Source organism: Pleuronectes platessa, chromosome 21 (assembly GCF_947347685.1).
Source record: "Pleuronectes platessa chromosome 21, fPlePla1.1, whole genome shotgun sequence".
In the NCBI taxonomy this organism is placed as follows: domain Eukaryota; kingdom Metazoa; phylum Chordata; class Actinopteri; order Pleuronectiformes; family Pleuronectidae; genus Pleuronectes; species Pleuronectes platessa.
In genome coordinates this window covers 4373322-4483650 of record NC_070646.1, presented here as the reverse complement: position 1 = coordinate 4483650, position 110329 = coordinate 4373322, and the positions used below count along the sequence as shown (strand labels likewise).

The 110329-nt window shown below is 44.2% G+C and overlaps 7 protein-coding genes and 1 pseudogene across 11 annotated transcripts; 3 read left to right on the top strand and 5 right to left on the bottom strand.

The window, feature by feature from the left end:
• The first annotated feature begins 23769 nt into the window (after positions 1-23769).
• On the top strand, positions 23770-26521 carry LOC128426909 (uncharacterized). The gene is made up of 6 exons (XM_053413973.1): positions 23770-23895; positions 24008-24053; positions 24251-24288; positions 24807-24894; positions 25203-25470; positions 25695-26521. The coding sequence occupies exons 1-6, from the start codon at positions 23802-23804 to the stop codon at positions 25857-25859; spliced, it is 699 nt and encodes a 232-aa protein (XP_053269948.1). The 5' UTR covers positions 23770-23801; the 3' UTR covers positions 25860-26521.
• Positions 26522-28413: 1892 nt separating this feature from the next.
• On the top strand, positions 28414-59796 carry lrp2b (low density lipoprotein receptor-related protein 2b). The gene is made up of 81 exons (XM_053414344.1): positions 28414-28480; positions 29177-29287; positions 29432-29554; positions 30003-30119; positions 30234-30344; positions 30776-30892; positions 31493-31609; positions 31875-32018; positions 32457-32573; positions 32770-32898; positions 33136-33305; positions 33486-33709; positions 33861-34067; positions 34162-34364; positions 34445-34585; positions 34767-34976; positions 35105-35297; positions 35411-35536; positions 35664-35794; positions 36050-36187; positions 36453-36731; positions 36822-37061; positions 37177-37299; positions 37410-37526; positions 37818-38195; positions 38488-38733; positions 38889-39097; positions 39183-39367; positions 39453-39681; positions 39827-40004; positions 40179-40307; positions 40454-40620; positions 40709-40852; positions 41060-41169; positions 41330-41507; positions 41625-41838; positions 42484-42720; positions 42820-43011; positions 43193-43665; positions 43858-44305; positions 44429-44594; positions 44683-44841; positions 44939-45228; positions 45438-45641; positions 45733-45975; positions 46303-46428; positions 46533-46652; positions 47035-47166; positions 47335-47536; positions 47646-47941; positions 48088-48604; positions 48712-48867; positions 49005-49175; positions 49261-49484; positions 49562-49739; positions 49892-50088; positions 50193-50438; positions 50844-50972; positions 51168-51287; positions 51562-51678; positions 51773-51889; positions 52169-52306; positions 52626-52748; positions 53787-53915; positions 54600-54731; positions 54899-55024; positions 55372-55515; positions 55607-55772; positions 55863-55991; positions 56254-56474; positions 56642-56824; positions 56994-57113; positions 57404-57491; positions 57581-57645; positions 57750-57939; positions 58201-58270; positions 58360-58485; positions 58598-58687; positions 59090-59194; positions 59274-59327; positions 59764-59796. The coding sequence occupies exons 1-81, from the start codon at positions 28414-28416 to the stop codon at positions 59794-59796; spliced, it is 13914 nt and encodes a 4637-aa protein (XP_053270319.1).
• A 9034-nt stretch (positions 59797-68830) lies between these two features.
• Positions 68831-77254, top strand: LOC128426289 (MAGUK p55 subfamily member 3-like; annotated as a pseudogene).
• Positions 77255-77352: 98 nt separating this feature from the next.
• psmc5 (proteasome 26S subunit, ATPase 5) lies at positions 77353-81108 on the bottom strand. Its single transcript, XM_053413105.1, has 12 exons — positions 80813-81108; positions 79932-80003; positions 79763-79832; positions 79542-79639; positions 79401-79457; positions 79064-79294; positions 78770-78896; positions 78472-78662; positions 78026-78124; positions 77828-77938; positions 77658-77744; positions 77353-77520 (listed from the first exon to the last, which is right to left on the bottom strand). The coding sequence occupies exons 1-12, from the start codon at positions 80870-80872 to the stop codon at positions 77467-77469; spliced, it is 1257 nt and encodes a 418-aa protein (XP_053269080.1). The 5' UTR covers positions 80873-81108; the 3' UTR covers positions 77353-77466.
• Positions 81109-81743: 635 nt separating this feature from the next.
• Positions 81744-90282, bottom strand: smarcd2 (SWI/SNF related, matrix associated, actin dependent regulator of chromatin, subfamily d, member 2). 2 transcript variants are annotated; one of them, XM_053413103.1, is made up of 13 exons: positions 89482-90282; positions 88282-88475; positions 86815-86857; positions 86589-86711; positions 85860-85979; positions 85125-85220; positions 84683-84784; positions 84381-84542; positions 84098-84195; positions 83814-83949; positions 83596-83718; positions 83192-83293; positions 81744-83065 (listed from the first exon to the last, which is right to left on the bottom strand). In XM_053413103.1, the coding sequence occupies exons 1-13, from the start codon at positions 89632-89634 to the stop codon at positions 83012-83014; spliced, it is 1506 nt and encodes a 501-aa protein (XP_053269078.1). In that variant the 5' UTR covers positions 89635-90282; the 3' UTR covers positions 81744-83011. The 2 variants fall into 2 exon arrangements, with proteins under 2 accessions (XP_053269078.1, XP_053269079.1); XM_053413104.1 differs by lacking the exon at positions 89482-90282 and adding an exon at positions 89420-89443.
• A 1255-nt stretch (positions 90283-91537) lies between these two features.
• Positions 91538-95523, bottom strand: atxn7l3b (ataxin 7 like 3b). Of its 3 annotated transcripts, XM_053413112.1 has the most exons (9): positions 95415-95523; positions 94823-94868; positions 94620-94730; positions 93918-94050; positions 93634-93805; positions 93105-93205; positions 92983-93005; positions 92801-92846; positions 91538-92522 (listed from the first exon to the last, which is right to left on the bottom strand). In XM_053413112.1, the coding sequence occupies exons 3-9, from the start codon at positions 94668-94670 to the stop codon at positions 92443-92445; spliced, it is 606 nt and encodes a 201-aa protein (XP_053269087.1). In that variant the 5' UTR covers positions 94671-94730; positions 94823-94868; positions 95415-95523; the 3' UTR covers positions 91538-92442. The 3 variants fall into 3 exon arrangements, with proteins under 3 accessions (XP_053269087.1, XP_053269085.1, XP_053269086.1); XM_053413110.1 differs by lacking the exon at positions 91538-92522 and having other exon boundaries at positions 92531-92846; XM_053413111.1 differs by lacking the exons at positions 91538-92522; positions 95415-95523 and adding an exon at positions 95239-95385 and having other exon boundaries at positions 92531-92846.
• Positions 95524-95984: 461 nt separating this feature from the next.
• LOC128426292 (nucleolar transcription factor 1) lies at positions 95985-100782 on the bottom strand. Of its 2 annotated transcripts, XR_008333251.1 has the most exons (17): positions 100499-100782; positions 100194-100369; positions 99536-99613; positions 99198-99353; positions 99041-99105; positions 98877-98934; positions 98708-98745; positions 98096-98237; positions 97915-97956; positions 97770-97832; positions 97595-97632; positions 97428-97512; positions 97271-97318; positions 97141-97173; positions 96882-96950; positions 96606-96791; positions 95985-96505 (listed from the first exon to the last, which is right to left on the bottom strand). XR_008333251.1 is itself a non-coding variant. In XM_053413106.1 (16 exons), exons 1-16 carry the CDS (start codon positions 100515-100517, stop codon positions 96744-96746), a joined length of 1158 nt encoding a protein of 385 aa, XP_053269081.1. In that variant the 5' UTR covers positions 100518-100782; the 3' UTR covers positions 95985-96743. The 2 variants fall into 2 exon arrangements, 1 of the variants encoding a protein (XP_053269081.1); XM_053413106.1 differs by having other exon boundaries at positions 95985-96791.
• A 274-nt stretch (positions 100783-101056) lies between these two features.
• On the bottom strand, positions 101057-109778 carry slc4a1b (solute carrier family 4 member 1b (Diego blood group)). The gene is made up of 18 exons (XM_053413102.1): positions 109503-109778; positions 108330-108370; positions 106817-106985; positions 106290-106425; positions 105666-105738; positions 105428-105470; positions 105117-105301; positions 104818-105028; positions 104471-104677; positions 104209-104357; positions 103916-104110; positions 103562-103810; positions 103339-103428; positions 103101-103267; positions 102757-102998; positions 102456-102625; positions 101940-102113; positions 101057-101808 (listed from the first exon to the last, which is right to left on the bottom strand). Exons 3-18 carry the CDS (start codon positions 106971-106973, stop codon positions 101728-101730), a joined length of 2529 nt encoding a protein of 842 aa, XP_053269077.1. The 5' UTR covers positions 106974-106985; positions 108330-108370; positions 109503-109778; the 3' UTR covers positions 101057-101727.
• Between the last annotated feature and the right edge of the window lie 551 nt (positions 109779-110329).

The window sequence follows — 110329 nt, the reverse complement described above, 5'->3', positions numbered from 1 at the left end:
AAGCACCTGTAAAGGGGGGGTGGGTTTTTTTTGTGTTCTTTTCTTTGGTGCCACTGAGAGTCCTTGTTGATCCCTGTGTTGCTTTGTTAAATAAATACTTTCTTTGCCTTTTATCGAGTAATGGTTTCTGTGTGATTGCACCCTCACTTCTCCAGACCTGTCGCATTTATGCTATGTGAACATATTTGAAAAATCTGAAACAACAAATTGCTACCAAACAGTGTAATTTTAACAATTTCTTTGGGAATTCTTTACTTCTGAATGAAGCAAATAAAAACAAACAGACATACAATCATACAACCACGTCTCTTTGTGATTAACGCCAGTGGTAAGCTGTAAGGCTTCTGGCCCTCCCCCTTTTCATCCTGTGCTGTGCACGTCTTAATATTGGGAGTAATTTTACGACCAGAAGACGCACAGGACTCCATGGCAGTCCAGGAGTAACACAGGCACATCTTATACCCTCTCCATTTTTCAAATTAGTTCTTATTTCAGCCAATGGGCGGGAAGTTGAAGGTGCTGGGGTACAATGTGTCAGGTGGTGCCAAGGAGCGCCTGATTTACCTTTGACCTGGGCCGAGTGTGAAGTAATTTCCTTCACCTCGTACGGTCCAGTCCACCTGGGTTCTGGCCACTTTCTTTTGTGAACCTTAACTCTTACCCAGTCACCAACTTTTACCTTTGGTCCTGCAGCTTCCTCCGGATCAGTCGCCAGGGCCCTGGAGACCTGATTGGAGAGAGCTACAGTAACAGCAGTTAAAACCTTCATATTACTTGACATTTCAATGTACATCCAGGGGTGGCACGTGACCTCCATCCCTGGGTGGACCAGGCATAACTCTGCCTGTCAACAGTTCATGTGGCGATAGTTGTGTCTTACCGCCTGGGGATGACCTCATTGTCATCAACACAAATGGCAGGGCTTCAACCCATGTCATTTAAGTGTCTGCACAAACCTTCGCAATTTTGGTTTTCAACGTTTGATTGGCTCTTTCTACAAGGCCTTGTGACTGTGGATGATACACTGAGCCAAACTTGTGGTGAATGCCCAAGGCAGCCTCTACCTCTCTTAGGTGTGTGTTTTTAAAGTGTGCGCCATTGTCTGAGCGAATGAACCGTGGAACCCCGTAACGGGGAATCAAGTCCTTCTGCAGCCACTTGATCACTGACTTTGCATCCTCCCGTCTGGGGGGGATGGCTTCAACCCATCTAGAAAACCTACATACCATTACCAACATGTATCTCATTCCCTGCACTCTCCCGTCTGCACCCATGTCTGTATAGTCTATACTGATGTCTTGGAAACAGGCGGCAGGAACAGGGGATATGAACCTATGGTCGTTTGGAAAGGTCTTCTAGGATTGGGGTTCCCACAAATGGAACATTCGTCACAAAATAAATTGGAGATGCTCTCGAGATTTGGATGCCACCATAGGGCTGAAATTCTCTGGAAGGTTCTGAGTTTTCCTTCATGGGTGAGGCCATGTGCTTCCTTGAGCAACATGGCACAAAGTTCTGCCGAGGCAACGATTCGTCCATCATGGGACCTCCAGAGGCCTTCTTTAGACTTCAAGGCGCCCTTTTGTCTCCATGTGGACCATTCTTACGGTCCAGCTTTTTCCTGAATTTGGATGAGCGTGTCTTCAGTGAGTTCCGTGAACTGAGCTGGGCTGGGGGATGCCATGACCATCTGAGGCGGCGTGTAACCTCCTGCCTCCTTGGCAGCTTGGTCAGCTGCATTATTTCCAGCACTGATTCTGGTTTGGTTGGTGTCGTGTCCTTTGCACTTCATGACAGCCAGGCGTCTGGGCAACAGAACTGCATTCAGGAGGCGTCTCATTGGAACTTGATGTCTGATCGGTTGATCACCGGTGGTCAGGAAGCCTCGTCTCATCCAGGACGGGCCATCAAGCTGAACGGCACCATGTGCGTATGCAGAGTCAGTGTAGACATTTACAATTTGTCCTTGCCCCAGCTCTAGGGCTCTTGTGAGGGCTGTGACTTCAGCTAACTGAGCTGAAGCTGGCTGAGGAATGATTGCAGCTTCCAAGGTGGTGTGACTTCCATCTGGGTGTTGCTGCACTACAGCATAGGCGGCCACATTGCCATCTTCTCCTTTGTAGCAGCAACTGTCCGTGTACAGCTAGGCATCAGCATTCAGAATGGGATCTGCACTCAGGTCTGGTCTGAGCTTGTTTTCCTTGATCGCAAGTTCTCCACACACATGGGGTGTTCCACTTGTAATGTTGGTCGCCATGTTGTTGATGCTTGGAACAAAGGTTATGTGTGACTGAGTGCACTGGACCTGAAGTTTGGTCTTCCGGGCTGCACTGAAGGTGAACTCTTTGCTCTGGAGGAAAGCGGCAACTCCATGCTGGGTGTGAATCTGAGTTGGATGTCCCATGACGACATGGTTGGTTTTGACAATGGCTTTCGCTACAACGTATCGGGCACACGAACTTTGTCCTGTCTCGACCGTGTCGAGTTTGGAGGAATGGTAAATGAGGACACATCGGTCTGTTGAACGCCTTTGGAATAGTACTGCATTCACAACACCACCCATCTCTGCAACATCAAGATGAAATGGCTTGGTGTAGTCTGGTGTGTCCAGTGCAGGACAAACCGTGATGTCTTGGTATGGGCAAGTGTTCTGGGAGTGTGGTTTCCGTGGTGGCAGGGATGTTGAACTTCCACATGTCTTCATTGGCGGCCTTGAGAACTTCTGGGTCTGTGGTGGCAATCCAGGTCAAACCTTGTGCTCTCTTCATCATGGGGCCTAGACTGCAAGCTTCATGGCCAAATCCCACAGTTAGTGTTACATGTGGAGCAGATTCTGTGAGCTGGTACCATTCTTCAGCAAAGTCATCCAGTTTAACTGCAGCCACTCCTTCTTTGCCACACACTATACTTGAACATGTGATCTTGGGTTGTAGATGAGCCATGTTCTCGTCCCAGTCTTCCTCATATTGCTCATCAGGGTTCGAGGTGACATTAAGAGTGCAATGTATGTGTTTCTCCAGTGATAGGATACGAATTGGATGCTGTCTTGTGGTTTCTGGGACTTCAGAGGAGATTTGGACCCCCTTTTCATCGAGATAAATCTTCAACTTGAGTTTGCACATCAAGTCACGTCCTAATAAGTTGGCCGGGCATGTTGGGGCAGAGAGGAATGCATGAGAAACTGTGTGGCTTCCCAGCGTCACACGGAGGGGTTGGGTGAAGGACTCTCTAATTGGGGACCCCGTAACTCCCACCACCATAGTGGAGTTTTCTGAAAGTGGCTGTGTGGTCCGCCGACAGGAGTATGTTGCTCCAGTGTCTGCCAGCATGCGCATCAGTCCCCATTTTGGTGGCGGGCATCCTCATTGGTTCCTCCACTCCCTCAGGGGGGCCTGGGTGGCTGCGTCCACATCATATGGGACTGGGTAAGGGATGTTGGCTTGTCTCTGAGGGGGTGGTTGGTAAGGTGGTCCTCTGGGTTGGTCATAGCCTCGACCATGTGGGGGCCCCATTTGCTGGGGTCCCAGCCTGCAGTATCTGGCAAAATGCCCTGGTTGTCCACAGTTATAGCAGAGAAACGAGGTGTTTCCTGTGCCACGTCCTCTGCCTCTTGGTGCCCAACCTCCTCTTCCTCTTTGGGGTTGGTGCTGATACGGGCCTTGTGGCTGCTGCTGCTGACCATACTGCTGCTGTTGTTGTGGGCCATAGTAGAGGGGAGGAGTCTGCATCTGGGGCTGAGGCGCAGGAGGAGGCTGTATTGCTGTCATCTGCTTAACCACCAGGTCCGCTACTTCTGCAGCCGTGGGCGGTTTCACTGCCTTGGCAGCCGCTGCTGCTTTCCTCTCAGCCTTGGTGCCTTCATGTTCGGAGACTTGAGCCACCATGAGCCTTCTCTGCAGCACCTTCATCTCATCATCATATTTGTCTTGGGCTTCAGTGTGCTTGTTCATGTGGTGAGTGACTTGAGCCTGCCATTCAGCTCCCACCATGTCTTCCAATCCCACGCAATCTTCCAACTTGGCCTGTACTGATTGTGGAAGTCCTTGAACGGTAGCTGTTCTCCACATGGATAGGGTAAGGTCTGAGGAGTCGTGGGGTCCAAGGTAGGCCTTCCTCCAGGCCTGCTGTGTCTTTGGCGAACTCTGCAGGAGACACCTTCCCATCCCATTTACAGGCCTTCAGAGCACCTTTGTTTAGTGGGGTTGGGTACTTGCGCCTCAGGGCGGTCCACAGGGGGTTCTGGTAGGGGTTGAAGGATGCATGGTTGGGGACTGATGCAGTGATTCCTCCTTCCTGTAGCAGCGTGGCCGCACGATGTGGATCTGTGCAGCGAGCTAACACCGGGCGGAGGTCCCCAGCGGCCAGGTTGTTCCCCATGGTGAGGGTTTCAAACGCCTCTATCCAGGGAGTGGCTCCTGACGTGAGAGGGGGCAATCCTTCAATTAGGCCAGTCATATCAGCAAATCCCCATGGGAAATCACACATGCCGGGTGCCTGTCCAGGTGCCTGTCTCAAGGGGAGCGAGAACGCAGGCCTCTCCTCCTGTCTTGCTTCTTCCGGCCTTCTAGGCCTCCTTCATCCTTTCATGATGCCCTCTCGTCCTCATAGGTGTGGCACTGCCATGTAAGATGCCGTTAATTACGTGGACTCCCTCTTTTTCCTCCCCCTTTTCGCCTTCCTCTTCTGAGTGGCCCGACCTATACTGGTGCTTGTCACAATCATGTGCTTCTTCCTCCCAGCCGTCATCCGACCGATGGAAAGCCAGCGCCCTCTTTCTAGGTGGACTAGACAGGTTCCATCGTTCTGAGGGTAACAGAGTGCGTGTCATGGTGGGATGTTGTTTTGACCTTTTCCAGGTGTACCCCTTTCCCCATGGGGTGTGGTCTCCAAGGCTGGACCTCCTTTCTCTGATCCTCACTTCAAATGCGTGGGCAGAGGCCGGCCCTCCTCTAGCCCCATCTGGTGATGGTGAGCGATGCGATTTCACCGATCCACTGGCGGAGCGCGATGGTGTCTCTCTTCTGCTTCTGTGACCCTCTTGCCCTCCATCTTGGTCTCCTTCAGTTGTTCCCGCTGCAGTCATTGCAGCCATTTCCTCTCTCAGCAGTCTGATTTCACTTTGGACTGTTTCTACTGTTCCTGTAAGGATCTGTGTTGCCTCCGAAAGTGAATCATCTTTCACCGTAAGTTGTCCTCCTGTCAATTGCATGACTCCATGAAGCACTCCTCCCTCTACTACGCGCACTGGCGCCATCGTGTAGGCACTTGGTGGAAGTTCAGTTGGAGCCCTCTTTGTCTCCCTCTTCTGGGGAGACAGAGGTATTACACCTGTGTTGACACCGTAAGGAGGGGGCATTTGGGGATATAGGGATGGCACAGCGGCCGGGGTTGGCACTGCAAGGGCGTTGGCTGTTTCCTGCAGTTGCTCCTTGTCCCCACTGGGAGTTTTGACATTCACTCCCAAGCCATCAGTCCCTTCTCCGAATTTCGGCATACCGAACACAACCCGCAAGCAAACATCCAGAGCCTGTGAGCCTATCTCCAATTCCAATTTAGCTATTTTAGTTTTAACATGGTGGTTGGTGAACAGAGTGCATTTAGCTGCTTTCTCTGCTGATTCCGCCTCGTCCACTGCTAAGAGCAGTGCGGTTCTCATACTTCCAATCACCTTCCGGGTTGGGGCTATGTTCCCTGGCAATATCCACCCTTTATTCCGCCACCCGATCAAACTCTTGCTCCACACTTTCTCCCTACTCTTCCACTCCTTAGGAGCGGTCATATTTCTCACTTGTGCGGTCACATATTCCCCAAAATCCTCCATTTATTTTTTTTTTTTTTTTTTTTCTCAGTCAGTCTATGAAATTGTGTGTGTGTTGCTCCGTCAGTGAGAGGGGATGTGTGTGCGCTTTGCTATCAGTGTGTAGGAATGCTAACACATGGGCAGAGACCGCAAAAGGGCTGCTCCTCAGAAGTCTCCCCCACAGTCACTTTTTCTAATTATAATATTTGATAGTCCAATTGTTAGGCCCTTCCATTCCCTTTTTTGCGAGATTTGGAGGGCCTGTGAGTTAAATCCGTAGCGATAGTCCCACACACAAACCCGTTAAGGTGCTTTGTTTTACAGTGTGTGTCGTCACGCCAACCCCCACATCAACCACCGTCGTGGAGCTATTTTACAACATGGGTCTGGCTGAATTTTAACTCCTTTTTTTTTTTTTCTCAGCTACTCTTACACCAACTCATTTAGACATATTTTACAGTGTAAGCTGCCGGTATCTCTTTCTCTCAGCTACTCTTACACCAACTCATTTAGTCATATTTTACAGTGTAAGCTGCCGGTATCTCTTTCTCTCGGCTACTCTTACACCAACTCATTTAGTCATATTTTACAGTGTAAGCTGCCGGTATCTCTTTATTAAATATAAAACCACAATTGCTAAATACACAGCGTTTTCAGACCCTTGCAATTACTATTCTAAATTTAGCATAGGCAACTTGTACTCACCCTCAGTACTACTGATCAAAAATTTAGTTTTATTTCCTATCACGACAATATGCAGATTTCAATTAAATAGGCTCTGCTTACCGTTTAATAGTACAGCGCTGTTTTGATCAGGTTCCCGAGGAGAGACAAGCCACGCAGGGCGGTTCTTTCCCGTCCGAGAGACGACCTCCTCCCCGACTGGTTGTTTTTCCACTCAGCTCTTTTCAATCGTCTGAAACCATCCTCTGCTACCATTTGTTGCGGGTGGAAATCAAAGGAGAGGAGTCGTCGTTCTCAAGTTGAAGTTAAGCAGGTTTATTCAGAGGTCACAGGTCAGGAAAACGCGGTGTCCAGCAATTGAACATGCATGGGTCTCTAGTTCTACGCAGGAGGCTGCACAGGAAGAAAGACGCTTAAACAGAGTGCGCACATAGATTATATCCTCTTGGAATATCGCGTGATGACGATGTCGTACGTGCACTCCGTTGTCGTGGTTACCAGAGGTGATAATGTTGCTGTATCAGTGCAGCTGCGTTAGTGTGTTGTCTGGGAGAGAGATTGTGGGCCAAGGTCTACTCACTGTCTCTGTGTGAACTGAATCAGGGAGCTGGGATGTGTGATATAAAGTGTTGACTATGAGTATGGTTTAAGGAATATATGTGGTGTATCAATGTGAGTATGTATTATGTGTTTGGTGTATGTCAATATGTGTATGTGTTATGTGTTTGGTGTTTGGTGTATGTCAATACCAGATATTGTAGAGAGGCAGAATGTCGAAACTTTGACATTGGACGTGAAACACAACAGTGAAAATCTGGGCTTTTGCAGGACTGTCCAATAATGACGCAGTTTATCAAAGACAACACTGAAAATGGATCATATAATTTGGTTTCCTGTCTTATTTGAGTGGCTCTTACGTAACTCCCTCAACCATAGAGACATTCTGCTGTATGTCAATCAACGACAAAGTGTTAAACATACAAATGAACGGAGACAGAGAAGTGAAGCAGTCATGGAACGAGGGGCCAGAATGGAAATCATGCAGTCATAGATCTGGAGTGACATGTGTCAGTGCCCCTCCACCCACTTCACGAACCTAACGTCCTGAGTCTAACCGCAACCTGTCACTGCAGGGAACTGCCGGCTGGGTGGGGCTGAGGATGGCAATAAATGGGAAGTGACTGTTGGACTTAAAGAGTTGGTGAAACGACGCAGAGGCAGTAAATGTTTTTTCAGATCACACCTCTGTTGACACTCCTCATAGCAACATGTCCATAAAACCTGCCAGTTAGAAATGTAGCTGAGCCTACTCTGTTTGCAGGAAGAGAACATTGATTGACCTTAGTAGCAAATGTAATAAAACTATAATCCAGTTCTAAAATGTGATTTAAATTATAATTTTCTTTATTATAGTTTGGTTGCTGAACAAGCGCAGGTGAATATGTGTATTTATGGATGTTTTTAGCAACATTCACACAGGCCTCACACAAACGATGAAATTTGATGAAAAACATAGACTATTAAATCTTCATCACAGACAAACCTGGAGGAACACAGAGAATTCAAACTCGTCTATGGAGGACGGTTAATAAAAATCTCTGCCCAAAACCTCCTGCACACAAACAATAAAGAGTGACAGCATATTGCGTAGGACTCATTAATGACAAGGGTTCATTCTGGAGCCTTAGCCCAGACAATACAAACAGCCCATTCCAAACAGGCAGGTTTACAATGGGCAAAGCACCAGCTGATAATGATCATCACATTACAATATCATCTAATCTTCCATAAAGGAAGATTTCTGACTTTTCTACTTGTGTCTTTAAATATTTAAATTAGTAAATTCTGTAAATTCAAATATATTTTTCCAAAGTCTGTCGAAGATGGATCACAAAAAAAATGAAATGTATGTGTTTCTACCCTTTAAGGCCTTTTACTGATGTTAACTAAACATTTAAGATAAATCATTTGGTCCAATATTAGAAAAATGGCAAAAGGCTCCAATCCAGCGTTTGTTTGAACACATTTTTCCCTCATTTCCAAACCTGTGATTGTTGTGTTACTTCACCTTCAGTTAAAATATACCAGCTTTTATTGTTCGAGTAATTTTTCCATCTGCACCCACGATGACGCTGATACTGTGTCGCAAGAGTTGAGCCGTAGGATTTTCATGTGGTGGTGGGGAGGATCAGATTAGTTGTCATTCAAAGTAGAAAATTCTTTTTCGAAATGAGTTCAGAGTTCTGTTTTAAAAGTGACACCTTGTTATTCCACAATTTCCAAAAATCCACCCTTTCGTTTCTTTCCTTCTCTTAAGCTGTTTTACTGTTTACACGCAGATTGCATCGGGTCACCTCTTAAGACGTCTTCAAATCAAAGGTCACCTTTTCCTTCATCCCACCCTGTTTTATTGGCAGCCTTTCTCACGATAACACTGTTGTCAGCGGGCTGAGCAACTTTCTGAAGCACCGTTTCCAGACTTCTTGTCCACAGGTCTTTAGTGTCGTGTTAACACCGTCGTTTTGTGACGAATGCTGGAGCTGCCATAAATTCATTAAAAGATTGTCAGGGAATGTCGTCTATGCTCCTCGTCTTCATGCCTGCCTCCATCCGTCACCTATAAGGTCTGAGGCTGAGACGTTCGTGAGACACGGTGCTGTTTATCCAACAAGGAGCCTGAACAGTGTTGTTAAAGACAAACAGTGAGGCAGGATTTTATGCACACATAAATTACATTTTCCGATATGTAGAAAGCCAGTGTGATGGGTTTTATATTGTACAAAGGAAATAACATCTGTCAGGAAACTCTTTGCACTGCACTGGTATCTCTCCAGCTGTCAGGTGGTGGAAAGAACACAGTTTGGACTTGAGGTGACCTTTGCTCTTGATATGGTTTGACCCGGGCACATTACAAGTCCAGAACATTGCCTACGTATTTATATATTCTTATCTTAGCAGACGCCATAGCTCCTCCTCCTCCTCCTCTTCTTCTTCTTCTTCTTCTTCTTCTTCTTCTTCTTCTTCTTCTTCTTTTGTGTGCTTTCAGGAACAATGGCTTCCTACTCAAATGATACAAAGAGTCTCTCTCACTCTACATTTATATGAAGAAATCAACAATAAAACAATTTCAGGACTGGATCATAGTCCAGAATAACTGTCAGTTCAGTTATTGGAGGCTATCACGAAACATAATTTTTGTGCTGAGATGACCAGTCACAAAGAAAAGTGTTATTCAACCACATACTTTGTTCGTGTTCAGTTTACATAGAGGAGCCAATTACATGCACAACACCTGAGGAGGAATATTTAAGTCCACACGTCATTGTTCCTTGTTCAAGCTCATTGTGTCCTTCAAAAGACATTCTTAACAAATTGTCAAATATTTGTTGTCAGAAATATTAATTAGTAATCCCTCGATCCGCCCATGGTTTATACTTTTGTAGAAGTTACTAGAAGTTCTCAACGTGATGAAACAAATGCATTGTTTAGCCGATTAAATTTTTTACCCTTCTTTCACTTTTATATCCATGACAAATATTCTGGTCATTGTGAATAACATACCAACGTAGACAGATACGTGTTTTTAACAAGTGATCAATAGATAAATATCATAGAATCAAGGAAACTGGGCACCGGACTCTTCTGTTCTGGTAAGGAAATGCACCTTGGCACAGAGTCCCACCCTCAGAGGAGTGGCAAATGATTAAAACTGCTGGTGGAGGACATGTGAGCCCTCATCGTTTCAGGTTGTTGGACACCCAAGGCTCTTGCACGCACAACCCTCTCTGGCTTTCTTAATTTGAGGTGAATTTTACTTTTTCCAATGGCTGGAAAATACCACTTGTTTTTGGTTCTGTGGTTCGTCGTGGGCTGTTTTGGTAAGTTACCCAGTATTTTAAAACTTTTAATCCTCCTTAAAATCTTACTACGTTTATATATTTCTGATAGATGGGGTGAAGCTCAGATTATCATGGATATGTGTATCAGTCATAAAGTAGTGCCTATAATTGAGGGAGAATTATTGAACAAATCCAATCTTTTTAAAGATTTAAATGAAATTTAAAGATACCAGTGATGAATAACCGCTTGTACAAGCCTTTCATCTGTCTCCCTTATAATAATGTTATATTATATTATCATATATTATTATATATGGCGACGCCTGCGAGCTAGTTCTGGCAGGCAACTCGAGCTGCGCCGCGCCAATCACGTGACATACATCATGTGACATACATCATGTGATATACCTCAATCTCCACAACCATCTATAATACACACCCACCTTATCAGGTGGTCTATTTAACCAGAGAGACATTTCCCATCAACCCCTCTTGCTCGCACTGCTGCTGCAGTATGGCTACCTGTTGCTACAGTATCTCAGCCGTTGACCAAGTGACCGTTGTTCCTCCGTGGGTCGTTGTCTCTCTCAATCCGAGTAATTCCTCCTCTGAAGAAGTTCGCTTTATTTCCGAAATTTCGGCTCGGTCCTTCAAGATTCACTACGTGTGAATCGGACGTCAAGCGTCTGCGCCACGACTCCCGCGGGCCTCTCAGCGCGCACCACATCCTGGAGGAGCTGCGCACCCGAAGCGTTTAATTCATTGGGTCTGAGCCACGAGTTAGTTTCAACTACTTCTTGACTGAAGGCGGCTCCGCGAGGCCGAACAAACGCTGGTGGCAGCGTCACTGACGGCAGCTTCGCTGACGGATTCTTCCCGGGACATCTCTGCTCTACCAACTTCTCCCTCACCGCGGGATGTTGTCCCTCGGAGGCAGAGGAAGCGCGCCTGGATCCGCTGGGGCTTTCATCCTGTCTCCTCTGCTGAATGAAGTCTGCACTGAACGTTATGAATGAAACAATTCAGGCTGGAATCACACGCCATCTTCCCTGCACGTGATGTAAACAAAATTACGGGACCGGCTCGTGTTATAGTACTTCCTGGTACGTCACTCCAGCAGGATTATGGGAGTTGTAGCCCAATCTCCAGCCATGGGTCTGAAGCTTCTGTCTCCTGACAACAGTACCTTTCCCAAAGGAATCAAATGCTAGCAGGTAATCTCATCTCATCTCATCATCATCCGCTTATCCGGGGTCGGGTCGCGGGGGGAGCAGCTCAAGCAGGGGGCCCCAGACTTCCCTTTCCCGGGCCACATTGACCAGCTCTGACGGGGGGATCCCGAGGCGTTCCCAGGCCAGTGTTGAGATATAATCTCTCCACCTAGTCCTGGGTCTTCCCCGAGGTCTCCTCCCCACTGGACGTGCCTGAAACACCTCCCAAGGGAGGCGCCCAGTGGGCATCCTTACCAGATGCCCGAACCACCTCAGCTGACTCCTTTCTAAGTAAAGGAGCAGCGGCTCTAATCCGAGTCCCTCACGGATGACTGAGCTTCTCACCCTATCTCTAAGGGAGACGCCAGCCACCCTTCTGAGAAAACTCATCTCGGCCGCTTGTACCCGCGATCTCGTCCTTTCGGTCATCACCCAGCACTCATGACCATAGGTGAGGATAGGAACGAAGATCGACCGGTAGATCGAGAGCTTTGCCTTGCGGCTCAGCTCTCTTTTCGTTACAACGGTGCGGTAAAGCGAACGCAATACCGCCCCCGCTGCTCCGATTCTCCGGCCAATCTCACGCTCCATAGTACCCTCACTCGCGAACAAGACCCCGAGGTACTTGAACTCCTTCACTTGGGCTAAGGACTCATTTCCTACCCGGAGTAAGCAATCCATCGGTTTCCTGCTAAGAGTCATGGCCTCAGATTTAGCGGTGCTGATCCTCATCCCAGCCGCTAGCAGGTAATATGTTTTGTTATTCCGGAAACTTTCAATTATATAATATAATATATATGTGGGTGGAGTGGTCTTCCTCCAACCAAGGGTTGGGGTTCAATCTTGTGCAGGGTGCTGGGCCCTCAGGTGGGCCCTCATAGATGTTGAATGCAATAATTGTAAATAACTTGTATATATGACTCTTATGACTTCTGGCATGCGATGATTTCGCAACGGACGTGCCATGTGCTATATTTATCGCATTGCACATGCCCGAGTTTCAGGGATAGGAAGGGAGCGAGATGGCTCACTCCTCAGCTACTTCCATCAGCACCTCCGGTAAAACAAAGTTTATTACAGCTGCGCGAATAACACGCGCATGAGGTAACTAACGAATGATCGAATATTAAATTCGCGGGCAACTATTTTGTCTTCGGATTGTCAACTACAATCTGGTGCACTTTGAGGAAGTGCACCAGAAAATTCTGGACATCCTTCATTGGATGTGAGAGAGTGGTGGTTTACTGTTGTGTCAAGACACCACAACACTTCTGTGCGCAGCATTGTCGTAAGGCCTGCATGTTTATGGCCAAAATCATAATTACGATTATTTAGATCAATATTAATATCAGGATTATTCATACATTTTAGGAACAATATATTTTTATAGCATTTTCATGTTTAAAGGCACAAGAACACTGCTTCACTTCCATGTTGTGCTACATTCCAGCTAATGTACACATCTTTCATTAGGTCCTGGGCAATCGACTCTCCTGTCGGTTCTTATGGGAAAAAATGACGTCTGTAAGCATCGACTCTTCATTGCAAATTACAATCAATGCAGTGAATTGTCAGGGACATGTACGGCTCCATTGTTGTTCTTGATCATTGCTCACAGTATTTATTGGACACATGTCTTTGGCCAAATGAAATGCGATCGCATCAGTTATTCCAGTGTGTCTTCGGGAAGGGGATGGATACGCTGTCGCACCATGCATGGTCGTTTATGGTTTTCTCTGTTGACGTTGGAATTGGACGGAGATTCAGGGAGGTAATGTTAGTTTTGGCCTTGATGCACTTGTTGTACTATGGTTTGTGGGTCGTTTTTTCAGGTGGTTAAACAAGGTAGTTGTATTGCTATGCGGCGCAAACACAACTCTAAACGCACTCTGGCATGATTTGTTCTTGGTTATCATCACTTGCCCTAAATTCCAAAACTACCATACAACGGTTGATGATCCTTTTCGAAGGACTAGCTCCTCGCCTTCTGCTCCTGATAATTGATTTACCTTTCACACGACACCGTGATTGGCTACTCTCTGTCTCTACTCTCTAAGAAATACCGGAACTGGCTGCAGACAAAACGTTGTTCTGGCTACCGCTGCAGGGTGCGTGCATGACAACTCCCATTTTGTTCTCCCTCTGGTGGTTAGCGAATGTTAGTCGAGAAAGCGCTTGATTTGATATGTAGCAAAGCACGCATTTTAAATGTCAATATCGCTGACGATCATGCAATTCGATTAATTGTGCAGCCCTAGTTGTTGTGGCTCCCTTTGTCACTCTGAGGTCTGTAAATAGATAGATAGATAGATAGATAGATAGATAGATTACTTTATTCATCCCCGAAGGGAAATTAAGTCGTCATAGCAGCCGGTACATTTGATTACAATAAAATACAATACAATAGAATAAAATATTGAGGTAGAAAGAATAAAAACAGAAACACAAGATAAATAGGTAGATAAGGTGCAGTGGCAGATGATGGTAATAGTACTGATGATATGATGGTAATGTTATTGTTAGATAGTATATATAAAATTGTATAGTATATATAATATATATTTATATATGATAGTAATTATACCAATATAATAGCAGTATATAGTAATAATAGCAGTAACAGTATATATAATAATAGTCAAATATAATAATAATAATAATAATAACATGTACACATGTATAAATATGTGTATATAGACTTATATATACAAAGAATATACAAAGAGTATGATATAATATATAGTACGGATATAAGTATTTGGCGATGCAATAGATAATATAATGTACTATGAGTGTAAGAATATGTAGACAGAGTGTGCAAAAGACAATATTATTGTATAAAATGATGAATTGAGACAGGTATATTTAGTTTAGTTCAGTGATGGTGGCTCTGACAGAGGTAGATGCGTTGTACAGTCTTATTGCGGTTGGGAGGAACGACTTCCTGTATCGTTCCTTAGAGCAGCGGGGTTGAATGAGTCTTTGGCTGAAGCTGCTCCTTAGCTTGTCCAGTGTTTTGTGGAGGGGTGAGACGGATTGTCCATGATTGCCAGCATTTCAGGTGGTTTGCTGGACTTAGAGTGTTAAATTATGGGGTGTAGGTTGCCATGTGCCAAGTTCACAATATATTCTCCTACAGCCAGGGCAGTTGGGGGGAACCTCACCAGGCAGTATATAGTCTCCCGCGACAATGTGCCTACAGCGAATGACCACACCACGGGGGTGCATGGTGCGCATCACAGTTTCACAGGTAGCATATTCTCCTGCAGGCATGCGCCATGGAGAATGGCCCCACCGCGGCGGTGAATGGCGCACATAATCAGTTTCACAAGGTAGCATATTCTCCTGCAGGCATGCGCCTATGGCGATTAGCTACACCGCAGTGGCATGGCACACATACCAGGCTCACTAGGTAGCATATTCTCCAGCAGGCATGCACCTATGGAGAATAGCCACACCGCAGTGGCGTGGAACACATAACAGGCTCACTAGGTAGCATATTCTCCAGCAGGCATGCGCCTATGGAGAATAGCCACACCGCAGTGGCGTGGAACACATAACAGGCTCACTAGGTAGCATATTCTCCAGCAGGCATGCGCCTATGGAGAATAGCCACACCGCAGTGGCGTGGAACACATAACAGGCTCACTAGGTAGCATATTCTCCAGCAGGCATGCGCCTATGGAGAATAGCCACACCGCAGTGGCGTGGAACACATAACAGGCTCACTGGGTAGCATATTCTCCAGCAGGCATGCGCCTATGGAGAATAGCCACACCGCAGTGGCGTGGAACACATAACAGGCTCACTAGGTAGCATATTCTCCAGCAGGCATGCGGCTATGGAGAATAGCCACACCGCAGTGGCGTGGAACACATAACAGGCTCACTGGGTAGCATATTCTCCAGCAGGCATGCGCCTATGGAGAATAGCCACACCGCAGTGGCGTGGAACACATAACAGGCTCACTGGGTAGCATATTTTCCAGCAGGCATGCGCCTATGGAGAATGGCCACACCGCGGCGTTGAATGGCGCACACATAACAGATACCGATTCATCCGTCAGGCTCCAAATCTGTGCAGTGTTGGGGGGTTACAGTATTAGCGCATCACTCCCATCATTCCTGTGTTAGCATATGGGGAGTGATTAAGTTGGAGCCTAGACGCCAAACACAAACATGTTCTACTGTGAATAATAAATATCGTAATAAATAAGATAAATAATCAAACGTGAGTTGTCGGACTGAAATTGAGCGAAGCCAGCGAGCTAGCTCTGGCAGGCAACTCGAGCTGCGCTGCTTCAGTCATGTGCCATACATCAGGTGACATAAATCATGTGACATATATCAGGTGACATACTTCACTTGCCACAATAAGCCACAGCACTCATCCACCGCATTAGGCGGTCTGTTTAAGCAGAGGGAAATCCCATCTGTCCAACCATACCCGAGCGTCTTGACCCCATGGTATTCATCCAATTCCTACAGAACAGTGAATAGATCAAGAACCAATAACCTAGTCATGTGTCAATGCTGCTACAATAGAAAAGCTATGAATCCTCAATGATGACAGTCTTACCTAACATTTACCTTGGCTTTATATTTCCTTATTACTGAATTGTTGTCAAGGTGAGTCAGAGTATACGATAACGGAAGCAGTCTAATAGGAAATCTGACAAGGACGCTTATTTAATCCTCTACATGACCTTATCCTCTCTAGTCTTAGAAGAACACATGTTCACAACAAGTCTGATAGATCTTGTCGAGACTTCTGAATTATCATTGTTAAGAATAATACTGCTTTCTGTTCTTTCTCCTCTATGATCAAACGCTTGCATCCCTCTTCAACCAATCAATGGTCGAAAATGCATGACGAGATCTCCTCAAAGCTTCGCCATCCCTGCCAGAGCTGAGGCCTAACACCTGGATGCTGTCCCCGCACTTACTAAGATGTGGCACCGCTAGGACTGCAACACTCCATCATCAATGCTACTCATGCTATGTTGGACACCACAAGAAGGAATATTGACTCTCAAACATCATCTGCAGCCTTGATGTTTTAATATGTATTCTCCGCTGCATAAATCCTTTGTTGCATGTCAGATCTCGGGATCCATCACGTCTCTGCGTCCGGGGTAGTCACAGGCATGTTTCGGCGCGCCTTCATCCCCTCAAATGGTGACGATACAATGCGAACGATGCCAAGGGATTCATTGCACCCTTGCCGTGGCATACATCTGTTCCTGTCCATCCTGGGAGAGGGATCCCTCACATGTGGCTCTCTCTGAGGTTTCTACATTTTCCCCTGTTTATGGGGGTTTTTTGGTAGTTTTTCCTTACTCTTGTCGAGGGTTAAGGACAGGATGTCGCATTTGTTAAGCCCGATGAAACGAATCATGTTTTGAATATTGGCGATACAAACAAAACATGTGAGTGAATAATGTGTATGTGCTTTGCAGACTGATTATTTTATTACATTTCAGGTGGTTTGCTGGGCTTAAGGGGGAAATTCCGGTGCATATGTTGCCATGTGCCAAGTTCACTATATTCCCGTATAGGGAACCTCACCAGGTAGTATATTCCCCCGCAGACAATTTGGCTACAGCGAATGACTACACCGCGGCGGTGAATGGCTCACATAACAGGTTCACTAGTTAGCATATTCTCCTGCAGGCTAATGCCCGTACGGAGAATGGCCACACCGCAGCGGTGAATGGCGCACACATAGCAGATACCGATCCGTACGTCAGGCTCCGACTATGTGCAGTTTTGGGGGGTTACAAGTATTTGCTCATCACTCCCATCATTCCTGTGTAATCATATGGGGGAGTGATTAAGTTGGAGCCTAGACGCCAAACACTAAATCTGTTGTAATAAATATATTACATGATCAAACGTGAGTTGTCTGACAGAAATATGGCGACGCCTGCGAGCTAGTTCTGGCAGGCAACTCGAGCTGCGCCGCGCCAATCACGTGACATACATCATGTGACATACATCATGTGATATACCTCAATCTCCACAACCATCTATAATACACACCCACCTTATCAGGTGGTCTATTTAACCAGAGAGACATATCCCATCAACCCCTCTTGCTCGCACTGCTGCTGCAGTATGGCTACCTGTTGCTACAGTCCCTCCACCACCCCAGCATCCACCTGTAGGCCCAGCATCCACCTGTAGGCTCCAACGGGGGGTTACAAGTATTTGCTCATCACTCCCATCATTCCTGTGTAATCATATGGGGGAGTGATTAAGTTGGAGCCTAGACGCCAAACACTACATCTGTTGTAATAAATATATTACATGATCAAACGTGAGTTGTCTGACAGAAATAAATTTGCTGTTGATCAAGACTAAACCCATGCTATGGTGTCCAATGCTATTTTGCCTGTTAGAAGTTTTTCTAACAAGTTCGGTCTCTTCTTTTTACCGCCCTTCTTTTTTCAATTTCCAAACTTGTTCAAAATCCAGATATTCACTTATTCAACAGTCACAATAAACGCGTTTGTCCTCACAGCGATTGTTGGTGCACACACTAACAAATGTAAATATTTAACTAGTGTGTAAATGCAGACGATCTGACCTTACCTGATGACCCTCTTATCCTGCCTTCCTAGTGAAAGATATTCCAACCAAGTTAGTCCCCAGATCTAGAAGAAATATTCTATACTGGTTAATGCAACTGAAATTGGCAAGTTCAAAATTTGCTTTGAATAAAGTTTTTTTTTTTTTTTTGTGGGGTACATATGAATTGACCTAATTTGAATTAAATGCCTTATTCCCCTTGTTTTGTAGCTTCATTAAATTTGAGAAAATAAAATGAACATACATGTTACAATGCATATTCTATTTATGTATGTATAGGTATATGTATTTTGTGTTTCCTTTAAGTAAAAGACTTGTGATTGTGATCCGTGGTTGCCAGATGTGGAGACCAGTTAAACAGACAAGATGGATGTTGTAGTAGAGTTGATTTTCCTTGTTGTTTATTTTTGATTTTGCCTATTTTGAAAACACCATATCCAGGTGCTGTAACTTCAGCCGCTGACGCAACGGATGCACCAGGTTCAACGTCAGTAGCTCCAGCAGCAGCCCCAGGTTCAACGCCAGTACCTCCAACAGCAGCCCCAGGTTCAACGCCAGTACCTCCAACAGCAGCCCCAGGTTCAACGCCAGTACCTCCAACAGCAGCCCCAGGTTCAACGCCAGTACCTCCAACAGCAGCCCCAGGTTCAACGCCAGTACCTCCAACAGCAGCCCCAGGTTCAACGCCAGTACCTCCAACAGCCGCCCCAGGTTCAACGCCAGTACCTCCAACAGCAGCCCCAGGTTCAACGCCAGTACCTCCAACAGCCGTCCCAGGTTCAACGCCAGTACCTCCAACAGCCGTCCCAGGTTCAACGCCAGTACCTCCAACAGCAGCCCCAGGTTCAACGCCAGTACCTCCAACAGCAGCCCCAGGTTCAACGCCAGTACCTCCAACAGCAGCCCCAGGTTCAACGCCAGTACCTCCAACAGCAGCCCCAGGTTCAACGCCAGTACCTCCAACAGCAGCCCCAGGTTCAACGCCAGTACCTCCAACAGCAGCCCCAGGTTCAACGCCAGTACCTCCAACAGCAGCCCCAGGTTCAACGCCAGTACCTCCAACAGCAGCCCCAGGTTCAACGCCAGTACCTCCAACAGCAGCCCCAGGTTCAACGCCAGTACCTCCAACAGCAGCCCCAGGTTCAACGCCAGTACCTCCAACAGCCGTCCCAGGTTCAACGCCAGTACCTCCAACAGCAGCCCCAGGTTCAACGCCAGTACCTCCAACAGCCGCCCCAGGTTCAACGCCAGTACCTCCAACAGCAGCCCCAGGTTCAACGCCAGTACCTCCAACAGCAGCCCCAGGTTCAACGCCAGTACCTCCAACAGCAGCCCCAGGTTCAACGCCAGTACCTCCAACAGCAGCCCCAGGTTCAACGCCAGTACCTCCAACAGCAGCCCCAGGTTCAACGCCAGTACCTCCAACAGCAGCCCCAGGTTCAACGCCAGTACCTCCAACAGCAGCCCCAGGTTCAACGCCAGTACCTCCAACAGCCGCCCCAGGTTCAACGCCAGTACCTCCAACAGCCGCCCCAGGTTCAACGCCAGTACCTCCAACAGCAGCCCCAGGTTCAACGCCAGTACCTCCAACAGCAGCCCCAGGTTCATCGCCAGTACCTCCAACAGCAGCCCCAGGTTCAACGCCAGTACCTCCAACAGCAGCCCCAGGTTCAACGCCAGTACCTCCAACAGCAGCCCCAGGTTCAACGCCAGTACCTCCAACAGCCGCCCCAGGTTCAACGCCAGTACCTCCAACAGCAGCCCCAGGTTCAACGCCAGTACCTCCAACAGCCGCCCCAGGTTCAACGCCAGTACCTCCAACAGCAGCCCCAGGTTCAACGCCAGTACCTCCAACAGCAGCCCCAGGTTCAACGCCAGTACCTCCAACAGCAGCCCCAGGTTCAACGCCAGTACCTCCAACAGCAGCCCCAGGTTCAACGCCAGTACCTCCAACAGCAGCCCCAGGTTCAACGCCAGTACCTCCAACAGCAGCCCCAGGTTCAACGCCAGTACCTCCAACAGCAGCCCCAGGTTCAACGCCAGTACCTCCAACAGCCGCCCCAGGTTCAACGCCAGTACCTCCAACAGCAGCCCCAGGTTCAACGCCAGTACCTCCAACAGCAGCCCCAGGTTCAACGCCAGTACCTCCAACAGCAGCCCCAGGTTCAACGCCAGTACCTCCAACAGCAGCCCCAGGTTCAACGCCAGTACCTCCAACAGCCGTCCCAGGTTCAACGCCAGTACCTCCAACAGCAGCCCCAGGTTCAACGCCAGTACCTCCAACAGCCGCCCCAGGTTCAACGCCAGTACCTCCAACAGCAGCCCCAGGTTCAACGCCAGTACCTCCAACAGCAGCCCCAGGTTCAACGCCAGTACCTCCAACAGCAGCCCCAGGTTCAACGCCAGTACCTCCAACAGCAGCCCCAGGTTCAACGCCAGTACCTCCAACAGCAGCCCCAGGTTCAACGCCAGTACCTCCAACAGCAGCCCCAGGTTCAACGCCAGTACCTCCAACAGCAGCCCCAGGTTCAACGCCAGTACCTCCAACAGCAGCCCCAGGTTCAACGCCAGTACCTCCAACAGCCGCCCCAGGTTCAACGCCAGTACCTCCAACAGCAGCCCCAGGTTCAACGCCAGTACCTCCAACAGCAGCCCCAGGTTCAACGCCAGTACCTCCAACAGCAGCCCCAGGTTCAACGCCAGTACCTCCAACAGCAGCCCCAGGTTCAACGCCAGTACCTCCAACAGCAGCCCCAGGTTCAACGCCAGTACCTCCAACAGCCGCCCCAGGTTCAACGCCAGTACCTCCAACAGCAGCCCCAGGTTCAACGCCAGTACCTCCAACAGCAGCCCCAGGTTCAACGCCAGTACCTCCAACAGCCGTCCCAGGTTCAACGCCAGTACCTCCAACAGCAGCCCCAGGTTCAACGCCAGTACCTCCAACAGCCGCCCCAGGTTCAACGCCAGTACCTCCAACAGCAGCCCCAGGTTCAACGCCAGTACCTCCAACAGCAGCCCCAGGTTCAACGCCAGTACCTCCAACAGCAGCCCCAGGTTCAACGCCAGTACCTCCAACAGCAGCCCCAGGTTCAACGCCAGTACCTCCAACAGCAGCCCCAGGTTCAACGCCAGTACCTCCAACAGCAGCCCCAGGTTCAACGCCAGTACCTCCAACAGCCGCCCCAGGTTCAACGCCAGTACCTCCAACAGCAGCCCCAGGTTCAACGCCAGTACCTCCAACAGCAGCCCCAGGTTCAACGCCAGTACCTCCAACAGCAGCCCCAGGTTCAACGCCAGTACCTCCAACAGCAGCCCCAGGTTCAACGCCAGTACCTCCAACAGCAGCCCCAGGTTCAACGCCAGTACCTCCAACAGCAGCCCCAGGTTCAACGCCAGTACCTCCAACAGCAGCCCCAGGTTCAACGCCAGTACCTCCAACAGCAGCCCCAGGTTCAACGCCAGTACCTCCAACAGCAGCCCCAGGTTCAACGCCAGTACCTCCAACAGCCGCCCCAGGTTCAACGCCAGTACCTCCAACAGCAGCCCCAGGTTCAACGCCAGTACCTCCAACAGCCGTCCCAGGTTCAACGCCAGTACCTCCAACAGCAGCCCCAGGTTCAACGCCAGTACCTCCAACAGCCGCCCCAGGTTCAACGCCAGTACCTCCAACAGCAGCCCCAGGTTCAACGCCAGTACCTCCAACAGCAGCCCCAGGTTCAACGCCAGTACCTCCAACAGCAGCCCCAGGTTCAACGCCAGTACCTCCAACAGCAGCCCCAGGTTCAACGCCAGTACCTCCAACAGCAGCCCCAGGTTCAACGCCAGTACCTCCAACAGCAGCCCCAGGTTCAACACCAGTACCACCAACAGCAGCCCCAGGTTCAACACCAGTAACTTCAACAACAGCACCAGGTTTGGTTGGTTTATCTTACGATGGTTCAGACTTCAACACAAACACTAGTTGCCTCAGCTAAAGAGCCTACAGTTAAATACACCAGTATCCTATCTGACCCTTTTCTCTGGAACCCAGCATTCGTTGGTTTAAGAGTTCTCACAATGCTGTTTGTGTTTTCCTTTGACTTTTAAGATCCTTGTCAACCGAACCCATGCGGCCGGGGAATCACCTGTGCAGTGCGTGCCAATCAAACCTTTGTCTGCTTGTGCTTGCCGGGTGATAGCTACGATTATGTCCGCAAAGTTTGTGAGAAAGGTAAGTAAGTGGTCGCAAACCACAACCATGAAGTTGTCAATCAATGCGAAAGAGACTGAATAAAAACATATACGGTAATTAGTTTAGTTTTTTTCCTGGGAGTGGAGCTGTTCAGGTCATCTTGGACCGAAGCTGCATTTCTCCACAATGGAATGTGGAACTGTTGTTTTAAATATATGGTTATGACATGAAAAACATGCATATGTTTCATACATGTTTTTTTTCTGTTTCAGCCAAAGTTTTCCCTGGACAACTTTCCCTGCCGGAATTAATCTATAATGAAAACTTTGAAAACACTCAATCACCCGAATTTAAAGAAGCTGCACAAAATATTACTGATGAGGTAATCAATCGGTTATCTCCTATCTTGATGTTGCTCTGCTGATATTTTTTAAGAGCTACGGCTGGGAACACAATGTGTGCCTGTCGCTTGTATGTTTTAATTCCCTTTATCACCTTGCTCACCATGCATTGCTGAGTTATGTTGTAAATACACACATTTGTCATTGACTGAGATACATGTTTTTACAGCACACGCACAGTATGCAGCTACCCGCTGATGCTTTTTATTTATTTTGTGGCTTATTGGGATCATGTGGTGCAGTAGTCGTTAGAGCCAGTACAGAATGCCAGCTGTATGGTGAAAAAAATACATAAAGAGTACATTGGATTTATTTAAGTGGCTGTGCATTCCCAGTAAGACCTTAAACATGTATTTCCTTTCTTCCACACAGCTGTCAAAGGAATTCACTACAGGAAATAAGGGGTTCTCTAATGCTACAGTGCTCTCACTCCAGTAAGTCTCACAATGACAATGCTATTCACCGATGGTTTTGTCCATATATCTGGAAACATACTTCTTACAGTACATTTAACAGTATGTTGCACCTAATAATTGCAGAATACAATCGTCAGTAAGTGGGATTTGTGTCCATGCAGGAAACTTCCAAAGAGCAGAGTTGGATCAGTGAGAAGGGACGGGGTCACTGCATCAATAGAGATCATCTTCAGCGCGAATTCTACCATCACAACAGATGATGTTACAAGTGTGATGGAAAAGGCTGCTAATTGTACATCTTGCCTACTGGCAGGTGGAACTTTCGAAAGTAAGTTAATGACATGAATCTAGTATGTTCATCTGATCGTTATCAAGTTTGATGTGTCTGCAAGTAGTGCACACCCGGAAAGGTTTGAACAGTTTGGATTCATTCTGTCCTACAGGGAAACCGTGTTTATTCACAGATTTGACGGTTGCCCTGTGAAACTCAAAACTCTCTGTTGTTTTAATGTTCAACAACTACACTCTGTTTATTTAGTGGCCTGTTGGATAATGCTGTTCGGTGCTCAGTTATTTCTTATTTTTGAGTATTTTTGTACTCACTTGAGTAAGGTGTGCTGAGGAAGAATCCTTTTGTGTTTCCTCTCAATAAAGAGATCGATTTTTGCGCTGCGAAACCCTGTGATGAGATGACTACCAATTGCTCTCTGGTGGATGGAGGCTTTGATTGTACCTGTAAGGAGACCTACATCCAGACGAACTTCAGTGACACAATCTGCATTGGTAAGGACATAGAGAGAGAGAAAGAGAGAGAGAGAGAGAGAGAGAGAGAGAGAGAGAGAGAGAGAGAGAGAGAGAGAGAGAGAATCTAATCTACTCATTTCTATATTTGCAGCTTGTCCCGAAGGGCAGTATGCAGTGGATTCTAGCTCTTGTGAATAGTAAGTTCTAAAAATGACAAAACACATTCTGAAAATATTACACTTTCCATCTACCAGCATATTTTTTCTCCAACTCTCTATTCCTACCTACCTTCCTTCCTACCTTCCTTCCTACCTACCTACCTACCTACCTACCTACCTACCCATATCCATGTTTGCATAGATGGATTAAATAAACCATTCTTCTTATCTTTCAGCTGCAAATTTGGTTACTCTGGTTTCGACTGCAAAGAACGTGAGTATACAGTATGTATTAGACAATGAGGGCAAAAACAACAACAATTACATAACAATGACAAGGCACAATAATCCCCTTAAATTCAATGAAGTTGAACACACTTACAAAAATCAGATGTTTCAGTAATCTTGGTTACAAATATGCAAAACAACAGAACCTGCTTGTCATGCTTGTTACACGTCTGAACACAAGTATCATCGTTTTTCTGTGAACAACAGACTCTGCACTTTTTTAGCTTTTCAGACCTTTAACATGAACAAAAACCTATAGAACACACGAGTGGAGAGAAAAACTGTGAAATATCATATGTCTCCTTTAACCTCACTTCTCTCCATCTCCCCATCACCAGTTTTTGTTTCTCCTGACAAGCGTCTGCCTTCAGGTCCAATTCACTCAAGACTCTTCATCTGGAGTCACATTCTTTTTTGTGATACCTGCGAACATTTGCACGACCCTTCATGGTACCTTTCCTCGATTTCGATTTCATAACTGTCTATGTCACTGTGTTTTTTTAGACTGGAAGCTGGCACTGGTTATCGTTGGCTCCGTGCTCGGGGGCCTGCTGCTCATCACACTCATCCTTCTGCCCATCCTGGCACTGAGGTGAAGCTCTTATCTGTGCACTCTCTCACCCCCCTTCATTCATTTATGCCTCCGTCATGCCCTCGTCTCACTCGCGTTACACATTAACCTTTATTTAACTGGGTTAATTATGAACCTTTTTTTAATGCTGACATGGTAGCAAGGCATTTTCAATGTGTGTCACTTTATTTTATACATTAACACATTGTGTGAATAATTTGACTTGAGGAAAAACCCAGTTAACTAAATGGTCAATACGGACTAAAAGACATTCATGTGTTAACAATGATAGTAGACAGTGAGATATGCCCTTTTTTAAATCTTGGTAGATCCTCCAAGAAGAGCACTAAGGAGAGCAAACATGAAGACATCGGGACACCTTATGTCAGTCACTTTCCTGCCAAGTCACCGATGGCTAACGGTAACGGCAGCTACGCTAACAGCCAGAAGCCCTCATATCATGGGTCAGGCTATGAAGGTGCTGGGGTGCCCAAGATCCCACGAGCAACAACCAAAAGCAACTGGGACCGCAGGACCAACCTGGAGATGACTCCTAGCAACAGCCGGCAAAACCTGGTCCCTATGGGCAGTAAATCGGTGAGCATGGCGATGTGGGAGGGTAGTTTGGGTAAAGTATGAAAGGTTTGTAGCATTTTTCTTGAAGGATGGAGAGAGAGAGAACCAACTGAAACCACATTTAGATCCACTAGATCCAGATTTTTATTTGGATCTGCACCAAATTGCAATAAAAGAGGACCAAGGATATACTGTACACGCTTGATTTTACAATTCACTCATAAGAATATTGTTCTTTTCATTAGCGGCTCTACGACGACGAAGATGACTCATACACTCGACCCCAGAGCAACCTCTATGCACCTGCCCCTGCTCGTCCACAGAGCAACCCATACGCCCAGAGTCGACCTCAGAGCAACCCGTACGCTGCGAACCAGGGCCAGAACAATCCTTACTACCAGCAAAGATAGAAGGGATGACGAACCCAAAAGGTTCATGACATTTACCGAGATCGAGACCTTCTTCTGCCCAATCATAAGCTGTCATGAATCATTCCTCTCTGTCCTCGACTAATCTTCTAAGAAAATTTGGTGTGTGAGAAACATCAACGATCTTTTTAAAGGTTTCTCAATATTATTTACCATGAGCCGATTAAACTATTTCTTATTCACCATCATCTAACTGAAATGGCATTGGTCCAGAAATGGATTACTTTTAAATTAGGAGCTGTTTATGAGCAGCTAATATATCCTGCTGCCAATGAGTTTACAAATAATTGCTTTGTATTTTTGTGGGTTTGTAATGAGTCTAGTTTATGTGCAAATATTATTTTTTGAGACAAGTTTTCTTTCGTTCCAATAAAACCTTTGAGTTCTTCCTTTAAATCCAACCTTCACATATTTCAACATAATTTGTGTAAGATGTTTACGACATTGAAATAGATTTATGTTCTATTTTATATATAAATGTGAGTATGTTTTGTTAAGTAATATATAACTTTTTCCTTTGTAAATCATTATATCTTTATGATATTTTATTTCATTTAACCATAAAATGATTTTTAAAAGTATCTTAACCACAACATTTGTACATGGATTTAACACTACTTTGAAATAAAGGGATTCCCACTTCTTTTGTTGTCTCACACATTCTTTACCTGAAGAAACACTAATGAGTCCTTTTGCCGGTTTAATTTTACGCCTTAAAGGTTGACAGTAATATTAAAATAAACAAATGATTCCTGATTACCCAGGATATATTTGATTTAAACAAATGGTAGTTAAAGCATGAAGGTAAATTCAATATTCAAAAGTTCTGCTGTTCCCAAGACGGTGTCTTTTTTGGTTTCACCGCTAGAGGGAGCCAAAGTCTAACACTTTTTGCAAATGAATACAAGGCTGACAAATAATACACAATACAATAATAGACTACATAAGGGTTTGTGTGTCCACAGGATTTAGGAACCTCACGGTGGACAAATGTGTTGGGTTGAAACTTAAGTCTTTTAATGGCATTTGATAAAAAAAAAAAGGTCAAATAAAATTCTGTTCTCTCGGAGTAAATTATACTAATAATCGTTGATCTGCAATTTTACAAACGTCATTCCCTCATTAACACGCAAAAACAGAAACAGGGTGTCTGGTTATTTGAGTTGTTTTACTGACACAAACTATATAACATTTGGGTCTCACCAATGTATAAAGCATTTGTATACAAGACATTAGAAGAAACAGTATGTATTAAAAAGTAGGATCATTATTTACATAGAATCTCTATAGATTCTCTTATTTTACAAAACTGAGGACTCTCTAATATCTCAACCAGCAAAGAACATGAGTTTCAGGAACAAATGAACTGTGCTGCAGGAATTTAACATTTGATCTGATGAGCCGTTGCTGTGGCCCCCGACAGAGCAGATCCACATATTAACTGTCATAGCTTCATTTTAGTTTTGTGAGGAGAACAAGACTTTTCAGCAGGCCTTCATTAGTCCAGCAAATTGCCAAAAGCAGTTTGTGATAAAGTTTTCGCTTAATTCTTTCAGTAACAACCGTGACCATTTCTTGCAAAGTACTAGCTCTCGTTTCTTCTGCACAATAAACCGATTAAGCAACGTTTGCGGTTTAAGGTCACACATTGTAAACGCACAATAAAGAAGCCAGCAGAGGCTGCAAGTCATTTAATAAGTGTCAATATGACATTGTAATGTGGCACTGATTTGATAATAAAGTCTTACTCACACTTCCCATAATGCAAATGCTTTCAATGCAGTCAAGACCTGATGCTTTTATAAAGATACCTATGTGGCTGACTAATATTGTCCACTACAGCCTTCTCTGTGTACAGCTACAAAGGATATCTATCTATCACAGGTTTATATGGTTACAATTCATTAAATATGTGCCAAAAACACCCTTGTACCATATTTGTGGCCAGATTGCACTTCATATGTATATATTTGTATATCCCTCTATACTATACGCTATATATAACTATAAAATCATCAGTTATAATTTTTGTTCTTGTGAAAATCCAAAGAAGGGCTGGTGAAAATCCCTCATGATCACATTTGATGAGGAATTCAGGTAAAGAAATAAATACATCATGTCCTTTGTGTTAAAATGAACCTTTACTTTGTATGTGGATGCATAAATAAAGTAAAAAGCACTAAAGTCTGTTTTATCCCCGGGTTTCAACTGAAGACATTGTTAACTAATTGCCTCACTGTTACACAAAAATGAGTAGTTACTTTTTCTTGCTGATGTAGACAACATACCAACAACAAAAAGTTAATCTTAGATGAAGTTTATGTAAAAGCAGAAAGCCATAAAAAGCCAAATTACTCCCATGTCACATTGTTGGTCTGCTGTTTCCTCCAGGTCATACGACGTCTCAATCCCACAGGCACAGTCCTCCTCCTGCTCCTCTGGATTAAGGATGCAGATTTAGATTGAGTGGACACACTTTATATTAAACAAACTCCTGAACACAACAGAAGTGAGGAGGACGGTTGATTATTGAACGATGGCCTTTGAAGGTCTTCATCTTCTGTCTTTTCTACTGCTGTCCCAAGGAATCCACCTTTCTCAAGGTACGTGTGGATCTCGAAACAAGACATTTTCTAATGTCCAATCTGTTGGGATGCAAATGAAAAACATTGCAGGTAGAAGATTATAATTTGTGGGACTTTTACCAATTTTACCAAAATAAGTTTAAATGGATTTAAACTTTGATCTTTGCTTTGATTATTTTGGACTGCAGAGTTTCAACAAGTCTGATAAAACAAAATCTTATAATTATTGACTAATTTTATTTACGTGATGTAAAGATATTGTGTACAAGGTAACCCTCTGCCTCCTAAACTATCTTGGCATAGTGATGAATATCCTGAAATAATACCATTTGTGTTTAACATTACTTTGTAGTCATCTCAAAGTTTTCATGTGGTGGTAAGAATTACATTTTTTTATTGGGTCCTAACTGTCCACAATAATCTATCTCATATGATTTCCTGAATTCTCTCAGGTCAAAGGGTGGACTCTTCTTTCAAGGTGAAGAATTAACTACCCTTTAAAGGCCAAATCACATGATTTGAGGTTTAAAAAGCTGCATCTGTCATAAAGATAGTAACTCATTTGTCAAGGAAACAGTAAAATATTCTTTCTTTTCACCCAAGGGACATCACACATTTGAAAGCCTTTTGGACGATGTTGAACCAGGACAAGAGCACATCGCACCAATTAAAACATAAATGGTGACTTTTTGCAACTGTGTGTGATTTCTGCAGGAAGCTGTGGAAGCGCTGAGTTTCAGTGCAGCAGTGGACAGTGTATAAACGTAGCCTGGAGGTGTGATGGAACCAAAGACTGCACAGACGACTCGGATGAGCTAAACTGTCGTGAGTATTACTACCAGTCGCTGAAAACAAGCACAGTGGCCACCAAGCAAATCCTTTATGAGAATCCAGGGTTTCTGGGATTTGGGATATCCACCAGATTATGTGACTGATAAAGGGGAAACTTTTCAATTGTTCTGTTGGCAGCGAGTCCCTCGTGCACCTCACAGCAATTCAAATGTGTGACAAGTGGTGAATGCATCTCATTGGGATTTGTCTGCGATGGAGAGGAGGACTGCACCGATGGCTCGGACGAACAAAGAAGCTGTGGTACGCTGATTGATTGATGCTGACTGTTAACATACCTGTGATATAAAAATCCTGATGATAAGCTCTGTGCATATATGAGCACAAGCTTACAGGCAACCATAGTGAACAAGAGTTCAACCACTAGGTGGCCACATCATCCCAGTTTGAAACTGAAGCTCTATGATATTCATTGAGTTCAATTTAAACTATATTTACAGACCTGTAATCAAATGTTAAACGAAACAGAAGAAAAAATGGGGCCAAACTTAATGAGATACGTCCTTTTCGTGGTTTACAAAAAAAAAACTAACCATGTGGGTCAAGGTTTTCCATTTCAGAAAGACAAACAAATGAACCTATATTAAAGAATCGAGAATCTGGCCTGTACACATTCTGTTAACTGAAAGTATAATTTAACTGCATCATAGCATTTTTCTAAACTAACCCCACCCATTTCCTCTTGGTTCAGGGGGAAGGACCTGCAGCTCGGACCAGTTCACATGCCAGGAGGGCCAGTGTATCCCAGTTAGCTACAGATGTGACCACGTGAAGGACTGTGTGGACAACTCTGACGAGAACAGCTGCAGTAAGACATCTACTGGGAACTGAACACACTGTACCTTACATACTGGACATGTTTCCTTCTTTTGTTCAACAAGAACCATCATGTTGGTATTAAAATATGTTTGTTTTTGTGCAGACTACCCTCCTTGCACTGAGAAGACTTGTGCTAACGGGGCCTGTTATAAAAACTCTCAGCACTGCAACGGACCGCAGGACTGTCGAGACGGCTCTGATGAATTCAACTGCAGTGAGTCGAGCGTGATGGAATTGGAGCTGATGAAAAAATTATCTATTCTGCATCATTTCCTATCCCAAACGAAAGTTTTATAGTTTATGAAATTACGGTTGAGATGCACTGAGACTCATGTGCAAAAAATTACTTAACCCAGGTTTATACATCTCCAGATTCCCCCCATACATTGCTGCAAGTTTGAACTGTAGACATTACATAAAGATAATTTATTATAGACTCATTTGGAAGTTTATTAGTCAAATTAATGCAGCGTAATTTGATTTTAAATTTGATCAAGTTGTGGGCCATGTTCTGTTCAGGGTTATCTAAGCGATTTGTACAAATTGAGGTTGCTTTAGTTTAGCTTGTGAGATTCAGTTTGATTTCCAGTGGGTTTCAGTGACTGACAGATTGATCCTAAATGTCTTGACTCTGTTGGTTTTCAGCGACTCAGCACTGCCCCATTCACCAGTATCAGTGTTCAAATGGCTACTGTATTCCAATGTCCTTTGTATGTGACCACTGGGACGACTGTGGGGACAACAGTGATGAACAAGACTGTGGTAAGGATGACAACGACCCGACAGACAATGTACAGGCCTGTGTGATTTCTACAGTTAACAATCAATTAAAATAAATGTGCTACAACCCAGAAGACGTGTCAGTGCTGAACTGATGAAGTTTCCTCGTGAAAAGTCCAAACTGTGATCCAAATATTATAGTTAGTATTGATAATGCTAAACCGGAATTCACTATTCTCTTCATATATGTATAATTTGCTAAACAGTTTGATTTGAGATTCACTGATAAACTTTGTGGAAATTTTCATTTTCCTCTTCAAAAGTGGCTTTCAAATGAATAAGTAATCGTTGTTACTTTAAAGGTTCAGTTTGTAGAATGTAGTGACATCTAGTGGTGAAGTTGCATGTTGCATGTCTCCGTAGAGAGGACCAGCTCCTGATGTAAACGTGAAGTATGTAAATATAAACATTAATTTGTACAAGTTAGATGAAACACACCAGTGAAAACATCACCAGGACTGTTTTATATTTAATTTCTGCTAAATCACCAAAATCGTTCACACTGGACCTTTAACGTTAGATTGACGGATTGAAGTAGATGGTTAAGAATTAAGCGTGAGTAAATGTGACTTCGTTCATCAGCGTATCCGAGCTGCAGCGGCAACGAGTTCACGTGTTCCAGCGGTCGCTGTATTCCTCAGAAGTGGGTGTGCGACAAGTTCAACGACTGTGGGGACTACAGTGATGAGAAAGGATGTGGTGAGAGAACTTGTCACTGAGGGTGGACTATTACCTTACACAGGAAAATTTGGTACAACATGAAGATTTATTTACAACATTGCACAAATGAAAAATTTATTGAAAATAGAAACAAAAACACAAAAACAAAATACTCGGAGCAGTTTGTACAATTGTTTCTAATCCGTTCCTCAAAGGCTAGAAACTTTTTTTTAGCATAAATTAAAAAAGTAGCCCATGGAAATTTTTAAGAAATCATAATCACAAGTGTTACTGGTGTTTTCAGACAGCAACTCTCGGGACTGTTACCCTGGTGAGTGGGGATGCCCGGGCTCTACAGCTTGTGTACCAGTGGGCAAAGTGTGCGACGGCAAACCCGACTGTCCCGGAGGAACAGACGAGAACAACTCCACCGCACAGAAAACCTGCAGTAAGTCACACAGTACTTCTTCACATAATACTGCTGCTACATGTGACAGCTTTCATTTCTCTTTAGTCTTTACACTGACTGTAAAAAAGGCCTGATCAGAGGAAAACCAGCAGGACTGAATACAAATGAGCTGAATCGACTGTTGCTGTAAAAAGAGATGTAGTCGAACGTAGGCTGCTGCACATGTGCCTCACTTTGATAGGACTATAAATGCAGGAGCACGGGTTTAGACATTATGGCCGTATAATTCCCATGTTTGTCATGACAGTAATTATAGCCTTTCCCTTCCTTATCGCCGCCCTCACACCTGACTTAACACGATCATTTACTGGTGGCTGTCAGGTGGTTCTGATAATGTTCTGCCATGATAAGGATCACAGTAGAAACCTGAAGGGATCTGACCTCAATTTAACTAGGATGTTCACTTTTCACACACAGGCCTTGATCGCTGCTCCACCCTGAGCTGTGAGTTCTTCTGCCACCCATCTCCTGAGGGAGGCGCTTGCTACTGCCCCGATGGTTTCGTTGTAGCCAATGACAGTCGTTCCTGTGTCGGTACGTTTCTTTTTCATATTTATCTACAGTTGCTGTGTCGTCGGTCGCAGTCGATTCTCAGGTACCTAGAGCTCACACTGTTTTAGAAAAGCTCCTTAAACATTGAATATGTTCCCTCGCTAAAGAAACTAAATCTTTATTTCCTGTCCAAATAACAATTTGGTATCCTTACCCCTATGTCTGTTTTATTGCCCAGACTATAACGACTGTCAGATCTGGGGGATCTGTGACCAGCTTTGTGAGGATCGTCCTGGGACACATCACTGTAGCTGCGCCGGTGGATACTTCCTGGAGCAGGGTCATATCTGCAAAGCCAATATATCAGGTACAGACTTTATACAATATCTTTGTGCTGCTATCGATGGAGTAAAGATAGTACGTGACATATTTAAGAAGACGCTACCATGTAATCCCTGATGTGTTGTACAAGCGCACAAAAGCATTTACTAAAAGTTACATTTTTCTCATGTTTAACAATAACACAAGTGGGTTTTCTGTGTGTTTATGTACCTTTTCTCAAAAAACAAATTCACCGCTGAAGTCTAGTGTGTGTGTTTTCCAGCTGGACTACCACAGCTCATTTTCACAAACGGGGGAGAAGTGATGATGGCAGATATCCACGGACGCCTCGTCAGAACTCTGGTGCCGTCTCAGGGCAAAGGTTATGCTGTGGGCGTGGCCTACCATTCGCGCAGTGACATCATTTTCTGGAGTGACACTTATACCGAAAAGGTCAGTCTGGATCATTGTCTGATCATTTCTTCTTTACCTTTTGTCGTAGCTTCTTTGTACGGTTGCAATCATTCACCAGTGAAATGTAGCAGTTATAAGTTGTGATCTCGACAAAAAACGCCCTGTTGAAGCAAGACCGAGACCCTCTGAGACTCATTCCAAACTCTTTCTTTCTTTTAGGTGTATTCTACCAACTATAATGGGGGAAACATCAAGGAGGTTCTGGCGGTCTCGGTCAATAATGTCCAGAACCTCGCTGTGGACTGGATCAACTTCAAACTCTATGTCCTAGAGGCCATGGTGGAGCGTATCGACATGTGTGACTACGATGGAGACAATCGGGTCACACTGGTGGCTGAAAACCTGCATACGCCACATGGACTGGCCCTGGACCCCACAGTGGGGTGGGTTTAAAAGCTTTTAGTCTTGATATCAGCTTAGAATCAGCTTAGAAATTCAGATGTCAAATGAATCTGATTAATGTATTACTTATTATCGTCAGAGATTTTTACTGGCATTGTGTAGCATCATTTCATGTCTGTTCTTTGTCTGCAGCTACATGTTCTTCACAGACATGGGCACCAGCACTGAGCAGGTGAAGCTGGAACGTGCCTTCATGGATGGCAGTAATCGCTTGGAGCTGGTGAAGATTAGACTCGGCACTCCGACAGGAATTACTCTGGATATCGTCAATCGGAGGGTCTACTGGTCTGACAGCCACTTTGACACCGTGGAGACTGTCACCTACAGTGGGCTGGACAGGTAAAGGTTGAAGATTTGAGGAAGTAACTTTCAGAAACATTGCGTCCATGTTGTCTTCTCCTTGATGGCCATTCTCTGGTGTTGCTGTTTCCAGGAAAATGGTCCTTAATGGTGGAACCCAGGCTCCGCATCCTTTTGGAATTGCTGTGTTTGAAGACCACGTTTTCTTCACTGACTGGACCAAGATGGGTGTGGTGAGAGCCAACCGGTTCAACGGCAGCAACACTTCACTTCTCTATCGGACCGCGCAGAAGCCGGGTCATGTTGTTGTCTCACACCCTGTCCTGCAACCTGTTGGTGAGGAAGTGCACCTCTCACCTGAAAGGTCTTTCTTCTTCACTGTTCACTGAAATGACCACACCTGCCGTGTCTTGCAGTGATGAACCCATGTGGCAAACACAACGGCGGCTGTCAGCACATTTGTGTCTTGAGTCACCGCTCCGACAATGAGGGACTTGGCTTCCGCTGCAAATGTCGCCACGGTTATGACCTTCAGCCAGACCGTCACACCTGCTTTAGTAAGGTTTCTTTTGGTTTAAACAATAATGTACAGTGTTATATAATATCTTTCCTTCTCAAATATTATCTCAAATCAACAATTTATTTACAAGAAACAGTAAAACATGCAGGGGTCGTACATATGATCACATTCAGAGAGTCTGATTCCCTGCCAGTCACCACTGTCCCTCCTTTAAACAGAGGTGAAGGACTACTTGCTGGTGGCCACCTCTCTTGCGGTGCGGGGAATCCCACTGAACATTTCCCTCCAGGAGGACGTCACCCTGCCCCTCCATGGGCTTGGGAGTTCCTTCTCTGGTTCTGCTGTCGAGTTCGACGGCAAAGAGGAGGCAATTTTCTACAATGACAGGTCCAAGGGACTTATCTATAAGTCAAACCTCAATGGGACAGGTGAGTTTTTGTGGCATATCTGTAATGAAACACCAATGCTTAAACCACACAATGCTAAAAGCTACACATTGTTATCATCATCCTTTAGGACCCATCTCACTGTGGTGATTTTCTTTGTGCATTGTCAGTCCAACAGATTTTGACAGGCTACAGAGTGGGAATAGTTGATGCCATGGCTTATGACTGGACCTCCAATGTTTTGTTTTGGACCACAAGCTCTTACAAGACGGTGGTGGCCCTCAATGTCAAAGACAAGTCCAGACGAGACATTGTGACGGGCCTGAGGAACCCAAAGGGAATCGCAGTGCATCCTAGTGCTGGGTGAGTGCTCAAAGTTATCAGGCGTATATACATTTCAGTCTTTTAATGGTTGCACATAAGTACATTGAGATAAACAAATCTGTCGTCCAACGTGTCCCCTCACATGTTGACAGCTTCTTGTTCTGGTCTGACTGGTACCGTCCAGCGGTCATCATGAGGGGCTTCACTGACGGCAGCAATGCTGTTCCTCTGGTCAACACGACACTGGGATGGCCATACGGGCTCTCTGTGGACTATGTGTAAGATTCAGAGTGCAACACTGATCGATTCCTGCAAACGATTTAGAGCAAGAAATATTATAATGAACTTTGAATGGACCCTCCCTTTAAATGAACTGATGAATTGCTTGTGACTGGTCTTCGACAGGATGGACAGGGTGTACTGGGTGGATTCCCTCTTGGACCAGATTGGTCACATTAGCATCCAAGGCTATGACAGACAGGTGTTTACCAATATCGGCCAGATCACTCAACCCTTCTCTCTGACTATTTACTCAGGTGGGTTCCTCACTCTCTCCTCATATGCTGCTGCTTTTGTCAAAGTAAAACCTAAACTTTTTAACAAAAGTCATTTGTTTTAACAAACAACACATGTTCAACACAGCGGGAAACTAATGAAATGCATATTCCACTTACTGTGCACTTTCTGAAATGACTTTAATACAGCTCACAAACATTTATTATATTTTGTGAAAGTGTATCATTTTCTCAGTTCCTTTATACCACTGTCTTCTCCATCTATTTTCAACATAGATTACCTGTACGTGTCTGACACACGGACCAGAGGAATATTCGAGATGAGGAAGAGGGATGGAGGCGGAAACATCATGATCAGACAAGGAGTCACTGGGATCATGAATGTTAAGGCCTACACAGCCGACCTTCACAGCAGTAAGTTCACACACTGGAGTCCAACACTCCCTCCCTACAGTAACTGAGGTTAGGTAAAGGCCAGAACTGTGACAGGTTAGATAACTGAGAACACGAACTGGATCAAGAGGATATGACTGCTGTTAAGCGGGGAGAGAATTAACAAAAAAGATCATATCCATATTGCATGTGTCAAACAATGACTGCAGGTCCAGGGCCTTAGATGAGCAGGTAGATATCATAATCTATAAAAACCCACTGACCCTCTCCATCATCCTCCCGACAGCGTTAACCAGCCGGTGCAATGTGGTGGCCAACGGGCGGTGCAGCCACTTCTGTTTCCCAACCCCCTCCTTCAATCGAGTGTGCGGCTGTCCATACGGCATGAAGCTCCAGGCCAACCAGAGGGACTGCATCAAGGACGATTCCGTCATCCCACCCGACAACATCTGTGGGGACAACTCCTTCGAGTGTGACGAAGGACGTTGCCGGCCCAACTCCTACCGCTGTGATGGGGTCTTCGACTGCATAGATAAGAGTGATGAGGCCAACTGCACAGATACAGGTGGATCTCTCAAAAAACGTGTGAGGATTAGAATTATTGAGTAAAGACAAATGTGTTAATCCAAGTACCTGCCTCTTATGTCTTTACCAGGAGCGACCTGCTCTCCACAAGCATTCACCTGCGACAATAAGCACTGCATCCTCACCGGTTGGCGTTGTGATGGCATGGATGACTGCGGCGATGGTTCTGATGAGAATAACTGTCCCACTCATCTTCCCACCACCTGCACAGCCGACTTCTTCACCTGCGATAACAGCAGGTGTATTTCTAAACTGTGGCTGTGTGACGGCGACAATGACTGTGGCGACGGCTCTGATGAACGAGGCTGCAGTAAGTCTGCGGCCGTCAGCCCATTATCATTTCAGACTTTATGAGATTGCACTTCATGTTATTCTACACGTTTTTAAAGATACTGAAAAATCGCTGTTATATCTGTGATTGGCAGATTCAACCATCACTACATGCCCCCCCACTTACTTCCTGTGCCCCGACCACCGCTGTATCTACAACTCCTACGTCTGCGATGGGGACCAGGACTGCCTTGATGGATCTGATGAGAAAAACTGTGGTATGGGAATCACTATGACGTCACAGTTTATGTCGATTGTTTATGTCTAACAGAGATATCTTTGTCTTTACTTATCTTTTCCCTCTTCTTTCCTTCTTCTTCATTTTAAGAGTTTTCCTGTGCCTCCTTTGAGTTTGCCTGTGCCAGCGGGGACCAGTGTGTCAATACGATATATCAGTGTGATGGGGTGTTTGACTGCAGGGACCATTCTGATGAGCGAGACTGTCGTAAGCTGACAACACAGACTTTGACTATATATTTAAAAAAACGATCATGAAAATTGTGTTATTAGTGATGTATTAATGATTGATTGCACCTCTTTACATTCTGATTTATGTCCACTATTACTAACAATTACCTTTTATCCTAATTTTATTGGTTTGTAATGTGATTCATGTGAATCAATGCAATCGAATACATATTACACCTCTCTCTTGTTTTTCAGATTTCTGTTTCTGTAAATCACTGAAATGTTTCACTGCAGTTTCAATCATTTAAAATGTCTTTGGACCCGACAGCCACTCGAGGACCAGGCCTCTGCCACAACGATGAGTTCCAGTGCCAGGCCGATGGGTTCTGTGTACCAGGCGAGTGGGAGTGTGACGGACATCCAGACTGTGAGGACGGATCAGACGAACACAACTCCTGCCCACCTACCACTTGCGGATCCAGCAACTTCCAGTGCACCAACAAAATGTGCATCCCGACAATTTGGCTGTGCGATGGTGACAATGACTGTCGGGACATGAGCGATGAACAGAACTGCCCCACTCCTCCTTTCAGTTGTCCATCCGGCCAGTGGCAGTGCCCCACTGACCTGGCATGCATAGACTTGGACAAGGTGTGCAACGGACAGAGGGACTGTCCCAACGGAGCAGACGAGTCACCAATCTGCAGTGAGTTTTCTGTCTTGCATTATCGTGCGATATGTCTTTCAGTCACTTCAACATAATCACAAAGTACATCTTTCAAAACAAAAAATAAGAACTTCATGAAGGTGGCAGAATGTGGCCTCAAAGAGACAAAAACACCAAACTGTGCAGAAACCGCAAAGTGTGAAAAATATGCAATTAATACAAAACATAATGGCCTTAACACTTAATTGACAGAAATCAAATAAAAGCAAAAGTCGCTAACAATAAATGCAGCTTGTTTCTCACTAACTCAATGTTATGTCCGTTCATGAAGACCAAGATGATTGTGTGCTGAACAACGGGGGCTGCAGTCATGACTGTGTCCAAGGACCTTTTGGGGCTCAGTGCACGTGTCCTTCAGGACTTCAACTCAACGACTCCAAGACCTGTGAGGACATCAACGAATGTCTGATCCCTGGTTTCTGCAGCCAGCAGTGCTACAACGAGAGAGGGAGCTTCCGGTGCTACTGCTCGGATGGTTACCTCCTTGAGCCCGATGGACGCACCTGCAAAGCTGCCGGTAAACAGCAAGCGTCACAATTCAATAAATGCAGCATAAACAGGAAGTTAAAATAAGTGATAACATAGTAATACACTAATACAGTTATATGCTAAATGCAAACACAGCAGTGAGATATGATTCTGGTGTGACACATTATATTTTTCTGCCTTTAGACCAGCTAGCAGCTATACTCCTGGTTGCTAAGCGTAGCCAGATAATCGCCAACCGCATCTATATGAGACCACCCCTGCTGCATCCAGTGGTCAGCGGTTCAAGCATAGTGACCGTAGACTTTGATCGTGTGACCTCCAAAATCTACTGGGCAGATGCTTCCCAGAAGAAGATATGGCGTTCCAACCAGAATGGCACCGACAGACAGGAAGTAAGAGAAATGATCACACAGATGAATTCATTTAAAACTGTGAGACTAGTATCATGAACGGGATTAAATATGTCTGTTTTTCCAGGTATTCTCCACTGGTTTAATGGTGCCAGAGAGTATAGCTGTGGACTGGGTGGGTCGGAACCTTTATTGGACCGACTCTGTCATGGAGAACATTGAGGTGTCCACTCTGGATGGTCGCTTCCGCAAAGTCCTCCTCACTAAGAACGTCACCAGCCCCCGGGGACTAGTTCTGGACCCTCGCAACTAGTAAAACACGACTTTGAACCTTCAGATTAATCCATGAAATCGTGTTTTTCAACCCTCTTGAGTAATAAACTCTCATTCCTCCCAGCACCAACCTGATGTTCTGGTCAGACTGGGGTCAGAATCCCAGGATCGAGCGGGCCGACATGGACGGATCCATGAGACGAGTCATCGTTAGCACGAAGATCTACTGGCCCAACGGCCTGGCCCTGGACTACACCACACGCAGGGTCTACTTTGCAGACGCCTACCTCAAATATATTGACTACTGTGACTATGATGGCAACAACCGCCAACAGGTCTTGGCGAGTGACCTGGTGGGTTTAGTTCTATTACGTTTTTTAGGAAGATTAAAAGTCGGTGACAAATCATTAATCAAAATTAAATGATAAATCAAAGTCATGAAAAAATGTAAAGCTTTATACTTTACATTTATACTTTGCATCCCCCCCCTCGCTCCAGGTTCTCCAGCACCCGCATGGCATGACCATCTTCGAGGACAGTGTCTACTGGTCTGAGCGCTACACCAGCAAAGTGATGAGAACCAACAAGTTCCACGGTGGCAACATCACCACTCTGATGAATGATGTCTACCAACCCATGGGCATCGTGATGGACCATCCCAACAAACAACCCAATGGTAATTTTCATTAAAGCAGCAAATCTTATTTACTTTCTTGTAGTTTTCTTCATTGTATTTAAATGTTGTGTAAATCACAAGTAAACTAAGTCTTAATTGTTATCTGCACCTAATCATACACAGATACAAATCTAAAAGTAGGAATTGAAGGTGACATTGTGATTTTGTATTCAGCCCTCAACCCATGCAGAGAACACATGTGCACTCAGCTGTGCCTGCTGTCGGCCCTGAGACCCAGGTACTACACCTGCCACTGTCAGTCGGGCTGGAAGCTGGACGCTGATCGACGCACATGTATCAAAGGTGAGTGCCTATGCTGTATATTATGCAGACGTCTGAATGGAGACGTCTGAATGAATGATGATGAGTCTATAGACTCTAAACAGCTTGAGATCCCTTTGTGTGAGAATTGTCTTCCTCTCATCTCGTGTTGTCCTTCTCTGCTCTAGATGGCACTCCCTTCTTGATGGTGGTGAGAGACTCAGTGATTTTTGGCGTCCCTCTGGACCCCGCTGACCCCTCAAACAATGCAATGGCCCCGGTTTCAGGCATCAGCCAGGGGCGGGACATCGACTTTGACGACCAGGAGGAGTTTGTCTACTGGGTGCAGGGCACTGTAAGTAGAGGGCTTAAATTAAAACACTGGATTCTGGAGCTTTCAGGATGGCTTTGATTAACTGTGTCTGATTTTGCTCTGATATCAGGGTTCTATATGGCGAGTGCAAACCAGTGGTATCAACAGGTCGGAGTTTGCTCCAGCTGCTTTCATGGGCTCACCCTCTGGTCTGGCTTTTGATTGGATAAGCCGAATAATGTATTACACCAATCCCACTGTTAAAACCATTGAGGTAAGCACTTTCTGAGACAAGACCAGAGGCCTTTGTTGCAGAAACAATCCTCATAACGTCAAGGTTGGACTAAATAAAAATATTTGTATTTATCTATTATGTTTATTTAAATGTGCATGTTATATTTTATTAAATTTCTGTCTCTTGATTTCTGTTTAGATTTTTTCATTGTGCAAGTAAATAAACAAAGCTTAAAAATTCACTTAGGTAATCCGTGTCGATGGTAACCAACACTATAGAAAGACCCTCATCACCTCCAATGGCAAACCTGAGGGAGTGGGAGAACCCATTGGAATAGCCTTGGATCCAGCCCGGGGGTAAAGCATCTGTCCACTGAGATAAGAAACTATAACAACCGACATGTTGTCTTATTTCAATTAACTAGCATGGGCGCAAACACTTCTCTTTTTTACAACTGTGTAAATGATGATGTTCAGTTGTTTCTCGTGTTTACACTCTCCAATCTTGTCCCTGCAGGAAATTGTTTTGGACAGACAAGGGGTCGGACAGTGGCGTTCCCCCTAAGGTTGGCAGCTCGGACATGGACGGAGGAAATGTCAGGAACCTCTACACGGGCAACTTGGCGAACATAGGATTCATCGCTGCGGACGTCTCTGTCAGAAAACTGTACTGGGGTGTAGCAGGCTCTGGGGTGGTGTGTACACATACTGGACGTTTTAGTGTTAGCTGTGTTTTATTGATGATGTCGATGTCTATATTTACCTTGGACTTGATTCAAATACATTCAGCAACCTCCTTTCTTTATGCCCAGATCGAAAGTGGCACCATGGACGGAGTGACCCGGGTGACGGTGGTCAGTGGTCTGTCCCATCCCTGGGGGCTGACGGTCTACCAGAACCACCTCTACTACACAGACCTGGACTTCGAGGTCATTGAGAGGGTGGACAAGGAAAACGGTGCCAACATGGTGGTGATGAGGAGTGGCATGTCCGGTCTGCGTGCTCTCAAAGTGCACGCCAGAGACGGTACCTGGATTTACAGATATTTGATTCAGTCGTTGTCGTCTGTCCTTGTGATTTTCATCCTTCATGCTTATTTATTATGCAACAGGTTATTACTGCCAGACTGCCTGTGAGGGAGTGAGCAGGAGCTTAGTATCCTCTTCAAGGACACCACACAACAGGGCCACTTATGTTTATAAGGCATTTACAGTCCTCATAGATCTTTTTAAAAAATGGAAGATTACTTTACTTTAATCAAAATTAGAAACAAGCTTCCGTTCTTGAAGTTTGGGAGATTTCCCTGTCTTCTAAATTCATTGATAAGACACTGGTAATTAAAGAAACTCATAGTTTTCATACTCATACTTTTAAATCCCCTTCACACATGCTGATGCAAAATAAATTGACAACACATATTCACTAAAATAGAAATGATAAGAACAATAAACTCTAAATTTTAGGGAGAGAGACAAAACTATTGTTTCATCAAATGTTGCAGAAAATAAATCCAATTTTGCAGAGTTTAGATAATAATAGGTAATAATAGATAATAGAGGATTTTCTCCCCACGTACCAAAACAATGATAAGAACAGGATTAGGATAAAGTCAGATATGATGTGTTTGAGCGCTGTTTGCCCGTCCAACTTTGTCTTTTATCCTCCACTCAGACTCAGCAGGGACCACCAATGCCTGCAGCTCCAACAACGGGGGCTGTCCTCACCTCTGTCTGCCCAAACCAGACAATCAGAAGACCTGTGCCTGCACCACAGGCTTTATCCCCTCACAAGATGGCTCCCGCTGCGAACAGTATGAATCCTTCGCCATCGTTTCCAGCCCCAACTTCATCCGTGGCTTCCACATAAACAGCTCGGACCACTCGGAGGCAATGGTTCCTGTCGGTGGATGTGTGTTTACTTCATGTTATAATACTGCTTCCTGAATATTGTACAGTCTGTTAATACAAAGTGATCAGTTACTACAACTACTATTTTCCTCTTTTGCAGCTTCCTACTCTACTAAGGACAAACTGGACCTCCATATTGAATCTGGCTCTATTTTCTGGACTGACAACTCCACCTCCACCTCGTACAGAGGGATCTTTAAAGCAAAAACTGATGGAGGCGCATTCAGCAGTGTCATCACCTCAGGCGTTGGAAAAAGAGGCATTCAGGGCCTCGCAATAGATTGGATTGCAGGTATGAAGCCACTCATCCATCCAACCATCCCTTTATTCATCCATTATCTTTACAATGGGGCATTAGGAGCAAAAACATGAGTAACGTGTCTTCATTTAGCTGAGAAATAAACATATTTTCAGTCACTATAGCTGCTGATATTAACATTCTCTTCATCCCTCTTGGCCTTTCACTTCCTCAGGTAACCTATACTTCACCAACGCCTTTGACAGCGAGACCTTCCTAGAAGTACTTGCCATCAACACCACCTATAGAAAGATTCTCCTCAAGTCCTCCCAGGATCAACCCCGTGACCTGGCCGTCAGCCCCAAGCTCCGCTACCTCTTCTGGGCAGATGGCGGCCAAACACCTAAAATTGAGAGAGCTCTGTTGGATGGCACCAACCGCACGGTGCTGGCATCAGAGAGCCTGGCTTCACCTCGCGGCCTCACCGTTGATTACACAAGCAACTTTCTCTATTGGACAGATGATGTTCTTGATATGATCTCCCGTATGGACACAGACGGGACACAGAGGCAGATTGTCAGGTACGGGAGTCGTTATCCATCTCCCACAGGCTTGGCTTTATTTGGAGACCACATGCTGTGGGTGGATAAGAAGCTGGGGAAGCTGTTCCAGGCCAGTAAGGACCCAGCCAATACTGACCAGCCGGAGGTAAGATTCAAATTAGCCTAAAAGAAAGTACTGTAACAGTTGTGTCCATATCTAAAAAGTTGTGAAGTAGGATATAACAAGAGCGACGCACTGAGCATTAAGAGTCAATTCAGGACAAATTAACAGTATTGTTGTTAATGTTCTATTCCTGTGTTACTGAATAATTAACATTATTATTTGCATTGTAACCAGGTCATACGAGACAGTCTTGATGGGCTGATGGACGTCGCCATATTTGATGCTCATGTCCAGCCCACATCTGCCAACCAGGTCGACTTCAACCCATGTCGAGAAGATAACGGACGCTGCCAGCAGCTCTGCTTCGCCATCGCAGGCCAGGAGAAACCCAAATGTGACTGCGCACATGGGTCGCTCCTTACTAACGGGGTAACATGTGGTTATGGCCTGGATGAGTTTCTCATTTTCACCACAGACTACACACTGAGTAGCCTGAGATTAGACCCTGCGGACCACAGCACTCCCTATCCAGCGGTGAACTCAGGCTACAACACGATGGCGCTGGATTATGACTTCAAGGAGAAGCGGATTTTCTTCACCCAGTATTTGGGGATCGGGCGAAGCAGGATTGGCTACATCACTACAACATCCATCACCAGCCCTCCTGTCTATATAGCTACAAGTGAGTACAGCATTAATTGTCACTGTATTTACATTGTTCTCTCTCACCCAGTCTGTTTTAGATCCACATCTCGTTTTGTCTTTAATTATAACTGTATCCTCACCTCTGTGTTATATTGCACAGATTTGGATGATCCCGAGGGAGTGGCCTATGACTGGGTCAATAAGCGCCTCTACTTTACTGACTACTATACACGTAATGTCCAGTCCATTGGAGTGGACGGGATGAACCGCTCCATCGTCGCCCATTCAAATCGTCCCAGAGGCATCGTTGTTGACCCATGCTATGGGTAAAAGCAACTGATCATTATATCACAAGCAAATATCCACAGACTGGTTAGTTTGTATCATTAAAGTATGGGCTCTCTTTCTGCCTAGTTACCTCTACTGGACTGACTGGGGCGTCCCAGCGAAGATCGAGAGGGCCACACTGGGTGGAAACTTCCGTACCGATATCATCAACAGCAGCCTGACTACACCGAGTGGCCTCTCTCTGGATTACAAAGAAAGGATGCTCTACTGGGCTGACTCTTCATTGTATGTCCTGTCTTTTATAAATACTGTGCTGCAGCAGAATCCATACAGCTCAGATTTATCTTTGTCAACTTCTCTCCGCCCTTTGTGCTTCCCACAGAGACAAGATAGAGCGATCTACTCTAACTGGTGAGAACCGACAAGTGATCTTGCAGGGCGTCCAATACCCGTACGCCTTGACTGTCTTCCAGCAGGACATTTTCTGGACTGACTGGACTGAGAGAGGCGTCTTCAGGGCTGGAAAGGAAGATGGCTCTGGCTTTACAGTGCTGGCCCAGGACCTGCAGTACCGGCCAAACGACATCCATGTTTATGCTGCATCCAAGCAGGAGATCTGCTCCAGCTCCTGTCAGCAGTTCAACGGAGGCTGCAGTCATGTCTGCGTTCCCGGTAAGAGACAACCTGGGTGGTATGAAACCAGGAAGATATCGCGCACTTGAGGCTAATTTATGTTCAATTTAAGATACGTAAAGTCTTCTGGCCATACTGAACTCTGACCATCCTAAACAATGAAAAGACATAAAGATCTGCAAAATATAAATCTATCTATGTTCCATGAATTTCTCCTGAAGTATTAAATTCCCTCACCTCTCCTGCAGGTCCACTGGGTCCAGAGTGCCAGTGTCCTCATCAGGGAAACTGGTACCTCGCCAACAACGGCAAAGACTGTATCAAAGACACGGGGACACGCTGTAAGCCAGAGCAGTTCACCTGCCTCAACGGGGACTGCATCTCATCTCGATTGAAGTGCGACGGCTTCAACGACTGCCACGATCACTCAGACGAGCTGCAGAGAGTGTGTGGTAAGAAAGAAACTTTAATCTAACCTTGAACAGCATGGCAGCGTTGATTGGACGGATCGATGTAGCCTGTCTGTCGCTTCCTTCTGTGCAGCTTTCCACACCTGCTCAGCAACGGACTTCACCTGCGACAATGGCCGCTGTCTGCCGATCAGCTACGCCTGTGACTACACAGATGACTGTGGGGACAACAGTGATGAGAGGGGCTGCCCTTTCCCCACATGTAACCCCACCACCGAGTTCACTTGTGGCAACGGACGCTGCATCAGCGCAGCATTTGTCTGTGACGGTAGCAACGACTGCAGGGACAATGCCACCTCGGACGAAATCAACTGCCGTGAGTGACGACTAGGCCGATCAAGGGATTGATTTATTCACTGAGGGATCATTTATAGTCGAATTTCAGATATTTTCTGTTACAACAGCATGATTGTAATACAGGTTTTTAAGTCATTCTGCTCTGAAGCCACCTCATGCATGAATAACCATCTTCCTTTCCTCAGTAACTTGAGTTGAAGCAAAGCGTTTCTCAAAAGCAGATAGTTGAATATTATTGCTGCACTTGGCACCTTCCAACCGTGACTCTATGTTACTAAATAAAAAGCATATGAACTGTATCTATATATCTGACCCGGACCCTGTTGTCCTCCCCGGCCCTCCTCAGCTGACAGAACGTGTCCTGCTGGTCTGGTGAAGTGTGACTCAACCAACATCTGCCTTTACCCTGGAAGCCTGTGTGACGGCTACAACGACTGTGGAGACAACAGCGATGAGAATCCTCTGTTCTGTGGTAAGTTGAACACCCAGGATTTGTTTTGCTGCCATGAGAAGCTCATGCTTTACCAAACTGAGTCTAAATCTACTAAACTGCACGTGTGTATTACTGCACTACAGCGGGTCGCACATGCTCTCCTTTCCAGTTCCGCTGCGATGAGGGAAAGTGTATCCCTCAGACTTGGGTGTGTGACTTTACCAGAGACTGCGTTGATGGGACAGATGAACCTCCAGGTTGTGGTGAGTTCAAAATTCATTCAAAGAACATATTCTTCGTCTTGGTAGTTTGGCAGGACTCATTTGTTTTGTCTCTCTTGTCACTATTAGTTTTATTTTCTTATTTCTATTATGTTTTTTGTATATGTAAGAAGTAAGTTGTACACGGTATTTAATAGCCGCTATGTATCCATATTTAATCTGAGGATTAGTGCTCAACATGTCAGGAACATACATTAAACATATCAAGCAAGTATTTAACTGTGTTTTACTGAATTTTAAATGCAGGAATCAAACCAATGTTACGTTATATTTTCCAGCTTTTTGTTGCAATGAGAATATTCTATGATTAGAGTCGATCACTTACTGCCTCTTGAGAATTGCCTGTTTGTCTGCTCCTTTGCAGAGGACCAGATCAGGACATGCAATCCCGGCCAGTTCACTTGTACCGATGGAAACTGCATCCCCCAGTCATTGGTCTGTGATGGCAACAGTGACTGTTGGGACAACAGTGATGAGGCTTTTGAACTACAATGTGGTGAGATCGAATTTAGACAATTATTTGTGAGGGTAGGGTTGGTGATCTGTGTATTTTGTTTGATTTATAAGAAGCTAGCTTAGAAATTTTAATTTTTTAAATGTGGGTTTAACGCACATACACTATATCCCAAAGACCCTTCTCATTCTCTCTCTCTGTCCCCTGCAGGACAACGTACCTGCAGTTCTGACCAGTTCACCTGCCCAACCTGGCACCCCGGCCACCCACGCTGTGTGCCCTTAAGCTTTCTGTGTGATGGGGAGAAGGATTGTGCCAATGCGGCGGATGAGCTCCAGAACTGCCCCAATCGGACATGCCACATGGACGAGTTTGCCTGCTCCAATGGAATTTGCATCTTTCTCCCCTTCCAGTAAGTAGGAATTGTGTGTGAATTGATGAAATCCTAAACAAAAGATTTCTTTACCGGTCTGGGAACTTGTTCTCTTGTCACTGAGTGGATTTTTTCTCCTCCTCTCCAGCTGTGACCGTGTCAACGACTGCGGGGACGGTAGCGATGAGTTGGGCTGTACTTACGACACATGCAAGACCAGTCAGTTCACCTGTGGCAACGGAGCCTGCATCCCCGCCTCCTTCACCTGCGATGGAGAGAGCGACTGTACGGACGGCTCTGATGAAGAGGACAGCTTGTGCATCACTCCACAGCCCACCTGTGCTCCCCAAAACTACCTCTGCAAGTCGGGCGAGTGTATCGACAACCACAAGGTGTGCAACGGAGAGAAGGACTGCCAGGACAACAGCGACGAAAAAGGCTGTGGTGAGAGAGATAGAGAGTTATTATTAACGTTTGACTTGTATAGGTTAGTTTTAATCTGAAAGATTATTGTACACTCATACATCATTAGTTGTGTATCTATATAAATTTACCTCCTGTGGTTTTCTGCACCTCCTTGTTCTAATCAGGAGTCAACGAGTGCAGAAACCCTTCAGTCCACCAGTGTGCCCAGGTCTGCACCGACACCGTCACCGGTTACTTCTGCTCCTGCAACCCCGGCTACCAACTCATGCCAGACGGCAAAGCTTGCGAGGACCTCAACGAGTGTCTTAGTACACCGGCCGTCTGCAGCCAGATCTGTGAGAACTCTTTTGGCTCGTACCACTGCAAATGTGCCCCAGGGTACATCCGAGAGGCAGATGGTCGCACCTGTCGCCAGAACAGCGGCGTTGCCCCCTACCTGTTGTACAGTAATCGCTACTACATCCGCAATATGACCACGGATGGGTCACAACTGAGCATAGTCCTGCAGGGGCTGTCGAATGCGGTGGCATTAGATTTCGATCACTATGAGAAGAGGCTTTACTGGCTGGACGCAGGGACAGGAAAGATTGAGAGGATGCGCTTTGACGGGACCGACAGGGAGACGGTGACGGAAGACGACGTTAGAGGAGCCGAAGGCCTCGCGCTGGACTGGGTGGGCAGGTGTGTGAAGTGGGAGAAACTTAAATGTTAAAGATTGTTAATGTTGTTTACAACGACTGAAACAACGCTACAGGGATGTTGATGGAAACATTCTCTGTCTCCTGCAGGAAGTTGTACTGGGTGGATGGTTATTACGGCTCACTTCATGTCATGGAGCTGGATGGGCGTTACCGAAAGAGGCTGCTTGAAGGGCAGTTCACGGATGGAAATTCCACTTACAAGATCAGCCGACCTCGGGCTGTAGCCGTTAACCCTAAACATGGGTACGAGCACACACACACACACACAGACACAAACGCACACAATATCGCGTTAACTTTTTGTCGTCATACTACGTAATCCCACATTGTCCATGCTGTTCCAGGGAGGCACAGTAAATATCATGGATTTTGTTTCTCAGATGGCTGTATTGGACCGATTGGGCGGATGAAGCTTATATCGGCAGAGTCGGCATGGACGGAAGCAACATCAGCGCCATCATCACTACCAAGCTGGAGTGGCCCAACGCGCTGACCATCGACTACACCACCAACAAGATCTTCTTTGCTGATTCACACCTTAACTTCCTGGAGTGAGTCCATGTTGAATGTAGCTCTGAACTTCTTGAACTTGAATTTCTCCACCGTGCACCAACCGCTCACTGTGTCCACCTTCAGCTTTGCAGATATGGACGGCCAGAACCGACACCGGGCCTTTGGCGGTACTCTTCCTCATGTCTTTGCCGTTTCCCTGTTTGAGGACTGGGTGTACTGGACTGACCGGAACACACACACAGTGGAGAAGGCGCACAAGTACACCGGCGAGCAGCGCACAGTCATGGGGAACAACACACATCGACCCTACGACATTCATGTCTACCACCCCTACAGGCAGCCCCGAAGTATGACAACTGTGCATGTTTATATTCCTAAAGTTTTTATTGGTGGTCACTTTATTATTACTTATTTCACTTCCAAGGTGAAAACCCCTGCTCCTCCCATCACCTGACCTGCAGTCATCTGTGTCTGATCGCACCCGGTGGGCAACAAGCTTCCTGTGAGTGTCCTGATCACTTCACCAGCATCATGGTGGGATTCAAGATCCAGTGCGTCGCTGACTGCAGCAGCACCCAGTTCCGCTGCGGAGACAATGAGAGGTGAACCATGATACAGATTTTAATATAAATACACAAACACAAAAGGTTTAATTTTAAGATGCAAATATCGGTCGCAGTGGTAGAAGGGACATTAAAAAAGTTGTTCATTGTTGCTTATTTTGTATAAACTTACCTTCTTTTGTTCTTTTTAGGTGTGTGCCCATATGGTGGAAGTGCGACGGCCAGTCTGATTGTGGTGATGGTTCAGATGAACCTCAGACCTGCACCCCCCGCCTCTGCCCTATCGGCCAATTCCAGTGTCAAGATGGTAACTGCACCTACCCCGGGTTCATCTGCGACGGCCACTCGGACTGCCCCGACAGCTCAGACGAGGACGCTGCTCTCTGCAGTAAGATGATGATTCACGCAGACCTCAGAATTCTAAGTTCCAAATGCGTTGGCCTCGTGAGGAGAAGCCATCAACACTGGTGAAGCTTCAGTCTTTCTCTGTAGGTGACCACCGGTGCCAGGAAAACCAGTTCCAGTGTAAAAACAAGAAGTGCATCCCTGTGTCCTGGCATTGTGATGGAGTGGATGACTGTTCGGACGGCAGCGACGAGGATGCAGAGACGTGTGCCCAGAAAACCTGTGGACCGGGAGAGTTCCAGTGTGCCAACGGGCGCTGCCTGCCGTCGAGCTACGTGTGCGACGCCCAGGACGACTGCGGAGACGGATCTGATGAACCGTACGAGACCTGCAGTAAGTGGGACGCTAGGGGTCGGCCATTAATGCCAATTTAACCCGATGATTCCCCTTGAGCTTGGAGAGAGGAGTGAAGTTTTCGACAAAAATAAGAAAAGGCGCCTAAACTGATGATGCCAGTGAACAGAGCCAGTTTAGATTCATCTGTTTTTCTATGATAAATCATCTGTGTAAACTCTAGGAAACTTGATTTTAGTCTTTTCTAAACTGTAGTGGCAGAAGCTATTTATCATATCCACCCTCATCCGTCTTCCTTCGGCTCATTGTCTTCTCTTGCTCTCCCTCATAAATCCCCAGCTCCTATGTTTTTTGTAGCATTTTGTTTTTACTCTGTCATCTTCTGTGTCTGGCTCACCGCTCGCACCTCTGTCCTCACGTCTCTGCGTCTGTCCCTCCACTCAGGGGGTCCCGACTACAAGTGTGACCCAGACACCGAGTTCTCCTGCAAGACAAACTACCGCTGCATTCCTCAGTGGGCCCGCTGCGACGGCACCAACGACTGCATCGACAACAGCGATGAGCAGGGCTGCGGTCAGTGGTGGTGGCAGATCGTTTATGTTGGGACAAAGACTCCACTACAGGAGACATATGAGGCTGTTTCAGTTTTACTTTGCTCTTGTGTGTTATAGAGTTGAAAAGCCCAAAGTCCTCTCCTTCTCCTGAAGCTCCTGAAACAAATGGACGAATCTTTTTATCAGTCTCTTTCTGACCTTGTCTCTCTAACAGAGGAGGTGACCTGTGATCCTCTGGGAGATTTCCGGTGTGACAACCACCGCTGTGTTCCCGTCCGCTGGCAGTGCGACGGCAGCAATGACTGTGGTGACGGCTCGGACGAGAGGAACTGCCGTGAGTGGAACATTTTCATCCTAACACCTCGATCCTGACAAACACAGACGTCCAGCTGAGTCACAAAACTAATTTCATCAGGTTTTCTTTGTGATTTTGAGTTTAAAAAGAACAAATAGGTCATGTTTGTTAATGTTTGTTAATGTCAATCTGACCCTTTAGGAAGACGTACTTTTACTTAGCACTGTATTCTGAAAAGTTACCCCACTGTCATGTCTTTGTGAGTTTGAGTGTGTGACTCTGAAGACACATGTGTCTCTGTGACTGTCCACAGAGCCAAGGCCCTGCTCTGAGAGCGAGTTCCGATGTGACGACGCACAGTGCATCCCTGGGAACTGGGTGTGTGACCATGACAATGACTGCGGGGACAACTCGGACGAACGGGACTGTGGTGAGCGTGAAGCAGCCCTCAAGTAAACAGCGTGTTGTCATACAAAACACACACACACACACAAACCTATGTTAACGTCCTGGCTCTCTTCCAGACCTGCAGACCTGTCGACCGGGTTTATTCCAGTGTGACTCGGGTCACTGTGTCCCCGCTGTGCTGCAGTGCGATGGCCGGGCTGACTGTCAGGACCTGTCGGATGAGACCAGCTGTCGTGAGTAAACAACATGGAAACTAATGGCCGCAGCGTTATAGTGCTCTTCTAATGAGCTTCTGTGTATGTCCACAGTCCAGAGTCTTGACTTGTTTAAGGGGGAAACTCTGGATGTCTTATTTGTGCTGAAGAAGAGCACAAGCAACTAGAAAGCAAACAGTATTATCTGATCATCTGATCTAGATGTCAACCTGAAACCAAATTCACAGTTTGTTGAAAAAGTCACTGAAGAAAAGTTGACTTAAGTAATTAACCACATTCCCCCTCTCCCCCCGACAGCTACTCGTTACCCAGGGGGCCGTTGGTGTCCCCTGAGCCAGTTCCAGTGTGCCAACAGTCTGTGTGTGAACCAGGGCTGGGTGTGTGACGGCCTCGACGACTGCGGGGACCGCTCTGACGAGCAGCTGAGTTTGTGCTGTAAGATTCAATTTGTTTAACTTTATACGTCAAAGTCCTGTGGAAAGTTTGTATTTCATCATCATTGATCCATTCAACCACGATACAGTTCCAACCATAATTCAAACTAACGAAATTAAATATGAGGATAGAGAAAATGTTAAGACAAGTGAATTAAAACAGGTTGTTTTTTCTTTCTTCAGTTTTGTAACTGCTTCCCCCGATAAATCCTCTTTATAATTAACTTAACTAAGATGTTGGGAGAAAGACAATTAACAGCATGTTATATTCTATCCCCTCAGGGATTAGTCTCAACTCAGAATTGTGTTTGTCTGACCAGTGAACATCACCTGTGAGATGCCGTCCAAGTTCCGCTGTGCCAACGGCTATTGTATCTACTCTGGCCGGCTGTGCAACCAGAAGGACGACTGTGGAGACGGCAGCGACGAGAATGAAGAAATCTGTACGACTCCCTCACACACTCACACATCACAACCTGTAGTCAGGACTGTTCTACTAGTGATGTTGCTCCTGTGCCAGTAAATCTTCATTAATCAAATTACTTTTCTTACTACGGAGCAGAACTCATGAAAAGGTTTTTCAATACACTGTTGTGCTGTTTCAAAGACTTTCAAGGTCGTCATGTCAAAAAGCACATTAGCTGTTTCCAAATTAAACAGCTTAACAATAATGTTCACTTTTCAAGTCCTGAAACTTATCATAATCAACTTTACTAGACAAACATAACATATAAGGAATTTCTTTCAGCAGCTCTCAGTAAACTTGAAGAGGTGAGCGGATGCTAGTGCACGGCTTAACAAAGCAAACAAACCAAAACATGAAGTAGTTCTTGTGTACAGGAAAAGAAGTTGAAGACAAACTACAAATAAAGGAAAGAAGCAGAAACAAAGACACTAGCAAGCTACAATATATGTAGTGTGTTGTACAATGTGCCACTATTTACATTACATCAGGTTTCGTGTTTATCTTTTCTACCTTTTCAAACAGAACATAATCAGATTTGTATTAAGTTGAGACACGTGGGCTCAGCGGGGGATTAGTCAGAACAACGCTAAAGCCTCACTGAGGGACAGTGACACGGGAAATTCCCAAATGGCATCAGTGTCAGCACAGGGCACAAATCCTGACGCATAGGAGGGATGAGCAAATAGCCTGTTGTATGGAATTGTTACACAATCAGCTTAAACATCAATCAGCAAATTATTTAGAGAGGAGATTATACAGGTAAATTCAGAGCAGAGGTGGACGGTCAAATCCATTTGTTTTCTAAGCAGGAGACAGTGAAGACAGAGTGGAGACGCCTTCAGGTCGCTGTCATTCACACTTTCTCTTTTACTGTTTATTTGACAGATGGGGGTCGAAGAGTGAAACTATAGACAAAGCTCTTAACTCGATCTTAGTTTAGTGTTTCCACATTACACCCACTCAGCCCTTGCTGCGTATTTGTGTTGATGACTCTTTGTAATTGTGTCCCTCTCAGGCCGTGAGCCCACGCTCGCCCCCTGCACGCTGGAAGAGTTCAAATGCACCAATGGAAACTGTGTGGCTCTGCAGTATGTATGTGACCACAACGACAACTGTGGGGACCGCACTGATGAGCTGGGCTGCAGTAAGTAGCATAACAACAAAAACAAATTCAACATTCAATATTGTGTATTTAAGCTCCAACCCTAAATATTGTTGAAAGACCATAAATCAGATACAGATATTCCCTTATCATTCAAAAAGATCGATTACTTCATTTAACAATAGAAAAATGTGATGGGATCTAATTGCAAAATCTCAACAGCACGTTGCATAAACAAAGTAATGTGTTTGTTTAATGGCAAGAAAAAGATTTCCCCATTTGTTTCTTGTATGGAAACGTGTTGCACTCAAAAGAAAAATGTATTTTCCTCAGTTCATCTGTGTCTGGATTGTGGCCTGATTATGACTCAGCATCTCATAATTATGAGTCAGGATCTTTTAATTATCATAATTATTATGCTCTTTGTATTTTGATTCATTTGAATGGATGTGATTGTGAGAACCTTTCATCCAAAGCTCAGATTTACAAGATCCTGTTTATTTCTGTAGCATTTTGCTCTTAATGCCACTTTGTATGTAGACAGAAATATATTTGTTAGAAGTTTTACATTTAGTTTTATGAAGACACACTGAAGCAAATCATTTGGAACAGATTATAAGATGATGCTCAGCGGGTGAATTATTCTGTCCATGTAAACGCAGTAAGCACATCTTAAATCTGGCTCCAGACAGAAGTGGTTTTAAAATTTGTGTCGCCTGGCTTCAGATTTTGGCCTTGATCGAAACTGTGAGGAGAAGCTGTGCCAGCATGAGTGCACCAACCTGAACGGCACCGGCTTCATCTGCTCCTGCCGACCTGGATACAGGGTGGACCCGGACAGCACCTACACCTGCCTGGGTACAAACACACACACACACACACACACGCGACTGCACCACATTGTCAAAACTTCTCTCAACACCAGTTATTCCAGTTAAAGATCCATTGGGCAAAACTGGGCAACCACCTCAGTCAGATCTACAGAGGAGGACAAACATAACCAGAAGTTCCCTCTCCTCTTACAGACATCGATGAGTGTGAGGTGTTTGGCACGTGCCCTCAGGTCTGTAAGAACACTAAAGGTGGCTTCGACTGTGAGTGTGCGTCTGGATACAGGAGAGTGGGCGACGGCAACATGTGCGAGGCTGAAGGTGAGAAAAATGCTAACTGAGCCGAAGTTGATGGCTGTGTTTGTAATCTGTGAGATAATGGCTTTAGATCTCACTTGATCTATAAGGTCAGTAAACATTTTCAAAGTCGTTAATGTCTTAAATCTTTGGTTTCAAGTCACTACAGCGTGTCTTGATGGTCATTAGGTAAATTATGGTCCCAGTTAGTGTCAAATAGAAATTAAAGCCTGATATACATGGAGATTGGTTACTTCCGATTTCAAATAACCAAGGACAAAATATCAAACTCAAAGCTTTGAAACAGCAACTCACAAACCAGTGGGTTGTGCCTTATATGTACTATATATATAAACGTCTGTTCCATTCAGGAGCGACTCCCCTGCTGCTTCTACCGGAGAACATTCGTATCCGGAGGTTCAACCTGCAGACGGAGGCCTACCATGACTTCCTCCGAGAAGAAGAGCGCATCATGGCTCTGGACTACGACTGGGACCACAACAACACTGGACTCAGTGAGACACACACACACAGGCCCTTGCTCTGAAACACACCTGTAATGAATCATGAATCTCGTGTGGTGACATTGTCGTGGTGCTTCCTCAGGTGTGGTTTACTTCACGGTGGCCAGTAAGGACTCTGTGGCCGGAGCCATCAGGAGAGCGTACATCCCTTCAGTGGATGACGGCAGTAACAACATGGCCGCTGCTGTCGACCTCGGCATCAAATACATCACCAGACCAGATGGGATCGCCGTGGACTGGGTGGGCAGGTTCGTTTTGCAGTACAGTGCACATCGTGTTTATACATCTGTAAAAATAAAGCTTCTTAAGAGAGACGTGTGTATTTTTTCTCGTTCTAGAAACCTGTACTGGGCAGACTCCAGGTTGAAGAGGTTGGAGGTGGCCATGTTGGATGGACGCTACAGGAAGCACCTTGTGAAAACTGAGCTAGGTCACCCATCGGCTGTGGCGGTCAACCCACGACTGGGGTAAGACCAGCGAGCTTCCACTCCTGACTTTAAGGAACAGTTTTACAGATTGCTGTAATTCATAGATTACATTTGTTTACTCAAAATGTGCAGATTGACATAATACATATCTAAATTAATCTCTTGGAAATCCCTTGAAATCCCTTTTGCCTCCCGTGTAACTTCTACATCACATCAGATGTAACTGAGCATCTAGCTGCAACGATCCTCTACTTTTCGACAATCTAAGACCCGACTGTTATCGCTGCTGTGTTTTCTGCAGGATGTTGTACTGGGCAGACCGCGGGGAATCAGCCAAGATTGAGTGTTCTTGGCTGGACGGCCAGGAGAGGAAGGTCCTCGTGGCGGACGGCCTGGGTTGGCCCACCGGCCTGTCCATCGACTACACGAACGGAGACAGAATCTACTGGTCCGACTCTAAGGAAAGCCGCATCGAGTCGGTACTGCCGTCCGGAGAGGAACGCAGAACGTCTGTCTACATAGGTGAGGGTTAGGAAGGACATCAAAGAAGCCTGAGATGAGATGATGAAAGTGAGACTGGAAGTGATGCATATTCTGATAGGAGGAGAAATACGTGAAATGGTAGCTAGGCTTCTTTTTCCGTGGGGGATTCTGTTCACCGAGCTTTTTCTCTGTTGACCCCTGTGTAGATGTGAGGAACCCGTTCAGTGTGAGTGTGTTCGAGGACCATGTCTACTGGAGCACGCAGGAGAAAGGCGAGGTCTTCCGACAGGACAAGTTTGGCCGCGGAGCGAAGACCAAGCTGCTCACTGCCGGACCCTGGCTGACCCAGGTCTCTGTGTACCAGCAGCAGAGATACAACTCCATAGGCAGTAAGCCGCACACTCGCACACAGCACAGTATTTACACAAACTGCACTGAATTAGAATAATGTGCATATGGTGCTTTTCGTTCATATGTCACACTGATTAAATCCTCTTTGCATTTGGTCTTTTTATCCGGATTATTAATTTGTCCATCTGTGTTTTCTTTGCTCTGCAGTGAAGAATCCGTGTAAGGGAACCTGCAGCCACCTGTGTTTGCTGCGACCGGGAGGCTACACGTGTGCCTGCCCCGAGGGAACCAGCCTCATCACCGGCAGTAACACCGAGTGTGATGCTGGTAAACAAACAAACAAACAAACAAACAAACAAAGTCATTCTTTTCTGAAATTGGTCAGAGGTTCAGTGTGGAGGATTTAGGGGCTTCTAGTGGTGAGGTGGCGTATTGCAGCCATCTGAATCCTCACCCCCTCCCTTTCCAACCATATAAAACAACCTGCCGTGGCCTTCAGCTGTAGAAAGATGTCAGAAGGGGACAATATATCCCCTTTAAATCATGCAGCCTGTACCTGATACTTTTCTGCCACAGTAGAAATATTAAATATTATTGGTTATTATTAAAACTTTCAGGATTTGACCCCCCACCCACCATGCCGCCGCCATGTCAGTGTCGAAACGGAGGCACCTGCTACTTTGATGACAACAAGGCTCTCTGCAAGTAAGAGTGGTTTGTTTTTTTCCGATCTCTTCTACCAGAGGTTTAAAATTAAGACTTCACAGTTACTGTAAGTATGTTTTGATTGACAGATGTCCTCCAGACTGGAGTGGAGAATACTGTCAGACAAACATATACAACGTGGTCACATCCACACGTAGGTTTGATTTTTTTTTGCCACAAATACAATAAATATCACATTTTACAACTTGTAAACTTGATCTTGTTTTTACTGAGCCTGCCCTTGTTCCTCTGTCTCAGTTGGAATCGCCCTTGGGGTGACAGTCGTGATTGTGCTTGTGCTCGTTGCTCTGGTCTACGCTGCCAGGAAGAAATCCAACCTGCTGGAGAGCCTGAGAAGCAACCTGCCCTCCATGCCCAGTATGCCCAGTATGCCCAGTATGCCCTCCATGCCCAGTATGCCATCTATTCCCACTCTGGCGAACTTCAGGTGAGGTGGAGCTGGAAGAGAAAAGACACAATAGATGTTTATTTCCAGCCAGGAACTAAATATCTGATCATTCTTTATTACCTTTTATTACCTAAGTGACTCCACAGTTTTCACAAGAACAAAGTGATACTAAAAGCTAATTTACCTGAACTGAATTGCTCTAGTTCCGTGTAACTAGCTGTATATTTTACACATGTAAACATATATGATATGTTACAATAAAGCTCAATGACGTTCTGTTTGTGCGTTGATGATTTCCAGGAACGGTGCAACTCGAAATGCAGCGCCAACGGAGGACAGTGACACCATGATGGATTCAACAGCCATTCAGGTCAAACCCCTTTCATCGACTGACAGCGATACACTCTTATTTATTTTAACGACTTTTTGAAGTATTTACTTGTTGTTCTCTGACGACAGGTTCCTTCTATGTCCATGCTGGACACAGAGAGGAATAATTTTGAGAACCCGGCGTACGAAGCTGGACAGGAAGTCGCCTCCAGCAGCGCAGCGAGGGTCTCCTCCTCTCCGGGAGGGACAAACAAGGTCAATGAATAGAAGTTACTCATCTTGCTGCTTCGCTTCTATCACATTACTAAAGAAGTAGTTTATTATATGACATATTCAGGTTTGTTGAGTCGTGTGTTTCCTTCCTCAGGAGAACATTGAAAATCCGTTGTTCATGGAAGAAGTTCATGTTGTGAATGAGCCCACGAGGACTGAAAGGGAACCTGCTGTTGACGGCAAGGTGAGTTGTTTCACACACATTCAATGTTTTCAGAGGCCCATGTGCAGAGGCTCCATTTCCCACTACAGCGGCCACAGGTTCGATTCCGACCCAGCCCTTTGCTGCGTGTCTTCCCCACTCTCTCTCTCCCTATGAGACGAATTGTAATTTGTGAATATGGGCTATACAAATAAAATTTGATTAATTGATTGATAACCCGACCTTGTCAAATAAATAATATATAAAGAAATGTCTTCACATCTCACAACTCTCGGCTTTTGATTCTAAGATATCAAACCACAATGAAGAAATTGCAGAGGATATAAAATCTTATCAGACAAAATCCCTGAAAGTTTTTTCTATGATGATCCTTGTTTAGTCTGATATTAGTTTGTGAATCGTTTTTTTTTGTGTCCACTTCAGGAGACGTTTGAGAACCCAGCATACGGCTCAGAGACAGAGGACATTGACCCTAACCCTAACCCTGCAGCTTCAAGTGTACAGGTAACCATGGACACGTTACAAAACGTTATTACATACCTAGAATATTACAAATATTCAATTCAAGGTCTGAAATTTGATATTTCATTTAATCTTTTCTCCGCAGTTTGAATCCACTGGAGAAGACAGTTCAGTGTCTTTCAGAAATCCTATGTTCACGGTGAGTGCAGAGCCACGATAAGCAAAGAGTTTTATTTACTGTTTATTACATTATGAATGTATTATATCCTCATTTTATTTATGTGTCGATCATGCTCGTTTCTTGCGACTTTCATTTCTAAATCGCAGCCGCACAGTAAGGAAAGTACACAAATACAACACACAGAGTTATACACCCCTGACACAGTTAAATAAAGTGCAGAATATAAACACAGTATATTTAAAAACCTTTCTACATGATGATTTCAGTCCAGTTGAGTGATTTCCTGAGTCTGAAGGTGCTCTTTAGTTTCTCCAGTGTTTTGTGCAGGACGCCTGTGAGGCCTTGTTCATAATTGTCTGTAGTTTTCTGTCCACTCCCTCGTCCTCCACCCACAGACCAGGTCCATACACGTCATCGCTGCTGTTTGTGTTAATCACTGTGATCTTTCCAACAGGAACAAGTGTTTGCTCCTGACTACGACGTTTGACCCCCCCACACCAGAGACTGGACCACGTTTCAAGACCAGAACCTCATTGTTGAAATAACTCGGTTCGACAAGCCACACATTTCAAACTCTGACAGACCTGGAACAACTCAAGATTGTTTGTGAAAGTAAATCTTATTTTGTATCAAATTCAAACTTAACTTTGATTTCAGTGAAGTTATTTGTGTAAAAAATACCAATCTCAGCCGTGATCTTAATGTGACTATTATGAGGCTCCTTTATTCCTCCGCCAAGTCCAAACAGACCCCTCATGAAATCCCTGGATCCAGATTTTTATTTTCTACTCCACAAAAACATTTATATCAGTCCCCTAAATATGCCTGCTTCTTTTTCATCCAGGTTTTTGAATTATTCTTTGAGAAAGGAAACAAAAACATGTTTGAACTTTTATCTCGCAGCTTCTTCTTTGAGTAATGTTCCACACCGAAAACTTAATTTCATGGGAATCGGTTGTGTGTTTTTTTGTGTAATCCTGCTGACAAACAAACAAACAAACAAACAAACAAACACAGATGAAAACACAACCTCCTTGGCGAAGGTGATAAAGTGACTAAAAACCTGTAAATGCTGTTTCTATGATTACGTTTGTTTTTGATTCTTTTTCTAAATTTTGATTGTCGTTAATTTGAATATTAAAACTGCCACTATCATCACTGTGTGTTTGTGTGTGTGTTTCTGTTTAGTGACAGTATAATGACCGGACTGTAAATGTAATGAGATTTGACTCTAAAGTTCCAGAGTTGGTGCCCTTTGGATCAGATTAACATCCTGAGGCTTGAACACTTCATTTGATTAAACAAACATCCGAGCTCTCTGTCCTGATGGGATGTCGGGCAGGTGCACACGTATCCCGGGGAATTGATCTGACATCACGCGATCCCACCGGTGTAATCCACTGAGGGGACCCTGATCCGCAGCTACTGGATCTGAGCCACTTAGCAAAGGCTGCCTCATCGTCCATCTAATCACACAGAGACACACTTGAAACAGTGACGACGCTGCGTCTGAACACTTCAGCCGTCCCCTTGAGGAGGGAACAACTAGGCCAGCCAGCAAGGAGACGACAGAAAGGAGACGAGGAGACGAGGAAAGCAAACAAGTGGCAGAAAGACATGGAAACAACAGATAGAGAGCTGTGACCAGGGTGTTTCAACAAGGCCTTTCATGACAATCAGCCAGAACATGCACTTCACCATGCTCTGACACACACACACACACACACACACACACACACACACACACACACACACACACACACACACACACACACACACACACACACACCCACACACACACACACACACACAAACACACACACACCACATGCAGAGGGAGGAGGAGAAGAGGGATGGATGGATTCGAGAGGGGCGGGTCCAGGGGGCGTGCAGCCTGCAGCATGTGTGCTCACAGTGCAGCGTTCAGGGACTGTCTGAAATCACAGGTGTCATTCAACAATGGATTTTACACGATTCTTCAATGAGCAGAAAACCACTTGTTCATTGGGAATCCTTCATTCAAGACAGAAAATGTATCTTGACTTTTGATTTGTTGTGAAATGAGAAGACCATATTCAAACCTGACTGTTTGCTTCCACACACTCATGAACAGTTATAAGGTAAATTCAGTGTAATTTATGAAAAACAGACTAGAAAAGCTTCACTGCAGATACACCAGGTAAGATGAACACACACACATTAAAACAACAACAAAAAGACAAAGACTAAATTGAAAACAACAAATCAAATCAGAAAGCACAGTTTGAAACCATTTCAAGCAAAAGAAAAAAAATAAGCAGAACTAAGGAGGTGAAAAGATAAAAAGAGGCAAAAGGGATAAATCTGTATGAAAAAGTCAAAATGGGTTGAAGCAGAAAAAGAATACAAAAAAATAGATAGAAATGTGTATAAAACAATAACTTTTAAAATATAATAAAACTACAACGATGGTATGACTTGAAAAATCGCTTTGTTAAAGGTACTTGTGTAAATGGATGAAGTCCTGTTTTAGCAGTAGCACTTGAAGGCAGCACGGAGGGAGAGAAAGAGAGAAAGAGGGAGAGAGCTGACTGACAGAGGGGGAAGGGGAGGTTCACTGAGCGATAGATGGATAAATAAATAGATAGATAAATAGATGGAATAGATAAAGAGACTGGACTGAGCGGAGGAATAAAAGCTGAAGACAGAGAAAAGAAAAGAGGGAGAGAAAAGAGGAGAGAGACAGAGAGAGAGGAGGGTTGAGTGTCTGGTCTGGAGACAACAGAGGGAAACACAAGAGGAGCCTCCACAAGGTGAGGGTTTTGATGGTCCTTCTGTGTGTGTGTGTGTGTGTGTGTGTGTGTGTGTGTGTGTGTGTGTGTGTGTGTGTGTGTGTGTGTGTGTGTGTGTGTGTGTGTGTGTGTGTGTGTGTGTGTTTGTGTCTGTGTGTGTGTGTTTACTCTCCATCAGCCTTGTGCAGGAATCCACGTGTATCTCAGGCTTTTCCCTCAAATTTCCCCACTGTGGGACTATTAAAGGATTCTATCTATCTAACTATCTTTTTGTTTCCACGTGTGTTTAACCCATGTGGATCACTGACATGTGAATGAAGGTTTGCATGTGACCAACAATAACACAACATCCCACTGGGACAGAGGGTGTGTGTTGTTGTGCAGCATCTTACACAGTGTGTGGGTTCAAATCATCATTGGAAAAGGGAGATGTGTGAGTCTGAAGTGAAGCCACATTCGGTTTTATTAAAATAAATCTCATGGTCATACAGACGAACTTCTTATGTTTGGTGGACAGAATTCTGGATATTGAGATTAAACAGAAAACCCTCAATTCTGGATTAGAACAGCAACGATTCGTGGATCAACAGGACAATTATGGGAAACTATTTTCTCAATTGAATCATTCCTGCAAGTTAAACTAGATTAAATGTGTTTTGCCTTTGATTGTTCATCTGTCTGTTGTTCGCTGGATTACATATAAACTGCAGGATGAGTCGAGCAAGAACCAGACTTGTTCTGCTTTGTGTTTCTCAGGCTTTTTGTTTCCATGTGACTGTGCTGCATATTAATGACAGATAGAGGAGGAGGACGCATGTGGCCGTGCACCGTCTTCTACACCGTATGGGCTCATTAAATGCTGAATTAATGTAGTAAATAAAAGGGGGAGGCTGATCGGTATGAATACAGCTCAATGTCTGGTGACCTCAGTGAGCGGTGGGTTGACAGGACAGGTCTGCAGCTCGGTCACGCTTCGCTGCAGGACAGCACAGGCTCTGTTTCATGGCCCTGAGGCTCCGAGGAGGAGCAGCCGAGCCAAACAGATTCAGTGAAGGTCAGGGTCACGCACTGTAGTTATAGTGAACACAGACTTGAGGGATAACGTGTGTTTAAACCCAGCCAGAAGACAGAGGGACACTCCAGACTCGTTTTTAGTAACAGGTTGCTTTAAAGATTGACTTCTGTGAGTGAAACAGATGCACTGATAGGAAGAGACGTTGTCTGTGGGCAGGTGGTTTGTTCTTGGTTCTTGATGCTGTTGGTTTGATGCCAGACGCAAAAAGACCACAGAGAGATGCAAAGAGACCACAGAGAGATGCAAAGAGACCACAGAGAGATGCAAAGAGACCACAGAGAGATGCAAAGAGACCACAGAGAGATGCAAAGAGACCACAGAGAGATGCAAAGAGACCACAGATAGATGCAAAGAGACCACAGAGAGATTCAAAGAGACCACAGAGAGATGCAAAATTACAGCAGAGAGATGAGAAGAGACCACAGAGAGATGCAAAGAGACCAGAGAGAGATTCAAAGAGACCACAGAGAGATGCAAAATTACAGCAGAGAGATGAGAAGAGACCACAGAGAGATGCAAAGAGACCACAGTGAGATGCAAAGGGACCAGAGAGAGATTCAAAAAGGACTCAAAGAGACACAAACAACTGCAGAGAGATGCAAAGAGACCACAGAGAGATGCAAAAAAAGTCAGCAGAGAGATGCAAAGAGACCACAGAGAGATGCAAAGAGACCACAGAGAGATGCAAAGAGACCAGAGAGAGATGCAAAGAGACCACAGAGAGATGCAAAGAGACCACAGAGAGATGCAAAGAGACCACAGAGAGATGCAAAGAGACCACAGAGAGATGCAAAGAGACCACAGACAGATGCAAAGAGACCACAGAAAGATGCAAAGAGACCACAGAGAGATGCAAAGAGACCACAGAGAGATGCAAAGAGACCAGCGAGAGATGCAAAGAGACCAGCGAGAGATGCAAAGAGACCACAGAGAGATGCAAAGAGACCACAGAGAGATGCAAAGAGACCACAGATAGATGCAAAGAGACCACAGAGAGATGCAAAGAGACCACAGAGAGATGCAAAGAGACCACAGAGAGATGTAGAAAAAACTTGCAGTGAGATGCGAAAAAGTCAGCAGAGAGGCAGCACCCTTCCTTGACAGATGACCTACAAGAAGGTAGAATACAACTACATGGATGAAACATGACAACACGGAGACGTTAAATGTCTATAAAGAGATGAAACACAAAGTCAAAGAGACAAAACTACATGAATGTGGAACCAGATGTCTTCAGGCAAAAAAGCTGTAAAGAAACGACATGAAGACTCGTCTCTTTCAGTCCTGGTGTCTTCCTCTTGTCGAGTGGGCGTGTGTTTGTTTGTTTCCCCCTCAGCATCCCGTTGTCTCGTAATCCATCCACCGGCCATGTGCCCTCGTCCTCCCTGTGGCTCGGTGCACTTACTCCGACCCCTGTGGGCTCAGTGGGAGTTCACATCAGTCAAAGTTTGGCTGTGGACCAGACACAATGGCTCTTTATCAGCCATCATGTCAACGTCCTCCTCTGACCCTCAAACCTATTTGGCTGAAAGACTTGTAGAGAGACGTCGGGTTTCTGCTAAATTGTGTCTGATAGTTTGATCAAACAGAAACTGCTGGATTACAGATTAGCATGAAACTTGGATCAGGGATTTTAATGCGAATCTGGATCAGGGGCTCGATCCAAGTTTCATCAACATCTCAACGTTTTTATCTGGAGTCAAAACCTGGATGTAGTGAGTTTAAATGTGGTTTCATAAGGGGACTCCCTGACTGCCATTCTACTTCTAATCTGACTTTTTGTTGAGCAAAACAAGGCTTTTAAAAACCAAATCATCCTATTTGAAATGCAAACGTGCTGTAGTTTATAATTATCACAGTCAAGGGAGAGCAGTTGATATTTGGATTGAGGGACATAAATCTTTCGTGGAGCTGCTGCAGGATTAGACTGTAATTCTGCGGCAAAATGTACAGCAGGCAACTTCTCTTTTTTTTTCATGCGGATATTGGAATGAAATCTGTCATATCCAAACATGTCAGATCAGCCATGTGGGTGGCATCACACACACACACATACACACACACACACACATGAACAGACACACACACGCACATATACCCGCAGAGTGGTGGGCAGATGGCGTCAGCAGCGTGATGGCGACCTCAACCCTCTCAGTCTCCCCCTCGGGACCCGTCCAACAGCAAATGAGTCTGGTAAACAGGTGCAGGGTGTGTGTGTGTATGTGTGTGTGTGTAGCGTGTGTAGCATGTGTAGCGTGGAAAGCGACATAAGGTTCATGTATAAGGTCCTGTGCTTGTCTGTAGCTTGTGTCAGTGCCTGGTTTAGGATGAATATTCTGGTCAAGATCCTCAGGTGTTGGGAGGATAAACGACGAAGAGGCAGAGAGACGTCATGGACAATTTGGAAAGTTTAACTACCTTAATTAATTTAATGATCTAGAGAATAATCTGCTAATCATCACGTTAGGAGAAACTGGAACCTTCACATATTTAAATTTCTTTATGGATTACTCAACACGATAAATCACTTATTAAAATTGCTCCTAATTGATTTTTTTACAAACCATCTAATCATTTAATTGCTTCGGGGGATTCATGGAGTTCTTCTTCTTGCTAAAAAAATATCAGTCTGTTCATTTAAAAAGAGGTGACGCTGAAAAGACCTGAGCTCGGTCCTCAGCTCCGCTCCGTCCTCGCTGCTCTTCAGTCTCTCTTCTAATCCACCAGCTCTTTCTTATCGGCTCCATTGTGTTCACAGAAATCCTCTGTGATGCACACAGCCGCGACAAATGCCGTCTCAAATCAAGGGAGCCGCATAATACCACCATATGGCCGCTGGGAACCTCAAGTATTTAGACCGAAGAGTCGCTGAGTGAGAGAGGGAAGCGGGGGAGGAGGGGGGGCCCAGAAGGATGTTTAATCTGCGCTCAGCCTCTTGTGATTAGAGAGAGAGAGAGTCTGATGGAGGGCAAGAGGAGATGGAGGGAAAGGTCAGCAACTTGGAAAGTGTGCAGAGGAGAGCGCGGTTGAATGACGGCAGGGAGAGACACACACCGGGGGGATGGTTTGTGAGGCTGCAAAACTAAAACAGATTTTCCTTTGAACACCAGGAAAATGAAGTTTATCACCTCCCCAACATAAATAGAGACTACATATCAATTAATTTGTATAGTAGAATGGTTCCGATATCCAGATTTTGTGTATGTTTGCATGTTACTCACTCAGAATTGAAACACAAATACACACAGTGATAAAAAACATAGAAATTCTTTTATCATCTAGTTTGACAGTCATAACAGGAAAAGAACACAAATGATTAAATGCCCCTCGAAACTGAAGATTTGCATACGTCACACGCCGCCGCTTGACTGCATGAATTATTTCCAAATTGTAACACTACAAAATGTAAATTACTTCTTCTTTGCTGCTCTAAAAACGGGGACGATAAAGTGCAGCTGCTGTTTTGGAACCAGCGGCGGAGAAGAAGTGATTTCCGGGAAAATAACTGTGCAGTTTCATCTGGATCAAACTAATCTACTCTAAAGACATGATATGGGATTTGTCGGTAGATTTGCGTTCTCGCTGATTCCCGACCCGGCATTTGTTTTTACAATTCAAACTTCTTTTTTAAAGTCATTTTAAAGTAGCTTTCCTTTGCTGTTAATCTGTTTGTCCACTAAGGTTCATGGTCGCTCCACTGACAGAGAAACAAACATGTGTAGATATTAGCCGCTGGTTCGTTCAGTTATAAACCAGCTCGGCAGAGTGTGTGTGTGTCTGATAATGTGCAGAATGGATTTTGTTTTACATCCTGATGACGGAGCAGCATTAGACGGAATCAATCTGGGGGATTTATGATCAATGCCCGATTGAGGGTCGCTCACAGGGAGAGGTCAAAGGTCATATCACGCTCCAGCAGTGACAAGATGTGTGATTACAAACCACTGATGGTGCTGGTGCTGTGTGTATTTACTGAGGTGCAGCAGAAAAACACACAAAACCTCAATTTTTGGAACTAGCTGTTTCTCGTTGGTTTTAAGTTGGACCTAATCACACCTCTGATTTTAGACACAGCTATAGATTGTAGGTAAAGATGGACGACATGATAATGACTTGATGGATGTTTTGTCTATTTAACAGGCAGCCTGAGCTCTTTCTGACTACAACCATGGAGACGATCGGCCCTTGATCGTTTTTTTTAATTGGATTATATAGATATCATTTTATTGTTGGGCAGAGTTGATGAGGAGCTTTCCTCTGTGAAGCTTTGCAGTGACGGTCTAGATACAGACCAACGCATCACCGAAGTAAAAAACACAGCCCCCCCCGACTGTTCTGTTTAACTAATGCTGGCGTGTTCTGGACCTTTGACTGGATTTAATCGTGGATTTCAAACAACCTTAATCCGGCTCTGCTCCGTGTACCTCGATAGAGTTAATGCTGTTTTGCTGGGGAAATTGGATGTGATGAATAACTGCTCTCATGAATGCCGCTCAGCCTGCGCATGAGTGTGCACGATCAAGCCCACACATGCACACACACACACACACACACACACACACACACACACACACACACACACACACATGTACGTGCTGCTGTGGGTTCAACTGGCATCTTATCGCTGGGACCCTCCCACAGACGTGTGCTGGTGCTGGGGTCTCGGCCCCTCGAGCCACCTACACAGCCACTCGTTCCAGTCGCTGGTTCAGGGTTAGAGCAGGTATTCAGCAAGCGGCCATGTGCAGCTGTTAATTAAGAATGTGGACGATGATCTAACCAGTGCACCCAGTGACTTTATACTGGCAGACGGGCAGGAAATCCCACAGTAGTTGGACAGTTATGATTTCAGATTCTGCGTTTGCTTTTAAATTCTTATTCAGAGACTCATATTGATGTAATGCTGTGAGTTAATGCAAATGATGTGAGGCCACATGCTTCAATGTGACACAACAACAGGGCGATAATGAAATGCATCATCAGCGAGACTCTTGAGTTTTACACAAAAGGAAGGAATTACTACCGCTATGACGGTGCCAGGGTGACAACTGATCTGAAGGATGCTACAGGAGGAAAGTGGTCGGTCTCCGTCTCCGTCTCCGTCTCCTCTCGTCTGACAGCCGCTCGGTAGGAAGTGAAATTAACACCACGAGACTCAGTAATGAGAGCAGCTATTAATTATTCTATCGGCGCAGTAATGGGTTGATTCATCACTGTCAGTTTGTGGCTGGTCGGATGCTCTTTTTGAAAATGTATTTGTATTTAGATTTTATATTAATTTGGAAGGAGGAATTATTAAAGGAGATGGATGAAGGTTTTTTTCTCACCTCTAGTTTGTCATAGAGGTTTTTTTCTCTTTGTTATCATCAACTAGAGTTCAGATATTTGCTTCTATGGTCTTTCCACTTTGTATCATTTTTATATCTGAAGAAACATGTGTCTCAGATTTAATCACACAGTAGATTGCAAATAAAACTCTTGTTCTTTGCAAAACAAAACGTATTCCTGAGGGTAATATCTAAGTGTGGGTGTTTTTTTTTTCTATCCCCAGTTGTGATTTTCCTCGGATGCCAACGAGAAGAGAAGAGAGTTAAAGAGGCCTCGTCTGCTTTGTTTTTCCTCGCCCCCCCCCCACCCCCGCCCCCCTGTTCTCCCCCCTCTGCACCTTCCTCTGAATGATTGAAGCCATGCCCATCGTGTCTACAAGCACAGGTACAGCCGAACATACGCTCAAACTACTTCTTCATTCTCTCTGATGCTTTATGCTCACTTATAAATCATGCACATGCTTAAATATTATTATTATTACTATATACTGCTATTATATTGGTATAATTACTATCATATATAAATATATATTATATACTATATATACTGTACTATTTGTGATATACTGTCTAACAATAACATTACCATCATATCATCAGTACTATTACCATCATCTGCCACTGCATCTTATCTACCTATTTTATCTTGTGTTTCTGTTTTTATTCTTTCTACCGCAATATTTTATATTTTATATTTTATTCTATTGTATTGTATTTTACCCTCGGGGATGAATAAAGTAATCTATCTATCTATCTATCTATCTATCTAAATATCAGACAAACATCACTGGAGTTTAGATAATATTTCAATTCCTGTTCCTAAATTGTGTCACAACCAAAACCTGAGCTAAATTTATTTTATTTTCTTGCATAAAAAAAGCTTCTTGTCAGTATCGAGTGCAGCCCGCTTTTTTTTTAGTCCTCGAACACAACACACGACTCCTGGTTTCTGTGATTGACTGCAGGGCTGCATGAGACCCTGGCCCTGCTCACCTCTCAGCTCCACCCGGGCGCCAAACACAAAGATGACCTCCACTTCCTCAAAGACGTCTTCAGTGAGAAGAGCCTCGGTTACCTCATGACGGTAAAGCTGATATACTCTATCTGAGGAAATGGGCCTTTTGACATCTGTGGTGTTTGTGATTTATTGTGCAACAAAGAAACTAGAGCAGCAACATTAACAGAACATTCTACCCAAACTTAAAAAGAGTAGATTTTCATAGAGTAAATGAACAATAATAAACATAAATGTAACTTAATAAGGAAAATACAGGACGTTGATCATGTTTGTTGCTCCGTCACAGATCCATGAAAAACTGAAGCTGTACGAGAAACAGAACCCCACTCCAGTCCTGCACAGCGCCTCCTGTCTGGCAGAGGACGTAGGTGCAATCTGAACCATATCTGAATATTAACTACTATTGTGATTAAATACTTATACACATTTCTACAAGTAACTCATTAGGAGATGTGGGACTTTCTTTTAAAATGTCAGTGATTCTCCTCATCATCAGGTGGCCGAGGAGCTCCACAACGGCCCCCTGGAGGAGGACGAGAGGGAGCTGCTTCTCCTGCTGAGCACGCCTCACCTCAAGGTACAGACGGTTTCTATTTCAGCCCCGACTCTCTTTCCCTCTGGGGCTCGATATCTTTAATGCCATCCCCTCTCAAACCCGTCAGCCTTGAGTGGCCCCTGATTTTGCTCTAAGTTGATCATCTATTACATAACAGCAGCATCGGGTCTGTCTGAGCCCCTGTCATGATAATGTTCAAGTTATTGGGTTTCTGAGAAGAAGTGACGGCTCTGGAATCTGAACACTCATTGCTAAGAGTAGCCAGTGAAGATGTTATTCCTCCTTTTTTTAATTGTTTGTGGCTTTTCTTTGTTTTGTCGTTTTTTCTCTGTCTTTATAAGCATCGTCATTCAGGCTATTTTTTTTTTTTAAATCTTTGCATTGTGACTGGATTGTTCATGCAGGCCATGCTGTCAGCTCACGACACAGTGGCCCAGAAGAACTTTGACCCGGTGCTGCCGCCGCTGCCGGAGGATCTGGATGACGACCTGGATGAGGAGTCGGTGAAGATCGTCCGGCTGGTGAAGAACAAGGAGCCTCTGGTGAGAGTCTCCTCAGATCTGAAGACGTGACAGCATGAGATTGTGTATTTACTCTTAGCAGGATATTGTCTTTTCCAGCCACCTTTCTCTGGCCTGTCCGAGGATTGTGTCGGCTCAGTGGACTGAAGATTAGATCTGTGTTTGGAAATCTGATCCGTCCTCTTTTCTACCAGGGAGCGACGATTCGGAGAGACGATGCGACGGGCGCCGTGATCGTGGCCAGAATCCTGAGGGGAGGAGCAGCCGACCGCAGCGGTGAGACGATGAACACCGTCAAACATCACGACTCAAGTGTCAGACGTGTTCTTCCTTTGCTGTCTCGGAATAAGAATGTGGATTAGAGCCTGACTGCAGCAGCAAAGTGCCGTGAGAAAATAATCTGACTCCTGCTGTACGTGTGAAACTCTTTGTCACCACTGACAGAGAAGTGGGGGGGATTACGTTGTGTAACCACATGAACTGTCAAAAGAGATCAAATCCCTGAGATTAGAACCGCAAGATTTCATATTTTGAGATTAAAAACAAGAGTTTCTCCTGCTCGTTGCCATCGAGATACTATTCATTTTATACCAGCTGAATATTTGTCCTTTTTTGTTGAGATCTTAGCCTCAATTTATAAAATAAACACATTGGGATTCTCCTTTTGTTTGGTGGATGTGTGTGGTGTGTGTGTTTCCAGGTCTGGTGCACGTCGGGGACGAGCTCCGCGAGGTCAACGGGAACCTGATCACCCACAAGAGGCCGGATGAAATAAGTCAGATTCTGGTAAAAGATCAAAATACACTTTTCAACGTAGCGTCGCTCTAGTTCAGACTCTGATGATTCCTGTGGATGATGGAGCTGCTGTGATGTTTCTCACCAGTCGCAGTCCCAAGGCTCCATCACGCTCAAAATCATCCCAGCTGTTGCAGAGGAAGACGAACTGAGGGAAAGCAGGGTGAGGACTTTGTGATTCAATATACTAATGGAAAATGTCAAAGTTCTGTGACCACTCAATCGTTGTGAACACGATATCTCAAGAACGACTTGAGGGTATTAGTTCAAATTCAGTTCAACTGTCACTTAGACTCTGACTCAATTTCAGAGGTCAAAGGTCACAGTGACCTCATATGATTCTCCAAAAACCTTTAAGCTGAAACAGCTCCTGTTGGTGGAGGCATACGACTGCATGGTGGTGTGTTTACCCATCAATGACTACCTGCATGATCTAAATCAGAAGATGTGCACCTCTCGTTTGCGTTCAGTAGAAGAAAGCAGCCAGCAGTTAGTTAGCTTAGCATCAACAGCTAGCCTGTCACTGTCAAACAAAGCATCATCTGTGAAACTCACTCATACGTAATATCTTTCTCTGGGAACTCAATAGCTTTTATTTAACGATAGATAATGCTAAAAATCCTATAAAAGAAGTAATTTGGCTGGGTTAGTGACATATACTACAGCCAGCCACCAGGGGGCAATTAACCTGATTTGGCTTCACTTTAGAGGAGCTGTCATGGCTTTAAAAAGTTTTTTTTTAAATGTCCCACTACTCCTGCAGGTCTACCTCCGGGCTCTGTTTGACTACACTCCCTTCGAGGACAGGGCCACACCGTGTCAAGAGGCAGGACTTCCTTTTCAGAGGGGAGACATTCTTCAGGTGGTGAGCCACGAGGACGCCACCTGGTGGCAGGCCAAGAGAGTGGGCGACTGTAACCTGCGTGCCGCCCTCATCCCCTCCTCACAGTTCCAGGAGAGGTAACCTTCATCGAATCATCCTTCAAATAACTAACTTCTCACCTTTCATCAGGTCAATAATGAATCTCTTTATTTTCTTCTTCTCAGGCGTCTCAGATACAGAATGAAAATGGGTTCCTTTCCGTCTCCTGTGTCCCTGAAACCTTCGACATGTGAGACTTGCTTCAGCCCTTTAATCACGATGACCTCCTCTGACCTTATATGTACGAGCAGCTTAGATCCACAGATACAGCTCGTGATGCAGGTCACATCTACTCTCAGGAAGGAGACACAGAAAGAGAGATTATGTAGGAGAACAGGGGATCTGAGGTTAATCTAAAATAAAACAACCCTAATCCATAGTTTCAATCCTTAATCCAATTTTTAAAAAGTAAAATGAAACAAAGTGGTCTGAAAAGTTCTTCTCTTTTTCTTTCACAAACTAAAGCTCTCATCTCAAGTGAATGCAAAACATTTCTGTAGTGCAATGGCCTTTATTTTGTATAGACTCTTTAACTAACATATAAAAGTAACATTCGATAACTTTGTAAGAGATTTTAATGTACAGATGAAAATCAGATGTGACATTTGGAACATTTTATAATCAAATTTGAGACTTTGACTCTTGTGTGTGTTGTTCCTTGCATCGCTGCCCTCAGATGATCGTACAGACAGAGGTACGTGAACGAGACGTCTCCGGTCGGACCACTTTGCTGTTCTCAGACATGAAAGGGACATTTCTCTGCTGTTTTCTCACATGGGCTCACCTGGACATTTTCAGGACGTTTGACGAGGTGGCTGCTGGGAAAGGTTCCCTGAAAATATCTGAAGGAAATAGCCTTCTTGTGTAAGGCCGCTCCGGAAAATATCAGGAAAATGTTCTGGAGCTCAGTGCATGTGTGAAAGCAGCTGAAGACACATCTTCCCCCTGACGGTTAAAAACCTTATAACCGCATGATACAAAGAAAATCTGCAAATTGTCACATTAGAGAAACTGGAACCGTCACACATTACATTTTTAAGGAAATTCAGGAAAATGTCCGTAGTTCAGTTCATGTCTGAAAGTAGCTCATGTTTTTGTGAATGCAGTTTCCCAAACTCAACGATTCTTGTGAACTTTATTTTGTCGCTGTACTTTGCCGGTTTTGTTGCCTTCAACAATTCCCCCCCCCCACACCTTGTCAATCTGAGTCCTAACCTGCTGTGTCCTGACATGAGAGTTCCCTCCACGTGGACCTGTCCCCCCCCGCTCTTACCCTGTCTTCTCTTCCCGCTTGCCGTCCCACAGAAGACTGTGGCAGTGAGGGTTCTCTGAATGGAAAGGAAATAGGTGAGGAGGCACAATCAGCGAGTTTCTACTGATCACTGCCGCATCGCATCTGTGTGTGTGCTAACCCATCCCTTCTTTTAGAAGCTGCAAACCATTCCTGGAGTGTTGTTGTTGTTGTTGTTGTCCTTCGCTTTGGGTTTGGTTTGGGTTTTTGAGAGTCAGGGTTCAAAAGAAACATCCATCATGAAAAGAGAGTTTGTTCACCACAGCTGATCTGTGCCACTGTCGTCCTCTCAGCAGTTTGTTAATCATCGGGCTTAAAGTGACTGGAAACCGCTGCCACAGCCGGTTTGACCTTTACCTCATCTTTGCATCATTTTTCAATCGTGCAGATTTAATCTGATGCAATCTGATCCGTCTTTCAGAATATTGCTCAGTTCAGTTTGTCTGTACTGCAAATGGCTGCGTTCACGGGCAGGTCCAGGGTCAGGGGCCATAACAGGCTACAGAGGGGACAGTTACATGTCCAACATCCATGCACAGTTATTAATTCAGTTAACATTTAAGTCATTCCTTGTTTAATGTTGGTGCTACAGCTTTAAGCAAAGCTGTGGTTGTATACATCCACCAAACAGTAAATCATTTATCAGCTGTATTTAAAACAACTTTAAACACACCTGCAAAAACAGGAAGAAACTGCAAATTGTGAAAACAACAACATAAATGTTTCCAGGGGACCCAAAAAGGTGATGAACCTGTCTGTAGTTCAATGCTTTATTAAGTTCATTCAGACTGAAAACTTTACAAAGATGTTTTCTTAAATTGCAGTGCATTGAGCTCTCTGGGCCACCGTACTATTGTCACCACGAAGTTAAACAGACACTTGTGGCAGCGACTTTTTGTGCACGACGCTAAAAACCACCGAGCTGCTCACAGTGTCATCTCATTGATCTCATTGTGCTCCACACGCTCTCCCTCACGCTTCGTGCTCAAGCTGCTTGGCTTGTGTTTGGTGAAGAGTCAGAGGCAGCATGCATGGCTTCACGTCGTCTTTACAGAGGCTGGTTGAATAAATGGTCTAATGATAAAAGCTGTAGTCTCTCCCAAGAGTAAGGCCGCCCCTGCCCTCTGTGGCCAGGCTTTCTCATGGGATTTTTACTCAGGTACACTTACTGATTTCTTCTGGTGGTGTTCAGTTGATGTGCTGTGTTATCTATGGCTCAGGATAGTGTGACATGTTTCTTGAATTGTGTGTAAGACGAGCGTGTGTCCAGATGTTTGTCCATCTTTACCTCTGTGCCTGTGTGACCACAGCCAGCCTGCGCAGGAGCCTCCGCCACCGGAAAGAGCGTCATGGATCCGCCAGTGAAGCTCAAACTCCAGATGCCAGTCCCACCGATTTCCTGATTTATGAAGAAGTGACACAATACCTGCCCCGCCCCGGTGACAGGCCGCGCCTCATAGTACTGATAGGTGGGTCTGCTGATGGGGAGTTCAGTGATATATTGTTAAAGTGCTTGTAGGTATATTCCTATCTCTCCTGTGACTTGTCTGCTCACAGGTTCCCTGGGAGCTCGGCTCTCCGAACTCAAACAGAAGGTGATAGCTGAGAACCCTCGACGCTACGGTCTGGCTGTGCCTCGTGAGTATGACTGCACGGATCTGAAATCATCGCGATTCACACGTTCATTAAGCATGTGCACTCAATCACACACGTGTTGAGTAATCCTCTCCCCCCACACGCTGTCCTCCTGCCTGTGTTCCAACACAAGACACCACTCGAGCCAGGAAGGGTCACGAGAGAGAAGGAGTGGAGTACCACTTCAATTCGAAAGCAGCGTTCGAGGCCGACATCCAGAACGGCAAGTAAGTGTCAGAAACTGAATTTAAAAAAAAGCAAATAAACCAAATGGTTTGTTTTTATATTTAACAATTAAGCTGCTCAAGCAGAAACTGATTAACTGAAGCCCTCCAGGATATGTATTACTCGTTGTTACCAAATTGCTCTTTATTGTTTCTGCAGGTTTATTGAATACGGAGAGTACAAAGATAATTTGTATGGCACCAGTTTGGAATCCATCCATAGAGTTTTGGATCAAAACAAAGTCTGTCTGGTGGACGTGCAACCAGAGGTCAGTCCTAACACTCTACACTCAAACAGCTGCAGTTTTTAAGAATTGTTTCTGTGACTTGTACTGGAGAGAAAATACGTGTATATAATGTGGAATATTATTTTAAGTGTCTCATCCCCTCATTCATCAGGATCATAGCTTGTCTCATACCCTGAGTTTACAGGAGCTCATTGTATCTCTATTAAAAAAATTGTGAAATGTTATTGGCTTTTCTTCCGCACCTCTGGTTTGAATCAGACTGAAATAAAGATGGACGGACATGACAGCTTCTCTGAGGTGAAGCTAAAGCATAAACCAGATCAAACTAGAAAGTAAAAGTAAATACCAGTGCTGTGGGGGGGTGAAACATCACGATTGACAGCTAAAACTGACTTTCGATTGATCAAGCGAGACCTTGATACCACAGCTGCTTCCTATGATGGCTACAGCGCAGACTCCTCCTCCAAATGCAAATCTAGGATATTATGGCTTCATTTCTAGATAGTGGGAGGAAGTGGAGACGTCTTGTCCATGTTTATATTGTCTATGGTTTGAATGCACAGTCAATGTTTAAAGATTTTGTTAACTATGGTTTCTACAAGCTGAGTAAACCGAAAACAAAACTTTCAAACTGTACAGTAGATGTAGTATCTCATATTCTGCTAAAATCATTGGGTGTTTTTTTCCTCCCTCACTTTCAGGCCCTAAAGACTCTCCGTGCTGCCGACTTCAAACCGTACGTCATCTTTGTGCGACCTCGTGTCCACGACAGTCAAAGGAAACCACTCGGCTCCTGTTCCTCCCTCAGCTTGGGCTTAACGGTGAGTCACATAAAACCGCTCACAGAACACTTGGTAACCTTGACTGCAGCCTTACATGAAAGAATATGCTCTGAAGAGTGCGGTATCATTGTAAAAGCTGCTCTGAATCTACGTCTCTCTCTCCTCTTGCTGAGTAGGACGATAAACAGGAAATAAAGCAGTCGGCGGAGGAGATGGAAGAGAGCTACGGCCATTGGATGGACTATGTTTTGGTGAAAGAGGACCCAGTCAGTGCCTTAGCAGAGCTCCAGGTCGTACTGGAGAGGGTGCAGATGGAGCCTCAGTGGGTGCCTGTGTCCTGGGTCAGGAGCTAGTCTGCTCAGCTACGGCCGGCTGCTTCATATTCAGACCGTGAAACACTGCGAGTTCGGAAAACTGCCTGAGGATCCGAGTGCTGCAGCGATCCAGCGTCTGCTGCCATAACCATTCCACAGATACAGGTTAATGAGCTGAGTCATAACCGAACATCAGCGATCACTGAAAGCTGTTTTTTTTCATCAGTATGAACATCTTGTGGTTTTGATTAGATTGATCACTGCAGGTACAGTGCAGGTGAACATACTGTATATCTATGTTGTACAGTGGCAGTAGAACAGCTCCGACAGGCAGGAAGCACATGCATGCAGGACAAAGTTCCTAAAGCAAGAATCTGCTGTTGTGTGTTCAAGACCCAAAATGTCTATTGTAGCAGCTATAATGTGAAGTGCCATATTGAACACGTTGAACTGTGCTGTTACCTGATGTAACTGAATTAAACAAGAAGTGTGGTGAACATGTTTTCTGTTGGCAACTCTACTTGGAGGAAACTGAGGGAGAAAAAACTCACGATCCATCCAGGATTATTTGGGGAAACCATTTACTGTAGAATGACTCAACAATTACAAACCATAAACGAAAAAGAAGAAAAATATACATGTGTTGTTGCGTCGTGTGCAAGAAATACAGGAGGCCCTTTACTTCCACAGCTTCTTGATCGACATGTTCTTCTCACTGTCTTTCTGCATCACCTGGGGACGAGAGTGGAGAGCAGGGTCAATAGGCAGGTAGAGGTAGAAAGGTTTATTGTGTGAGTAAAATAATTAAAAAGTAGGTGCAGGCTTAGAGTCTTTTTTCTATTCAGGAAAGGAAAGGTTATTCCACTAACCTTTGCCACAGCCATCTCAAAGTCCTCCTGGGTGACGTGAACTCTCCTCTCTCTCAGAGCGTACATACCCGCCTCTGTGCAAACACCCTGATGAACAGGCAAGAAGGAAATTTTAATTGTGTACGACCTCATTTCACACCAGTCTGCCACCATTCACTGCAGCAACTCACCTTAACCTCAGCACCAGAGGCTCCAGGCATCAGTTCTGCGATCTTCCTCAGGTTAATGCCACGGGTCAGGTTCATCTTCCTCGAGTGGATCTTCAGGATGTCCAGACGGGCCTAAAATGGTGCAACATTTTAAATTACTCAGACACTAAACCTCCCACTGCACGTATACCTGTGTGAAAATCCTGTGCAAGTGTCTACCTCTTCATTGGGAGGGGGGAACTCGATCTTCCTGTCGATTCTGCCTGGTCTGAGCAGAGCCGAGTCCAGGATGTCAATACGGTTGGTGGCCATAATGACCTGCAGGAATAGAGGGGGTGCATTTTAGTCAAATTAAGACAAAAACAAACCGATAAGGTTATTGGAGTACTTGAATAGTCAAGATGTATAAACAAACAGTCGATTGAGAACTAATCTGTTTTTTTCTACCTCCTTTTAGCATTTATAAGCTGTACATAAATATTTAATACGTTTTATAACCAAGCAGAAATGAGTGCGGACTAAATAAAAAAGTGTAACCAAACGAAATAATGTACTGAGGCTGCACACTCTGAAACTACATTTAGGTAAATATGTTTGATTTAAGAAACAAGTGTACTGTGACAATAATCAGATATGTGAATGCTCCGGAAACAGTGTTTTGATACCTTAATGTTCTTAGTTGCCTCAAAGCCGTCCAGCTGATTAAGAAGCTCCAACATTGTCCTCTGCACCTCGCTGTCACCTCCTGATCCGCCCTCCAGGCGAGACGAGCCGATGGAGTCGATCTCGTCCATGAAGATGATGGAGGGGGCGTGCTCTCTGGCCATGACGAACAGCTCGCGCACCATACGGGCACCTGGGGCAAGAGAGGGAGATAATAAGGACAGACGGCCAGAGGCTTTTGATAAGATCTAATCAAAATAATGGATGTGAAATTGATTAGTGTAAGACAGAGGGGAGCACCTTCGCCGATGAACTTCTGGACCAGCTCAGAGCCGGACACCCTGATGAAGGTACAGTCAGTGTGGTGGGCCACGGCTCTGGCCAGCAGGGTCTTTCCAGTACCTGGGGGGCCGTACAACAGCACACCCTGCAAACATAAAGACAGAAATCAGAATCTACTTTACTCTGACAGATGCAGACAACATAAGACCAGAGCTTTGTTAAATTCAAAACATCCCTCTTTTCTTTAAGAATCAGTACATTAAAAATAAAAATGTGCTTTATGTGCGATCAGCTCTCTGGTCAGTCACCCACCTTGGGCTGAGCAATGCCTAAAGCCTCAAACAGCTCCGGGTGCTTGACAGGCAGCTCAATAACTTCCTTGATCTCCTTGATCTGCTTATCCAGGCCACCAATCATTTCGTAGGTGGAGTCCGGCACCTTCTCCACCATCATGAGGGACACCAGAGGATCCACCTTGTTGGGCAGGATCTTGTGCAGGGTGTAGCTGTCGTTACGCAGAGCCACACGGCAATTGGGAGTCACCTGTTGAGGAAGTGAAAAAGGAATACGATGGAATACTTGAACTCGTAAATACCAAACATGAAATTAATCTTGCAGTTATCACAGTTACAACAACTATAATACTTACATCATTGATGTCAATGTTTTTGTCCACATCCACAACAAATTTTCCTTCTGGATGCACCTGAAAATCATGAAGATAAATTTTAATGTTAACTGTCAGCTGTCATTCAATATAGATTGGGCTCCGAATACAAATACAACATACCTTGACAAGCACTTTCTTTTTGTCCATGACCCGAACAACTTCACCTACGTAGGATCCCTGCTCCTGCAGCAACTGCAGCTCCTCCCGAAGGAGACGTACTATGAAGAAAGGAGAAAAACTTGAGTGCTTTCTACCCATAATAACACATTTCAGTAGAGCTTCATTAAACAGAATATATATTTTCAAATACATTGACGTTACAGCAATAGAATCCAGGATACCTTTGGCATTGAGCTCATTCCTCTGTGCCTGCAGACGTCTGAGATTCTGGCTTTTATCATTGACCGTCAGCTGGTGAGAAAACAAAGGTTCAGGATTTGCAGGAAACCAGAAGTTGAGCAATCGGAGCCATTTTACCGGTTTAAAATTTGCACATATAGTTCATCTCACCTGTAACTCTTCTATCTTTGACAAGTAGTATTGCCGGAGACCTGAGCCGCCTTTACTGTCGCCCATCTCCATCTGTAAAAGAGATGAATCATCAAACTCAAAACACAGGCATCAAGACTTAATACACACATTTAGGGATAATTACCGCGGTGTAATTTTCATCATTAGCATTCAAGTTATACACAAATCAATATAATCCTTTTACATTGTGTAAACACAGTAAGGAGCTATAAGTTTGAAACCACAGCATCTATTTAGGAGCAAGAACCTTTAAAGTGACATTTATCGTGATAATTGTCAATATCGATCGTATTGAAAATTCTCTACTCAGATGTAATTACATTATTGAAACACTGTCAGACGTCATTAACCACACAAACATACCAGAGCTCAAGTATTGACACAACTAAGATTTTAACAGGCAGCAAAGTCCTGTAGTTCTGTGCTAGATTAGCACAACACTAATATCACAGGCTAGGTTATTTGCTAACTAACGCTAGTTGACGTTAGCTCGCCTAAGCTAACTGCCACTGTCATTAACGAAGTAACGCTATTAACGAGGTGATAACAAATTGTACTTGTATGTGGTGTATCCGTTGTGTATTATAAACTTAAACAAACAGTGGCGGCTGCCACGGACACACAACTGCCAGTCATTCAGCGGAGCTAGCACGGGCTAACTAGCCGGGTTAGCTACAATGAGACAGCAAACCGGCTGAACGCAGCTCGTTCACTGTGGTTGAGCAAACTGAGAGTTTAAAGTTCACAGCATCGCCACTAACATCCGATTCTAACTAGATCCTTCTCTCGGCGCTTCGTCGCGACGTTTCCCTGACGATGAACCAGTAAAATTAGGCAAACGGCAAAGAAAAAGCACCTACATGGTCGATCCCGTCCACCTCCATCTTGAATTTTCTGCATCCGCTTGACAAAAGGAGCATCCGGCTGAGTGTCACTATGAAGAGGAACTGAATTCACACGACGCCCCCTGTTGTCCTGGCTTATCATTACACCTTTCGTCCCAGCTGAACTTTTGGCTCTAAAGACCACGTTTCACTCAGTTTAATGAGAGTTTGTTGAGTTTCAAAGCTGAGTTTACTCAAATAATCATTGTGCAGGTTATCAGTAAACTCCCTCCAGTGTTACTGCACAAGCTGAGACTGCAGAGCGTTGGAGGCTGGTGGTTGTCTGAGGTGTGGCAGACGTGTCTCAGCTCCTCTGCAGGTGAGAAGCAGCCGTACCGGTTGAAACTGCTGCTCTCTGAGACGCTTGAGCTCCTGAACCTGCACCGACATGCTCACAGCTCTGTGGCTGTGCAGCCTGAGGAGAGGCCTTCGTCTTTAATTATAGAAAATACATGAGTGTGGTGTATTGATCCCATGCTGGCGAACTTCACTTGTTACTGTAGCAGAAAGTCCCAAAGAGGTTGTAAATAATATACACCTTTCATAATCACTACACACAGGAATATTATCTGCAGAGAAATGTTCTTGAGTTAAGTGCAGTGGTCCAGGATGATTCCACAAGGATATATACTATTTGTACACAATGTAGGAGATACTGAAATAAATGCATACATATACTGTATATGCATTTATAAACTGTTAAAGGTATTTATATATATATATATATATATATATATATATATATATATATATGATATGGATATTAAACGGTAAGTAAAATGTCAACTATAACATTAGATGAACCTGAAAACTGAATTTTGTTTAACAGTAAAATGGGTATAATTTCAAAGAAACACGTGTCTTTAACTATAGGAGTATAGACTCGTAAAGAAGGACAATATAACAATCATTTGCAAGTATATTTATTGTATAAAACACTCCAAATGTATAAAAGATAAGGGCATTTGATTGGTACACAACATGCAAACATTAAACAGAGAGGTTGTACAAAAAAGCACATTGTACACAAATTTCTCAAAAGTGCCTTAGTCACAAAACAGGCACAGTGGTATCTGCTGACATGGAATGTTTCAAGAGAAGCGCTGGAAATATTTTCATATAAAACCTTAAGAAAATAGCCTTTCAATGAAAAGTGAAGACATGAAAAAATGAAGTGTACAAAATAATGTGTTGCATTGTTTAGTTGACAAGCTACAATCACCAGTTAAGCTTGCTGGGAGGTGGATGTCAAAGGAGGAACCCTCAAACACAAACACCCATCCACCATTCCTCTTTCTGGCATTAAAACAATGCAACCCCCCCCCACCCCAAAAAAACAAATGAAAACAGCATGTAAACATTCAAAAAGTAAAAACAACTGCTGAATTACAGCTCAACAGAGTAAGAATCATGTCTTTGTACAAATTAGAAGCTCAATCTTTTCCCAGAGTCGAGCTTTCCAGGAAATCCCTGTTTCTTACAAAGCATTTCAAATGACACATCCACTGATATAAAACAGCACCAACACCTGCAAAACTACTATTGGCTTTAAAAGCTTCTTATCTAAGGACATAGACAATCTTGTGAACTGCTGGATTATTTTAAGGATAAAATCAAAACATTCAAAATATACTTTTGAATACATTATAATGAAGTAATTCAAACATGTCTGCAAATTCTTCTTCACTGAGATGTTACCAGACATCAGTTTTTTTTCTTCCTATCTAAAGGTTATGGCTTTAAAATATGAAGGTAAACAGAACCCCGTTCCGAATAGCGACAAAGTGACGGTGAAAACCACGTCAACAGCAGCGATGCTTACAATGTGCTAAGCATAATGTACCATGAAGAACATATACTGCAAAACAAGGCTAAGAGTATTTGAAAGGCTCAATCTCACAGACGATGCAAGGCAAACGTGTTATTAAGGACATGGAAATAACCTCTTTAGTCCCTTAAACTCTCTTTTTAAACGAGTATCTATGGCAAAAACAAAAGAAACATGTATAAATTCACACTTCTCATATCATGTCGGTGAGGAATGCGTAGTGAACACTTAAGCTGCAACATTAGCTTGTGTCTTTCCGAAGCTAATTCCAATGTAAATGCAAGAAAAAGATTAACATTTAAGGTGTGAACTCAAGTTGGCTGTGGCTCCTCTGGAATATGGAATATTTAGGTGAGTCGGATCCCCAGCACCTGCTCCAGCTCTTGTCGCCTCTGTTGCACCTGAAAACAAAGAAGTGATATCAGTTCAGACCAGTGCACAGTTACAACCAATAACAATCTGCTGAACCCTCATGATAAATTATTCATCAAACATGCAGCGGTGCATCAGGCTCTGTTATTCCTTACTTTGGAGTAAACGTATCTGCCCACTGCCTCTGGTACCCAGGGCGCCTCGTAGAACTCCGTCTTCCTCTCTTCCTCTGGGTTTCCTGTCACATCCGTCATCACCTGGTGGAAAAACAAATGTATTATCTAATATATGACTACAAATATTATGTATAATTCAAACATGCCATCCTAATAATCATTCCATGCACTTTAACATTACTGGCAAAGAGTTGACGATTTACAGATTAATTTAGCAAAAGCAGAAATTACAAGAACCTAGACATTAAACTAATTTAATGTAATTATACTGCTTCGTTGGTTAAATATTGTTTTGGCTTCCAACTGATAACTAAACCTCTTTTTTAAATAAGTATTTATTTATTCTGTTTGTGTTACCATAAGCGGATGGGGGGCACATTTACCTTCAGATCTCTGCTCTGAGACTTGAGCCAGTCCTTGATGAAGTCCTGTGGATTATTGCTGAAGCTCAGCATAAAGTCTCTCTCTGTCTTCAGCTGGTTAATGTACTCAATGGTCTCATGGATCTGTAGTGAACAAAGACATAGTACAGTACTTGATAAATGCTCCTTTAACAATTCTTCTACAATGCAGGTATCAGAGATTGACTGGTGGCCCTTACCTTCATCTCCAGAGAAGCGATTTCCTGTTGGTTGGTTGTTGAGGACAAGAAACTGTTCATTTGGCCTTTGAGTGGATCGTCCACCTCCACATCTATGTCATAGCAAGCTGTCTTCTTCTGATCTGTGGGGTCCACACTGCTCGCAGATGAAACAAAGACAGCAAGACAGACATTGAGCCGGACTGCAGTAACACATGAGTGAGGTTGACTGCAACTTTTAACAGCCTGATTCTAACACATGAACAAACCCAGAGGTAGAGAGATAATGATCCACACTCCCTTACCTAATGACATGATTGATGATGATGGGGTCAGGATGCTGCAGCAGGCCCGCCAGCTTCATGGGAATCTCAGCGAACCTCATGCGAGGACAACTGAAGATCTGAAAAACATGTGGTTAGAGAACAGATAATGTCTGACATGTTAAAGGTAAAGTTTTGCTATTCCTTAATCTCCTCAAACATTAAAAAGCCGGCTGGCCCACGTCACTCCCCTCCTCTCTAACCCTGTTTCCTGTCTCTCCATCACTGTGCCATCTATTAAAGACATAAGAAAATATTGCAGTACCTGTCTGAAATAGCGGTTGCAGTTGATGTACTCCTTCTCATGGCCATCCTGCAGCTTGTTGTTCTTGATATAGAGCCAGAGGGCTTGCATGATGCTGGCCCGGGTCTGCGTGTGCACACCCAGCAGACGAGCCAGCCGTGGATCCAGTTTGTACTGGGGGGGCTGAGAAAAAAAGAAGGGATTCGCCCAGAGACAAAGTTAGTGGGAAATAGTTTGACCAGCTCCTACAAGCCAGGGATACAACTGGTAACTGATAACTGGTTTGTGTGTTAGTGTTACTGTGTGGGTGCATGTGCACATACCTGGTGGTCGAGCATGAGCAGAAGGGTGCATTTAACATTCACATCACCAGGTCTTTTAACCTGGAAACCATCCGTCTCCTGAGTGGTGGGCATTCTATGCCACTGTTAGATATAACACAAAATAAAATAAGTAAAATATCGACTGACTTCTTTTTTGTTTTTTCCACTGTGATCAAATTTATCAAATAAAAAACAGCCCACTATTTATCTCAACAATATCAAAACAACTTTGAGGCATAAATACAATCAAAATGTTTTCTCAAAAGGTTCTGGTTTAATAGTTTCTGTGGAAATAATTAAAATAATAGGCATTCAAGAATTCTTGCTCTCTCTCTCCCACACTGGCTCAAAAAGGAAGTGCTCCAACTTTTGATTGATTCCATCTGAGCTCCAGAGCTTGTGTGTCTATGTGCCATCAAATACTTGTGTCATTTTGTAATACCTCTACTAAGTGGTTGTCGGGTCCATAGAGCTCCTTCTCGAGCTCAATCACCAGGCTCTTGAAGAAAGAGGAGAACTTCCTCTTTTGCTTGCCGGTCTAGAATTACAAAGTGCATAAAAAGAGTGTGAAAAGAGAGCATATATAAGCATATATGTGATTATTGTACTCTGTCAACTGGAGACAACAAGAAAAAGCTGTTGCACCCCCACCCTCTCCCCTGCCCAGGGAAACTGTTTGCACAACACGACCCCTTTTACTCCTTCCCTCACATTGGCTCTTTTTCAGCTTCTCCATGCAAAAACCCCTCCTACGCATGCCTAGCCCAAAGAGCCAGAGGAGAAACATTAACAGGGAGAAAGAAAAAAAAGGATCCTTCATGTGGTCCCAGACGACACAATGAGTTGTGCTGGAACTGATGGAGGGAGGGGAGGCATGTCAGCTCTTGGTATGTAGAGGCCAATGGTTTCAATTCCTTGTCTCAAAAAGAACATGAGTCTGTGTGTGTGAGCGCATGTGTGTGTATGTCAGGAGTTGTGAGGTGGAGCGAGCAGAGCTGCAAACACACATCTGGTTGAGTGGTTGAGCCAAGGACTCGGGCCAACCAGAGCTGAGTGACTGTGAAGTTTTCAGAAACACAGAACCAGAGACCAAAATACTTGGGAGTCAGACCACGGGAAGACAATTGTGAAACAGGGCGAGAAACATTCATATGTAACGGCCGTGTTGTTCACATACTTCCTCCAGAAGCTTTCCCTCCACTCGCAGCTCCCAGGACGACACCTTCTCCGCCTCCTCGCCCTCGGGCTTGCTGGGTGTGTATGTGTTGGAAATGTAGATCCTGAGTTTGCGTTTTTGCTGTGAGATGAACAAACAGATACATCATGAGTTCCAGTAAAAAACGGTGGTTCTCAAGTTTAAACGATCTATGAGAAATTGGAATCAGATTCATTTAGCAAGTAGGGATTTTGTTTAATTGCACTCAGAAATGGGTCTTTTAAAATTATTATAAGTTATAGAAAACACTGTATGCTGAATTTCTACCCATAACAGATTCACTGAAAATGATGCTTGCATATGATCCAGCATCACTGTTATAATCCAAAACCTGCCTCGCTCTTTCTCTTTCATGAAGCGATATCAAGTTACCGCTAATGCAAAGTTCCTACTGCTGCTGCTTCACATTACAAAAACTCAGCTGCTGGAAAACAGAGAGGCTTTTATTGTGGGCCGACCACATTATTGTTGACTGACGTCTTTATTAAAATACGTGTTTAGCTGCACTGTAAACGGATACATCAGTTGCTCTTCTGTTGTATTTCTGACAAAGGAGCTGCTTTAGAATGTATTTAGCTGTGGAATGAATCCACACCCACTGCTCCTCTCCTGTAACCACGTGTCACCAGATTAACTCAAACATGTTTTATTAAATCTCCTTATTGATAATGCACTATCACAAGGATATACCATTATAGGCTTCTTGATGGCTTCCTGAATCTCCATGCGCTTCCGGGCAATGGTCTGATCCAGTTTCCTCTCAAAGGCCAAGAGGTCCATGTAGGCCTGGGATTCAGGGACCAGGTCTCTGATCTAAAGAGAACGTGATAGGATGTTAAGTTACAAGTAATTACAGACAACTCAAGGTAAACTGGTTCCATCCAACACATGAATCAGGAAATGAAAAGCTTCTTACCCTTTGCGGGAGAACCTTATCTGCCATTTTACGTCTTTTTGCTCTGAATCACACAGAAAACATGAAATTTGAGGATTTCCAAAGTAAAAACAAGCTTTTTCAAAAAATCCAAGGATAATTGGATTTAATTAGAGAAGGATGTTCTGTACTCTGTTGTCAATGTTGTCGCGTCATTTAGCATTAGCCCTCTTTAAAATATGACCTTCATTGTCCAATTACTGACGCACTGGCAGATACCGGACTAACACAGGGCTAACCGAAAGACACAATTCACTTCATTCGATTATAATTTGTGAAAACTTCAAAGTGTGATAACAAAATCTTGGCCGCTGCTGTCTCTTCATTAACTCCCCCGAACAAGCACCTCAGGCTCCCAGTTATCATCGCTACCGACTAAATAAGAGCACTTTTGTTTCTGAAATTAAATCACACAGTTCCCCCTCATTATGACTAAATTGAATTTCGCCCCTTTCTAATGAGAATTTAGGATGTTGCTTCAAGCCTTGTGGCTCGTGAATCCTTCTATACTGAGATCTGTTGTTATGAAATAAGCCTTTAAAACAAGAGGATCATTGTGGATGAAAAACTGTAAATGCTGCCTCTCATCATGACTCGCCACGAGCGTGGCGTCACTGAAGTCAGAAATATCTGCTTGTGTGTCTGCTGCTTTGAAGGCAAATGTCAGTCATGAGATGCTCCGATCCACGTCTGATCTGATCTGAGTACAGCAGTACAGTTCAGTACAGAAAACATCTATAAAGAGCAGCATTGTTTTAATGTCAATTAACTACAGCGGGAAAATATAGCAGTTCTTCTATTTATAACTGGGACAATGTTTACTATGAGCTATAATTTGAATAAATTTTACCCTACAAATGATCATATTTATTTAATAAATCTTCCAAGCACACAAACTACAACAAAAAAGGAAAATTTTAAATGTTAAAGCCTTCCTGTAGGTGTTGTGCTTGGTAAGGTTATTAACCGTTGGGTCAGAATAATCCTGTTTATTACACATTGTGTTGCAAACATGGTCATATGAAACAACCAGTTTCATAATGGCACTTCCCTCTTTACACAGCAGCCTGTATAACTGTCCATGATCCTCTGGAACCACTAATAGCAAAATAACAATATTATAAAGAAGTGGATTCACACCAGTTGTCTGTTGTAGCCCTTCAAAATCAGACTATTAGGTTTTCTGTGTCTAAGTTATGGAAAAGGACAAACATTTGGTTGAAAATTCCACAAGTAGATTTAAAGGGCTTGTACTAAGAAACGAGCCCTTTAAATATAATTAAAGAAAGACCTACATGTTGCACCTTGTTTAAATGAAAGAAATATAAATAAGATAGGAAAACATCCATATATCTATTGATTGGTTTGGCGTCAAGCTGTCTTGGTGAATGTTCCTCTCCCTTACTTCTCCTTCCCTCAAACAGACACTCTCACTTCTCCCCATTTTACCCTCGTCTGTGGCCTCCGCCCAGTGCCTCTTGCTGGTGTTGTTGATGCTGATGAAGGAACCGCTTCCTCGAGGCGTCCATGCTCGGAGGCCCCATGCCCGGCCGCATGGGCATGTTCCCATAAGAGGGACCAGGCAGCTGGCTCCCCATTGACCCCATGGGGCCCCCGATCCTGCCGGGGGGCATCCCTTGGCGCTAGAGACAAAAGGATGGAGGTTGATGTTATAATTTCACAATCACAAGAATAAGAAGAATCGCTGTAAAAAATACACATCGCTGTGAAAAAATCAAATTTCTCTTTCCTGAACCCTTTACTAATCTAGTACTCCATTTAATAGATAATTAAAAGGAGGCCCACAATAATTCGATTGCTGGGTCATGCAAACTCATAATATATCAAGAATATCAGGATTATAATAATAAAACATTTACATGCTTTTTACAGACCTAAAGTGGTTATAATACATATTTTATCTAAGTTTGAATGTGATGTTTAAGATCCTTTTTAAACATTTGAGCTAATTTCCTCTGCTGCACACTTTCTTCACACTGTGCCCCCCCCCCCCCCCCCCCCCCACACACACATTCAAAAGCATATGTCTGACCCCATATGGCTCCAACTGAAAATCACCACAACAACAATAATGCATGTGATCTCCGGAGCACGCGGAGCCGCAGATGGAGGAGGTGAAGCCGGGGGGAGCACGTGCAGGCGGAGGCGCTGACAGATGGCGGGGATAATAAAACTTACTTTTGTTTTCGAACATTAACTGACAGGAGGCCACGTGATTCTCACTTTTTAGACACATGCACACACACACACACACACACACAAAGATGTTCGACAGTAATTTGAATCAAATTCAAATGTTTCAGGCAGATAGTGAGGAATCGATATTAATGTATATATTACTACTACCACTAATAATAATAACAATAATAATAACAATAACAAGTAATAAACGTAGTAATATTAGAAGCAGTGAGTGATTACAGGAAGAATCAAATGCGGAAGTAGTCACTTTGATATTTAATGATTGATGAGGCTGATGTTTGTTTTAATTAGTTTGACTAATATTAACTGGATTTATTAGTTTTTTTTAACTCTTAAAACATTAAAGCCTGTTTTAACAACTTACCGCAGTCATAAAAAAGTCACATAAACATGTTTAACACGGATAGAACGAGTCCGGGGACCGACCTGGAGGTAGTGGGCAGAGCCGCTCATGCTCCGGGGGAATCCCGCCGGAGCCTGCTGCATTCCTGTCATCCTCATGCCCGCTGGGTGCCCGACGCTCATGGGGTTCACACCCGGATTCATCTGGGGACCAGGGAAGCCTCCCCTCGATGCCATCTCCCGGCTCCACAAGTGGGTGAAAAGTGACGGCAACTGCGGTGTGAAGTGGTTTAAAGCTCCAGAGGGCGGGGGGCGAGACGTCGTGGTGAGAAAAGCGGGGAAACAAACTCTGTCAGCGGGGCGAGTTTCTGGTTTGACAGCAGGAAAGCCTGTCACACAAAAAGCTAGCTAACGTTAGCTGCTGCCGCTGCGAGTTCCGGGGTCTGCTGCCTGTGCTGCTGCTGCCTGGCTCGTGGGCACCTGGAAGGCGGCCGGTTCTCGTCACCTCCTCCCGATGTCGCTGAACTAGAACATGGCGGGAGATTACCGGCTAGTTCCCGGTGAATGACGGAAGAAACATGATAAGCACAAACTAGCACAGCGACTAAAACCCCAAGTTAAAGCGTCAAATTGCCCCCCCTCACACACACACACACACACAGAGACAAACACACGCACAACACTGGGTGCTGCATTCACATGTGTCGGAAGTTTGGGTTCTACTCGCTCTCTCTTGGTTGTTTCTCCTCTGGGTGGGAACAAACTAAAACAAAGAGGTCAGCCCGACTTACTGTGTACTGAACTTGTGTGTTTATCTAATGAAAATGAGCTCAGTCAACATATTCCCATGTGTTCCTACCAGGTGACGGTGATCTGTTTTGTGTTGCCCGCTCACAAACTCTACACGGAACATGGAGCCTCATTAACAAAACGGCCATAACCGACTGGATCGACCTGTTTGTGTGTCCTCGGGCGAAATGAAAAATACTGCTGGGTTCATGTTTACACCACAACTCTGCTACAGGGTTTGCACACACACACACACCATGTAACCTCCACGTTCCCTCCATACGAACTGTGTCCGCAACAGAACATGTATGGAAACGTCATCGTGCCCTGATACACACCAGTTACTCCTGTGCAGGAATAATGATGTCACACTGAAGGTTTACTTCCAGCTTTAAGCAGGAATATCCAGTGTGTGGGTCAAATTAAACTGTAAACGTACCTGTAGGTTTTAAAAACTAAAAAAGGCATGATTCAACAACAACACAGGACCTACTTTAGATCATATTGTACTTTTAGGTTGTAATTTGCAGATTTCCAGGGGCCCTGGGGCTTTTTGGTAACTGCCTCACAGCAGAGGTCTATACAGGGACTAGGGTTGACCTTTGGCCTCATAGGGCATTTTCAGACATGACCTCCAGCTAAAACCCGGAGAATTGTCTACTGAGTTTACCCAGAGTCTGTCCTTCACACAAGCAACTGTTAATAATGTTTCCTGCCATGGTGTTGTGTTTTTTTAAGGGTTGCAGCTATAAATTAATTTAGGTTTAAGGAGGGTTAACTCAAATCATACAAGATAGTGAAAGACAGACGCAGGTGTTTTGACAAAAGGATCATTCATAAATGTATAAGCATGTCTCTCATTCTTTTGGTCAGAGGAGCAGAATCACATGATTCATATCAGATGAAGGAATTTTGTAATATGTCCCATTTGCAGAGCATGTGGTTCGACGCTATTGCGATACATCCTGCAATCAACCAGGCCATGACGGTTTTGTTTTCAAGCCCTTTTGCCCAACGTCTCCGTCCACACACACACACACAACTTAAACAGAACCCAGAAATAAAACTGTAGGAAGACGCCCCCTGGCTGTTCACAGTTATGAACTAAAAACTCAGATGACAAAGCTCAAATTGTTTTAACCGCGTGTTGTGTTTTCCATCTGTTAAGTGTTTACTGTCTCATGCAACCCACACAACTCGAGTTAACTCACACCCAATCACTTGATCTAGAGCACCTCCTGTTGGTTAGTCAGTCAAAGTACACGGGCAGAGCCACTGAGGTTATTGTGTCACGTCCATCGAACTCCAGTCAGAGCAGAGCAAGGGTTCAATTCAGCACAAGACCATGGGAGAGGTAACAAATCATTTATTATGCTAGACAGATGAAACAAACTGAGCCATGATAGCAGCAATTCAACTATTGGAATATTTACACTAACACGTCACACAAAAAAGGATACATGTCACCCTTTACAATGTAAACACATGATACGAACACATCATTTCAATGCTAGAAAACCAGCCGGTCTATCCAGCAAAGAAAACAAAAATCAAAAGAAACCTGCTGCTTTCTGAAGTTAATTCCTGCTTGTATAATTAGGGGTTCATTTACTGAACACTTTCAACAAGTTTCCACAGGTGAATAACAAGCCATTATTTCTCTCTCTCTCTCACACACACACACACAACACACTCCCACACATACTGGGTTACAATTCAACTGGAGAGCTCCGAACCTGACAATGAATGTGAAACTAAAAAGACAAACAATTAGCAAAGATTGTCTTTGACGTATTTTTTTTAAAGAGGTGAGGAAACGTTAACTACACCTAATCATATGTGTGTTTTGAGAAACAACATATTGTGTGTTCCCTGTGCATACCCTGTGTTCGGGCCATTGGATGCATTTACAACACAATCTACTTCTGTGCAGTCAAATCGTGTGCGCTGATATTTATTATTTGGGACTGCAGCAAAAAAATTAAATTTAAAAAAAACTAACTAACTAAACAAAAATAAAATGAGTGTTGGTACAATGACTTTGTGGAAGAAAAATAAAATCTGTCAAGTATACAGTAGGAGGTCTGGACTGCTTCTGCAGAGCAGCGAACACCATAAATGTCCATTGATATCACATGATTAAGAACCAAAGGTGACGTGTTGTTGGTCTCTCCGTGCTTGAGTGTGTGTGGGTACGTGCAGACACACCACACACACACACGATGGCAAGATAACGTGTATTTGTGGCTGAGTGTGTTATTGAGGGAAGGCCTCATCTTTCATTAGCATGCGCGGACTCTCCTGGTTGTCCATCCGACGTCTGGGACCCATCATGCCTGTGGGAGAGAAAGAGCAGGAAGAGATCAGCAGTTTGAAAAGATCAATGTCAAAAGTATTATATCATAGCCTGTTGGTAGTAATGTAGTTTGAACTTGCAGATCATGTTCCATGTTTCCAAAAGGAGAATGGAGGCATAATTGTGCGTTTAGTCTTTTCACACCTCGATTTCCTGGTTTAACTACTGTCTTAAGTACAGTGTGATTCAAACTACACAGAGACAAGCACTGAAGTACATAAACTGTTGACAAGAACAAGTTTAGCAGTGTCCACCTACTGCTCTTATGCTTGAATGATTTGGATCTTCTGGGTGAGTTTGGGTTCTGAGGTGAAAAAAGGGTTAAAAAAAATAGGAGTTTGTCTCGAAAAATCAGGATCAACGAGTAATATTCTCAATGTTTTAATATAACATTTGTTGTGTCAATTTTAATGGTTTTTATAGTAAAAAATACAACTTACCTTATCAGATTTCCTTTTCTTAGCTGTAAAAGATAGAGAAGATTCATTTTGAGATATTTCAAAGTAATTTCATATATGTTACATAAATTCAGCAATTAACAGCCATTGCGTTTGTGCATTACCTTTCTTCTCTGCCCCATAAGACCAGTCATTATCATTGACGTCGTCATTGTCCTCTTGGTCACTCTCTGATTTGTTGTTTGTGTTATTACCAGTGACTATTCTATAGAAGAGGAAAGAACAGGACGCGACACACACACACACACACACAACTGGCTTACTCACAGTTTTATTATTAATACAAGCTACTTTTTTATCTCAGCTACATTTGCATTAATCTCTGAGAGTGTTTTTCTATTTTGTAATGTGTAAAGAAAAGGAGCACAAATTCACATAGAGAGAGAGAGAGTGATTACACCTCCTCCACATGAATACCTTCTATGTGCATTATTTAATAGCTGGCACATCTTCATTTTCATGCTCACAGCAGGAGGGGGATTTTATATTGATCTTACAGGACAAAAGAAGCAGCTTCAAACAGCCAGAATCCAGCTTAGTGAAGCAAAGCCGCTATGAGCCGGTATTTTTCCTTTTGTTTCTTTATGTGAATCCACAGCAATATCTGTTGGGATGGATGTACTTTCACATTACCTGCGGTTGGCTATACGGCTGCTGTTGCGTCCCATGCCCAGACATTTCTCCAGGTGCGGGGCGAAGCGGGACGCGGCGATGCTTCGGCTGCAGTTGGGACACACACACTCTTTGTTTTTCCACTGGTTGTACACCTGGCCAAACACGTCAAGTCCCGGCTGGTCCACAATTTCTGGAAATTGAAGGCATAATGCTGAGACAACGTTCCGTGTAGGTGTCTGAGAAATAAAAACTAAAGGGCTTTACTCCTCCGGGAAAGGGAGAGAGAATGATTTCATGCTCACCAAAGTCCCTCATGCTTTCTTGGTCCGTGTCATCCAGGAAAAAGTAACCCTGCTTGACGGCCCGGTGGACGTCGAAGCAAAGACCCAGGCATGCATCCTCCACCAGGTCAGACAGGATTTCCTGAGCTAGGCCCTGTCAGGGGAGGAATCAGGAAGGAGACACGAATAAAGTAAAGCCAGGACACATAAAGGGATCATCTGTGTTTGTGTTTTATCCTGTCTGCCCAGAGGAGAAGGACAACTGTCTTTTCTTTGTTTGGTGAGAAATAAATCAGCCTCTTATTCGAAGAGGATTAAAATCCGATCTGTTTCTCTTTAACCTGTCCATTATTTTGGGTACAGCCCATACACATCCCAATTTGTCTCATGGGGCTTAAGAAAATGTGACATCCTTGTGTCCTTAGCCCTCAACAAGAGTGAGGAAAAACTACCAAATATAACCTAGGATCTTAAATAAGGATGACAAGAGGACGGCTAATTCTCAGGAGCTAAATGTAAGAAGTATGAAAACAGAGTCTTAATTTCATCCATCCATTATCCATACAGCTTATCTTGTTTAATCGGGCCGGTTAAACAGTTATGACTCCGGGAGAAGAAAGCATCTTGTTTTGAGTGTCCCTCTCCCCTGGGTGTGCATCCTGCAGCATCCTGTTGTGTCTCTGCAGATGCCAGCAGGCTGCAGCCTTGTTGACTCCACCGTACCTCCAGCTTGCTGTTGTCCAGGCTGGACATTGAAACCTCCTCCATTTTCATTTGCCAGAAGTGTGAGATGAGCCACCGCTGCTGTGGTCATGCTGTAGCGCAGGACAGGGGCTGCAGCAGGGGGCAAACACACGGCGCAGGAGTTAGAATCCCTGGTTCGTCTGGGTGTGTGGTGCAACATGTAATGCGATGCGGCTACTCACAAATGCACGTTGAATACTGCAGAGGAGCCGCTTCCCTCGTTATAACCTGCGAATAACACAAAAGAACATAACATAACTGTGTGTGGTTGTTTAACACCTTCACACACAGTAAACAACCCCGGTGCTGGCGGCTCCTTGTGGGTTCAATGGAGGCAGCTGCAGCCCGGAGCTCGAAAACAAAGAGCGGGGCTGCGAATAGCCCCGAGGAACCGAGAACGAGCAGAGGTTAGCGGGGAGGAGCGGCGGGTTCTCCTGCTCCCAAACCACCGGGTGCTCCGCGGCTACAGCTACAAGCTAACCCCCGGTGTACCGCACCGCACCGGGGCTGAGGACAGGCGGAACAAAGCGGTGTGTTGCGTTGTAGCTGGAAGTTATTGTTGTTTGGAGGAAATCATTAAAGGGTTTGTTCCACGAACCGGGAGCTGCTGCTGCTGCACTGCGGCTGTCCGTCTCTCAGCTCCCCCGGACAAACCGTCAGCGAAGCGGCGGAGAGGAGACGCACAAACGACAGTCGAGTCCCTACATAAAAGGCCTCGACGCTGGGGAAACCTTCAATCACGGCCCCGCAAAACCCCTAATTGTGTTTATTTACCTGTTTCGGCAGGCGTCCATCTTGACGTCAGAGAGAGCAGGCAGTAGTAATCGATTGCAACACGACGACTTTTCCTCCAGCGAGGGTTTCCTCCTCCTCCTCCTCCTCCTCCTCCTCCTCCTCGGGTCCGGGGTCTCCTGGCTCTGTGTGCCGGCTCAGTGCTGCGATGAGCCGCTGCAAGCCACTGGTTTGTGACCAGTTAGTTGAACAACATGTAAAGTAAACAATTTGAAATACAAAATTTAAGTCAAAGAAGACAACAAAAAAGTAGAATAGAATATCAACGTCTAAAAATAACTTTAAAAGGGGAAAAATACTACTAATACTCTATATACGATAAAAATGTATGTAATGGTATGACCTTATAAAATAACTTAGGCACTTGTGAATAACAGTTTTGTGTGTTTATGTATTTGGGAGCGGTTCCATCCAGAGATTTAAAAGTGAGCATCTCCATCTTGTTGGTATACTAGAAGGAATAATGTGATACTAACAGATATGATGGTGTTTATACCAATGATGATAATATTCCCACTTTAACAAAGGCCACAGTAAAAAATAGACACCCAGTATATAAAAAAGTTTATTGGAAATGGTTTTTTTTTTGCATTTGTTGACAGATACCACAATGAGCAAGGCTTTTTCACATAAATAACTAATGTTTGATGATGAAATATTTTTCATTTTTATACATACATTATATATTTCGTTTCAATAATCCCATTATTCAGACAGGTGAATATTTTCTATATCTGATTTTAACAGCAGATATAGAAAATAAGCTGACTAATGATACAATCAAGTGGAATTCATTTGTTCACAGATACATTATGTTCCTTTAAAGGGGCTAGATCCATTATCCTGGGATCCCTGAGGAAATGGACTACAGGCTCCTCTAGAGTCCACATGTTTTCCACTCGTAAACAGCATTTCTATGGCATCCATACATTATCTATGCTGTGTGTCCTTGAAAGGTCGTAGGGTTGCTGGAGCCGATCCTGACTGACACTGGGCGAGGAGGGGGGGGTGTACAGCCTGGAGAGGCTGCACATCCATCAAAGGGGCCGATTAACCATTCACACTCACATGACCTGGAGGAAACCCCACACACTGACATGATTGCTATGGCAGATTATAAAAAAACTGATTTGCTCTCTCATAATATGTACAAATTAATTTGGGAATACACACCACGTAAACCACAGTTACATCATTTAGTTATGCAGGTCCAAGTCTGTCACTGAGGTCCCTGTCAATATGATCAAATCCAGAATCCGGCTCTGGACTTAATGTGATTGTTGGTGAGATCTCTGCTGTCCATCTCACCATCTAATACATATCAAACGTGATGTCACCCTCCTCTGCTTCCCCCATATCCTGTGGATCAAGAGTTGATATTTTATAACATCTGGATGCACAGCTGCAAAACTGAATACAAAACATACAACTATGATTTAGTTTTCAAACCTCATTGCAGTCTAGATAGACCTCTTCTTCATCACTGCTGCTGTCCTCAATGTCTTCATCTTCTGAATCCTGTGAGAGAATACATGTAGACTGAGAAGAGAGCTTTTCAATCCTGAGTGCAGCATATACAATATATATTTATTCTATGAATTATATATTATATAACTCACATGGTAATTTATGACTTCACTAAGTAAAATATATTTACTTCAGTTTAGAAGAGCAACTTCAAGAAAGATGTATTAACAATGCAACTTACTGACGATCTTTTGACATTGACGTATCGACATTTCTGCAAAGACAGGTACATGTACAGTTTATTGTGAATTTGAGAGAAACGGTCACAGAAAAATTATTACAGAAAAAGAAATAGCTACTAAAATACATACCTTTGGGTTCGATGCCTGATATTCCTCTTGGTCTGCTGCCGTCAATGTCTGCAGAATGTAAAATGTGACACAATTTAAAGAAAAATAAACAACAAACGTGCTGAGATGAAAAAATATTTGATTTGGATATATAATATGGAAAATGTATTCTGTATACCTTAAACCACTTCTGCAGGTCCTTTGAATATCCTCTACTGTCTCCTAGTGCTTTCTCTTTTTGGCGTTTCTTCTTGTGAAGCCCGCTGATAACAGACAACTGAAGAATTAATTTTGTTGCAGGTTGTAATGAATCCAGTGACGTAACCGTTGTCTGAAGTTGCTCACCGAGATGTCACCTTGGACTCGACACTTTTCATATCAACCTTAGAAGAGAAGATTGATCCAATGTAGTTTCCACAAGTGAAGAGCACAAAAACCATCAACACTGAGTCTAAACCGATGTTATAATGAGGCAAAGAGAAAAAGGCTTAATCGTCATTACAACAAAATAACCTCTCACCTCTTTAGATATGTACCTGGCATTGTCGGTTAGGATCCTCTCCTGTTCCTCCTCATCCATGTTCTGAGAGGGGTAAACAGCAACGTTACAAAAAGTCCATCAGAGTAAGTTGGAAGCTGCATCTTAAAATTTATAAATTACTCACCTTTATATATTTATGCAGCTTGATTGTATAGGTTTTCTTCATCTGAAAGAAATCAACCAAGTACTGCATTAAGATTGAACAGAATACTCAAATCAACAATGCTGATCTTGATATCAGAAAATTGTGGCACAGCAGTTTGTTTTCCACCTATATGAACCTCTGCATGTGTGTGTGTTCATACCTCGGAGCAGTGTTCAGAGAACTCTTTCTTCTGACTCTTAGTCAAGTCCCGCCAACGTTGGGACCACACCTTCATATAGTCTCTACTAGGGACCCCAGCCATGGACCCCAGTTGCTCTTTGCAGAATATCTTATAGCCATTTCTAAAGATACACATTCACAGGAAAATAGAAAAGTAACAAAAAGGTGATTAAGAAGAATAATAAAGTCCAAAGGAAGCAAGACTAAATTAAATCCATTGTGTTTGTCCTCGACCAGGCACAAATTGTGATGCATCCTCTCTCTCTCTTTGTCAGGTGGGGTATGAAGAGGGTGCGCTTCAAACATGACCGGCCTATTTAAACTGAATGGGAGTGGCCTGTATTCTGTTCAATTGAGGCATTTGGGTACAACACATGTATCGACAGTGCTGTGATGACACACACAACAAACATGTTTCACCCATGGCTCGTCATGGGTGATTTACCAGAGAATAATTTGTGGATTTTGATGAAGAAAAAAATCAGGCATGTTTAGTGGGAATGATAATTAGGAGTGTGCGCGATTTGGTGCGTTAAATGTGAATTAGTGAATTAAAAAAAAAAAAAATTTAATTAACTTGTGTGTGGCTTACATAGGAGGCCTGGGCGGCAGACCTTCTGCATCTTCACCCTGTTGACAAGTCACACATAAGTTTAACACAAGTGAGATTTAGAACCTTGTAAGAAGTTGAAGCAGAAACAATACAAACAGCTCACCGCAGTTCACAAAGAGAACTGCCTCATGTGACTTGGATCACTTACATCTACAGTCACCTGCTTACTCGTGTCCACAATATCTGAAAGCTTGAGATGCGTTTCCCTGAAAGACAAAGAATTAGCAAAACAGTGAGTTTACAGTGGGAGCCTTCCAGTTCAAATCACATAGTGTATTGTAACACTGTATTGTAAGTGTGTTCATTTCCTACCTGAACTCCTTTGTCTTTTCCCTGTATTTGTGGTGAGCAAGCTGGTATTTCTTCAAATATAGAGCCTGTGATTTGCATTAAGGTCAGTACTTAATGTTAAACGGTTAAAGCAACACTGAATGTGAATGTTTCCGCAGTAGCCCCCCACTGAAAGTACCTTTTTGCTATCTGGGAGCTCTCTGTACGCCTTGCCCGTTGCCGCCACTACCTCAGCGTGACTCAGCTCTGGGTGCTGTTCTTTAATTCTGACCCAGTTCTCCTCATAAAACAAGACACATGAAGTGGGGGGTCTAGTTGGGTAGTCTGGATGGATCTGCAGCAAAAACAGTCACTGTTAATTTTTCTTTTCTTTTTCATGGCTGGCAGCCTTTCTGACTGCAATAACAACATCTTACTCCTACACATCTATCAGTGTCATTGTCTAATAAATGAAAATATAACCTTGCACAGAGCCATTTTATTTCCTTTTAAAGAGCTCCATCGTGCTGCTCTCACCTTACTGTTCAGGACAGGGTCTGACAGGACATCTTCAGCTTCAACAATGAGCTCTGCGAGGGACCGCTGTTTGCGCATCTGAGAGACAACAGCAAGATTATTACACTCTATTGAAGTTATAACGTATAACGCGTGTTGCCTCTCTATCACTGACCAATTATGTTTTAGGGTTTCTGGTAGTGTAGCTTTAGCCAGAGCTAGCTGAAATGATAGCAATTTGGCAAAATTTCATGCTGGAAAGTCCAACAAGTAAAACATCCCCATGATTGTTGCCTGGGTTCAGCAAAGGCCAGGTATCGGAATCAGAAGGTGAAAAAGGATATAGAACATCTCTAATTGTAATGTCACATATAAAAGGTCGTCTCAAACTGGTTCCATGAACATGAGATTGAGCCCAGTTGGGATCTGGTAAAGTAGAATATTAGGAGAAACAATGTGATGTAATAATTTTAATCACAAAGAAATGAGGCTGATCCCAGAGCCCAGGCAGACTCTAATATAAAGTTCACGATAATGTTCATGTTGAGTGACAACAAATTAATCCAATCCTCAAAGAAAAGCTATTGTACACTAGGAAATGAGTTTGAGTTTATTATGTAACATGATAGAAAGCTCCAGAGCAGCTCTTGACTGACATGTTGATATAAACCCGAGTCACCTTCTTCATAAGAAGTCTCCACTTTCGCTCGCAGTCTTCCGCAGAGAAAGGAGCGAACGCCACCTTGTTCCAGTCTACGTGCTTCAGTCCCTTCGCGTAAGAGCACGTAGCGTAGGTCCTGGGGATCCCGCTTTTCATTTCTACAAACAGCCTCTGGATGTTCTCCATGGTCCAACCTGAAGTCAGCAGAGACACAAGAATGGAGACGAACATGAATGAATCCAAGTCCAGAGCCACTGTTGACTCAGTTGCGTGGTCTGTGTGATGCTGTGAAGATGTTTACAGGTTTATTTAATTATACCAACCAGATGTTTCTGCGTTCATTTTCCCAATAACACGTGTTTCTGGTGCAGAGGTTCAGAGTTAGCCAGCCTAGCTAGCTAAGTTCAGTCACCGACGAGTAAACTACGACCTGAAGGGAATCAAGACGTTCACTAAACTCCCCTGTTACCGTTACGCTCTCTGGCAGGAAAACCCACGTGGAATCATTCATGTATTTTGCATAAAACCACCGTGAAGGTGCTTCGAGCGTGTTTTTGTTTTATTTAAAAAGTTGGTTATATTTCTGGTAGGAGGGTCCCTGCTGTGAGAGCTACCAATCAGAGACGAGGAAAGGGGGTGCGTCACCAGGAAAAAGGCAGCTAACAGCCAATGAGCTCACGCTTATTTTTCTTCGTCCCGGTTATTGTTGGCAAACGGAACATTTCGGTGAGAGGCGCCACCTACTGAGCCGGAGTGTGTAGAATAATGGCATGGCATCATCTTGATACTGAAAAATTACAAATATAGGAAACATAAATGATTTAAAGTGTTTTGCGAACAAATGAAAATGAATAAATTAATCTATAATACACAAAGATGGGTCTTTTTGGAGGTAGTTTTTAATTTTAATTTTTTCATTTATAGAGAGATTGCAAGAAAATAGCAACATGTACATTTTCATCAACACACACAAAATTCGACATTTTCTCTTTCTTTGTGTTTCCATACAGTGGTGTTGTCATTTAGTGTTAATGAAATATAAATACTTCCATGTTTTAGCTTGTAATGCATTCAGAGTTTGGACATTCAATGTGCAATTGCCTGAGAAAACACACGATTTTGGCATTAATATTGCAAGATGTCTCACCAATCTTTGTGCTGACATGACTTACATTTATTTAATTTCAAGTATGACTGCCTTGCCCTAAACCTTCATGTGAAATGTATCAATTTTCAATATATCAAAGATTTCAATATCATACAAATATTTCCAGCTTCAGTGGTGTATAAGGCACTTAAAAACCAAACCACATGCGATGCAAATATTTCACTTGAGAGACTAATGAAAACTCTAAAGGAACATTTGACAGTTTCTCAGAAATATACCATTGTCTTCCATACTGACACTACCTGGGTAACTATAGCTGCATTTTTCAATTAAAAAAACATGTTTTTGCTCATAGATTGTGGATACTATATAATCTGAACTGTAAATAAAATAAATATATTTTTGTTAAAATAAAAGATTTCTGGTAGCAGACATGGAAGACGTCTACAGTGGCATTTGAGATTCACAGTATACGTCCTGTCCCGGCTCCTCCTCGAACATCACCTTGGCGTCATCAGCGTCCAACTGAAACACAACAAGTACAGACGAATCAGGGCGTTGGGATACAGGCAGAAGATACTTTACTACACACACATATTCCACATAAACATTCAGGCTCATCAGTTAAGTTTTTAGAATGCAGAGACACAACTTACACATTTCATTTCCACTTCGGTGAAGAGACGCCCAGTCATAAACATGCGTAGAGGGATGGTGAGGATGAGTATGAAGGGAAGTGCGAGGGAAACTGGACTGGACTTCACGATCCAGAGCAGTGCAAGGCACACTAGCTGGATGGCTGTGAACAAGTGCATTCGCCCCGTGCTCACCTGTGTCCAAGATAAAAAAAAACATTAGATACATGAACAAGGCAGCAGACATGGAGATGCACAAGACTGTTTTAGAGCATTCATGTTCCCCAGAGGATAAATTCTAACGGCTTGGGTGAGATAATTTGTTTCCTCTGTTGCCACCATGTTGTTTGTGAGTTTCACAGTGAAATATCTTAACAGCTGTCGCACGGATTGGCACAGTTAATGAGAACATTCGTTGTCTCCTGAGGATGAATTCTAATAACTCTATTTGATGTTCTAATGCCATTGTGAGCATCAAACCGGGTTATCCTTTTTACTGTTGGGACCATAATCATCATGTTGTTACAGGACTCTTACTCTGGTGGCGTAGGGCTCATCCGGGTGGTATTTCTTCGGGATGAGCAGAAGCAGGATACGATCCCACAGCTGGATGCCATTCAGCGACGTGACTCCCATGTAGAGGAAGATCCCAAACAAGGCCGACATGGGGATCATCTTCAGGATCGGCTCCATCAGAATAGACAAACCTTAATACAAAGAGACTTGTAGATAAAGGATAATCTACTAACTTTTAATGACATTCTTATATTCTCATTGTCAAATCTAAACAAGCATCTGTAGGACAAACGTTTATTTTGAAGGATTAAAATGCACCTACCGATCAGCAAAGCCACCACAATGCCACTGATCCTCTGCTCCATCGCTTTCTCTATCACAGGCTTTGGTCCTTTGCTCATGACGGTGAGGGCATTGGCGTGCGTGACGGACCGCACCGTGGCGGCGCTGAGCCACGGCACGCCGAATATCGCACAGAGCCCTCCCATGCCAACTAGAAGCAACAAGTCAAAGTGGAACCCGGAGCCCTTGACCATCTTCCTCTCAGGTTTACTCACAATCAAACTGTTAACAGATGTCACATTTAAGTCAAGCTTGTGGTGAGAGGCAGGAAAAGTCACATTTTCTGAGCATGTATTCGGTGCGATTGATATTTGAATCACTCACGTGGTGATCTGAGTCTCAAGAAAGATGAGGATGAAGACGAGCAAGGCCGGGACGCAGCACGCAAACATCACCCACACAGGGAAGGGCTGGTGCTCTCCGAAGGGGTTAATGAGCCAGCCTCTTTTGGCCGGATTAGACACCATCAGACCTTTTGGAACCACTAGTTTCTGTGCAGAAAAAGCCACTGGTTAATATTGTGCACAAATTCAGACCATGAAGTGGAAAAGCTTGGCCCAACCTGAGTGTAGGTATCGTCGATGTTGTAGTCCACGACAATCATGAGGAAAATGGCGATAGGGACTCCAAAGTCACCAATCAGACGCCTCACCTGGAATGCAGAGATGAGGAACGTTATAATAGAGAAAGACATCTGGTCATAAGTGGCAGAAAAACAACAACAACAACAACAACATTAGATTAGAGTAAAATTCAATTTAAATTCACAATCATAGCAAACTCACTTTCCCGGGAAGAAATGTCCCGTTTTTAAACTGCCGCAGGAAAAAAGCAATAAAGAAACATCCTAACATGAGGCACATGGAGAGCAGAGCTGTGTTGGGGTAAGACGGCTTAATGGTTTGGATGAGGACAGTCGTATTGCCGGTAGCATTGTCAAAGATGACGGTCTCTTCCACCTTTGGGTGCCAGGGGTTTTCCACAGTCGAATTCAAATGATCGTAATTCAGAATGAGCGGATGTGCCTTATAGATCTGGAGAGAAGTCGGGAGAGAAAAGATGAAGAAGGATTAGAAGCTGAATCGTGTGTGATTTCGTTTGGACAGATGAAACGTGTGAAATGGACGCGGATGGTTTACCCTCGCCAGCTTGGCAAAAGTTTCATAGATGAAGATGAGGGAGATGAGGATGGAGAAGATTTCCTGGGTGAAGCGTGAGATGTATCGCACCAGGAAGCTGCCCTCAAAGGCCACAATGATCACCACGATGATGACCAGCCAAACTCCGACCCACACTCGCCCCACGATGTACTCGATGTCCTGGGACTTGCAGAACTGAATGAAGCAAAGTGGGGATGCGTTGATGATTGATCACTATGACAATTTCCAAAGTTTGCACATTTTAATGAGTTAGTCACAGTGTTGTAACGTACAGCGTAGAAGGCCTCCTCAAACACTAATAAAGGACCAGAGAAGCCGATGACCAGGACGGGCTGAGCAGCAACAAAGCAGAAGATGATCCCCTGGATGCTGGTGGAGATGAGGAGCTCCGGAACGCCCATCATATTGTCCACCTTATCAGCTGAAGTGGAAGAGATGACGGCAAAGAGTAATTACATGGGTCCACAACGACAATACATGTTGAATACAAATATAAACACACACACACACACACACACACACACACACACACACCCAGTAGCCCTCCAAAGGTGATGGCTGGAGACAGGGCGGCAAAATAGATGAAAATGATGGCAGCAAGGACCTGGGAGTTGAGAGCATCTGTGATGTCACTCTTGTAGTACCGGTAGCGTCTCTTTATGTCTCGAATCATCCCTCCAAATGGGCGACCCGTACGGGACAGGGGGTCTTCTGAGCGAGAAGACCCGCTAGCGATGGAAACTGTGGGGAAACAATTACAATCTAATGGCAATAATGGACATTTATATTAAAACTATTCCAGCAAATAATTGTTTATGTGTCGTCCAGGTTGGATATGGTAGGTTTGTGTTCTGGTAGGGTTGTGTTCTGGTGGGAAGCACCCCTGCGAGCTTTGGAGTCCAGAGGGAGAATGGACTTGGGGGCCTGGAGCCGGCCCTGAAGCAGCTTCTTCTGAAAGCTGATGATGGAGCTGAGCATGGCTTCGTTCTGGATCTCGGTGGGTGGGATGACGATGCTGCAGTCCATGAAGTCGGCCACGGTGTCCGTCAGCTCCCGGGCGCTCTTTGCCTTCAATGCCGCTTGATTGAACACCTGAGGTGGAGAGAAGAGTTTAAAAGTCAACATTTATTTTACTGTGTGTGTTTAGTTAACGTTAACACAAAAAGATCCGCTCACTCACCTTGTCGGCCATCAGTGCGGCCATAGCACGGCCCGTCTCGTGGTAGTCCATGTCCGTCTTGTTTGGGCCGACCAGAACAAAGATGAAGCGTACTGGCCCCCGGGCCTCCAAGGCCGAGTCGAGCACCAGCGCCTCCTTCAGACGCACAAACGTGACTGTGGGCTTCTCCAGAAAGTCCAAGGCTCCTGGTTCGAAGAGAGTCAGTACATTTGACAAACAATTACACATACATTCAAATCTGCTTATAAAAACACAAATAGAAACACACACACGCTATTTATCTTTAATGAATAATGGAAAGAGTGGCTCACCTACTAGCACCAAAGAGACCTCATCCCGGTCAGATTCATCCTTCTACAGAAACACAGTGTGGACAGATTATAATGAGCCACCACCAGACTTTCCAATTCCTACATTTTTAAAGTAGAGCTCTTTCCTGAAAATGATCCTAACACCTAAAATGGCAGGAGCCACTTTTTTACCATCATCTCATCATTGTCATGATTCTAGATGGAGATATCAGCAACTTGATCACATGAGGGAACTCACTCTGTCCTTGACTGAGAACCTCTGCAGATCCAACCTATCAGTCAGCGCCTGGCTTTCTGGGTCGTCTGATTGGCTGAGGGGAGAAATCCACATGAGTCATTGGCTGAGTTTTATGTCAGGCTGGAGACTGAATGGCTGACAACACTGAAGGTGATGATGTAACAGCAGCTGGTGAATCTACATCTTTCGATGACTGACATGAGACTTGTTCTTCAAATCTGTTTCACCTATTTGACAAAGTAACCTGCAGTTTAAGAGGGGAGCGAATGAAAAGTCATGATTTATAGTGTCACCTTTGTGAGTTTGCCTTTCCCATATTGTGTTGTCAACATTTTACTAAATGCCTTTATGATATTCAGTGACGACATGTATTCTTGTTGGACACAGTGAGCTGGTGCTAAGTGGGAGCTCAGTGCAGCACTGACAGTCAGGCTGGTTTGGTGGCTACAGACCATAATTACAAGTTGGACCTCCAAAATAGCTACATGCTCTGTTCTACTTTCTCCGGGCGAGTTACTGACACGTCCCCCCCCTCTCAGCTTCGGAAAACAACATCAGCTAAAAGCCTAAATGTGGGTCATTTGTGTTTTGAGTCACTGTCGGGTGATGTCTCCTGGAGGATACCTGCGGTTTTGGAGCAGAGCCTTCAGCACGCCCTCCCGGTCGCCAGGCCTGATCTCCTTCTTGTTAACCATTTCGTTCAGCATCTTCTCGGCGATGGTGGCCAGGGTCCGCTCTTCGCAGTCGAAGATTGTCACGCCTTGACGAAGGAAAGAGTTGGAGAGGGGTGAGAGGCTAGGGATGGCATTTTAAGGGTCCGATTCCCATGTTGTCATACAGTCAGAGAAGGAGGACGCAGGCAAGAGAGCACTGACATGAAAATCTGATGCTATTTTTTCTAAACAAATTCATAAAGACCTACAAACACTATACACTGAAAATTACAACTTTTAATCTATATCTAAGTCGTCAATATTTAACCTTCACATTTAGTGTTGCTATTAGTGTTAGAATCAGCACATGACATTAAAACACAATTACCAAGTAACATCGTATTTGATTATTGATGCACCAGTGATTCAACTGGTAATGATAACGATTCATTATTAATGAAAAAGAACCACGAGTGTTGACCGAGTTCCTTCACTGACCCGTGTTCATGGTGCGTCTCAGCTGGATGAGGCTCTTGAAGGTAAGGTAGGAGATGTGCGGGGACGCCCACGCCCCGGACTGAGGGTCGAAGGTCTCCTCGTAGCCCGCCCATCGGCCCGTCTCCTGCCAGTAGGTCTCCTGCTTCTGGTCCGTCATTGGCTCCTTTGGCTTCACGGGGGGGCACAGAGAGACAGAGAGGTCGAAGAGGATGAATACAAGTTTCACCTCACATCAGAACAGCTTAAAGGTCAGAGAATTCACCCATTTCCAACTCTCAAATTGTGTTCTGGGATGGGCGAAGAGCTCGTGAGCACCGCCTCTCTTTCTTACTGGTGTGGAGGTTCAAAAAGCAAACTGTTAAACTAACTAACTAGAACAGTGATAGATTTAACTTTTTCACTATAGTTCTCTGATTCCATCTGTACATGTTTGCACTTGAAGTGGATCGGAAACATGAGAGTGGACATCACAAAAGTGTGCAGCAGCAAAGATTAGCACCTCTGTTTAGTAAACAGTTATGCAATTATGGACAATGAACGTTGTAACATTAAATACAGCACTGAAAATAAGGGAACGCATATAATGAACTCTCTAAACTTGCGGTGGTGCGATTGTTTGTCACCGTGAGTGAAATGTGGGAACAGTTATTTGAATTTTTTTTTTTTCATTTTTACTTTAAGTCTGAGGCAACGTGGAAATCCAAAACGTTTTTTACATTAATTTAGTAAATTTAACTGAAATTGAAATAAAGTCTTATTTTCCAACAGTCTTGAAAAACTACAAACATAGTTTTTAGGTCATATAAAATAAATATTACATCTTTCCCACTATTATCAATATTCAGATGTAATGCTGAGCTGATCATCTACTGGTATAATCTATTAATTGTATGATTCACTTATAACACTCAATAATAATAATGAGCCTGTTTAAATAGAAAAAAGGTTTCTGGTAAATGTAAGTTTTGAAAAGCGACTGGATTTTAAACAGACTTCACTGAACCACGTCGGGAACTTTCAGCTGAGGGTCAAACTTCTACAAAGAGACTCGTTCTACAGAGGAATCCTCTGTGCAGGGGCGATCGGATAAAACAACACGTTCGTGCTTCACTACGATACACAAACAAAGATGATATTTTGGGTGTTGTTTTCCACAACAGGAGCCACTATCCCTCCTGCCATCTTTTGGCAGCATCAAAGTGGATGTGGATGAGGCGAACGTGTAGAGGTGAGGTCCAGGTGACACTGAATGTCTATGAGGTAAACATGGTGGTTGTCCTGGCTCAACAGCCAGCGGGCTCAAGGATCTGGGCCACTGCGATATCCGGTGAGGACATGGATGATGGTTTGTCCCGGGCATGTTTGGAGTGTCAACACAACTCGTGTGCCTGGAGTGGGGAATACGTGCTTGTGTGTGTGTGTGTGTGTGTGTGTGTGTGTGTGTGTGTGTGTGTGTGTGTGTGTGTGTGTGTGTGTGTGTGTGTGTGTGTGTGTGTGTGTGTCTTCCCCTCACCTGAAACTCTGCACCGGGGTTGGTGTCAATGTTCCACGCAGCTGGAGAACAAACACAATGGACCCAGTTACAAATTACTCAGTTTTACCAGTAACAGTGATAATATCTTTCCTGTGTGTTGTAGAGAGACCGAATGAATGAGTGAATATTGTTTTTTATAAGGGTTCAGGTTGTGGTTGGTGCATGTGTGCAGTCTTATGTAAGTTATCCTCAGAGTGTCCATTTTATCTCAGATTGGACCGACACGCTGACACCGTCAGTCATAACAGGGAGATTTATTTCCAAAACACAGCTGAGCGAAGGGTTGGGAGATTCAGATCAGACTGATAGACACTGTCTACACTCCATACATGTGTGTTTGTGTGTGTGCAAATATGGATCCTATACAAATGTGCATGTTTTTAAAGGTATATTATATTATGTATGAGTAAGTGCGTTGCAAATCTGTCTTTCTGTAAAGTGCATGTCTGTTGTTTTGTAACTATTTATGCATCTAACACACACGCTGAATAAAACTAAGTATTAATAGATGTTTTAAGTGTGTATGTAACTGAGAGTATTGTCTTGTTTTGATTAATATGCATGAGGGAACATAATTATTTATTTTTGCACAAAACACAAAATTCCTTCTAAAATCTGCTTCTTACATCTTGCAAAATTTCTGTGTGTTTTTCTGTCTGCTGCAATCACACACACACAAGTCAGACCTGCTTTTAAGTCCCTTGAAGTTGCATCATTACAATTAAATAATATAAAAGAATACATTATATTCATTATTAAATAAAACACACCTACACGTTGGACCTGGACCTGCAGAGAAGACTTGTTTTGCACCTCAGGCTCATTCGCTTCTTATGACTTGTGCGTTACCTCCTGATGTAGATGGCTGAGAGCCTCAATAGACGTATTACTATACACTGAAATAAAGTTTAAATTTCCTCCTAAGTTGTCCCCCATTATTAATTATTATTAAACTGCAATCTTTGGTCTTACTTTGATACATATTGTTAATAAAAAAGACTAAGATTGAAGACTATATCAGGTCTTCGCCATCCTACTGCAGAACTGACCATTAGACAATATTAATAATAGAGCAGATTCCTAATTTTATTATTTTCATATATTTATGCTATTTAAATTTTTTTACATAAGCAAAATAAAAATGACACTTACCTCCTGCAGGTAATTGCCAAAGCCGACACCGACGACAAGTGACCCCAGAATGGCCGAAAAGTGTGACTTTATACACACCACCTCTTTACAGCTGCACGTGTGTGGATGTATGCTGCCTGATGATGGGTGGGACTATTGCATGTATTGCACACACACAGAAATGCACATGCACACTCGAATTCTCTCACGAACACACACACACATACTTCCGACAGGTTGATGCATTCAGGTCTCACCCATAATATTGATAGTAGATACAGCGACTTGGTATGTGCAGAGAACCAGTCGCACTGTGTCACTATCCAACCAGCATCTTATCACATTTAATGTCTGTGTTTGGACGACAACAAAAGCTTGGATTACAGCGCCGGGCCCGCCTGCTCACCTTCAACACCACCAGGGCACAGAGTTAAAATTTGGTTAAAGTCATCTTTTATCTCCTAATCCACCTGTATTATTATTGAGTAAGGTTGACATCTCGTGTGCTTCCCATACATATGAGGCCAGTGACGGGGCAAGAGGGCGAAGGAGGAAGGGTTTGAAACGTGACATCAAGGCACTGACCAGGAGAAAGCAGTTAAGGTGACCCCAACCTCTGTAAGGTAAACAGAGCCTTCAGAATCTTCATGACTTTAGGTCCCTCATGTGGATGAAACTCCAAAGAGGCTGGACGCGACCATACCCATAATTCCTTGCTTTTAAAGTAGCGTTAAGTGTCCACTGCTCGCTGAGGCCCTATACACAACTCATTTCACAGGCTGAATAGTGTACAGCCCAAGGAGCTGTGTAAATCACAGTAAATCTACTGTGTAAATCAGTGGAACAGC

What these genes read in the sequence shown, in the direction of transcription:
- LOC128426909 (XM_053413973.1), top strand. Translation starts at nt 23,802, where the DNA reads ATGACTACCAATTGCTCTCTGGTGGATGGAGGCTTTGATTGTACCTGT. An exon ending in TGGTTTCGACTGCAAAGAAC is followed by an intron (nt 24,289 to 24,806) that starts GTGAGTATACAG and finishes GTGTTTTTTTAG; the next exon opens with ACTGGAAGCTGGCACTGGTT. An exon ending in TCCCTATGGGCAGTAAATCG is followed by an intron (nt 25,471 to 25,694) that starts GTGAGCATGGCG and finishes TCTTTTCATTAG; the next exon opens with CGGCTCTACGACGACGAAGA.
- lrp2b (XM_053414344.1), top strand. Translation starts at nt 28,414, where the DNA reads ATGGCCTTTGAAGGTCTTCATCTTCTGTCTTTTCTACTGCTGTCCCAA. An exon ending in CGAGCAGCTGAGTTTGTGCT is followed by an intron (nt 52,307 to 52,625) that starts GTAAGATTCAAT and finishes TTGTCTGACCAG; the next exon opens with TGAACATCACCTGTGAGATG. An exon ending in CAGAACGTCTGTCTACATAG is followed by an intron (nt 56,475 to 56,641) that starts GTGAGGGTTAGG and finishes ACCCCTGTGTAG; the next exon opens with ATGTGAGGAACCCGTTCAGT.
- psmc5 (XM_053413105.1), bottom strand. Translation starts at nt 80,872, where the DNA reads ATGCTCCTTTTGTCAAGCGGATGCAGAAAATTCAAGATGGAGGTGGAC. An exon ending in AGGTGGACGGGATCGACCAT is followed by an intron (nt 80,004 to 80,812) that starts GTAGGTGCTTTT and finishes TCTCTTTTACAG; the next exon opens with ATGGAGATGGGCGACAGTAA. An exon ending in TAGGCATTGCTCAGCCCAAG is followed by an intron (nt 78,897 to 79,063) that starts GTGGGTGACTGA and finishes TTATGTTTGCAG; the next exon opens with GGTGTGCTGTTGTACGGCCC.
- smarcd2 (XM_053413103.1), bottom strand. Translation starts at nt 89,634, where the DNA reads ATGGCATCGAGGGGAGGCTTCCCTGGTCCCCAGATGAATCCGGGTGTG. An exon ending in GCTCTGCCCACTACCTCCAG is followed by an intron (nt 88,476 to 89,481) that starts GTCGGTCCCCGG and finishes TTTTGTCTCTAG; the next exon opens with CGCCAAGGGATGCCCCCCGG. An exon ending in ATAAGGTTCTCCCGCAAAGG is followed by an intron (nt 86,712 to 86,814) that starts GTAAGAAGCTTT and finishes CGTTCTCTTTAG; the next exon opens with ATCAGAGACCTGGTCCCTGA.
- atxn7l3b (XM_053413110.1), bottom strand. Translation starts at nt 94,670, where the DNA reads ATGAAAATGGAGGAGGTTTCAATGTCCAGCCTGGACAACAGCAAGCTG. An exon ending in TGGACAACAGCAAGCTGGAG is followed by an intron (nt 94,051 to 94,619) that starts GTACGGTGGAGT and finishes CTCCCCTGACAG; the next exon opens with GGCCTAGCTCAGGAAATCCT. An exon ending in AGCCGTATAGCCAACCGCAG is followed by an intron (nt 93,206 to 93,633) that starts GTAATGTGAAAG and finishes CCTCTTCTATAG; the next exon opens with AATAGTCACTGGTAATAACA.
- LOC128426292 (XM_053413106.1), bottom strand. An exon ending in TCTCTGAACACTGCTCCGAG is followed by an intron (nt 97,957 to 98,095) that starts GTATGAACACAC and finishes GATTTCTTTCAG; the next exon opens with ATGAAGAAAACCTATACAAT. An exon ending in ACCTGCAGAAGTGGTTTAAG is followed by an intron (nt 97,319 to 97,427) that starts GTATACAGAATA and finishes TACATTCTGCAG; the next exon opens with ACATTGACGGCAGCAGACCA.
- slc4a1b (XM_053413102.1), bottom strand. Translation starts at nt 106,973, where the DNA reads ATGACGGACCAGAAGCAGGAGACCTACTGGCAGGAGACGGGCCGATGG. An exon ending in GGTTCTCAGTCAAGGACAGA is followed by an intron (nt 105,471 to 105,665) that starts GTGAGTTCCCTC and finishes GTGTTTCTGTAG; the next exon opens with AAGGATGAATCTGACCGGGA. An exon ending in ATGAGCCCTACGCCACCAGA is followed by an intron (nt 102,114 to 102,455) that starts GTAAGAGTCCTG and finishes TCTTGGACACAG; the next exon opens with GTGAGCACGGGGCGAATGCA.